Source organism: Rhinatrema bivittatum, chromosome 9 (assembly GCF_901001135.1).
Source record: "Rhinatrema bivittatum chromosome 9, aRhiBiv1.1, whole genome shotgun sequence".
NCBI lineage: Eukaryota > Metazoa > Chordata > Amphibia > Gymnophiona > Rhinatrematidae > Rhinatrema > Rhinatrema bivittatum.
Genome location: NC_042623.1, coordinates 189,423,431 through 189,567,609, shown reverse-complemented (window position 1 = coordinate 189,567,609; position 144,179 = coordinate 189,423,431). Strand labels below are relative to the sequence as shown.

At 48.1% G+C, this 144,179-nt stretch overlaps 1 protein-coding gene across 2 annotated transcripts; it reads right to left on the bottom strand.

Annotated features, from left to right (window-relative positions):
- Window positions 1–25,537: 25,537 nt before the first annotated feature.
- On the bottom strand, window positions 25,538–142,229 carry TPRG1 (tumor protein p63 regulated 1). Of its 2 annotated transcripts, none has more exons than XM_029616455.1 (6): window positions 141,878–142,229; window positions 126,163–126,399; window positions 115,584–115,669; window positions 98,117–98,293; window positions 34,950–35,103; window positions 25,538–28,553 (listed from the first exon to the last, which is right to left on the bottom strand). In XM_029616455.1, the coding sequence occupies exons 2-6, from the start codon at window positions 126,388–126,390 to the stop codon at window positions 28,359–28,361; spliced, it is 840 nt and encodes a 279-aa protein (XP_029472315.1). In that variant the 5' UTR covers window positions 126,391–126,399; window positions 141,878–142,229; the 3' UTR covers window positions 25,538–28,358. The 2 variants fall into 2 exon arrangements, with proteins under 2 accessions (XP_029472315.1, XP_029472314.1); XM_029616454.1 differs by lacking the exon at window positions 141,878–142,229 and adding an exon at window positions 141,498–141,671.
- Window positions 142,230–144,179: the final 1,950 nt, after the last annotated feature.

Here is a 144,179-nt window from a genome sequence, read left to right as displayed (position 1 = left end):
GCTGATGCCCCATGTGCTCTACCACATCTTGCAATCACTTGGCTTCACCTGCTTGCATGATGAAATAGGCTTTGTAGTTAACAAGTATTAATGCCTTGAATTCCTGTAGGTGCAAGGGCAAGCTGGAACTTGACATAGCTTCATGCCACCGTTAATCTCATGCTTCGTTCTGAAATGACTAAAAAGCAGTGAGCTGGTGTCTGAAGTTATTGATTTTATAACTGACGAACATAACAAAATGCAAAAATATCACCAATTATCAACATGTACTGCTATTTTTTTAACCTCACGATCAATAGTGTGCCGTTAGGACTTCAGGAAACTCTCATGCTATTAAACAGGTTGGATTTGATATTTAAGGGAGGCGATCCCGGCTGGTCCGGGGTCGCTGAGGGAAACAAGGGGGCGAGCATCGGTCAGCGGCGAGCGAGGGCGGGAGTAAATGGGGGAGGAGTAAAGATAAGGAGGGTCACCAATGGGAGGCAGCGAATTCAAAAGCTGCTCTCCCATTGGTGGATAGGCAGGGCACAAGCGGGAAAAGCGTAGGGACGCGGTCAGCTGCGAACCAGGCAGCGTGGTAAGCAGAGGGTTTTCTCCGGCTTGCCGCGCTCCTGGTTTTCAACTGCCTCAGCGCGCTTGCTTCGCGGTTTTTTCCGTGTTCCAGGCCTTTTTTCTGTTGGCGGTGTCGCGTTCCCAACATGCGGCGCTCCAGGACCCAGGCAGCACCTAAACCGAGGGTTCGGCCTGCTCGCGCTGCGGCGTCAGCGTCCGGGACCGGATGGCGGCGTTCCCCGGCGCCTTCCGGCGTTCCTCCCTCCCGGGACCTGGTGCCTGCGGTGAGTCCCGTTTGCGGTTCTCCCTCAGCCTCAGCCCCCCCTCCGTTGTTTCTTCTTGTCCCTATTCCTCGGGCGTTCGCCCCTCCTTTCCAGCCGGTCGATTCCGGAGAGAGCGGCCCGGAGCCGGACACGTCTCCCCTGCCTTCCGGCCCGCCACTGCCTTCCAGCCCGGGCTCGCATTTTGGCCTGGTTCTTTCCTCTGACCCGCACTTTGTTGCTCTCCCACCGGTTCCCTTGGCCTCGCCTGTTCATCCCGCGGCAGCGCTGCCTTCCTTCCTTCCCGCTGCGCCCCTCCCCCCACCTCCTCGCCAAATTTTTTCTCCCGCGCTGCCTGCACCCGGCCCCCAGGCACTCTCCTTGGTCCCAGGGACCCCCCCTGCCTCATCTCTCGACGTGGGCTTGTTACCGCCGAGCCTGACAAGGCCCCCCCCTAGCCGGCTCGCGGCCTGGCGCTGCTCCGGTGCGTCCTCGCCAGCCCCGCAGCAGCCAGCCGGCTCGGCGCAGGCGCGAGGCCAATAGGTGCTCCCCCGCGGTATCCCCGATACCACCCTCAAGGGGCCGGCGTCTCTCCCGCGCGGCGCCCCACCCCTCACCCCCGGGGACTGTACCCCGCCCCCCCCCTTCCTGCCCCCCCACAGCAGACTTTAGCCTCCCCGCAGCGTGGCCCTGTTGTGTCGGCCGAGTTGATTGCTGATGTTTTAGCCCTCATGGCCAGGTCGGGGTATCAGTTCCTCCAGGGGCCTAGTGACGGTGGTGTGCCGGGCCGCCCGGATTTTGGTGGGTGACAGACGGGGTGCGGCGTGTCTCAGGGCGCGCAGCTCTTCCCAGCGGGTCCGGCCCAAGCCTGCGATTTCCCCTGCGTGGTCGGACACCAGGGGCAGCGCGGGTACGCGGGTGCGGCCTCAGTGCCAAGCGCTGATGTTCTCAGGCGGGACAGTGGTATGAGGGGTTTGTCCACAGCTGCCAATGACGATGATCGCCCTGGCCCGTCCAGTCGCGAAGCATGGTGAGAACGGGAGGTACCGGGATTTGGTTCGGCGTTCGTGCCGAGGACGACGGATGCCGGTGGCGAGTTACCTGAACAGGTGCACACGGAGGACACAGCGCGGCCAGCAGGTAAGGAAGGACCGCAGCGGGTGGGTGGTATCTGGCCGGGTAGGACACGGAGATCCCGGGGGGAGTCTAGCGGTAGCTCTTCGACCTCGTCCTCGCGGTCTAGTGAGGTTCGGCCTAGCCGGCGGGTGGTTTTAGGGGAGGGTTCCAAATGCGAGGCGGCTCACCCGGCGGTGGCCCCTCTGTCAGAATTGTGGGAAGAGGTCCCCACTCGTTTAGTTAAGCGCATTCGTAAGCGAAAATTCGTTAATATATTTAAGTTACTTGAAGGTAGACGGGGAGGGAAAAAGCTTTCTAAGAAGGTGAAGAAACGCCTTAGAAAATCCGGTTCGGGCCCGCGTGTCGCGAAAAACATAGTTAATTGGATGCGTGGTTTCTTACGGTTAGCTAGTGTAGTTACTCACTTTGAGCCCTCCCAGCATGGGGCGTTGCTGTCCTACGCGGACAGCATTTTGGGTGCTTTCCGGGATTATGAGGGTTGGGCTTGGCTCAACTACGATGAGAAATTCCGGGATAAGATGGCAGGGAATAAATTTCTGTCCTGGGGTTCTCAGGATATTCATCTGTGGTTAACACAGATGACTAACAAGAGTGTTGGGTCGGTGCGCTCGACTCGCGTGGCCGGTGGGGCACCTGTTCTAGGGGGTGCATCGCCGGTGGCCAGTAGTGGCGCGCATTCCTTTCGAGTTGGAGGGCCACGACCGGGGACCACCGGCTCCCGGAGTGCGGGGGGGGGGGGGCAGCGGATGTTTGTTGGCGATACAACAAACTCACTTGTTTATTTCCCCAATGTAAGTTCCGGCATGCCTGCGCCACCTGCGGAGGGGGTCACTCAGCCCTTAAGTGTTCGCAGGGAGCGGGAGGAGGGGTCCCCAAGGGACCCAAATGAGTCCCTGCTAACATGCAAGGCGGACTCCCCTATCCTGGTGCCCGAATTGATTGCGGGTTTGCGTGTTTACCCGAATAGGGTAGCCGCCGATCTGTTGACGAACGGGTTCCAGGACGGTTTTAGAATTCCATATAGGGGTCCGGGTCACGGAGGCAGGGCTAGAAATTCCAGGTCGGCTTACCAACGGGCCCACGTCGTTCAGGCGAAATTGCAAGAGGAAATCGATTTGGGGAGGATAATCGGGCCTTTTCCGTGTAAGCCATTTGAGAGGATGCATTTATCCCCGTTGGCGGTCATTCCCAAAAAGGTTGAAGGCAAATTTCGATTGATATTGAATCTGTCGCATCCTGACGGGGGGGGTCGGTTAATGATTTCATCCCGCAAGCTGCGTGTGCGGTGAAGTATGCATCCTTTGACAAGGCCGTGGCTTTGGTCCGTAAGGCGGGGCCGGGTGCTTTGCTGGCAAAGGCGGACATTGAGTCTGCCTTTCGTTTGCTTCCCATACACCCGTCTTGTTTCCCGTTGTTAGGCTTCTATTTCCAAGGAGGTTACTACATCGATCGTTGTCTGCCGATGGGCTGCGCGGTGTCGTGCGCATTTTTTGAGGCTTTCAGTACGTTTATTCACTGGGCTACCATTGCCCACAATGCGAGCGCGGATTCGTTGCATTATTTGGACGACTTTTTCTTTGTTGGCCCGGGCGGTTCGGCTGCTTGTCAGCAGCAGTTAGAGGGTTTTCTGTGTACTGCTGCGCGTTTTGGCGTGCCTATTGCACAGGATAAGACGGAAGGTCCGGTAACTCAGCTGACTTTCCTGGGCATCGAATTGGATACTGTGGCAATGGTTTGTCGCTTGCCGGTGGATAAAGTGCGCCAGTTGAGGGAGATCGTTCACACGGTGAAAGGGGCGGTTAAAGTTACCCTGCGGCAGATGCAATCGTTGATCGGTTCCTTAAATTTTGCGTGTCGTGTCATTCCTATGGGGCGGGCATTTATTCGTCGCCTGTCGGCTCGGACAGTTGGGATTCATTCGGGTCATCATTCGAGTGTCGCGGCTGGTCAAGGAGGAATTGGAAATTTTGGAGGACTTCCTGCATTCTTTTAACGGGATTTGTATGATGATGGAGCCGGAAGTGTCCACCGCGCAACTGGAATTGTATTCGGATGCCGCGGGGGCGTCTGGTTTCGGCCTCTATTTTCGGGGCCGGTGGTGCGCTGAGCCCTGGCCGGTCACCTGGGCGGACGAGGGTCTTGTCAAGAATATTACATTCCTCGAGCTTTTCCCGATCGTCGTGGCATTGACGGTATGGGGACCGGACCTGGCTAATAGGCAAATCGTATGGTGGTGAGATAATTTAGCGGTAGTCCAGGTGGTGAATCGGCAGTCGGCTAAGTGCCCCAGGGTCTCTGCTCTCTTGCGAGTTATGGTCTTGTTATGCCTCAAGTTGAATATTAAGCTGCGGGCGCGACATGTCCCTGGGTCGTTGAACCTTATAGCGGATGCTCTCTCTCGTTTCAAGTGGGACACCTTCCGGGCGGCGGCGCCTCAGGCGGACCTGCAGGGAGAGTGAGTCCCCGGGCACTTGTGGAACCTCGGCTTGGCGAAGCATGGGACTTGATCCGGCGTTCCGTGGCTCCAGCGACATGGAGATCTTACCTGGCTGGCCATGCTGCTGTGACTCGTTTTTTATTCTCTACGGGATGGGAGGGGGGGAGGGTGCGGGACGCTGCGGTCGCTCAGTTTATACTATGGGCGAAAGGCGCGGGTTTATCCCGAGCCTCCGTCAAGTGCCAATTGGCGGGTTTTGTATTCTTTCATAAGTTGGAGGGACATGCTAACCCTTTGCGCAGTTTTTTAGTTCAAAAATTATTGGTAGGATGGGGTAGGGGGGAGGGTGTCCGGGTGGATCGCCGGAGACCGATTCGGTACGGGGACTTGATTGCTTTGGCCACCGGCTTGGGGGGTGTTTGCAGCTCAGTCAGAGCTGTTTCGTTTGGCCTTTTCCTGGGCCTTTTTCGGTGCCCTTCGCATAGGGGAATTGGTTGCAGCGTCCCGGGCGGAGGGCGGTCGGTCGGGGTTACACGTAAGCGATGTGTGCGTTTACGCGGAGCGGGTAACGCTGCGGCTTCGAACGTCAAAAACGGATCAGGTGGGCAAAGGCGCTTGGATTTCCTTAATCCAGGCGGCCTGTGCGGCCGTTTGTCCGGTGCGTTTGGCGCTGCCATACGTCTTGGTACGGCCGGGTGTGGGGGGACGTTTCTTAGTGCCTGCGGATGGCTCTCCCCTCACTCGGTATCAATTTGTCTCAGTCTTGCGGAGAGTCGTGGGGTCTTTAGGGTGGGATACGAGCCGCTACACGTCGCATTCCTTTCGCATCGGTGTGGCTATGACGGCGGCGGAAATGGGCTGGTCTGCGGCAGGGATTCAGGCTTTAGGGAGATGGAAGTCGGAGGTGTTTCGGGCTTACGTGCGGCAGTAATCGCGGGTTGCTTCGCCGTGGTTGCTTAGTAACGGGATTGTTTGTTTTGCAGATCGGGTCGGGGAGGAGTCGAGCGGGGAATGTGCCTGGATCGTGGGTCATTCCTTTATCCATCGTGCTTATCGGCGTGCTCTGAAGAGACCTTCCGGCGGGAATTTGAATCTTGATCGCCGCCGAGTCCGAGTGCGCTGGATCGGAAAAGGAGGGATGCGTTGGGGAGAATTATGTGACATTTTGCAAGGCAATATTGACAGATGGGGTGTCCCGCGATGGATTATCATTCATTTGGGCGGCAATGATGTCGGCAGGATGTCATGTCGGGACTTACTCACAATTATGCGTAAGGATTTCGCTTCTCTCCTGAATAGGTTCCCCCACACTAAATTGGGTTGGTCTGACGTTATCATTCGATTCAAGCACCACCGGGAGCCTATTTGGCGCAACGGCGTTAAAAAATTGAATCACCAAATTGGTAAATGGCTTGTGCGGGAGGGGGGATTTTGGATTCGGCACCAGTGGTCTTGGGAGCTGTTGGGAGGTTATTTTTTAGGGGATGGGGTCCACCTTTCTGACGTGGGTCTCGACCTGTTTAATAATGCCTTGGAAGATGGCCTTCGGCTGCAGATGGGTTGAAAGCGGCCGCAGTGGGGGTACAAAGACAGCAGATGGGTCTTTGTGTGTGGCGGAAAACCCGAGCCATATATTGTATTGTATATTGTTACATTGTAATGGACTATTTGGAGGGGGGGGAGGAATGCCTGTGTAGCTTGGGGCTGCTACATGGGAAGGCCTAAAGAGCAAGGGGGGGGCTGATGCTCAGGCCGCAAGCTTACCCTCGCTGGTGACGCGGCGGGGTAAGTGGGGGAAAAGGGGGAAAAGGGGGAAAATGCTAGCTTATCACCGGGTCGCGGTGTAAGTGAAGATTGGGATGCGGTGGAGGAGGTGGAGGAGGGGATATAGGGGATGTTATTTGCATTTATGTTAATATGTTGGCTCGGGTTAGGTTTAATAAACTGCGGCCTTTTGTTTATCACCATAAAGTTGTTATGTGATTTATTTGCTAAGGGGGGGGGAGGAGCGAGGTTGCCGTAACGAAGGTCTCGAATCCCTATGTTACTGGATTTTCTGTTAAATTTAAGGGGTTTATTTCTGCTGCCTTTTGCCTACCGGGATACAAAGGTTTATCTGGATAGTCAAGGCAAGTGAGCGTCTTTCATATATGTACTTGCTACAAATGAGATGGGGATTTTAATAAATACGGCTTGAAGTGTTTTATACACATATTTATTGGTTATGAAAGATATATAATGATTATATTTAAATGTATCTGCTTTACCACTGATGCATGGATCTCAGAACTGTCGGATTTATGAGCATATCTTTTTCAATTTTAGAAAACAATTTTTAAACAATCTTTTGAGTTGATGATTTTTCTAAACAAGGTAAATAGGTGTTGGATCTCCTTATTTTTCTACGGCCTTCTACTGGATCTAATCCTAATTCATTTGTTTTCCTTGCATTTTTTTTTTGTCTGAGATTTTATTTTGGACATAAAGCCCTTTTTGTATTCCTGGGCTTCTAACCAATATAAATAACCTACAACAGCGTTGGAAATGCCTTGGTCCAGTCTGGGAAGCCAAAGACCTTGTCTTCTGCTCAGTGGTGTACCTTGCCGCAGAGAAACTATCAGGATGCCCTCGTTTGTAGAAACGTACAAAGTTTTTTTTTTTTTGCACCAGAAGCAAGAGATCATGAAAACTGCAGTTCTTACCTGTTGCGCGCCCCGACTGCGTCCGTACCACAGCCGGCCTGCTCACCTCGCTATGTCTTCCGCCAGCTCCGGACACTCCTCCTCCTCCGCTGCCGCAGCCATTTCGCAGCATCCCTGGCTCTTCTGCTCGCAGTCTCCCGTGCAGGCCTCACAGCGGAGTTCCCGTCGGGGCTCCACTTCGTCTGCGTCCTCGGACCAGCCCCTAGGCGCGCACGCAGCCGACCTGCAGCCCTTTAAAGGGCCAACGGCGGGAAAACCCGTGGGGGCGCCTCCCGATGACGTCACCTAGGCCGGATATTAAGGCGAGGCCCTGCTCCCTGTTCCTTGCCTTGGCAATCGGGTCAACACTCCAGTGTCGTACGTTTGCCTGCTCTAGTGTCCCATGTTCCAGCGTCTCCTGTTCCTACGTCTCTCCATTCCCTGGTAATACACTTCGGACTGATCTCACGGTACTGACCTTTGCTTGTTCTTGACCACGCCTTACCGCTGCCTGGAAATGACCTCTGCCTGTCCACTGACCACGTCTGACTGCTGCCTGGAACTTGACCTTTGCCTGATCTGACTGCACCCGGACTGACCACTGGTACTGACCCCTGCTTCGGCTGAACATTCTGGACTGATACTCTGGCCTTGATCTTCGCTATCCACTCAATCTATTCTGGCCTCCTGTGACCTCTGGACCTTCTTGTTTGGACATTGACCGCATACCCCTGTTTGTGGTGGGCACTCCCCTGCGCTTCCTCTCTAGGAGACCCTGAGAGGCCCACCTAAGATCAGGCAGCCCGGGTACCCAAGGGCTCAACCCGAGGGAACCCCTCGTTGCTATTGGCGAAGCTCCAGCTAGCCTCTGTCTCCTCCTGTGCGCTGCCTCCTGGTGGCAGGCGCTCTCTGGGTCCGACCAGAGGGCCGTACCACTCCTGCACCAGGCCAAGAGTCCACCTCCAGCGCAACATTACCCGGGTGAATTATTTGGGAAAAATAACACTTTGCACTTTGCCTTGATCTCATTGAAGCAATGTTGCAAAGCATCCATGGATTTTCCATTATCTTTGTAAGATTTTCGCACTTCGTACTTTTCTGCTCCACTGGGTCCTGTGGTGAACATTTTTTCCTAAAGTTTCATGAGATTATCCTCACAATGAGACGTGCATTTTTCACACACCCTTCCCCATTTGCCGTCTTAGCATGGTAAGGTTGGCTCTGCATCTCACATCAAAGCGGTATACAGTACCTGAGATCACCTGGCAGCAGGTCTGTTTCAAGGACTTTCCCCTTGCTTTTTAAATACAAAACAGCATTCCCACAAAGAGAATGTAATGGATTTCCAGTCATTAAAACACCTGATTTCAAACTTTACTCAGAAGGGAAGAAGTAGGCATGTGGGACTTTTTTTAAAAGCTCTTAAACCAATACTAAACCAATTCATTCTTCATGGGTATACTTGTTTGCACATTAGAGCAGTTTTCATTTTACTTTATCAGGAATGCTCCCTCCTCCTGTTATTACTATTCTAGCATGAATCTTTTTCATGGGGTCTAAATCAAGAATAAGTTGATTGTCAGCTCCAGTTTGCAGACCGGTCAGTCAGGACCTTGGTTTAGCAAGTATTGGGCTGCTCTCTGCAGCCCAGTACTTAGGATGTTGGTTCTATACTAACTCAGTGTCTTAGGACTTTCCTGCCACTATTGGGGCCACCTTACCCTTTTCCTGCTGCCTTTCGGGGTTCATGCTTAGGCTACCTTCTATTGCACTCAGTGTTGCTTGGAGATCTCATCCAATTCGTGGTAGACAGTCCCAGGCAGGCCCGCAGCTGGCTCCACTCACCCCTGACACCCGGGTCCCAGACCCGGCCCTTCCTCCTTTGGCAGCGGTAGGCAGTCGTCTATGCGCTCACACTCCTGCTGCGCTCCGCGGCCTCCTCCTGTCCCGGTCGGGTCTCCCCACTTGCGTCCCCACATCTCCAAGGGTCTACCTCCGCAACAGATTGCCAAGACCATGGACCCGGCCGAGCGCTCTGCTCTCCAGGCCATTCCGGGCCTGGCCTTGAAGATCCAGGAACAGCAGCAGTTCTTGAAGGCATTGGCTACCTCTATCGAATGCCTCAACACCTGTCTGGACTGTCATTCTGGTTCTGCGGCTTCCACGACCGCACCACTCAGTTCTCAGGCACCGGCTACCTCAACCAGAGTTCTGCTTGCCCTGCCCTCTCCACCCCACTTCAATGGGGACCCAAAGCTCTGCAGAGGCTTCATCAACCAATGCTATATGCAGCTTGCTCTGCAACCCTCCATTTTCCAGGTCGACCTCACGTCTAGAGGACTAGGCTTTACATGGGCTTTTCCCTTATGGGAGCATGCGGACTCTCTTCTCCAGGAACTATCACGCTTTGTGACTACATTTCATAAGACTTTTCATGATCCAGGGAGACAGACTACGGCTAGTTCGAATCTTCTGCATCTGTGGCAAGTTCACTGAGCACCCAACGAATATTCTATAGAATTCCAGATCCTCGCAACGGAGTTGGGCTGGTAGAGGAATTGCCTCTAAGCCATTTACCTAGTTGGCCTGTCGCCCCAACTCATGAACTTGCAGCCCACGAACTATCCTCCTTTCTTGAGGATCTCATCGACCTTGCAGGTCACATAGACCATCAGGAGCACCACCGGGAAGCTCGGGTACCACACTTCCTGTTGTGTGCTTAGTTGCTGCTCATTCTCGTTCCTGTTCCAGTACCTGTTCCTGTTCCGGCATTCATCTTCCAGTTCCAGCTTCTTGTTCCCGCTAACCTTTGGACAGATTCCTTGGCTTTGACCCTCGCTTGTACCCGAATACTTTCTGGACGGATTCCTTGATTTTGACCCTCGCTTGTACCTGACTACTCTCTGGACAGATTCCTTTATCCAGCTATCTTTAGGATAGGTCCATGGCCCAACCAGAGTTAGCTGGATAAGTTGAATATTGGCGTTAGTCAGATAACTTATCCAGCTAATGCCAATCCTCCCAGAACTCCTGCCCATCCCTGGAATGACCCCCACTTATCTGGCTAAATTCTAGCTGGATAACCAATGATCCAGCTAGAATTTAGCTGGATAAGTAGTTATCTGGCTAGAATTTTGCTGGATATGCGGCTGAATATGCCAGTTTTGACATTTAGATGGATAACTTATGCTATCAGTTTAAATGGTTGTGAATATTGACCTCAAACTTTCTCCTCTTTCTCTCATATACATATGCTCACATATACACACTCTTTTCACTCATACACACTCAATTACACATATGCTCGCTCACACATATTGAATCACACTCGTTCTCTCATACACATATGCTCTCTCTCACATACATAGACATGCTCTCACAAACATACATGCTCTCATGCACACATGATCTCTCTCTCACACACACACACACACAAATAGTCCCTCTCTCAGTTACTTTTTTCCCTCTCTCCAAGCAGAAGTAGCAGCAGCATGTCTTCTCCTTCAGCTCCCAGCCAATGGGGACTCCTCCTTTGGGCCATAGGGCTCTGCTCTGGCTTCCTGCTCTTCCCAGTGATGTAGGCTGCCCTGCTCCTTCTCCCGAGGACCCACTTACCACACTGATTCTTCCAACAGGGCCATGCCGCTCTTCCTCCTCATGCCATATTGGCCATACTGATGCTTCCAGCAGGGCCACTGCTGCTCCTATTGCTGAGGCCCTGCACCCTGCCAATGCCACTTCCCCAACCACCAGGGATAGGGGGGTGGAGGTGAGGAATTAACAAACATGGAGCAGTGCTCCTTCTGTACCGGTAGCACTATGGTGCTCTTTGAGTAGTGACACCTTTGGCCGAGGCCATTTTTGGCAAAGGCATGCTATAGCTCTGCCCACAAATTGAATTAGGATTAATTATAAAACCTCAATTTTGAAGCTCAAAATAGGCTGCACTGCTTACTCCTTTAATGAAAAACGAATGAAACAAATATAGAAAAAAAAATTTTTTTAAACTAATGAAGGTGACCTATGAAATGAATGAATGAACTGAAATATAAATTTTATCTCTGTGCAGACCTATCCAGTACACTTATAGGGATATCCCCATCTTGAGTGGTAGCCCTTCACTTAGCATGGTCCCTGTCCAATCAGCCCTTGCTTCTCTGGCTGCTTTCTGCTCCCCTAGCAGTCCCTGCCTCTCTGCCAGTCTCAGTTCTATGGGCTTCTGACTGCATTTTCAAATCAATAATAGACTGGTTAGAGTTGGTCCGAAGGGTGGCTTTTAAAAATTGTCAGCGGTCTTCGTCCTAAAGCATATGGGGGAGAGGTGGGATGGGGAGATAGGACAGGGACATTTAAATACCTGCAAGATTTCCATTCAGGGGAGGCAGGGCCTCTTTCAAAGGAAAGGAGGATCTAGAATGAGGGGATCATGGGATGAGTGTGAAAGAGGGTAGGCTCAGGAGTAATTTAAGGAAATGTTTTCTTTACAGAGAGGTCAATGGAGGCATGGAATAGCCTCTCCGAAGAGGTGGAGGAAATATAGACTATCTGAATTCAAGGTAGCATGGAATAAACACAGAGGATCTGAGGGAGCAGTAAGGACTGTAGAGCTGAGCAGTTGGTATAGATTGGCAGACTTGATAGGCCAATAAACTTTAAGTCTTTTTCTGCTGTCATGTTTCTGTGTTTCTAAGAAAAGGTCTGCTTCTCTAAGTAACCTCACTTGGATTCCCCAGTTACTATTAGGTTTCTCTAGGGTCAGTTACTGCGCTCCTGATTACCTTTAGATTACAACTCCTGGATCTACCACTCTCAGCAACTCCCTGTTCCCTTTTCCTTCCTTTCTTAAAAAGCGGCTTTTCTGTGGGACCTCTGTTTCTCAGTCTATCTACTTTTCCCTGGCTATGTAAGCAACTAATCTCATTGTCTGTGCAAGAGCCTGGGAAACATGGCTCACCATTCCAATCAAAAGATTTAATAACATGCCATACTGGGTCAGACCAAGGGTCCATCAAGCCCAGCATCCTGTTTACAACAGTGACCAATCCAGGCCATAAGAACCTGGCAAGTACCCAAACACTAAGAATATCCCATGCCACTGATAGAAAATAGCCACTGCTATTAATTGTAAGTCAACTTAATTAATAGCAGGTAATGGACTTCTCCTCCAAGAACTTATCCAATCCTTTTTTAAACACAGCTACACTAACTGCACTAACCACATCCTCTGGCAACGAATTCCAGAGTTTAATTGTGCATTAAGTGAAAAAGAACTTTCTCTGATTAGTTTTAAATGTGCCACATACTAACTTCATGGAGTGCCCCCTAGTCTTTCTATTATCCGAAAAAGTAAATAACCGATTCACATCTACCCGTTCTAGACCTCTCATGATTTTAAACACCTCTATCATATCCACCCTCAGCCGTCTCTTCTCCAAGCTGAAAAGTCCTAATCTCTTTAGCCTTTCCTCATAGGGGAGCTGTTCCATTCCCCTTATTTTGGTTGGCCTTCTCTGTACCTTCTCCATCACAACTATAATCTTTTTTGAGATGCAGCAACCAGAATTGTACACAGTATTTAAGGTGCGGTCTCACCATGGAGCGATACAGAGGCATTATGACATTTTCTGTTTTATTCACCATTCCCTTTCTAATAATTCCCAACATTCTGTTTGCTTTTTTGACTGCCACAGCACACTGAACCGACGATTTCAATGTGTTATCCACTATGACACCTAGATCTCTTTCTTGGGTGGCAGCACCTAATATGGAACCTAACATTGTGTAACTATAGCATGGGTTATTTTTCCCTATATGCATCACCTTGCACTTATCCACATTAAATTTCATCTGCCATTTGGATGCCCAATTTTCCAGTCTCACAAGGTCTTCCTGCAATTTATCACAATCTACATTAGATCTACATGAGTGCAAACACACATTGCGCCAGTGTTGTGTCTTTCTCGTCATGCTTATCTCGTGTTTCACGGGCAGAGAGTAAAGGAAAAACGTGTACTCCCTCGTACAGCACATGCTCTGAGATATCCCAGCTTTCCTGGTATCACTATAGCAAGAATAGTCAGAAAGACCTGGCAGACACCACCTCAGAAATTCTTTATCAGTGCTTCACTGTCCTGCCAAAAAAAAAAATAGTGGCAATGAAACAGACAGCTGGTGCAGCAGGACATATGCATAGCAAGTCAGTCTCACCAGCTCCCCTCAAGAACATAATGAAATGATTAAATCTATCAGACCCCCTTCCCCTAAAGAGCCTGCAGTGGGAATTCCTGCACCCAGCAGCGAGGAAGCTGAGTAGCCCTCTCCAATGGGTGGAAGGGGGGGTGGGAGGGGAAGGAACCATCTATGAAATACAGGCAGTGGGTTTAATTAGCACGAGGCGTGAATAGCCAGAGATGCCCACGTGCATTCCCCGCATGGCAGCAGCGACGCATTCACAGCTCCTACGTTCTCGGATAGTGAACTCTATTTTCAAATGTACTCATTCTTCGAATGCTTCGGCAACAGCTGGGATGATTCGTTCACTCCCCGCATGTCACGTCACTGAAGCAAGGAGCTTTCTTGTAGGGTGCTTTAAAGAGGCAAGATGGGAATTTTTTTCTGCTAACTGAAATTTTAAAATCACAGAATGGCTGTTTAAAGTGCAGGTGGCCTGTGAAAATGTCGGGTTACGTGCAAGCAGGATGGTAGACATCTGAGGCAGGGAACATTTCATAGCGAAAGCCCAATGAGCCAAGTCAAAACTTTTTCAGCAGCCGCTCTGCAGCCACGCATTGAGGCTTGGTTTGCCAGAAGAGGCTGAAAGTGAATGCAGCTGAAAGAATCCATTCTGATTCGAGAGCTCATTTTCCCACTTATAGAGAGATTAAAAATGCCAATGGTCTCCAAAATAGTTGTCAAGACAATACATTCTGTTCTTTTTAATCCCAATAAGTCTCCATTTTCAGAACATAGAACATATCAATCCAGAATTTAATTGCCAGAAACATATCTCAAAGATGGTTATGGAAGGATATGGGAAGTTAATGATGCTGAAATGACTCAAACCATTGTTATCACAAGAGAATTTTAGATTAGTGTTACAGTCAATGATAGTCACAGGATTGGATTACTGCAATGCAATGTTCCTTGGACTACCAAAAGTCGTACTTAGACCTTTACAGATCCTATAGAATACCTCAGACGTATACTGACAGGTACCAAAAGGAGAGAGCATATAACTCCAGTATTGAAAAGGTTGCACTGGTTACCGATTGATCAGAGAATAATCTTTAAGGTGCTTTGCATTATCCATAAAATTTTATATGGAGATATAACTGATTGGCTCAACATCACAATAAGATTGCATGTCCTGCAACGTGATTTGAGATCATCTAATAAGGGACTCCTTACAATTCCAAACATTAAATCAGCCCACTTGTGCGAAGTGAGAGAACGTGCTATATCAATTGCGGGTCCGAAGCATTGGAATAAATTACCATCAAGCTTGAGAGTGCAACCTGATGAAAAACAATTTCGGAAGGATTTAAAAACCTGGTTATTCCGGCAAGCGTATACAAATGAATAGAGGACATTTTTAAGAATCCTATTCCGGCAAGCGTATACAAATGAACAGAGGACATTTTAACAATCCTTAGGCAATGACAGGTCCTGATCGACTTTTATAATCTTAATTCTTAAGCTTTCACTGTCTTAATCTTTTTAAATGGTAGTATTTTATTCCCAATTTTGGTTAATTTTATATTTATTTATTTATTTATTTATTCATTCAACTTTATATACCGACTTTCAAATTAATTTCAAGGCGGTTTACATTAAATTGAGTTGCAGTAGCAACACTCAAAATACATATACATATATAGGAAAATGTATCCTTGCACATTTTACATCATCAATAAATTAAATTAAAACTAAAACCCTATTAAGTACAATCATAAATAAAAACCCCACCATTTCTTCCCCATTCCTCATACAATTTACCCTCTTTCCCAGCCTCTTTATCTATATCTTTTTTTGATTATAGTTTTTAGATATTTTATAATGTTATAATATGTATTTTCATCCTTCTAATTATTCCTTTTTTATTATATTGAACCTTGTGAACCGTTGAGACGGATTTTTTCCATACAACGGTATATAAATGCTTAAATAAAATAAATAAATAAATAGAACATGGCAGAATACAAGGGGTCTACAAAACAGTTTTTGCAAAGGAATCGCTGTAACTTCAGTCTTGCATGTTACTGATCTCTGACATTTGACTATGAAACTGTGGCAATGCAAAAGGCAATGGTAGACATTAGGATTATGCACGGGTTTTATTTTTTTCATTTTGCTTTGGTTTATGTTTTGGGGTTGTTTTTTTTCTTTTGTTTGTTGTCTTTCATTTCTTTTCATGTATTTATAATGCGAAAAATGAAACAAACAACAAATGAAATAAAAAAATGAAGGAAAAAAAAATGGTGGGCCTCTTCTTGTGTATCTATGCATTTTTGTTCATCTTGAATTCTTCTCCTTGCAACTTTCTAAGAGATATGGCAAGGCTGACTAGGCCTTGCCATAGTGTAAAATGTGGAAAATTCCAGCAATGGGAGGCTCCAGGAATGTGTTGGTTTTTTTTTGGGTGGGGGGGGGGGGTGAGTTGGAGTCCATCTCCCACAGGTGGCTCATGTATCCAAATTCTATATAGGTAACCCCACGAGTCTCTAGGGGGCGACATTGTCTAGAGAAGCAAGGACTCAGCTCTCCGGGAGGAAGAAGGGCACGTCTTCTCCTTGACAGAGTGGGTTGCTTTCTTAGTTGATTTTGAGGGAGTTCCAGGAGGAACTCATCTGCCTACAGTGTTCGGGAAGGTGTTTGGCCCTAGTTCCAGGGGTTAGGTGTTAGTCCAGAGGCTAAAGGTACCAACCAGGTTTGTGTTCAATTTGTCATGAGGGAGAAGAACAAGAGAAGGTCCTGGGTTTCTGTAAAATTTTACTTAAATGGCATTAAGAATCTGTATTTTTGTGCTGATGCACTATTTAAATGTTGAAATTAGGTTTTCCCATATTTGTACTTTTAATTTTGTCCTAAGTTATTTTTGTTTTGGAACCACACCCATCATTTGTAGACCTTTTTTTTTTTTAAATTGGAAATTGTGATTTCTCTGGGTCTTGCGGTATTGTACTGCCCCCCACTGGAGAATCCTGATCCAGCCAGCTTATTTTCTCCCCTGCAGCATCTGAAAGTGGCCCCTTGCCTAATGCAGGGAGGGCTCTTTGAAAGTTTACATAGACAGAGGTGTGAAAATGTTTCCAACAAAACTATTTTAGAAAAATGCCACATCTGACTTTTTTTTTCCCAGGCCAAACTCAGAGACGCATATTACAGGTCACTTAGCCATTCCACATTATTTTGGGTGAAAATGCATCTGAATTTACCAAGGATTTTGAATGTCTTTCATGAAAACTCATGACTTATTGCCTCCCGTGAAAACTTGCATGAGCTGCATGAAAGGTTTTGCATTAAGTTCTATGGAAAAAGTTTTCATGAGGTGTTAAGTCCTTGTGAGATGATTAGCAAAGCAAACCTTGCACTTTGCACACATCCGTCCTCAAAACCAGCAACGTAGAACCAGAGCAAATAGAGATATTCTTGCTCGGTTTTTTTTTGGATGCATATTATGGTCTATCTCAGGGTCAGGCCTGAGACCTAGAAACCTTTGGGAACCGTGAAGTCGTGCCCTGCATGCTTCAGTAAGGGGGCTGCCAACATTTCCTGCCCAGCCCATCTCCAGAAACTGTGCCAGAACCTGGGTGAGTAAGATGGTGGCTCATCCTTGTCTGCGTGCACTCAGGGTTCAGTTAACAACCTTACATCACAGTTACTGACTCATATCAAGATCATGGGTGGAAAACAGACTGAAGGACTGTAAGAAGATAATGAATCTTGCCTTCCTGAGTTGGGTAGGGCCATCCACCTGGCTTGCTTCATGGCAGGTACAGCGTCTCATTATATCAGTTTCTAAAATCTTTTTTTTTTTTGTTTGGATTTTCTGCTGCTGGGGGAACCATCTAAGGGTCGTTCTTCTGCCAGTGCAAGGTGATACTGAATTTCTTTGGAAATTGCATTAGAATCCTGCCATTATTCCAAATTTTGATCTCTGTGTCCTGTTGGGATAGACATGTTCACAGTCTCTCTGTTCCTACCGGGTGGTATTTTTGGCCCTCATATCTGAAGGAGTTCTGAAATCAAGATAGTAACAAATGATGCCAACACCTCTAACAATAAGAGGATCTCACTCTGCTCCATTGGTACATCAGAAGAGGAAGTGAAATTAGAAATCAACAAAAACAGTCTGGCAGATGTTGTCATCTTTAATTCATCTTGACAACTGTAAAACTGGAATCCTGTGGGTTAATTCAGCCACAGAATGAGGAGATCCCTTATTTACAAGCTGGGCTCAGCTTCTGATCAATGCCTTTGGTTGTACTATACGACTGAAAAGCATAGCTAAAGCACGGAAGGGCTATACGCAACATGGACTGAATTTTACATGCATAAATGGGCTTTTCAAAATTGCTCAGGGAGTTAAGCACATAAAACTGCCCGTGTAACTAACTCACGTCGTGTATTTTTCCACGCACACGAAAAGGGGCATTCCGGGGAGGAGCTGGGGGCAGGGAAAATCACGTAAGCTCACATTTCTGAAAATGAAACTTTACTAACATAAATTTACGCCTGCTTGTAAAATGCGTGCACACAAATTTAAACACGTACTTCTGAAAATCTACATTGTGCAACTAAGCCTAGCCTAATTTTCACAGCAACTTTTCATATGTAAGTCTGCTTTGGAAACTTGGGTGAAAATGAATGAGTGCTTCTTACTCCTAGGCATGCAGTTATAAAATCACACTCCCTGTTGGTTAAAAACTTTGCTGAAGGATAATTCATTCCAAAAGACATGCCCTTCTGGAAGAGAGAAAGCCAACCCCATCGTCCAAACGCAATGCGGAATTCTAACTTGTAGCACACCAGTTTGTGGTCTGCGGATCTCCCTCCCCATGGCGTCTTATCTTATTAAATACTGAGCCCTGCCAGTACAAATTTAGGAAAAAGCTAAAGACCTGGCTCTTTAAGCAGGCATTCCCAGCATAGATCTTCCAGCTCCTCGTTTCGATCACTCCACTAAGTTATTATTATTATGTTAATTATTTTATGTTATCATTATGTTAACTACTTTTATATTATTATGTTTATTATGTTATTATTATGTTTATTATTCTACATTACATTAGATAATTTTATATTTCATGTTATTTGCATCCATTGAACCATCTACACGTTTTGCCTTTTGCCTTGCTAGTGCCCCTCTTGTTGTTGCTACTCCCCTTCCCCCCCTGTTCGCTGTACTTCTCTTAGTTCCTTGTAAACCGATATGATGCACCCACGAATGTCGGTATAAAAAAAAAGTTGTTAAATAAATAAATAAATAAATAGATAAAATTTATCTCATAATGAGTCATAAGAGGAAGGCCAAGTATGGGGGGGGGTCTTCCTGCAAATCCCATCTGCCATATTGCTGAGGGGGTCCGATGGACGCTCACGTTGTCGGGGGGGGGGCTTTTTCACTGCTGGGAGGTCCGCCGGAGAGCACCGAGAGGGAAAGCCTGTTCTCGTCTCTCCTGAGCCCAGCGAGCAGAATGCCCCCCCCCCACACACACACACACACTGGCAGGAAGAGTGGCCATGGATGACACTGCGGGAGCATCCCCTGCACCAGGAAGCACGGAGGGAGGTGCTGAGGTCGCTCGATGTCCTCGTTCAGCGCGACATCGGGGGGGGGAAACCCAGGGTGTTTTACCAGCGCAAGGTGAGCCCGAAGGAGTTGGTGTGGCGAGTCCCCCCCTTGGCAGCACAGTTATCTGAGAGTTCATCATTAACAGCTCGGGAGAACTGCATCCTTTTCACTTGAAACTATTTGGGAGGCATTGAAGGATTGAGGAATCCAGTTATACTTCAAATGTCCTCTACCTTTCAGAAACGTTCTTTGTTGCGGGCCCTCCCCCCCCCGGGGCCGGACTACGAACTACCCCTATGATGGGGTGGGGAGTGCCACATGAGAAATTATATTTACTAATATGCTTTATCTTCGGGTTGTTAGCCTGAGTGGGGGATGAGACAGGGTCCCGGTCATCCCCGATCCCACAATTCTGTGCCCTTCACAAACAACCTCTCGCTTGTGGCAACGCAATCCAGATAAAACCATCACACCAGAATAAAACAGTAATCAGCCCTTTTATTAGTATTGTGTAAGTAGAAAGTAAATCCAGCCAGAACACTAAATGGGAAAAGTACAGATATGAAGTATAATATAAACGTGCAGTTTTCTTAATTTAAATCAAGCAATGTAAGAACATAAGAAATTGCCATGCTGGGTCAGACCAAGGGTCCATCAAGCCCAGCATCCTGTTTCCAACAAAGACCAAACCAGGCCACAAGAACCTGGCAATTACCCAAACACCAAGAAGATCCCATGCTACTGATGCAATTAATAGCAGTGGCTTTTCCCTAAGTAAATGTAATTCTCTCCTCCTCCAGGGGGCACGAGTTAGCAATCTGTAACACTTTCCTCCTCCAGAGGGGAGGAGGTAGCACTAGCTATCTGTAATGCGTACCCCATCAGGAGGACAGAGTTAGTAATCTGTTAGCAAACTGCTGTAGATGCTCCTGTAAAGAAAGTAGTTAACAATCTGATGGTTCTTGCTAGGGAGTAGTACTCTGTATGGATCAACTTCCCAGAGAAAAGGAGCTGACAATCTGTATGATGATACTCTTCGCTACTGAGATAGCAAGCTATCATGCATCCGCTACGGAGTGACAATCTGTTATATATATTATATATGTACTTCCGTGAGCGGTGTTAGTGATCTGTACTGATTGGCTCCCACAGAGTGATAGTAGTGTAAGGAATGACCATTTGGAGGAAATGGTGAATCCCTGGGCCGATGGCAGATGACAGCGCCCCCAGGAGGAGATCCTGAGAGGAACCACCGGCTAGGCTAGAATATGAGATAAACACAATAGTTCTTTATTAGACTGGAAGCTGGAACACCAGTGGTAGCAGTAGTGAGTCGCTGTGTCTGGCAAGGCTGAAGTCCTTCTAATACTGGAATGTAATCTCTGGGTCACTGAGCTGTAGCGAGAGACTAGAAGGAGTGAGTAGACAGGGTATACTGGATACAAGATGGTACACTCACAATAGTAGATGTCTGCAATGGTCTCTGCCACACAGAGTCTTCAGTACATTCAGAAACAGTCTGAAATAAGAACTCACAATTGCTGTATTTGAAATGGCTTCTAGAGTAGAAGAGAGTCTAAAGGATTCTAGGAACATGGGCCCTCGTGGAGCGAGTACTGGTTCCTATCTGTAATCTTGCCAATGTAACTCTCGATCTCCGTACCTGCGATAACGTCCTGGACGGAAGGGAATCTTCAGAGCTATAGGGATGTAGACCCTCATGGAGCGAGTACCGATTCCTATGTACAATAGAACTCACTGTGTTCACGTCCACGATCACTTCCAGGCAATGAGGAGTCTTCAGAGTATTCCTGCAATCTGAAATCAAGAAGAGAGAGCGGAGCCCCTGTGGAGCGGGTACTCCTGGTAAGATTGAAAAGGCCGAGCAGTGGGGAAGGCTTCCCCTCACTAACTCGGATCGTTGTTTCGTAGTTTGCAAGTATCGTGGACTGCCGAAGCAAGTCCTGTTGGAGTTCCTTGCTAACTCATTAGAGGTTAGCAAACAAAGACCTTTTAAAGTGGAATTGGATGATGTCACTACGGGGAACGCCCACGAGGTTTGCGCCCTTGCTGGAGCGAGCACGCGCGCCCTTACATCATCAGGAACATGGCGGATCCATAGCGTCAAGCCAGCCCAGGGACACCAGGACCAAGAGGCAGAGAGAAGCTGCAGCTGTCCATCGGAGCCAAAGGGAGTCGCTTCTAAGGTAGAGAGGGTGGAGCGAGGGGCAAGAAAAGGCATGAACGCAACAGTAAACTTGATTAATAGCAGTCAATGGACTTCTCCAAGAACTTCTCCAAACCTTTTCTGAATCCAGTTACACTAACTGCACTAATCACATCCTCTGGTAACAAATTCCAGAGTTTAATTGTGCACTGAGTGAAAAAGAACTTTCTCTGATTAGTTTTAAATGTGCTACATGCTAACTTCATGAAGTGCTCCCTAGTCCTTCTATTATCTGAAAGTGAAAATAACCGATTCACATTTACCCGTTCTAGACCTCTCATGATTTTAAAGACCTCTATAATATCTCCCCTCAGCCATCTCTTCTCCAAGCTGAACAGCCCTAACCTCTTCAGCCTTTCCTCATAGGGGAGCTGTTCCATCCCCTTTATCATTTTGGTTGCCCTTCTCTGTACCTTCTCCATCGCAACTATATCTTTTTTGAGATGTGGCGACCAGAATTGTACACAGTATTCAAGGTGTGGTCTCACCATGGAACGATACAAAGGCATTATGACATTTTCCGTTTTATTAACCATTCCCTTCCTAATAATTCCTAACATTCTGTTTGCTTTTTTGACTGCTGCAGCTCACTGAGACGACGATTTTAAAGTATTATCCACTATGATGCCTAGATCTTTTCCTGGGTGGTAGCTCCTAATATGGAACCTAACATCGTGTATCTACAGCAAGGGTTATTTTTCCCTATATGCAACACCTTGCACTTGTCCACATTAAATTTCATCATTAAATAGAAAAATAACACTGGGTATGGCCTGTTAGCCAGGGCAACCAACATGCTCATATGGATAGTAAAAAAAAATAAGAAACCCTAATAGAGAAAGATGGGGGAAAGGCAGTGAAGCTCACATCTTTCAAAAATTGCCTTTACCCCTGAGTACTCAAAAAAAAAAAAAGGGGGGGGGGGGGGACAGAGCCACCCACTGCAACCAGTTTGTAAAGGGTGCACATCCTGTCCCAAACACAAAACTCTGTGGAAAACAAAACAATCAAGAAAATGAAGAAGTCCCTCTTGATGGTGGAGCTGGCTGGATGACAAACCAAACAGATGAGCACTGCAGTGTGTGGAAGGTCTCTCTCTCTCTCTCTCTCTCTCCTGGGAGCTTCCCCAAATGGTTTACTTGGTATTAAATAGAAAACTGGCCTGGTTTTAGTCTCTTACAGAAAGACCACGGTCCACCAGCTCCTCTGTCCCAGCCTGATCTTGTGTGGCTGGACCTGCCAGCAAAGCTTTATGCTTGACTTCCGCTGAATGGCTGAAACGGTTAAGATGATTATACTGAATTTGTGACAAAAAGGAAGGAAATAAATCTTCTCCCTCTCTGCTAAGAAACTCTCTGTGTGCAAAGTTAATTAACTTAACTCAGTCTCTTAAGAGGGTGATCCAGCCATGTGCTCCTGGGCCTGGATATCTCTGGAAAGGAAATCTCTCAGTCTCAACTTCTATCTAATCTGTTGCTTGTTAGAATTTTACAAGTTACTCAGCTATGAAGCAAGAACAGCTATCTGTCTATTTCCTTACAGTGCAGACTTCTGTTTCTTCCCCTTGATAATTCATTTTTCAGAAGAACTGATTTCAGAGCTGCCAGATACACTCTTCTCTTCCTGGCTTCAACTCGTGGCCGTCTCCACGCATCACACACAGTTAGAGCCAGCCAGTTTGCCCCTTTTCTTCCTTAAATGGTCTCCCAGCATTCCTTTGGCTTCCTCCTCTACTGTTCTCTGGGCAGGCTAAACAGTACAGCCCTCGTTCTTGCAGAAAATTCGTCATTCACATAATAGCACACAAGGTTTTTTGATGTAGATTTATATTCGTTCACTTTGGCTACGGTGCCTTGCAGTCTCTGCAGGATTGAAAAACACTTTTTGGTAGGTTCAAAACATATCACTCAGATCCAGACGCAGCTTAGTCCACATTGTAAGGCTCCAGCACATGATAAGCTCGTGGAGACAGGGACCTGGTTTATAGTAGCTCGCTACAGTTGGATAATCATGTTGTTTCTTTAGAAGACTCAATTGCTGGACTTGTGTCCCAAGCAAGCATTTCTTGTTAAGGCCCAGGATCCTGCAAGTAGGAGCCTTATTTTTTTCTAAAATTTCCATGTAAATGTTGAACAACATATAATAGTATTTCCTATGCATTCTATGAACCTAATCAGCTCTCCTTCCTTTTGAGTGATAAAATTGTGCAGCCTGCTTCTTTTCTGCTGCCTTCTTCTGCTCTTACTTGATTTGTGAAAACTCTGGGAATACCTCATATAGAGCCACTGAAGGCTACAGACTAGTGCATACAGCTCTAGATAGGCGCTAGGGTGTTTTAATCATTGGAATCCCAGAGTTGGTGATAAGGAGCTATCAATTGAGTGTTACCAGTTCCGTGTGGATTCTTCAAAGAGTTATCATATAAATGTTACCAGATGTTGCGGTTCTGGCTCGCAGCGGCCAGGCCCTTACCTCCAGGTTCCCGGACCTGCTCACGCTTCCAGAGGCCTGGTTTGCGGCCTGGTTGGCTGCGTCCCCGCTGGGTCAGTGCCGTTGCAAGCCCTCCCATAGACACCCGGCTCCTAGGCGCGCGCGCCACTTAGGCGCTTTTCTAGGCCATTTCCCGCCAGTGGTGACTCCGCCCAACTTCTGACGTCACGCCGAGGCCTTGATAAGCCGGCCGCGGCCATCCAGTCTTTGCCTTGCAACAGGTTAGCTTCCTGGTTTCCTGTTGCGCTGTGCCACGGAGTGACTCGCTTCGCTTCGTCGCTCCGTTCCTGCTACAGTACCTGCCTGGTTCCTGCTTGCTTGCTACAGTACCTGCTGGTTCATGTCTGCCTGCTTGCTACAGTTCCAGAGTCCTGCTACAATTCCTGCCTGGTTCCAGTACTCTAATCCTGCTACAGTTCCTGCCTGGTTCCAGTACCCGAATTCAGCTACAGTTCCTGCCTGGTCCCAGGACCCGGAGCTTGCTACTGTTCCTGCCTGGTTCCAGTATCTGAATCCTGCTATTGTTCCTGCCTGGTTCCAGTACCTGAAACCTGCTACTGTTCCTTCCTGGTTCCAGTACCCGAAGCCCACTACAGTTCTTGCCTGGTTCCAGTACCCGAATCCTGCTACAGTTCCTGCCTGGTTCCAGAATCCGAACCTAGTTACAGTATTGCTACTGTCTTAGTCTGGTTCCAGTTACCTGTCCTGATCCACAACCCGCCTAAGTCCCAGCGGCCGAGTCCCTATGGGCTCCTCCCGGGGGGGGGGGGGGGGCTTCGACTTCCAAGAGTGAAGCCACCTAAGTCCCAGCGGTTGGGCTCCTATGGGCTCCTCCCGGGGGAGTGCCAGCTTCCAGGGTGAAGAGCATCTACGTCCTGCCTGAACATCTGCCTCCCGGCCTGCTATTCACTAGAGACATTGTCCACCTTCCCAATCTCCAGGTCGTCGGCCCAAGGGTCCACTAAACAGAGACTCCCATAACAACCAGATCCGTAGATTTCAATGTTGGAACTACTGGGTGTGCAATAGCACACTTCCATGGTGTGCAATAGCATAGCACACTTCCATGGTGTGCAATAGCATAGAACTTCTTATGCATACTTCTTATGCATAGCTCTTTGAAGAATCCACACGGAACTGGTAACACTCAATTGATAGCTTCTTGAAGAATCACCAACTCTGGGATTCCAATGATTAAAAAGCCCTAGCGCCTATCTAGAGCTGTATGCACTAGTCTATAGCCTTCAGTGGCGCTATATGAGGTATTCCCAGAGATTTCACAAACACCCCTATTTACTGAGCTGGATTTTTTGTTTTTGATATTTAATAATTCTCAGCTATTTTTGGATCTTTTACATTGGTACTTACTTGATTTGTAACATTTATTACTATAATCTTGGATGTGGTTATTTTAGAATGCTCTTGATTTAATTATTCTCTTACTGAATCTCCTGGCAATTTTTGTGGACTTGATTTGAGTTTGATAACTATAATATTTTCTTCTCACATTAATTTTCTTTGGATGCTGTATCATTTCCGATTCCCTGTTCCAAGTAAATTTTGATATATGTAATATTTGAATTTATAAATAAATAAATAAATAATAAAAAAAGTGAAAAATATAATAGTGCCATGGCCTATTATTTTCTCCACAATGTCTAACCTTTGGGGCACTGAGAAAAGTAAATGACAGTAGACTTCTCTTTCCTATCTTTGTGTGTAAGAAAACACTCTTTATGTGGGCAGTCATTTCAGCTACTTTGCGTTCTTGGGTATTTGCCAAGAAAGGAACAGGATGCTAGAATTTACACGGTGCATTTGTGGTTTGAGTTAGATATTCATGTTTTGGGGGTTTTTTTGTAGGGGAGGAGTTACAATCATTCCTTAAAAGATTTGTGAATGAAAAGAGGGCATTCAAAAAAGAAAAATCTCTTCATATTACAAACCACAGAAATGCAATCGGAGCAATACATTTTTTTTATTGGAACGGGCACAGTTCATGAACAGGTACTGAATTTGACAGAATTTTCTGAATTTTTCCATGAGGCAGACATTAATTAGAGATCACTATGAAAGCTTTGAACTTTGAACAACACACTAACAACAACAAAAAAATTGTCTCTGTTCTTTTCGATTGCTGGGGTGGGGTTGAAGCATTTGAAAACAAGGTTTGGTAATGTTTTCTGTTAAAGAAGTGTTGTGGAAGATAATGGAGACATGCCATAGTCACACACAGTCACAATAACATTTTCATTTTTCTCGCTTCAGTCTAAGGCCCTAGTTCTCAACACTCTGAACCAGGTCTGGCTTTCAGGTTCATATAAATATGCAAATTATCCTTATTTTCCCCCCAATCCAGTTCTTGCACATATATCTCTCTCTCTCTCTATCTCTGTGCGTTTGCTCTGAAGACCCCAGACCTGGTTAAAGGGCTGCGAGTGCCGAGTTTGCTAACCACTGGTTTAAGGCCATTACAGTAGAAGCATTTAACTTGCCGTTTCACTGTTGGGCATGTCAGTGACATAACTATAGCGCCAGCCTCTGGAATCTGTCCGCGGTTTTATAGCAATTCAGCAACCAGTAGCCAACGGAGATGCACAAGCCAGTATGGTGACTGCTGGCAAAGTGGCCATGGATTTCTGCTGCTCCTGGCAGTATTGCGCCATCGCAGGAAGCAACATGAGCGGGAATGACCAATAAGGTACAATTACAATGAGCTTGTCCTGAAATGAGGCACAATGCGTATCACTGATTGCATCACTAGTGAATAATATGTCTCTCGCCCTGATAGGGTGATTTTCTATCACAGTGTTTTATTTAACTGCATGCATGGTAACGTTGCGATTGCCTTCTCCTTACCACCCACACGGGCAAATGGTTGCTATCCATTAAAAAGTCTGCCTAAAAATGACTGATGAACCAATTGGTAATGTCTAATCTAAATTTTCATTGACCCCTAAGCAATAGAAAAATTGTTAACCTGATTAACGTAGATTGACGAGCTACCTTGGCATTTGCACGTTCATGCCGTGGGACGTTCTGAGGCACTTGGGTGTACGCCAGTTGTATCCAGAACAAATTACTGACACAAAGTGTAGACTTGGCGCTTTAAAAGTCTGACACCGCAGTCCTGTTTTAGAGCAGTCGGAGGCAGACAGTTGCCAGTTAGAATATAGCACATCTGTACTATGTATACATATATATAAGGCTGGCAAGTATTATTGTATTTGTTTTTTTGGATTACTTTCTTGTTTTTAAGTTCCCAAAGACTTTTTATTAAATGTCATAGCTGTTGTTATTAAAAAGTTGGAGTATATTAGAAACCTCCCATCCTGACCCTCCCCTGACAGCTTTTCCTGTTATCAACAATAGTCATAATTTCTTCTTGTAAGATCTTAAGACTAGGAAACCTTGCATCATCAGTGATGCAAAATCCCATTTAATTTTTACGTTTTTGATGTGTGGCCTCAAAAGGAATTTAAGAGAGCGCTGTAACCTTTGCGCCCCTTACAGTACGTATCGAAAGTGGACATGATAAGTGGTAATAATCACCCTGGACTGATAAAATTCGCCACAGTAAAGCATTTAATGAAATTCTTTAAGCTGTTTCCCACAATTCTTGGGAGCCTGGTGGGCAGCCATGAGGGAGTCACACAGTACAACATGGGCTCCCATGTCCTGACTGCACAGCTAGGATTTTGGAAAGCATCACTATCACCTGGAAGAGCTCTTTATGGGCTGAATGTTTCATATTTGGTACATGGAACTGAAGGCCGCAGAGTTACACAGTTGGCTTAGGTTTAGTTCAGCCTTCTAGTTGCCTGCTAGCCTGTTGTGTGTGGCAGCCCAAGGGAACCAAATGACACTGGCCATCTGTGGCCAATCCTATGTCAGTGGGGGAACCTTCATCCTGAACCCCATATATCACAGTTGCAGCAGACACTAAGACACACATAGAGAAGATGGCACAGATTCCAAGTACGTCAGAAATCAAATGCTTGCTTTTGTTTCCTGTCTATGATGTTACAAATGATAATCGCACGCATTGCATGAACCAGTCGGCTCTCTTTCCAAGTGAGGTATTGCATGAATTGATCCACGCATGAATGCGCCCAAGAATCTGCCTGCAAACAGGAGAGATAATTCACAAAAAAAAAAAAAAAAAGTAAAATCAGAGCAAGAGAGAGCGAGTATTACTATATATATGTGTCATTTAAAATGCTGTACAGCCTTCTTTTAGCAAGTGGGATTCTAACCAAAGGACAAGGGAATGACTAATCTTACATTCACACTTGTAAATTGCAAGAAAAATACAGTGAAGTTTTGGGGGGGAAAAAAAGCCTGAACTGTAAGAGCTGAGCTTAGTCATTTATTTCCCCTGTTGAATCTTTGTCTAGCATGCAGTCATTCTGAATGTGGGGAGCACTCGCCATGTCTGAGGTGACCGTTCCATACAGACTCCAGAGGAAGCAGAGATGGTTTGGCTTTTCCCACCCTGTACTGCAGTCGGCCGAGTTCTGAGGCGTACGGCTTACTGCGTCAAGAGACACAGGGAACCGGCGTTTAGAACAGCTTGAAAAAAGCTGGCATGAACTGTCTCCTGGGGACCCTGCACTTGGAGGCTTCATGCAGTCAGATCAATATTACACAAAAGGAAAACTATACTCCTATAAGCAAATAAGGACATCTCAACCTATGAGAATGGCTCTAAAAAAAAGAGAGAGAGACAGTATTCTCAGTTTGGTTTCAGGCCAAAAAATGGAAAAAAAGAGCCTTGGTTTCAAAAGCCCACGCTGCCTCGGGCAAGCGAATAGCCAAGTTTGTTCCGGTTCCCGATGAAAGACATTAATCCCGCGTAGGTCTCGATGAGAATTGGCTGGTTTAAGACCAAGGCTCCGTTGGCTCTTCCAGGGACAGGGTTCTTGGCATGGGCGTTCTGAACCGCTTGCGCCAGCTGAGCAGTGAAATTATCCAGCTGAGGAAAATCAGAGAAACACAAGAGAGTCATCCTTAACTCCATGCTAGGACATAAATGCCTTCCCCCCTTTCTGATAGGCCATCAGGAATCCCTAACTTCAGTTCAAAAAAGAAACAACAGTAATAGCATTGGGTCAGTGCAGAAATTAACGTGATTATATCCTTTACATGCAATACTATATTTACGGTACGGTCATGTAGGGGAAACAACAGATATTGTTTCAATTGGCTATGAAAAATCTAGCAGTGATTTGTTGGTCGGCTTCATGTGAACCCGCATCAGATGTTTTTCATGTACAATCAGTTAACCAATGGTAAACTATGAAATCAAGGTTACGATTTTAATCCCACTACTGCCACTTCTCGTATGTCACTAAGGCCTAGATTTACTAAAACACCGCGGCGGCGTGAATCGCGCGGCACAGGGGGGCGGGCCTGCGATAGCCGGCAGCGATCGCACCTCCGCGGTGCAATCGCTGCCGGCTTTCGCACCCAATAGCGCCAACGTAAAAGGTGGTGCTATTGGGCGCGAAATAGGAAGCGAAAAGGCTCCTTACCTTTTCGCCGTCCACGCTGTCTTTGCGGCGTCCGCCCTGACTCCTCCTCTTCCGGGGCAGACACCGCCCCGACTCCGCCCCTTTTTAGCTAGCGCACGCGAAAAGGAACTTTTCGCATGCGAAACGTCCCTTTTCGCGTGCGCTAGCTTTAAAAAAATGACCCCCTTAGCTTCTTAATATCAGCGAACTTAATCTGTTTTTTTCATGTGCTTTCCTGAATATTTTGCTGTCTATCCTTTGCTGCTGCACTGAAACTGACTGCCTAATTTCTACCCTTGAATTGACGGTTTCAGCATATGGGTGGATATGGAGAGAATTAATTTAAGATAATAAGAACATAAAATATGCCATGCTGGGTCAAATCAAAGGTCCATCAAGCTGACCACCCCTATCTCCAACAGTAGCCAATCTGGATGAAAAGTATTTATTTAAATATTTATATGCTGCTCCATCCAAGGATCTGAGTGGCTTCCATTAAAAGCAATCATAAAATCATTACAATTAGCAATCCCAAACAATAGATCCATTTCCTGATTCTCACTCCCTGGGGGATGAGTGGTGGTTGCCCCATATCTGTCTGGCTAATAATGGTTCATGGACTCTGGGAATTTGTCCAAACCCTTTCTAAACCCAGCTAAGCTAGAAGGCTTGACCACACCCACTAGCAACAAGTTCCACAGCTTAATTTTGCAGTGAACGGAAAGCTACTTTCTCTGATTTGTTTTAAATCTGCTGGTTGCATGTTTCATGGAGCATCCCCTGGTTCCAGAACTATTTGAACGGGTAAATAACTGTTCCCCATTTGTCTGTTCCACCCCCACGTATGATTTCACTAACTTCTATCATATATCCCTTCTCAGCCAAATATTTGTATTCCTCAGTTTTAGATCTGCAGGCTGGGTCTTTGGTAGTCACAGAAGGCGGCCGCTAGCCACTTCAATGACCCGGTGAGTCAGTTCTCCCCTTTTGCTCTTCTCAGATTTGAAGGAAGTCCGTTCCACCTTTCCTTCCTAGTGAAAGAGTTAAGAGGTTGTCTAAGAACTTGACGAAAGCCTCAGTTCCTTCAGGGCTCTCGTCACTTGCAGGAGGAAAACGAGTTGCTCGATTATTTTTTGAAAAAGGTTAGGAGTTTTTTGGGGGGTTTTTTGCGCCTGGAGATTGGGGGCATTGGAAACTGTGCCGTTCCCTCCCTGCGTCACTCAGCCTGAGGGGGGCTCCGTGGCAACCCAACAGACATTCTGGAAGGCGGAGCCACTCGGGAGGAGAAAGGAGAGGGCCGCCGGGCCTGGTGCTCACCCAGAGCAGTCCAACCGACTCAATGCCTACCCAATACGTGGAGGAGGAAAGGAGCGGCGAGAACAGCATACCTCCTGTTTATAAAGGAGCCCTAACATTTACTTCTAGGGAGAGCCATACAATCCAGAAAGGACCAGAGTGGGCCCCAAGGGGGGAACAAATTTACTGACTGAATGCGTCAATGGGCAGTAAGGATGCCAAGCCCCCCCCCCCCCAAAAAAAATGTACCAGATGACCAAGTTCTTTTAATTGAAGAAATTTTATCAGCAAAATGTGTGTTCTGTCGGAAAACCAATACTGTGTGAGGAGTCTTTAATGGGGGAAAAAAAAAAAAAAGAGCACTGTTGGACACCCAAGGCCTTTAAGTGGTGCTCCCTCCCCTGCGTTGGAAAAGGGCGCGGTGAGCGAGAAAGTCCCACCCCACCGGCCTCTGCAGCCCCCGCTCAGTGAGGACCACGCAAGCAGAAAATCTGGGTTCACTTCTTAGCGCTGGTCTTCTGCTCCCCCAGGCGGGCTAAGGCAGAGGATGCTGCGGAGGGCATTCACGGCCTTGGGTCTGGGAGGGAGGGAGCCTCATCCCTTTATCAAAAGCGACACCTAGAGGTCAGAATTGGCATTCACGCTAGCCGGCTTCCGGCAGGAGCCGCATATTGTGGCCTCTGGCTGCGGTCTGTCCCCGTAACGTCTGGGCTGAGTTGAGGGGGGGGGGGGGGGGGAGGGAGAAAAAAACTCAGGTATTTGGGAATGAAGACTCATGATGGCGTAGACCAACAGATTCCAGTTCTGACTGAGCTCGAAGCTCATAAATTCAGGAGGAAACCGCCAGGTTCGGGGGAAAAAAAATATTCACAGAAAGCGGGCTCCTAAAATATTTTTCCTCATTCTCTACTAATGAGGGAAACTTTAGAAAATGGGGGCATTTCTAGTGCAAACCTGGGGAAAGAGCTCCTCCAGATCTATCGTCCGTGCAGCTGGAAGTAAATCTTCATGGAAGAGAGCAAAATATCTCCTGGGTCGGCCGAGAAAACAATTCAGTCAGCTGAATACCTACAAGACACTCCGACATTTACACAAACCAGGGCTTTTGTAGAATTAAGAGAGTGCCCCGGGGATTGAAAATCCCAAGGCTGGGTACCCTGGGCACGTAGGACAAGGAGAAGGGAGAGGCAAAGATCACTGAATTACTGTTTGTCCGTGTGGAGTCATCTCATGCCACTGCATATGAATTAGATGTCATTGTATCTGTGGGATTGTTCATCAGCAAAATATTGTGTTTCTGTCTTCTTTTTTATTTTTTTTAACTGCTTGCAGGTATTGCACAGTTCAGTGGTTGGAGGGAGGGGGAAAAATACCGTCATTCACTTCCTGTGTGTGTGTGTGTGTGTGTGTGTGTGTGTGTGTGTGTGTGTGTGTATAGAAATGACATTTTTCAGCTCGCGGGTGCAGATTCCAGGGCACCGTAGTCACTCGTGCCTCATGGCCCTGCTCCAGGGCACACAAGTAACACATGGATTGCTCAAATACCAGCCCTTCCTCTTCAGACTGTCCCCCGGAATACAGGGCCCTCTCATCAAGGTTTCCTAACTCTACGTCTAATCCTAGGTTCAACTGGCTAGAAAGCTGTTGTTATTGGGGAAAGAGGGGGATTCAGGCGTCACCCGCATGTCAGTCTCTCCTGGGTGCTCGTTGACTCAAATGCCGAGTATGCTAGGTCCCGTAAGCAGTAACCAGAAGGTGCTACATGCATTTCAAACAGAAGCCAGTTAGTAATTTGGTGAATTTTTATTGTATGTTAATAATTGTTGTTTTTACATTTGAGTATTTGTTATGTAATCTTACTTTATTTTAAGTATTTATAAGATTGAGGTTTCCTTTATGATTGGTTTAAATTTTATTGTGATAAATTGTATTTTATGTTTTTATTTTATTTAAAAATACTCTGTAAACCGGTGTGAAGGTATTTACCAACATCGCTATAGAAAATCAAGGAAATAAATAAATAAATAAATAAATAAATAAGACCAGAGCAGACAGCAGCTCTGCTTTAAGTCATAGAAAGCACAGTGGGCCCTGCCCATTATACCACCCCCTCGGATACGTTCCCAGTCACAAGGTCAAAGGTAAATCGACTTAACATCTCAATACACCTGTGACCTGATGCTGGAGCACGTTTAAGAGGTCAACGTTTCAAACCGAATCTGGCCGGCCGCCCATGGACGTAGGCAGCTGGATCTTACTGGAGTGAACATTTCCTTCGATGGAGCAGTTAATGGTACCCACCCGGTTTAAACTGGTAAAACTGGGCGGCCATATTTGACCGTTAAAGATATGAGCATCCGAGGAGGCGGGAAGGGTGGGCAGACCTAGGTGGCAGGCGCTTAAATTTCAGCACCAGCTGCGTCTGAGGACAAGGAAAGCTGGCAAGATTCAAAGCCAGTGTTCAGCCGCTACCTAGCCCGAGGCTGTCGCTGAGAATGGACTTCGACTTTGCCACTCAGCAGCGTTTTTGGAAGCACGTCCCCGAGAGCACAGGCATTCTTTTTCTCTTAAAAATGCATAAAAGCTGAAAATAAATGCCCGAACTTTCAAAGGCCACGCGCTCAAACCCCGTATTTTACGCGCGCGCTTGGCCTTTGAAAGTTCGGGCATTTATTTTCAGCTTTTATGCATTTTTAAGAGAAAACGTGCTTCCAAAAACGCTGCTTCCAAAAACGCTGCTGAGTGGCCTTGCGTGTGCATTTTAAAACGGTGCCCGGCCACGTGCATAAACCCCGCCACGCGCACAAGTGCCGGACCTCTCCGGGGGGGGGAGAAGATCACAACACTCCCAGTATCAGGGATACGGCACTGCATGCAGGAAGATCATAACGCTCCCGGTATCAGGGATAGGGCATTGTGTGCAGGAAGATCACAACACCCCTGGTATCAGGGATAGGGCACTGTGTGCAGGAAGATCACAACACTCCCGGTATCAGGGATAGGGCATTGTGTGCAGGAAGATCACAACACTCCTGGTATTAGGGATAGGGCACTGTGTGCAGGAAGATCACAACACTCCTGGTATTAGGGATAGGGCACTGCATGCAGGAAGATCACAACACTCCCGGTATCAGGGTTAGGGCACTGTGTGCAGGAAGATCACAACACTCCCAGTATCAGGCATAGGGCACTGAGTGCAGGAAGATCACAACACTCCTGGTATTAGGGATATGGCACTGCATGTAGGAAGATCACAACACCCTGGTATCAGGGATAGGGCACTGCGTGCAGGAAGATCACAACACTCCCAGTATCAGGGATACGGCACTGCATGCAGGAAGATCACAACGCTCCCTGTATCAGGGATAGGGCAGGGCACAAGTTCTAGTCACATTGACTGATCACATTACTTTTTTCGTCAAGCTACCAACTGTTTCCATTTCCCATTCCCCATATATTGTCAGTGGGAACCTTGGTAACATGAATAAATAAGAGGGCAGCCAATAGGAATACATATTCATTCCTAAACTGACCTTAACTGACCTGAAAAATGTCAAATTGTATCATTTTCTGTTAGTGCGCACTAACAATGGTTAGTGCGCACTAATTCCCGGTTAGTGCACACTAATCGGAAAAACCGATTTTTTAGCTAAAAAATCGTGCCAAACACGATTTTCTTCTCCTGCCAGACGATTTCGATCGTTAAGACGATAGGGCACAAGATTCACATCCCTAGTTGGTATGGATATACCATGTAAAGAGATGGCACCGCCTTACTGTTCATAATGCAAACATGAGCATCAGGGGTGATAGGGCTAGACGTGCTTTACGGCTTACTGGCTGGATGGATAAGGTACCCCCACCTCGAACTGTGCTGTGGTGGGTCACCTCTATTGGGCCGATGCAATACCATGCTCAGCAGCTAGTGCACGGTTTAACGTGCAATTGGATGCACGTTTTGAACGTGCATCCATAACCCCCAAAGCAACAAGGGGATCAGCGCATCCAAAACGCGCGTCCAAATCATCGCGTGGCTAATAGCGCTCATCACATGTAAATTCCATGTAGATGAGCGCTATTAGCTGACCGCTGTGATGCAAAAAATTTCCCGCACGGCCAATGCGTACGCCATGCTCAAAGGTGCATTGTTAAAAAGAAAAACCCTGCTTTATGTGATTCTTTCTAACAGTATCATAGCCAAGTAGAAGGAACCAAATAAAGAAGATTTAGCTAAAAAAAATAGTTTTCGGGAAAAAAAAATTCTGGACGCCCGTGTATCTTATGCGTGTCTATGCCGGTAGCAGGAGAAAAACGGACGCTCGTAGGTTGAGCGTCCGTTTTCTCAACCCGCTTGACAGCCACCTCTCCTGGGCGCCCGATGCCGAGGAGGTGCTAGGGACGCACAAATTTTCCCCTAATTTAAATATTGCGTTGCGCGCGCCCAGGAGAAGTGGCCGGGTGCGCATGAGGAAAAAAAAACCAGGCGCTCAACCCTGAGCGCCCGTTTTCTGCACACAAATATTGCATCTGCCCCCCCCCCCCCAATGAGTGGTCTGCGTTACCTGGCAGATGGTGACGAATCTCTCGCTGCAGTTCTTCATTGGGTGTTCGGTGAATGTGGTATAAGGGAAATCCGAGGAAAAGGGGTTCCAGCGGGACAGAAACGACGGCTCGCGCAGTTTATCCCAGTAGATGCGTACGCCTTCACCTTCTCTTCTGGAAAAACAACAGCGCGGAGAATATTATGACTACACGCAGGAGTCAGGAAAAAAAGGAGCTGTAACTGGCACAGGCTTTTCAGTCGAGCGACATACTCTAAATCGTCTTGTTCGGAAACCTGAAAATCTGATAATATTACAGGGGGCGGCCTGAGTGAGCACGACATGGTGCTCATCCCGATTTAGCACCAACAGACCAAACTGCCAAAGAGTTGCTGATTTCAGTGACGATTGATCGACAGGCTGCTTCATTAAAAAAAAAAACAAAGTTCCCTTTGGGAATCAGCAGATTGCCAGCAAAGCCTGGAACTTTCCAGCAGTCTGCAGGGTATTATCTCTACAGGGCCTAGAAGGGTTAGCCTCCTACATACGTCTCACTGCTTCAGATCAGGCTGGTTACTTCCATTTGGGTGGTATTTATAAAACAGCGACCTAGTATTTGTCAATGAATATAAAATAGAAAGAGAAACTTCAGTGGTGTGATTTCTTTATTTGACTTGTGCCGAAATTATCGACCACAAATTTTTTATGCTGGAACATCTCATCGTGCAGAGTGGCTTCTATTCCTGTTCCACCCCCCAACACGTTCCCGGTTCTGAGCCACAATGAGAGGCGAGCGGGCCTGGCATAACATTGCTGATTCTTGGTCAATGACATGGCACAGAGCAGTGAGAAAAGGTGGGAGCTGCTCAGGGTTACAGGATGTGTTGCGTGTTTTCGAACCATGAGCACTGACAAAACTAACCAAAAACCCTGTTTTGTTCCTTGCCTACCCCCCCTAGGAATCCGAGCTATTCCAAAACAAGAGGAGCAGAGAAGGCCCATGCCATGAACCCTCAGTTCTCAGCCACAGAAAAGGCAATGCAGAATTATTTTCCCTGTAGTTACGACCCTTGGGTACTAGAATGAACTCTGGTGTACTGTGTGTCCTTCCCCCACAGGTAGACAAAACACACAATTATTGTGCAAAAAAAAAAAAAACCACATTCTTGGCAATAACCCTGTTCCGCATTCAGACCTTAGGAATTAGATCTGAAAGCTGAAACCCAATAATTTTTTCATGTAATCCTTTAAACGAAATGCAGACATGGCAGACCTTCCCCCATGCTTGCAAAACTTAACGTTCCCATTTTAGCTCAGCAGAGGTGGCTGGTGCGTGTCTGGCAACCCGAGGCCAGCTCAGCACCTATGTGTGGTTAATGGAGCATGCTGGCTTCATTCCACAAAAACATCCTCAGACAATGGACTATATTTACCGCCTCGTACAGTCAGTGCGTGTGCCATGTGCAAGCATTCTCGTCCAAAGGGGATGAACTCATTTCAATCTAGCTTTGAATAACAGGAGCATTATGCTCTTGCCAGGTTCTCTCTCCCCCCCCTGAATGCAGTTCACCAGCTGGGTCATTGCCTTCCATCACTATAGCATTTCTGTTTCTGACAATAGCCAGGTACTCCAAGAATCTGGCATGAGTGCATGAAGACCCATCTAAGATAGCTGAACTTCCGGCAGGATGGGCAAAGCCATCGGCTGAGCTCCTGGCAGTGCTCTGTGGATCCTTGGAGAGCACCACAGAAGGGTCACCAGCAAGGTCCAAACCGCATCCTCCGTCCCTGCGCTGGAGGGTCGGGTTACGATGATATCAGGTTAATAAGTTAAAGGAGCCTTCCGCGAGGCCTGCACGGTTCTGTTCCTTTAACACAACTGCAATACGGTTTTATCTAGCATTTTCCATGTGAAGGCATCTGAAACACACCATGGCGATGCAAACAGATGAATGAAATTAAAGGGAAGAGAGTGAAGGTAGCAACCCAGGGAAATGACTGAATGCCAAATATGCATAGTAAGATAGTAATGGCGGCAAAAAAAAAAAGACCAAATGGTCCATCCAGTCTGCCCAGCAAGCTTCTTACGGTAGTAACTGCCGCTCCGTGCAGGTTACCCCCAGGCCTTATGTTAAAGGTGGTAATACTTACAATCAAAACCAAGCAACTCTCAAACCCATAACAAAATTACTTCTAGCAACGTTTTTATGGGGTGAGCAGCCTTCCGGATAATTCAGACACTGCTGCTGCTGCTTGAACATGCTTTGCTTTTGGACTTGGCTCTAGCTGCAGCCCAGTGCTTTATCCCTTGACGTCTGCATATCAGTACCCGACCGTAAAATTTGAGGCCAGCATTGGCCATGTCCAGAATCCAGTTCCCCATCCCTACCCGCTGCCATCAAAGCAGAGAGCAATGGTGCAGCTGCCTCAAAAGCAACAAGGCTAATTGGTTAAGGGCAGTAATGCCCATTGCCCTCTGCTAAGGATGGTAACTGCCGCTCTGTGCGGGTTACCCCCATGCACCCTTTTATTCCTTATCATCCACAAAAATCTTTTAGGGATCCGCAGAGTTCACCCCATTGCCCTTCCGATTTTGCTTCCTATTTTCATTCTCACCACCACCACAGGCTGAGATGCTGGAGAGGTGAGTGTCAGAATCAAAGGCAGCAGGGGAAGGGTTAGTTTTCAGACAGGACGGGAAAATGTGCAAAAGTTAATTCACAATAAAAACAAACAAACCAACGTAGCGGAGGTGGGGGATTAGAATCACGCCTCTCGATATCTTGGGTTTTTTTTACAGGGGTGTTTGGCCTGGACACAAGAACTGTAAGACTGGCATATGTGAAATTCTGCTTTCCCCTGCACGGAATAAATTTAAAAAGTCATTGAATATAAGTTTATCGATAGGAGGCAGGGGAAAATGCTGCACATGAAGTCTGCTCCAGAACGGGGGCTTGGGAGAGGCAGAGAGGCAGACAGCCAGATTGTCCTGGTTCTCCGGAACCAGCAGGATGGAGATGGATTCGGGTCGACTGCGGGTTTTGCTGCCGGCCACCTGCTTTCCATGGACCCCCCCCCCCCCAGAAGATGCGATGGCTCTGTTTCTAGTCATTTGAAATGTTCATTTATTTGGTTTTTTTGTTACGGTAAAAACCGGAGCCGATCGTGTGCTTTAGATATAAAGCTGTGGGTCCCTCACTCCGTGTTTTATTGTACAGCAGGCTGCTGGGAGCATCTGCGCTTCAGAGGCTTCACTAAAAAAGTGACACCCAGAAAAGTCTGAATAGCTGCAGTTTACCTGTACTTTAAGTACCAAAAAAAAAAAATGGATTTGAAACCTAGCAAGGATAAGCCTTACCTTTTGAAAGTTTTAAGCCTAATTTATGCAACATTAAGACATATTTTGGGCATAATCCTTTAAGCCCAGGAAGTTTAGATCTTGGCTGCTTTAATCGCGCTAGAAGATTTCACGTTTTCTTTTTTTTTTTTTTTTAACCTTTGCTCACAAGATTTGATTTTTACTGCTTAGTGGTTACTGAAATAAGCTTCCAGTTTGCGGTACCCGTATACTGCAGATCCAGTACTTCTCTCATTCCTTCCACCGACTTGAAAATCTCACCTTTTTTTTTTCAGTTCACTATTTACTTTACAAACACGTCCGGGTCGTTTTGAGGATCTGGGTCAGTCTTGATGCGGCTTCGGCATGAAAATCTCATGACGGCATGAAGATGGGCTGGCAGCCCTACCTCTCTCCTCCTACCTACCTCTCATATGCACATTGCCTGCAGGAGATTTCTGCAGATTTTTTTTTCCCCCTCCTAGAGCAATCTAGGAAATCAAATCTCTGGACAAAAGATAATGCTATTTCCAAACTGCGCGTGCAGTTAAGTTAAGGCTGGCTCGTGATCCTTTTCTACTAAACTCTAAACGGGGCGAGCTTGGCCAATCCCTGCTGATGAGCTCAGGACTCAGCTTTCCATGCTCTCTTTGTATTTCACATGCACCCAAGGTCACGCTTTCATGAGCCTCCGATGAGTTCCCCCCCCCCCCCCCCCCCCCACACACACTTTACCCCTGGGGCAAAGAATGGCAAGGCAGTTTAAAAAGCATCACAGCCAACCAAGTCCGAAGTACTCTGGGTTATGTGGTGCCGCCTTAAACCGACGCTCCTCGGACTATCAGGAGTTTGATTCTGGGAAAACAAACTCACTGGGCCTGATTTTAAAAAGCATTTACTCGAGTAAAACAGGGTTTTACTCGAGTAAATGCACTTTACTTGAGTAAGTGGGCTTTTGAAAATTGCTATAATATATGCCATTGAATTGTCCATAGGATTTACTTGTGTAAGTGCACTTTACTCCAGTAAATGGCTTTTGGAAATTGCTACAATAGTAGTTACATTTACATGCGTAACTCCTTTTGAAAATTACCCCCACTGGGTCTGGAGGGGCTCACAGGTGGCTTCAACGGCGCTGGCGCCTCAGAGCAGAACGGCAAATTCTCCCAAGAGGCTGAGAAAGTGAGCCCACCCCCCCTCCCCCCTTCCTTTTGCTCTCTTTCTCCTCCAACCAGAAAAACTCCCCCCCAACAGACCGGTAAAAAAAACCATAGCCTCAAGCTATGGTCCTGCGGGCAAGCAAGGGCAAAGTCGGGCAACGAGAAATAAACCCAGGGGAATGATAATTAATCTTGTTAATTGAACCTCGGTATATAAAAGTTATAAATAAATAAATGAGGACCGGGGGGGGGGGAGGGGGGAAAGCACGCGTCCCTCAGCTAGAGATAATAAAATAAAAGGAAGTAAGCCTTGGCAATCAAATCCAAGTTCTTGGCAACAAGAAATGTTCTCCCTCTGCCCTCACCCTCTTGTTTATTTAGCAAGACAAAAGCAACTCAAAAATCTTGGCACTGGCTGGGTTTCCCCCCCTCGCTGAATGACCTGACATGAAATATTTTGCATGACAAGGAGCCTTAAGAGGCTGGTAACCTGTCAGACAATGCCATTTCAGAGAGTGTGTGTGTGTGTCTGCCTTCTATCCATGCCCCCGGGCTCTTCCAAATCCCTAGGCAGGTGCTGCCTTTATCTGCTCTGCTCAGCCCGGGCTCCCAAGCAAAGCCACGCGCTCTTTCACTTAACCGTTTGCTGGCTCTAGCAAAGCAAACAAAACACCCTAAAAATCCCCTAGGAATCCGCTGGAGCCTTCGAATATATGAGAGCAGCTTTGGGACACCAAAATCAAAGACGTTCCTCATATACTCAGCAGACGCTTCGCTAATGCACAATATCCTCACGGTTTGGGGAGGGGGGAGGGGAGGGAAGTGCTATCATCCTAGTCTTACTGGATCTTGGCTCCGCTTGGATTATTACAAAACCGGCATTCGGAATTCGCGGCGGACCAAGTCATCATATTCCACTTTACGACTCAAAATCAAAACCACTCTCCCCCTTTGCAAGACCAAGGTTACAGCTTTAATTACTGCTCAGCCCAAGGCAGGGTGAGAATACAGCAGCAGCGTTCCCACCACCACCTACCCATATATATATATATATATATATATATATACATACATACTGTTTAAGGCTGGGGGTATGTACTGGTACAGTACGAAGATGACAACGTGAAAACCGTCATCGACAACAGCAGATCACCCACCTATGCAATTTCCCCACCCTCCCATCACTGCCAGGGAGAAGGATGGAAACAGACATGCCTTACACCCATCCGCTGTCCCCCCCCCCCCCCCCCCAAATGGTTTCTGACAGGCTAACGACTGGTTTTACAGGTCATTCAGAAATCTAGTTTTGGGGAACTCACTTATTTCCAGGGACGTTCCTGGACGGTATCTAAGAACTAGGGTACAGCTAATTCATACAGAAGAATCCACGCTGTCTTCCGGTTCTGCCCTCAGGGGCTTTTAAAATTAAAAGCTCTTTTTCAAGAATGGCATGGCAGTGCATTTTGTCCTTTTGGTTCGCTGAAGTGTAAGGAGTGGCCCCTTTCATTAAAATTATTTCCACCCCTTACAAGCATAGGCCTGAGGTTTCAGCTGGTCTGCGTGCCCTCAGTGTGTGCCAGAGATCTCTCTAGATCTTTCCCTAAAGTGCTGCCAGCGTAGTGTCAGGGAGGTATATCACTCCCTATTGGGACTGTGAGGCTGTATAACTTCCCTGCACTTATGGGATGCGAGGCGGGCCCTGGGAGTGCAGAAGGAGGGAGGATGCTAAGATCTGGACTTCTGCTCGAGGGCCTGCAGGCCTTATCCCTCCATAGGGAAGGTCTGAAAGGAGGAGCCTGTTCCTGCTTTACTGAAGGTAGCCGGGAGCTGAGGGAGAGGTTGCCAGGCCTTACTGACAGGGAGGGATCTCAGGACAGTTCTGGGAGTTCCAAAGGAAGAATTGTTTCTGTAGAAAATCAGAGCTTGAGTAACCCCGAGGTGAAAAGGATTTCTCAAAATCTATGGGATGAGCGAACTGGGAGGTTTCAAGGGAATCTGCCAAACCTCGCTAAGAGAAGAGATTTCAGCTTTCCCAAAAGGTACCGGGAGGGCCCAGGGAGGAAGGGCACCTGCCCCAAAGAGCTTATCTGTTTGAGGGAGAGTGAGAAAAGAGACTGCTCTTTGGCGTACCCTCGGTTAGTGTATCCTGTTGGACTTTGTTTGTCTGCCACCATTTTTTCAGGACAGACTTTAATTTGAACCATGCCTGTGGGAGTGAAGAATGCTTTGTGAGGTGCAGAAGAAACCTCAAGAGAGACAAAACCCCAAGGGGCCTCGAAAAGGCTGAAATTCTCCCCCCCTGTGCAGGAACGCCAGGAGGTCATGGAGGCTTTGTGTGGTCCGTGACCCCCCCCCCCCCCTGTCCATGTACCTCCCGTGCTGCTTAGCAGAATAACATAGTAAAGGACGGCGGAAGCAGACCCAAGAGGTCCATGGCACTGAGTCCCAGCTGCCAAAGCTTTTAACCACTCCTCAAGCTCTCTTAGATCAGTTTTCGTTCTCTCTCTGTTGCAGACATCAGCATCATCCACAAAAAAACCCCAAAAAACTATTCCTCATAACAGAGGCTGTCGATGTTACGTGCGCGAGGGGGAAAATGGAGGATCGCAGTGCGGGAGTGTGCGGAACAATGCGTGTTTGAGTGCGGGAAGGAGGGGAGGATGATCAGCAGCAGTGTAGGACCGAGCTGTAAGATTTGTGGAAGGTGGGGCAGAGGAAGGACAAGCAATAGAGTCAAGAGTGCGGCATCTGGTGTGCCCGGCCTGACGGGGCGGGGAGACTAGTAGTGCGCATGGTGCTGGAGTGAGGGGGCAGAGAGATGAAACATAGAAACATAGAAATGACGGCAGAAAAAGACCATCTAGTCTGCCCAGCAAGCTTCCACACTTATTTTCCCATACTTAGCTGTTTCACCAACCACTGTTTGATTCAAATTTCCTGCCCTCCCCTGTCATTGATGCAGAGAGTAATGTTGGAGTTTCATCAAAGGTGAGCATAAGGCTTGATGGTTAAGGGTTGTAACCGCCGCATCAAGCAAGCTACCCCGATGCTTGGTTACCCAGACTGCACAGATCAATACCTTGTTGGATGTTGTCTGAATGTAAATCCTCTTTTCCACATTTCCCCCTGCCGTTGAAGCAGAGAGCAACGCTGTATATGCATTCAAAGTGATGTATCAGGCTTAATTGGTTTAGGGTAGTAACCACCGCAATAAGCAAGCTACCCCCACACTTATTTGTTTACCCATATTATGAAGTTCAGTCCTTGTTGGTTGTTGTCTGAATGCAAATCCTCTTTTCCACATTTCCCCCTGCCATTGAAGCAGAGAGCAATGCTGTATATGCATTCAAAGTGATGTATCAGGCTTAATTGGTTTAGGGTAGTAACCGCCGCAAAAAGCAAGCTACCCCCACGCTAATTTGTTTACCCAGATTGTGTAGTTCAGTCCTTGTTGGTTGTTATCCGAATGCAAATCCTCTTTTCCACATTTCCCCTTGCCATTGAAGCAGGGAGCAATGTTGGAGTTGCATTAACTGTGTGAAGGCTTATTGAGTAAGGGTAGCATCACCAGGTACTAGCCTCCACTCCAGAATCCACCCCCATGCCTCTTCTCTTCATTCCCATACTCTAGCCTTTATGGATCCACAATGTTTATCCCATGCCCCCTTGAAATCCTTCACAGTTTTAGTGGCACTGGAGGAAGGCGCACAATGCATGCATGTGGGGTGGGGGGGGGGGGGGGTTACAGGGAGTATGAGCAGATGTGGTGCCAGAGTGAGGCATGCTGGGTGGGGGAGGAGAGAAGGAGGGAGGCAGGAAAAGACAAGCAGCCGCGATGCTGGCGTGAACGGGTGCATGGCTACGACCAGCTGCAATGGCACTGAAGCGAGGCTTAAAGGAGCAAGCGGATGGAGCGACCCGGCGCGGCTTGCTTGAGGCTCAACCCAGGCTGCGCAAGAGCCGGACAGTCGGCTTGAGAATTTCAAGGCTCAGCCAGCTGTACGGCCCATAGTTTTCCCACATAAATTCGGAATATTTTTAGCGCTGTGCACTGTAAGTCGCGCCATGGTAAACGTTGGTCGCGGCTTCAACAAGTCCGAACGCCATGTTTTGGGGTGAGCTCTACAGTTAAGTTTAACAAATGCTGCCATAAAATACTTTGGAGAAAAACAGAAGAGTTTTCTCCAAACCATAACAAAGGTGCTGAGGAGATCAAATCTTTAAAGGTGAGGAATTGCCTGTAGGGGAGGAAGGCGAGGGAGTTCAGATGTGCTGACAGACAGACAGGCAGGGAGAAAGACCCGGCCAGGAACGTAATACGACCAGTGAGATGGGTAGTACCCTTTAATTGTCTTTGTTATTGTTATTTGGGTGTTTTGCAAATTCTTTCCTTTTACCACTTGATGCACTGCTTTGGCAACACAGGCACAGACTGCCGGGGCCGCTAAAGTTTCTTGAATCTTAAATCAGTTTCTGAACCTGGGAATAGAGACCCGGACGATGAAAGAGACACCTGGACAACCCGTGAATTTGGTTTCATTTTTTCTTTATATGCCGCACATACCATACTCCTGCAGCCGACCAGGGCGGTTCACAACAATAAAATACATTAAAAAAAAAGAAACAGTGGAAAGGGGGGGACCGGCAGATAATGGGGAAGAGACGCACACAGCCGTGAAGGAGGCCGTGGCCTCTGAAAGGATTTTTTCTTAAAGGCGTACAATGAAGATATCTTTTGTAACGTAAAGCTGTGAGCATTCATGAGCCCTCCACATTCAAAAGGATGTTCCACACCTCCGACTGCACGGCACAATTATACCTTAAATCCTTGCATTTGCAGACCACCCTATATTGCTATTCAGCAATCCTGGCTGGGATGGGCCAGTTCCTATTTCAACAGGGCACATTTCCATCATTCCCTGGGGCAAAAAAAAAAAAGCACAAGCTGTAAAGTATTAGTCACCAGCAGCAGCAGGTGATGAACTAACGCAGGTACAACGCCCTGATTTATAACCACCGAAATAACTAGGGGCATCAGTTCTTTCTTCCCATTCCGTGCCTATGGGGGGGAAAAGGCTTAATTAATCAGGCCCTATGTGAATAAACAAATTGGAGCATCTCATATATAGATTTATGTTGCAGGCTCACTTGTTGTATCTGGCTGGCCCTCCCTTGGGAGCCGTGGTTCTTTTTCTCACCCAATATAAATAATTCTGCTTTCAAGAATGGGCCTTGGCAGGCAAAGGAAAGCCTGAGCTGAGAAAGTCAGAGGGAAGAGAAGGAGGTAGCAGTGTTCGGATGAGATCCTGTCCAATTCAGGCGCACTCCTATTTCCATTGGGCCCTGTATGTGCCGCGGTCTGGTCTCCGCCGGGCGCAGTAGCCATCCTGAGTGCGGCATAGGCGCAGGCCTGCACCAACCTCAAGAAGCAGCTAACCCGGGCGAGGAAACCGGTCACGCACATACATTTGATTTTGGAAAGCACAGCAGTCAATGTGCGTGTGCACGTGTACACCTGCTCCAGTGTAGACACGCAGTGCAGTCAGAAAGTATTCAGACCACTTATTCCATATTTTGTTACATTACAGCCTTATTCTAAAATGGATAATATGCATTCTTCCCCTCCTCAGTCACAAGACCCCATAATGGCAAAGCAAAATCAGGTTTGTAGAAATGTGTGTAAATTAATTTAATAAAAAAAAAAAATAAATATCACATTTACATAAGTGTTCAGAGCCTTTGCTTTGACATTCAAAGTTGAGCTCGAGTGCATCCTGTTTCCATTGATCGTCCTTCAGAAGTTTCTCCAACTTGACTGGAGTCCATCTGTGGTAAATTCAATTGATTGGACAGGAACATTCCTGTCTTTAACAGGTCCCACAGTTGACCGTGCATGTCAGAGCAAAATCAAAACCATGAAGTAGAAGGAATTGCCTGTAGACCTCCGGGACAGGATTGTGACAAGGCACAGATCGGAGTAAAGGTACAAAAAACATTGCTGCAGCATTGAAGGTCCTGAAGAACACAGTGCCCTCCATCGTTCGTAAATGGAAGAAGTTTGAAACCACCAGGACTCTTGCTAGAGTTGGTTGCCTGCCCAAACTGTGCAATCAGGGGAGAAGGGCCTTGGTCAGGGAAGTGACCAAGCACCCGATGGTCACTGTGACAGAGCTCCACTGTGGAGATGGGAGAACCTTCCAGAAGGACAACCATCTCTGCAGCACTCCACCAATCAGGCCTTATGGTACAGTGGCCAGATGGAAGCCACTCCTCAGTAAAAGGCACATGAGAGCTCGCTTGGAGATTACCTAAAGGCACTTAAAGGATTCTCAGAGCATGAGAAGCAAGATTCTGTGGTCTGATGAAACCAAGATTGGACTCTTTGGCTTGAATGTCAAGCGTCATGTCTGGAGGAAACCAGACACCGCTCATCCCCTAGCAAATACCATCCCTACAGTGAAGCATGGTGGTGGCAGCATCATGCTGTGGGGATGTTCTTCAGCTGCAGGAACTGGGAGACTAGTCAGGATCGAGGGAAAGATGAATGGAGCAAAGTATAGAGAGATCCTTGATGAAAACCTGCTCCAGAGCACTCAGGACGATTCACCTTCCAACAGGACGAGTACCCTAAGCGCACAGCCAAGACAACACAGGAGTGATTTCGGAACAAGTCGGTGAATGTCCTTGAGTGGCCCACCCAGAGCCCAGACTTGAACCTGATCGAACATCTCTGGAGAGACCTGAAAATAGCTGTGCATCGACGCTCCCCATCCAACTGGACAGAGCTTGAGAGGATCTGCCGAGAAGAATGGGAAAAAATTCCCAAATCCAGGTGTGCCAAGACTGTAGTGTCACACCCAAGAAGACTTGAGGCTATAATCACTGCAAAAGGTGACTCAACAAAGTACTGAGTAAAGGGTTTGAATACTTATGGAAATGTCATAATTAGGTTGTTTTTTTTTTAATTAATTTGCACAAATTTTGAAAAACCTGATTTTGCTTTGTCATTATGAGGTATTGTGTGTAGAATCAGGAAAGACAAAATGCATATTATCCATTTTAGAATAAGGCTGTAACGTAACAAATATGGAAAAAGTGAAGGAGTCTGAATACTTTCTGAATGCACCGTGTGTGTGCAAATGTGTCTCTAACATTTTTAGGACAATTGGGAAGGATTATTAGGGAAGCTGAAGTTACGTCACATTTATATGCTGAAGATGTGCAAAATCCTGGGAAGGGATATAGACACTGGTTAATGAAACTGATTCAATGTTTAGATGCTGTATTGGGTTGGTCCTGAATATTAGTAAAACAGAAGTTTTATATTTGGCAAAAAGTGACTTTCAGAGGCCTGTGATTTGGAATGGGATAGTTATTGATTTAAAAGAGGAGGTTAAATCATTAGGAATCATGTTGGACTCTTCTTTGTCCATGGAGGAACATATTAAACAAATGACTAGAAATATTTACTTGAAGATGCAAATGTTAAGACAGATTAGACCTTTCTTGGATCCTACAGTCTTAAGATCAGTAGCAAATGCATTAATCTTGTTTCACATTAACTATTGTAATGCTCTGTACTTGGGGTTGTCAGGAAAACGAATGCAAAAAACTGCAAATGGTCCAAAAATATGGCAGCCTGTGTCATCACTGGGAACACTAGACAAACTCAGGCAGGCCCTTCATTAAAAACCTTGCACTGTCTCCCAGTAACGGCACATACTATATTTGGAAACTTACTCTTGGCGTTCAAACCTATGCGTAGAATACGTCCGCAACATTGCATAGTTGCATAGTTGTTTGAAATGGATGGAATTGGGATGGAATGTGTGCGCAATTAAAAAGGCATTTGTTACAGATTCCAGCGGCCAAAGATTTTAGACAGCTACATCTTCCTCCACCTTGCTAACTTTATGGAATCATTTGCCACTGAAATTAAGGAAGGAAATGGATTTATTGAAATTCCATAAATAATTAAAGACCTGGTTGATGATGGGTATTGTGGAAAGTTGATATTGGTAAAGCTGGAGATCTGAATGATGATGAATGTTATGGTATGTGGGGGTGTTGAGAAGGCGGGAAGTATTTTACGTTTTATTTTATGATTGGATTTATTGTATTATTTTATACATTGATTTTATTGAACATCACTTCGGGAGATTATATCAGTTACGCGATTCATAAATGACCATAAATAAATAAATGCCGCCCAGAGTCCCATGAACATGCATTAAGCTTCAAAGTGGACACTCTGAATACTAGGATGGAATTCCGCACGTACTTTCTACATGCGGAGCTCAGTCCTACCATTAACCAATAAGACCTGCTGCTTTTGGCGCAACTGCTTTTGGCCCAACTGCAACGTTGTTCTCCACTTCGGCGGCAGGGGGGAGAAAAGGGGGAATTGGATTCAGACGACAACCAACACAGGGGCCCTGACTTTTACGGTCTGGGGTACCGATATGCAGGCATAAGGGAAAAAGCACGGGACTGCTTCTATGGCCAAGTCAAAAGCCGATCACCTCAAGGAGCATTGTCTGGATTTTCAAGAAGGCTCCTCGCCCAGTAAAAATGCTGCCAGCAGTAATTTTTTTTATCGATTTGACAGTTGCTTAGTTTTGATTGTAAATATTACCACCCTTATCATAAGATTTTGGGATAACTACACTGAGTGGCAGTTACTGACCTTCAGAGAAGCATGGGGGTAACCTGCACGGCAGGACAGGAGCTTGCTGAGCAGACTGGATGGACCATTTGGCCCTTTTTCTGTGTTACACGCAGACTTCAGCCCTACCTGGGCTGCTGTAAAATCATCCTCAAAAGAAGCAAGTGGGGATAATCGTCTGCAGAAGCAACTGAAGCGCAGGCGGCCTGTGTGAAGGGACCTGGAAGACATTTTAACAAAAAACGGTCCATACCGCATTTAAGGTTTGAAATAAATTTGGCATACCGCCATTCACAATAACACAATCACCCTCATTGGCGCCAAAAATGATTTGTGTGCTGTTCGATGGCGAAGGAGAAGCCCCCCCTGGGGGGGGGTTACAGTGCAGTGAGCCCAAGGAAGGCAGGGGCTCCCAGTTCTGCCGCTTGCTCAGCCACAGGATGTCACTTTGAAAGCTGTGCATGGCTCAGGCCAACCCCCACCCCCTGCTCTGCTTCCAGGACATTTCAGCTGCTTTGAAAACTGACTAGGGCTGAGATCCTAAACGCAGGTTCCGTTCTGGTGGCATTAAAGGAAGGGGGGAAAAGTTAGGCACTTCAGTTTAGCCAAATTAACTCCAAAACAGTGGCGTTCTAACGGGGGGGGGGGGGGGGGGGGGGGGGGGGGGGGGTGTTGCGGTCCACCCCGGGGTGACAACTCGCGGTAGAAGAAGAGGGAGGCCTCCAGGCTGTGAGCGGTGGAAGCAATGGGCGGCCGCCTAGAGAGCCACAGATCTGGCAACTGCGCGGCCTTGTCTTCTTCCCCCCCCCCCGCAGCCCAGAAGAGGAAGTGGTGGGTCCGTGCGGGCAGGAAGAAGGAAAGGTCATGCAATCGCGGCCCAAAGCAGGAGGAAGAGCAACAGCGTTGCCCCCAACCCTCCCCACCGCAGATGCAGGACGTAGAGCCGCACCAGCCCCAGTGCCGCCTCAAGAAAAATGAAGAGTTCCCCGTCTGTCACGAGGGCTGAAGGAGGAGGCTGCTGCTGTGATTCTCATGGGGAGCGGGGTAGGAAGTGAGAGTGTTGTGTCTATGTGTGTGTTAGAGTATATCTGTGCATGTGTGTGCGTGTGAGTCTAGGAGAGTCTGTGTGTGTCTCTCTGTGTTAGAGCATGTCTGTGTGTGTGTTTGGGAGTGAGGGTGCATTTTTGTGTGTGTGAGAGGTAGCTATATGAAGGGGCGAGTATGTGTGAGAGAGAGAGAAATGGAGGGAGCCTGTGGGCAGGGGTGTGGGCAGGAGAGAGGGGAAGCCTGTGTGAAGGAGAGGGGAACCAGAGATCACGCGGAGGGATGGAGAAATGAACCTTGGGGGGGGGGGGGGGTGTCAAAGGAATTATCCACCCCAGGCACCGAATACTTTAGGTACGCCACTGCTCCAAGCTGCTCAGCCACCACATCAGTTTTAAAGATGAACTGGCTTTGCAGTTCAAGAAAAAAGGTGCACGGTCACACAGCAGCACAGAGCACATCTGTTTGTGACGTGCACGGTCACACAGCAGCACAGAGCACATCTGTTTGTGACGGTGCACGGTCACACAGCAGCACAGAGCACATCTGTTTGCGACTTGGGCTCAGAAGAATCATTTTGCTCAGTCCTTTGCGGCTGGGAAATCATTCAATCGCAGTGTGGTCATCAGAGGGGAGGGAGAGAAATACAGAGAGCAGAAAATAACATTTACTCATACCCCCCCCCCCACCCCAGCCTCCCTTCTCCAATGCTACAAAAAAAAATGGGTTTCAAAAATACCCCAGCAACTAATTTACTACAAAATCACTTAATAACAGCGCCAGGAAAGTAAACCCAGTCACGAAAAAAATTGATTCTCTCAATGGCAAGAGGATCAGATAATATTCATGACATTTCCAAGCCCCAGACTTTTTTTTTTCATTGGCATCTCTAATCGCTCTCATCTCACAGGGACGTAGATGTAATCAGAGCCCGGCACAAGCCGCACAGCACCGTACTGTCTGGGGGGTAAAGCAACGCATTGCTTTGCTCGGCTGTCAAAGGATGTTTGTGTGATCGGAGGTGGCACGGCAGGAAATTAATCCTCACTGGCAAACATTAGCCCCCCCCCCCCCTTCTTATTACCAGGTTTGTCAAAACCGAGGGATCATTCTTCCCAAGAACTATAGAGTTATTATTCCTTAAAAATGCACACAACACCTGCGCCCTTCATGCAATCCCATAGTCCCCCCGAGGCCAGCTCAACAAATTAGGAGACCTTTCCTCGTAGACCCTACACTGGTCCATTCAACCAGGGCCCCTGGAACTAGGCCTGGGAAAACCGCTGGCCCAGAGCACGGGAGGGGGGGGAGGCAAACGCTGGTCTCAGGATAATTACACCGCGTATGGATCAGCTCCACCTGCAGGTCCTGTGCGCCAGGATCCCGGCTAATTAGCATTGCTTTAGATATCCCGAGGCTCTCTAGGATTGCAGTCGCCTGCTCCGAGCCTAGCGTCAGCAGCTCTAACCCCCATTCTGAGCTGAAGCTTCACACTTTCTTGTCCTCCAGCTTCTGAACCCTCTTGCACTTGGGGGGGGGGCCTGCTAACGCCTCCCTAGTAGTCACATCACGCAGCGTGGGGCCCATTTTCAGCAGCCTCCGTTGCTGAAAGCTTTTGCCTACGACGTCCGTGGATACAAAAGCATCCACCTACTTTTTTCTATTTTGTGTGCCGGTGGTGGAATGGGGACAAAACGCCATGGGCCAAATTTTTAAAATAGCGCGAGGGCGTAGATTTGTTCGCGCAACCCGGCGCGAACAAATCTACGCCCAATTTTCTAACATGCACGCGAAGCCACGCGCATGTGATAAAATCCGGGGTCGGCGCGCGCAAGGGGGTGCACACTTGTGCACCTTGCGCGCGCCGAGCCCTAGGGGAGCACCGATGGCTTTCCCCATTACCTCCCGCCCCCCCCCCACCTTCCCCTCCCTTCCCCTATCTAACCCGCCTCCCCCCCCCAGCCCTAACTAAAAACCCCCTCCTGACCTTTATTTCAAAAATTACGCCTGCCTCTGGGCAGGCATAACTTGTGTGCACCAGCCAGCTGCCGGCGCGCCATCCTTCAGCACAGCGGCTGTGCCGGAGGCCTTGGTCCCGCCCCCCCGGCACCCCGCCCCGGAACGCCCCTTTTTGCAAGCTCCGCAACATACGCGTGTCCCGGGGCTTGCACGCCACTGAGCCTATGCAAAATAGGCTCGGCGCGTGCAGGGGCAGATTTTCTCGGGTTACGCGCGTAGCCTTTGAAAATCTGCCCCTATATGTACAGTTGAAAACGCAATCATACACACGCTGCTTATGTGCCCAGTCTAAATACCCTCTCCCCCAGGGAATACTAAAAGTACACATGTTGTGAAACTTCACACATACTTTTATCCTAAAGGGGGATTTTCCCCAGAGGAACTACTTAGTTACCCAGCTAAATCTTACTGAAACTTTTCTTCCCTACGGAGGAGTTAGAAGCTCTTCCCTAACAGACACAGCTATTATATTTCAGTAGTATATATGCTACAGGCTTCCACTCCAGTGGCTGGCAACTCGGTCAGTCCGGCTTCAGGATATCCACAATGAATATGTACGAGATAATCATGTTGTGTGTCCTATCTGTCTGTCTGGACCAGACTGTAAGCTCCCAGGAGTAGGGACTGTCTGTACAGCGCTGCATACACCTGCTGCGCATTATACACATCATGCTAACAATAGCAATAATATATTTGCATGCACTGCCTCGTGCATATTCATTGCAGATATCCTGGAAATCAAGCTACCTGGACAGGTCAATGGGGGCTGGGTTGCGAACCACAGTGCTAGTCTACGACAGGGATGACCATGGAGGCAATACTGTCAGCTTTTGGGGCACAGATCCCAGGATACGCCGCTCGCTGTCCCGGCGCACAGTACTCTTGTAGACTCGGTGGGGCTTCTTGCCTTCTTGGCCGCTGGGAATCCTGTCACAACGCAAGCCGGTAAGAAGGAAGCCTGGGGCACCCGCTAGAGCAGGGGTGGGCAATTAATTTTCCCATGGGGCCGCATGAGAAATTGGGATGGTTTTAGAGGGCCGGACTAATATAATTAACTCAGTTCTCAATAGCCCTACTTATGAAAAGACAGCAGTTTACCACCAATGCATGTCCTCTGAGAAAACACAACAAATAAGACCGATACAAACGCTTACATGCTAGCAAAATATCTCATCTCGGTAACAGACACAGAACCGACCTATCATACTCCCAGGATCTGTAGTAATGCACATAAACTAATCCGCACACAGTTACACCTGTATTATGGAATACACTCAAACAGAAGCAACCCTATCTATGAAAAAGCAACACTACAAATATTAAATCAGGTCCTAAAAACCAATACACCTCTTATTAGGAAAACAGAATAGCAAGCAGCTATAGATCCCCACACAGAAATAATTGTAAAACTATACTAATAAGCAGAATAAATGTTTCAAAACAGCTATGAACAGAATAACATCCAACAATTAAAAACTCATAAAAACTATTAAACATTCTCCAAACACCAATAAAATATTTCAAAAAAGCAGACATCACACAATTAAAATGGCAGTCAAGAAAAATAAACTTAAAGCCATCTTTACTTACCCCCTCCAGCAGCTCTCCTACTCCCCTTCCCTGCAGGCCGTGGCACACACCAGAAGCAGCAGTAGAAGCTAAGCTCTATACTTATGGTCCTCTTCCTTAGTGCCCATGTCTCTCACACACACACCATACCAGTCATGCCCCCATGACCAGTTTCTGTCTCTCACACACCAATCATCTCCCAGTCTTTGGCACACACACCAGTCACCTTCCTGAACAGTTTCTCTCATGCCATACACACACACACACAGGCTTCCCACTCCCATGTTCTTCTTACATATATGGGCTTCTCACTCTCATAATCACTTTCTCTGTCTCTCTCTCTCACACACACACACACCCACACACTCACTCACCAGTCTCTCACTCCCATGCTTGTTCTCTCCACATGCACAGGCTTCTCATTCCCATAATCACTTTCTTTCTCTCTCTCACACACACACACACACACACACACACACACTCACCAGTCTCTCACTCCCATGTTCTCTTTCAGATATACAGGCTTCTCCCTCCCATGATGTGTCTCACACACACCCAGGTTTCTCACTCCCATGCTCACTCTTCACATGCACAGGCTTCTCATTCCCATAATCACTTTATTTCTCTCTCTCTCACACACACACACACACCAGTCACCTGATCTCACTCATGCATACACACACACACAGGCTTCCCACTCCCAAGTTCTCTTTCAGATATACAGGCTTCTCCCTCCCATGCTGTCTCACACACACCCAGGTTTCTCACTCTCATGCTCACTCTCTTCACATGCACAGGCTTCTCATTCCCATAATCACTTTCTCTCTGTTACACACACACCAGTCTCTCTCTCATTTCCATGCTCGCTCTCCACTGCACAGGCTTCTCATTCTCTGAATCACATTCTTTCTCTCACATTCACACACACCAGTCTCTTTCTCTCACACACACAGTCACCTTACCAACCAGTCTCTCGCTCTCATGCATGCACACACACACACACACACACACAGGCTTCCCACCCCATGCTGTCTCACACACACCCAGGTTTCTCACTCTCATGCTCACTCTCTTCACATGCACAGGCTTCTCATTCCCTGAATCACATTCTCTCACATTCACACACACCAGTCTTTTTCTCTCACACACACAGTCATCTTACCAAGCAGTCTCTCTCTCTCATGCATGCACACTCACCCAGGTTTCTCACTCCCACAACTCCAGGCTTCCTTCGCTCATGCTTTCCCAAATACCCAGACTTCCCACTTCCATGCTTTTTCTCTCTCACACACACACATCAGTCACCTCCCTGACTAATGTCTCACACTCTCACATACACATCAGTCATCTCCCTGAGCAATCACTTTCATTGTCTCTCACATACACACACATCAGCTCTCTGACCAGTCAATCACACACAGGCTGGCTGGCTGCTTCTCACTCTCTCTCTTACTCACTTCCTTCCCCCCCCCCCCCCCGAGCACAAATGGGAGCTGCAGCAGCCCCCGCAGGCCAAGAAAGTAGAATCCCATCGGCCGCGGGAGGCTCATGCTGCTGACTCCTTTCTCGATTACCGGCTGCTTCAATTGCTCGGGGACCGACGCGGCACGGCTCTTTCTCCTTCCCGCGCACCGCTCCGTGTATCACTTCCTGTTCCGGGTCACGGGAGGGGGGGGTGCAGGCGCGGGAAGAAGAAAAGGCCAGCCGCGGGTACCACAGCTTCTAACACCGCTGCCGTTACCACTGGGCTTGAACGTGCTGACAGCCCAGCGGCAACGGCAGCGGGAGAGACCGGGAGCGCGCGCCGCGGACCGGCAAAAAACTCCCGCGGACCGGTGATTGGGGACCCCTGAAAAAGACCACAAAAGGCGGAACTGGTAGGTAGGTAGGAAAGAAACTCGAGCGAAGACACGCTGCCCGATTGGCCGGTGCGGGGCAAGCCTTGCCCAGCACCGGCCAATCGGGCAAGCCTTGCCCAGCACCGGCCAATCGGGCAGCGTGTCTTCGCTCGAGTCACTCCCTCCCCCCCCCCCCCACCGAACGCTGTAAAAAAACCAGTTCATTCTCCGCCCCCTCGCTCCCCGATTGGCCGGCCAATCGGGGAGCGAGGGAGCGGAGAATGAGGCACGCTGCCTTCCCTTGCAGAGGGAAGGCAGCGTGCCTCATTCTCCGTCTGCTCTCAGCAGTGGGCGGGCCGGTCACAGACCGTAGGCGGGCCGGATTCAGCCCGCGGGCCGCCCCTTGCCCAGGTCTGCGCTAGAGTAATGAGATGGATTCTTCTCCTGAGCCCGGCTGTACCATATTGTAGGTCACTGCCCTTTCCCATGTGAAAGCAGAAGTTTGACTTCAGCTGTCTCAGATCTTGCCCCACTGCGCTATCTATTTCCCTTTTAATGGTCATTGTCAATGCTGAACGATTGCCCCCCTCTAGACTCCTGATGTGTGCACTGACTTTGCATTGTATGATATGTACACATTAATAGATGGCTATAATACTAGCACGGACCATGATTCTGTTAACATAACCTATGGGAACCTTCATTTTAGTCTAAAATCGCCACCACCCTTCAACAGATTTACATCCTTCAATGAATATGTAATGGCCCCTCCAGGCGCATTACCATTTTGCCCTGGGTGAACCTTTAGTCTATTATAACTGGGTAGGTTAGTGTAAGGGGGGAAGTGACTATTCAAATACAGCCCCTCCTTTTGAGGGTGCTGCAATGGCTGTCCCCTGGGGGCAGTTGTTTTAGGTTTGTTGAGAGTTAGGAGGTAGTAGGAGTGTAGTTTGTTTTTGACTTTTCAGGCCCAGTTGGAGGAACCATGCCCAACCTGCCTGGGGGATCCCGATCGGGGTCAGAAGGTGATTCCTTGCAGTCCACTTCCTGGCTGGTTAGGATTTCCCTCAGGGTTGATTTTTTGGGGTTTTTTACACTTTTTGTGCTAGGAACCTTGTGAAACCCTTGGGTATCACCTGGACCTGGGGCACAGGGAACCCTTGGCAGGAAAGGCCTCAACGAGGGAGAAGTTATGGGGTGGTGACCTACTGCCGGGAGTAACTCCAGGAGGAGGAGTTATGGCTGCCCCCTTCCTTCCTGTATTGGAGCAGTAAACGCTGCCTATTCCAAGGGGGACCCCTCCAATCTGGGATCTAGAGAGAGAGGAACGAGAAGACATGAAGAAAGATCATCTAACTGTGAGAAAGGGCAATTTAAGACCATTGATGACACCAGTCAAGAGTCTTCACCCCCCTGGGGACAGAGAGAGAAAGGATTGGACTCTCTGTGCAAAAGGACTGTGTTTCACCATTTTTACCAGCTTGGTAACGAGGTTTTTCCTGACCATATAAAGGATAACCTGGCCCAGGGGGGTGGCTGTCTCCCTTATTCCGGAATAGAGATTCCTACACAGATAGAGGGGAAAATAACTGTGACGAAAGAGAAAATCTGTGGTGCTGTGGATTGAATTAAATTGTACCATATTTCATCAGAGTATCAATCAGTAAAGACTTAATTTGAACATCAAACCAGTGGCTCCGTTGTGGTTACTGGCACTAACAGCACAAAGTGGTACAATACCTCTCTCTCTCCCAGGGACAAGAAAAGTTAGAATCACCCCTAGCACTCTGGGTCTTAAAAGGAAAATCTTTCCCCCCCCAACCACAAAGAACCCAGGCCTTGGGGTTAAGAGACTTGTGTTCGAGCTAGCCCGAGGTCCCAGCCTCAAAGAGACTATCAAATTCTTTTGTGGTCCCCACCGGAGTGCGGAGAGCTCCCCGGGGCAGGGTTACATATACTTGGGTGGAGTTTATCCCTTCCAAACTTTGTTGCGAAAGAAGAGAGTTTGCAAAGGCACCGGTGAGAGGTCCTGGATATTCTGATCTGATTTATCCGCCCAGCCAGCAACGAACGCAGGGATCCCACTCTGGATGGTGTTGCCCACGGATGATCCCTAGTATGACCATCTTTGGTACGGAGACTCGGGAGAAAGGTTTTCTTTTGGTTAGCTTGGAAACGATAAAGGGTTTTAACATCTGAAGCTCCTGGGGGAACGTTCAAATGGCTGTTCGAAAACATGAAAGCAAATCTTGTTGGATTCCTACCAAGTTTCATTTAAATGTGTAAGCCTGTCAAACACAGAGCTAAAAATTATATGATATATAGCTACAGGAGGAGGTTAGAGTGGGACAATTAGATTAGTAAGGACCCATTAAATTAAAATATGCTAAAATAAATGTGGGTGCTTTCTGAAGCAAACTAGACATTCTTTATGAAGGATATAGTAATGGTCTGGGTACACTGGAAAAGCCTCCAACCTAGCGAGTGTAATGTGTTTGGGAGGGCTCAACTTATACCTCAGTGAACAAATTATTAATATCATAATAGCCAGCACATAGATCATCCAAGTTGGCAGCACCAATGGAAGAGAAGCAAGGCTTGGGACAGCAGAGGAGGCTGAAAGGACCCTGAACAGGTGCATTGCTTCAGAGCTCGAGGAGGCCCCGGCTTTGGAATACGATAGACACTCCCCGGTAAAGCTATATGGGGACCCAGTGCTGGCTACCAGAGACAATGCAGATAAGGAATGAGGTACAAGAGCAGAGGATAATACCAGGAGATGCCTAAGGTAATCCTCAATAGACACTGGCAGACACATGTGGGGAAATTTGCAAAATACCAGTTCTCATATACTCCATCTTTTGCAACACTTTTGAAAAATGTAGGACTTTGCACTGGTTAGGGTTAAAATCAGAAACAACAGATCCTATTTCATATATCCATGGCAGTAATACATGGAACACCATACTCACATCAACGCATCCTTAACGTCTCCTGGAAGAATTCAATCCCAAACTCCAAAGTCTTGGAATGGGCCCACATTTTCACTGTCTTCACCATACTCAGAGACATTCCCGATGGCTTGGGCATGTACATCTCATGGACAATGGCAGAATTCCCAAAAATGTCCTATCCTGAGAGCTAGCCTCCAGCAAAAGGGCAATCGGCCATCTGCATCTGCAATTAAAGAAGGTCTCACAAGGGAGACATTAAGGCTTTTGATCTTATCATTAACATCTGGGAAGCATCTGCCCAAGATCAAAACCACTGGAGACATGAACGCAACAAGGGATCCAGGAAGACAGGGCAGTTCGACGTGGATCCAGGAAGGATCTGATCTTATCATTAACACCTGGAAAGCATCTGCCCAAGATCGAAACCACTGGAGACATGAACGCAACAAGGGATCCAGGAAGAGAGGACAGCTCGACGTGGATCCAGGAAGACAGGACAGCTCGCAAGAAGGAAAAGAAAACTCAGACATAGCTGTATCCATTTTCTGTGGAGGAGAAAGCGTCTGGGTCTTTAAGGCTACAGAAGGCTCTGCCTAGCCAAAGTCTGAGAACATCAGAAGGGCACATATCTGTGGTCTACTGAGAGCAAAGGAGCCTAAGAAGAAAAACAAGATGTACATCTTGTAGGTCTATTGATCTTGTAGGTCTATTGATAGCATTGCACGCTAAAGGAGGATGTGATTAGTGCAGTTAGTGTAGCTGGGTTCAAAAAAGGTTTGGATAAGTTCTTGGAAGAGAAGTCCATTAACTGCTATTAATCAAGTTTACTTAGGGAATAGCCACTGCTATTAATTGCATCAGTAGCATGGGATCTTCTTGGTGTTTGGGTAATTGCCAGGTTCTTGTGCCTGGTTTGGCCTCTGTTGGGAAACAGGATGCTGGGCTTGATGGACCCTTGGTCTGACCCAGCATGGCAATTTCTTATGTTCTTATGTTCATACAGAAAAGCAATACTATAGAGTCAATAGTGTTTAAACTCTCTTTAATATTAAAGTACAGGAACAACATGTAACACATTTACTGCACCAATTATAATCTATATTGAACTATTTGGTGCCTGAAGTGTATTGCTTTACTCTCTGCTGCCCTCTACCCAGCACAGGCTTCGTCTTATTGGGTTTAGTAAAAGTAAACAAATCAATTCAGTGCTTAAAAGAACAATATAACTGTTGTGGGTCAGAAAACCACTGAAGGGCAAGAGAGAACGTTAGGTGAAGAAAGCCGTGGCCGAGAACGAAGAAGGGAGCCAGAGAGAGCGCGCCTGGAACGAAAGCCCTTTTCCGGTGCACAGAAGGGTCGGGGTCTCCCCACCGAAAGGCACCGGATTCGGTTAATTATTGGTCTCCTTTCCACGTCGAATGCTGCTCTGACAGTCAGCTGGCAGTCCTGGAGCAGGACAGAGAAAGAGGCTGCGCGGGGAGCAATTTATTAAAACAGAACTAAAATCAGCAATCGGCAGTGGCACATAGCAGATGACAGGAGGAAAAATGATGAATTGGCCCCCCCATCCATTCTGCCCATCCTGGGTGCATGAGCAAACAACCTAATATTTAAACTAAAACCCAAGGAATCTGATTCTAGCTGGGTGTGGAGAAAGCTTCCTTTAGAAACTAAATGTTCATGGGCCCTTTTTGTTATAATAAAAAAAAAAAAAAAAAAGCCACAAAATTCCACAAGTAAGGCATCATTCCTACAAACCAGCCGAGACACGCCGAGAACCACTGGTTTTCACTTGAGCTTACACTCCGCTGTACGACTTGGGCGGAACTTTCACTGCTCAGACGCAGGAAGAAATTAATTATCATCAGATCTGTCACGATCCCCCCCCCCCTGCTGTCAGGCCAAATAAAAGGACTGACGTGAGGCGTGGACGCTGGTTTTGTGCACGAGATCGAACCAGCTGCCTGTCTATGCTCCTCCCCAGAGTAATCAAAAGAGTGACTTTTCCAATGCTGCTCCTGAAAGGCTTGAGGCACTGGGGTAGAAAATTCTAGAAAATATTCTCTCTCAGAAGGCAGTTGCCATACACCAGTGCAGGAGGCAAGCATTTCAGCCCGTCGGCAAAGCTCGCGCGGGGTGGAAACACTAGAGATACATGAAGTGGCCGGTGCATTAAAAGTTTAGCATTGCACGCTAAAGGAGGTCAAGCATGCTGTTCGCTATCAGCCTAGCGTGCACTCAGTCGGGAACCTCAGTGGGTGTGCACTAAAATTCATACGGAACATGCAAAACAACAAATGCAGGAGAGCATGCTGCCAAATCCGCAAATGTAACTGCAGCCTCCGAGCAGGTGGGATGGAGGAATAGCCCTAGTGGTTAGAACAGCAGGCTGTAAGCCGGGGTGCAAATCCTACTGACACTCTTTGTGGCCTTAGGCAAGTCACTTCACCCGCCACTGCTGCAGATATAAACTCAGGGGGTCATTTATTAAGTTGTGGTATTATACTGAGGGAAGAGACACCTACTGCAGGCTGTAGTGAAACACCATTGGGGGGGGGGGGGGTGTTCCAGCAGTATTATACCGTGAGAAAAAATATTACGAGGAAAAGGGAAAATACACGCGATGGCTGCCTCCTTCGCCAGGGGTTAGCATCTTCTAAAAGGTCTGGCCCAATATAACTCCCCCCCCCCCTCCAATGTATCAAAGACCCCCAGCCATCACCATCACTTCTAGAGCCGGCACAAAACTTTAAAAATATTTAAAAAAAAACAAAACAAAAAATAGATAAATTTGTATAATTGTGCAGTGTTGCCCTGCCCGCCACCTCTACCTAAAGCCCTCCCTTTCCACGGCTCGATTGGTGGTGAAGGAGAGGAGAACGTGTGGGCATTGGTGGGGGGGATGAGGGATGATGAAAATCCCTGTGCTAACCGGCCCTTTCACTTTGACATGCACAGCCTAAATACGTTTTTTCATTGCACACTTGTAAAAAAGGTTTCTACCTAGCAGTTATGCAAAAACCGTTAATGCTTCCCACTTTAAATGACTTTGAAGCATGCAAGTTGAATTTTTGCAACATAAACACTAAAAAAAAAATAAATCTACATGAGTTTTAGCTCTTAAACCCTTGTTTGATTTGGCGATAATGCGATTTTAGCCTGCGAGCACACATACACTGTTAAAAACTGAAATACCAGCACTATACCAGGCTACTATCAGACTCAAGCTGATGGGAGTGGTATCATGCTGTGGTATACACACAATTAAGCTACTTCTCTTAGTCGTGCCTCCTCTCCATCTTTGTATTTCTCTTCCTTACTGTAAGGAACCTGCATATATGTGACACCCCCCCCCATGCCAGTCGGAGAGAGTCTTGGTACAGGCCAGGCTATGAATGAGTCCAAAAGTCTATACGAAGACCAGGCTGCGGCTGAAGCCAGGCAAGATCAAAACTGATGACATGAGACAAGGCTGATGGATTGAGGCAAGACTTATGGCTTGAGACAAGGCTGAAGCTGAGGACTACAGTGGAGCCACAGGCGAAGACTGAAGCAAAGCTGAAGGCTGAGAAGATGCAACCAGGCAGAAGCTGAAGACAGAAACCAGACTGACGCTGAAGACAGAAACCAGACTGATGCTGAAGGCAGGAACGTTGGAAGGCTTGAGCAAGACAGAGGACTGGAACCAGGAAGAGAAGGAACCAGGAGACCATCTTGCTAAGGCAATGAATCCAAGTCCAAGCAGACTAAGTAGTCAAGCATGTGACATCATCATCAGGGCAGGTACCCAAACTCTCCTGCCAACATGTGCCAAATCTTGTGCACCGATGCACATGCAAGCCCTAAGCATCTCTTCGCCAGGTCATAAGAACCGTAAGATCCTACTATCACATGCATTACAGTGACCAATGACAGCTTCCTGCCACAGGATAAACGTCCACCACTGAGGAGTCTGGGAAGGTGGCTGGATTCTAACAGTACCCCCTCCTCAAGCCTCTTTAGTTTCTGAGATAAATGTACTATTTTACCAACATGGGGCTCAGGGGTCCAGACCCTGGATCCAGAGATTCTTTGGTTTCGAGATTGACCTGAAAAACCATTCAAAGCAGATGACTTAACTGAAGAAAAGGCTGAAAGCTTGGACAAGGAATGAGACTGGTCCTGATCAATGGACAAAGATTCCTTGGCAGGAGAACTAACCGTTCAGAATTCACGAAGGAACAGGATGGACACTGAAGTGGCAAAACCGGCACCTCAGCAAGGTGGTTTGAAGTGAAGAGTCCTAAGACAAAGATGAAACGATATAATGTTCTGGGAAGGACAGACCCCATTGGTCAATCTGAAAGGAATTCCAGTCAATAGATGGATGATGAAGACTCAGCTAGGGTAGTCCAAGTACAAGAGGGCTGGATGCTTTAGATATTACATAGAACTGAATGTTCTCTTGGTGAGACCCAATCTACATTATGATGGGCAAGGAAGCTGTAGTCACATGATCAGGTAGGGGTTCTCAGTCGATAGACAAAATGACACAGGGAGTGGTTAAGCTGGTAGTAGGGAACCACATTGATGTAGTAGAGATTCTTGAAAAAGAAGCCCCCGGCTTCGGAATCTACTAAAGCTTCGGCCTGAAATGAGTGTTTTCCGTAGGTAAGATACACCAGAACTGTTAGTAGCAGAGAGGAAGCAGGATGGTGCAAAGCTGCCTTCCCAATGAGACTTCTCTTTATAGAGTTTTAAGAACATGCTGGGTTTGATCAGACCAAGGGTCCATCAAGTCCAGCATCCTGTTTCCAACAGTGGCCAATCCAGGCCATAAGAACCTGGCAAGTACCAAAAACTAAGTCTATCCCATGCTAGTGATGCTAGTAATAGCAGTGGCTATTTTCTAAGTCAACTTAATTAATAGCAAGTAATGGACTTCTCCTCCAAGGACTTATCCAATCCTTTTTTAAACACAGCTACACTAACTGCACTAAACACATCCCCTGGCAACAAATTCCAGAGTTTAATTGTGTGTTGAGTGAAAAAGAACTTTTTCCGATTGGTTTTAAATGTGCCACATGCTAACTTCATGGAGTGCCCACTAATCCTTCTATTATCTGAAAGAATAAATAACCGATTCACATTTATCCGTGCTAGACCTCTCATGATTTTAAACACCTCTATCATATCCCCTCTCAGCCATCTTTTCTCCAAGATGAACAGTCCAAAACCTCTTTAGTCTTTCCTCATAGGGGAGCTGTTCCATCCCCTTTATCATTTTGGTCGCCCTTCTCAGTGCCTTCTCCATCGCAACTATATCTTTTTTGAGATGCAGTGACCAGAATTGTACACAGTATTCAAGGTGTGGTCTCACCATGGAGCAATACATAAGCATTATAACACTTACCATTTTATTCACCATTCCCTTTCTAATAATTCCTAACATTCTGTTTGCTTTTTTGACTGCCGCAGCACACTGAACCAATGATATCAATGTGTTATCCACTATGACACCTAGATCTCCCTGCTTCAGTGGCTGCAGGGCCGCTGTCCAGGGTCCTGCAGACTTCCTCACTGCTCCTCCTATGGGGCAAGCCCGTGGCTCTCTTCCCTTGTTAAAGGGACAGCGTGGGTGGGGGTCCTCCTGGCCCCACCTGATGACATCATCTAGGAGCCTCCCTCTTTAGCCCTACTTAAGTGCTCTTCAATCATTCCTCCAGAGCCTTCGCAACAAGCCAGGCTTCTGAGGAGCTTCTCCTTCCTCTTGGACTCCATGTTCCTGCTCTTGCTTGGTGTTCCAGTGTTACAAGAGATCACTCTTTGTTCTGTCTGATGTCCTGATGTCCTCCGTCTCTGATGTCCTGATGTTCCGGAAGGCCTGACGTCCTAGATGGCTAGAGGTCTTACGTTCCTGATCTTCCTAATGTCGGTTTCTTTGATGTTCCAGCTCTTCAAGTTCTCCAGATGGCCACCCCGAGGGTAAATCCATTTCGTCCGGTTCCTGTTTCCAGTCATTGGAGCCTTGGTCAGTTGGATTCCTTTCCTGAGCCTGCCCCGCTCCCGCGTGGTCCATGACCAACCTCCTTAGGCTATGTAGGGCGCGCAGAGGACAGGGTGGTCCATGACCAGCCCTGAGGGTCCTCTTGGACTCCATGTTCCCTGTGATGGGCTGTGTAGGGCGCCCTGAGGAACACTGCACCCCTGTCTTCGTCCAAGTCTTCCAAGTCCTTTTCATTTCATCTGGATTTCCCAAGGTCCATAAGAGATATCCTTGCCTCGGACGTTTCTGATGCCCTGAGCCTCCATCTACTCTAATTCCAGATGCCTTCTATGGGTGAGCTCCCATCCACTCGCCTTTTCGGATGTTCTGATGTCTTTCGTTCCTGTTGTCGATGCCTTGTGTTCCACTCCTGAGTCCTGTAGTCTTCGTCTCAGCCTTCAAGCTTCAGTCCTAGTCTGACCAGGCCCCTGCCAATCGGCCTGTCTTAGTGAGACCAACCACACAAGGCATCGATAACAGGAACAAAGGACATCAGGACATCCGGAAAGGCAAGCGGATGGTAGCTCACCCATAGAAGGCATTTTTGATACTTTTTTTTTTACGTACGATATTGCATCGGCCTGCCAGTATGGCAGGTCCACTCAAGAGAGAGGGGGTGCCAGCATGGCTATTTGGTTAGGGCCTACAATGTTTTGTTGGGCAAAATTTAAAAAAAAAGCTAAATATATCTATTTCTAACATGTATAAATAAACATTTCAATTGTAATTGAAGAATTTGCTAACAAAAAAGCTCGTAAAGCCTTCTTAAATAAATACAAATTATTTGGGAAATTTAGAAAACGATTTTTCTTATTAAGTATCACATCGGAACCTTACATTGGGGCCTACTTTTCTTAGCTGGCACGGGCCTAACTCCTGCTCTCTCTCCGGCCTTGGGCAGGTCTATGTTCTTATGATCTAAGGGCGACTAAAATGATACAAGGGATGGAACATCTCTCCTATAAGGAAAGGCTAAAGTGGTTAGGGCTATTCATCTTGAAGAAGAGAATGCTAAGGGGGGATATTATAGAGGTCTATAAAATCATGAGTGGAATAGAACAGGTAACTGTAAACTGGTTATTTACTCTTTCAAAAAATACAAAGACTAGGGGACACTACATGAAGTTAGTAAGTAGCACATTTAAGACTAATCGGAGAAAATTCTTTTTCACTCAACACACAATTAAGTTCTGGAATTCTTTGACGGAGGATGTGTTTAAGGCAGTATCCAAGTTCTTAGAGGAGAAATCCATAAATTGTTATTAACCAAACAGACTTAGTGAATAGCCACTGCTTATAACTGCGTGACTGCAGCATGGGATCTGTTTACTCTTTGGGATCTTGCCAGGTACTTGTGACCTGGATTGGCAATTTACTTCTCCACTACAATAAATGCGTATAAAGGACATCTGGCATCTATCTTGTTTGTTGATACCATTACGGCTTTTATATATCGCCTCCCTTCTTGTTTTGTTGGCAATTGTTGGAGACAGGATTCTGGGCTTGATGGACCCTCAGTCTGACCCAACACAGCCCAATAATACGGGAAACCAGACTTTTTAAAATTACGGTAAGATTCTACCTTTACATTGTAGATAGGAACAGTAATACATTTATTATTGTACCTGGTAGAGAGCAAGTCCTAGTAATGAACCTCAGTGAATATGTTTGTCTGAAAAGGCGATAAGAACAAAAAATGCTTAAACAAGAATACTTATCAAATACTCTTTCATGAAAATCACAATGATTACCACTGGCTATTGCACAAACATATTTGTAAAGAAAAGAATAAAAACTCATGTCTCTCCCTAGTGTTTTCTCCTTCATGACCATCGTGGCCTTGGGGTAAAGGTCACCTAAGTGAGTGATGGAAAGTCAGTCACTGGAGGTTTTAATAGCCGGTTAGACATACATCAGTCTGGGAAAGTTTAGGACCCGTCTCTCCTACCTGAAGACAGTGGGAAGGAGCGGATGATCCCCGAATTAGCTGGAAAATCAACACTTCTCATTTATAAACACCTAAAAGTAGAAGGCCTGCACGTATTGAACAGGTTACAATGAGGGCTCGCCCCCAAGGAGCTTGCAAGCTAAGAGGTGAATTTTAAAAGCCCGACGTGTGCATTAATAAGGGGATGTGCGAAGACGTTGGGCTTGCACACACAACAAGAGGATTTTAAAAGCCCGCATATCCCCTGTTGCTGCACAGAGTTTTCAGAAACTGAAAATGTGGACAAGGTGGGGGGATTATGGGCATTTTGGGACCTAAACCTAAGACGTGAGCATAAATAATGACGTGGCTCAGTGTGCTCAGAGGCCTCCCGCCACATAATTTCTTTCTGCTATGGATGCTAGGTACCGTAAAATTTAAAAAAACTAGGCAGGGCTGCAGGGTTTTAAGGATCGGGCTAACGGGGGGGGGGGGGGGGGGGGGAGTGATAGCCGGCATTTTAGGATCTCTCTCTCTCTTAACTGGGTGAACTGGGAAAACGGAATGGCGTCGGCGTGCGCCCCTTTTAAAATCCCCTGATTTACACGGTAGAAATGGGAGTTGTGCATACATGCGCGCGCCTACTTAAAACCGGGCCATTTTATAACGTGCGCACATATGCTATAATAAAACAGGTGCGTACCTGGGCCCAGGCTGATGAGTGCGCACCGATGTACGCATGCACGCCGGTTTGAAAATTCCCGTCTCAGTGGGTACGTGCCGAATCGGGAAACGCTTCTCCCAAAGCTCAGAGAGTGTAGGAGGTGTCAGATAGTCTTGCGTCGGTTCTGAAGCCGGCCCACGTACTTTTCATCCACTCACCCTCCAGGTCCCAAACGACATCAGGCTCTTTGGGCCTTGCACAGTTTTATACCAAAAGGCAAAAAACTGGAATGTTAGCCGCTCGTAAACTATCTAAGGCCCTTTCGTCTTGATCACAGGTGGTCATATAGGAGGCTCACGGAGATCAAACCTCCCCAAAACGTTCCTCAAGCAGACGCCCCCGCCAGCCCCAACTATGGTCGCATAGATGGTTCTCATCATGGGAGAAACACGGGGTGGCTTGTGAAGTAAGAGAGGAGGCACGCGTGGCAGCTAGCGGTTTTACAGCAAACCGGAAAGACTGACTTTACTAGAAAATCAGACCCACCTTCATGTTTTAAGACAAGAAAAATCGCAGTTCCTTATAAACTGTGCCACCTAAAGTTTTGACTAAAAATTCCGCTTTTGCAGGTGCCTTTTCCATTTGCTGGCTCCCTCGGGTACCAGATTAGCGAATGCTGGCATCCAAATGCGAATGCGTCCTGCTGGGTTTCATTCTCTCCCTCCCTGCCCAACATCCGCCCGCCCCACTGTCTGATACAGACTTTCAGAAAGCAAAGACCTTCTGCTCAGTTAAAGTGGCCCACTCAAATCCTTCCTAAAATCTTTTCTGAAGCTGATTTAATTCCTAAAATTAGTTCCCCCCCCCTGTTTCTGGCCTGGCAGTTTTTAGCCACTGAAACCATTTGGTTTGTGTCCGTCAGTCTCCTGACCACACGGTAAGCGCCCATGGATCTGGGTCTGTCTCTTGCATGCAATACTACACCGAAGAGTGCTTCAGAAATGTTTTTAATATTAGCAGCAGCTAGCAGAGGTGACTGGAATGTATCCCTCACACCAGCAAGTGTCTGAATTGACTAGCGCACAGCTCCGTAAAAGTATTTTTAAGCTTTGCAGGCTAGCTGTGCTAATCTTGCATAGAGTGAGACTAGCACAGTTGCCCGCAAGTTTCCAACAAAATATGCGATTGATTTTATCTATTATATAATTTATATTTCCATGCCACCTATAGATGTGGGCGAGTCCAGCAATACATAAAACAAGTAGCAGAAAATTGCACTTATATAATAAAAACAAATATCACAGGATCACATTATAACAGACAAAATAAAAAAAAATACAGTATACAAAAATAAAATACATTAAAATAGCAGATAAAGGTTTTATATCATTGTATTGTTGTTATGATAAGACACCTGATTTTTTTTTTATTGGTTCAGGTTTTTGCATGTTTGTTGAGTGTTTAATCAGAATAAAAAATTTGAAAAAAAAAAAGCCATCAAAGATAGACTGCGTTGCCATAATAGCCACGAAGTCAATTAAAAGCCAGTGAAAAGAGCCAGACCAGCCCCCCAAGCCTGAGGTATCAGATCTCATCCCTTCTCAGGGAATATCTGAGCCATTCCAGCTCATGCTTTAAGCTTAAATAAAAGAGCGCATTGCTAGCTTTTTTTTTTTGGCCTGGAAAGGGGGTAATGAGTACCTCTCACCTATTCAGAGACTTAAAATGTATCTTGCTTGTTGCTGAAGTAGATGAAGGCAGGAAAAAAAAAAAGTGCAGCTGACCCTATCCGTGCTGTCCAGTGATCCCCGTCCACACTGCTAAGGATTTACAGCCCACAGGGCTCCAGAAGGCCTCAGGACTACTGCTGCAGCCACCGGACTGGAAACAGCGGGAGGGAGTCTATGAAATAAGGGGGGGAAATCCCAGAGTCGCTGTGAATGAAGGAAGCTCGATGGTGCCAGAATCCCAGCCTTGGTTCAGTCTGAGCTGAAGGAGAGAGCAGGAAGAACCAGGTGAGGAAAAAATGGATGCCCAGTATTTTGCTCCTCTCCCTGCAGCCTCCCCAACCCGCGCCCCGGCCATCATCCACCAACACAAGTAACAGGTGCAAATTCCACTGAGGCTTTTTTTTCAAGAAGAAAATAGCGCAGGTAGTTTTCCTTTGAAGAATGGGGCACAATAAATTTGCACTTGCACAGGTGAACCCATGCGGCACCGCAAACTAGAAACAGTCACCTTGAATTCTGTTAGACCGTAAAAAAAAAAAATAAAATTCTGCAATTGCCTGACTCCGCCCACTTCCCATCTCCCACCCGCCCCCGCCACCACCCCAATCACTGAAGCACGAGTTCAAAAGAAGCTTTAGTGGCCCAATGTGAGCGCGACATGAAGAGGGCTCCTGTTGACTGCGGACCGCTGCTGGTAATGCATGCGACTCCACCCACCCCCAACTCGTTACAGGGCTGGTGGTGACAGGAAGTGACCCCAAGGGGGATGCATCCCCTCCCCCACCTCCCAGCAGGCTTCATCCCTACCAAGTAAAATCACCGCCAGGGCCCACACGCATTAAAGCGATTTTCTTTTGATGCGCGGATAAAAGCTTTAGCGGGATACCTAGCACTCTGTGAAATCGCAGCAGTCCAGAGCTACGAGTTTGTATCGCCTGCACAGTTGCATTACGCAGTGTATATGCACACACACCACCGACAACTGCTCTGCGGTGTGAATAGCGGGGTTAATTGTGGGGCTTAGGATATGATTACGCCTCTAATCTGCCGACGGGTGTCCCCATCCACTAATATCCACCCTGTTCCGGCTTCACCCAATCTTATTTAAAACCGGTGCTGCTATTTATCAGTCAATGGAGAAGTGCGCTGCAATTTTAGATTATTTTTTTTTTTTTGTCTGCGCTCCACAACACGTGCCAGCAGGTGTCTGAGACGTGCCGTGGGATTCAGCTCTAAAACGCTTGGTGCCGCTTTGATGGATGCTGTGCCCTGAAGACCCCCTGGGCTGTCATGTTATTTCATCTGTGCGGCCGCCGGGACTGCCAAACTCCCCCTCTACCCTTCCACGAACCCCTCCCGAAACTACAGCCCTGTGCCTAACAAGGGTAATTATTGTACAACAGAGACGAGGAGGGTGGTGGGATGGGGGGATTCACAACTTGAACGCTGGGGTGAAAGGTCATGCTTCCAGATTAACGTCTCAAAGAAGACGTCAATGTCAAGGGGGCCTTCAGCAAGTAAAGCTTGACTAGTAAACCAGGACGTCTGTTGGCCGCATCCATTTTCTGCCAGCAGTAAAGTAGTCCATGATGCCTACCTGCTCTCTCCTCTCCAAAACTGAACAAATCAAGTCAACAATATACAATCATTTCGGGATTTCTAAACTGTGTTTCCAGTTTTAGCTCAAAGTGGTTTACAGCGGTTTTTTTCAGGTAAGCCAAATCCCTGCCCCCTAGAGCTTACAATTTAAAATGGGTACCAAGAAAATCAATTTGCTCAAGGTCACAAACATTCGGGCCGATACAGTACAATGCACTCCAACGGAGCGCACTGTTAGCCGGCATTTGGACGCACGTTTTCAAAACGCTAGCTTTATCCCTTATTCAGTAAGGGGTAATAGCGTGTCCAAAACGCGCGTCCAACCTCCTCGAACCTAATAGCGCCCGCTAATTTCTCCGGGCACCGGGAAAGTGCACAGAAAAGCAGTAAAAACTGCTTTTCTGTGCACACTCAGACTTAATATCATAGCGATATTAAGTCGGAGGTCCCGAAAGTTTAAAAAAGTAAAAAAAAAAAAAAAAAAAAAAATTGGAAATAGGCCCGGGGCTCATGGGTTGAAAATTGGACGCTCAATTTTGCCGGCATCCAGTTTCCGAAGCCATGGCTGTCAGTGGGCTCAAGAACCGACGCCGGCAAAATTGAGTGTCGGCTGTCAAACCCGCTGACAGCCGACACTCCTGTCCAAAAAGAGGCGCTAGGGACGTGCTAGTGTCCCTAGCGCCTCTTTTTGCCGCGGACCCTAATTGAAATACGTTTTTTACTGTATCGGCCCGACTATCATCTGGGAAAAATGGTTTGCCTGGCTCATAGCTCTCACTGTTCTAACCCAGGGGTGGGGGGGTCTCTCCATACTACAGATCACAGGCCAAATCCAGCATGCTGAGGCCTTTTTTTTTTGCCCCACCTTCCTTTATGACGAAAACATCTGGTGTCATGTATCCCTGTTTAGAAGCATCAGGGGCACATTAAAAAAAAAATAAATCTTGTGCTGCCGATTAAAGTGGCTACAGCAAAGGCAGTGCATGCACGAGGTCAGCCTCACCTGCATGGGCCTGCCAATGGCTAGCGCACCATTGGCAGGCCGCTCAATAAAATCCGTGTGGGGTGGCTTGCTAATTCCGTGGCAGCACCGGTGAACGCTGCAGTGCTGGCAGGGGTTTTCCCCAACCCTTACCAACGCGACCCCCGCCGCGGCTGCCGGTTCTGAAGACAGATGCCGGTAAACTTGGCCTCGGTTTTCATAACCTGCCTGTCTGCCGAGTTTACCGGCGTCGGTCTTCATAACTCGGCGGTCTGCTGAGTTATTTTTTTTATTTTTTTTTTTCTTAAAGTACGTTCACTCCAAATGCCAAAAAATAAATGCACGTCTGAGGTGCACATTTATTTTTTTTGCATTTGGAGTGAATGAGTAATAGGCTCATTCTCATGCATTTGCACGTGATGAGCGCTAACTCATTCACGCCGCGTCGGACGCGCTAATCCCCCTATTGCATTAGGGGGTGGATTAGCGCCTATTTAACCCGCGTCGGAGTGCGGGTTATACAGTGCGCTCGGCTGAGCGCCCTGTATTGCATCGGCCTGTAAGACTTTCAAAGTCAAAACAGTCAAAGCTGGAGACCCATTTGGGTCTAAAACTTACTATCCATACAAAGAGATATTTTTACTTCACTTAACATTACAGTCCCTTTGTTCTTGAACTTTCTGGCAGCCAGCACAGTGATACTGTAAGCTTTTAACCTACTCCTTTGAGATCTGATACTCTAAACGGTAAGAGTAGAAATACCTTGCAGTCCATCGGGTCATGACGCCAACTGACTTCAGGTGCACAAGCTTTTCTTTCTATAAACAGTTCACCGTGGCGGGGCCTGACAGATACTGAGGTCCGAGAAGGGATGCTACTTAGGCAATACCATGCAACCTTATTTCTCCTGTTCAAGTGTTCAGCTAACTGGCAACCACAAGCTCACCTACTCAAGATAACAAAAGATACAGAACTGAAGCATTAGCTTGGGTTCTTTCTCACTAGGAACCGAGGTACAGGAATGTGGCAAATATCAGACCCTGACTCTACAAGTGCTCCTCCTGTGCCATTCACCACACTTTGCTTTAATCATCATTCGAGGTGCCGCCTGCCTTTACTGAGCTCCAGGATCGGATGTGTGGCCAATCTTGGAATCCATATAATGTTATGGATTAATCGTAGGGGGAAAAAAGGGCAGGAAGATGAAAGCATGATTATCGCACAAGGCAGAGAAAAAAAGATTTGGCTCAACCACAGCCCCCAAAATAAAAAGGCTGGTGATATGTTTGCTGGAAGGGCTACAGGAATATCAGTCAATGCCCCCAGCCATCCAATGCGTGTCCGTCCCTGTCATCAAGCTCTCTAAAGGTATTAGTGCTCAGCGCACCCCACCCCCTAATAAAATTTGGAACATTCCTGGCTCCCTGACAGCAATGCAAGGTCGTTAGGAACGATGAAAGATTTGTTACTGGCAAATATCACCCATGGCATGTGGGGGGGGGGGGGGGGAGGAACACGATCCCCACCATGACCCTCCTTACTGCTGGGTGGTATTGCTGGAGCTGAAACGAACGGCATCAGAAACGAGCAGCCTACAATCAGACTGCGCTCGGTCCCCATTCCGCTTCAGTTACAGCCAGGGATCTAGTTCTCCGCCCTCACATGGACCGAAACATAACAAGATGTTCCCCCCCCCCCCCCCTCCCCAGCGCCAATGGCTGCCGTCATGGACAGCTCTGATGGGAACGGTCACACAGAGAGGACATCTCTCCCTGGGACTGAGAGGTGGAGAATAATATCAGGGAAAACGTTTGCAGTAAACCAACAGCTATAGATTCACTGCTGTCCCGTGCCCCCCGTCCATTCAGGGTTTCATGTCCCTTCCTCCATTGCTAAATAAAACAGCATGAGGAATATCTTAAGAGGCAGGGGAGACGTGTCAACGGGTCAGACAGTCGGATGGCTGAAAGTCAGCTGCTGCTTGTCACCGGTGTCACAAAAAAATTAGCAAATCATTTGGGAAAAAGAAAAAAGTGCCATGACAATTGAGGGAAGACGGCATTATACAGAGCAGGACGAGGACGCTCCCAGGTCGGGGGCAGGTGGTTTAATAAAATGGGAGAAAACCTTTAAGCGGTTGCAAATGCAAACTCGGGTCACCGAATCCTCAGTAGGCGATGAAACTCTAAATTGAACTGGAAGCCAATGGGAGCCAGAGGAAAGTACTTCTTAAAAAAAAAAAAAGGAAAGGCAATCACCAGGACGGCGAATGGATGCGGACGCCGCTGGGCTTCCATAGCTCTACAGGTTTAAGAACCACAGACATTTTTCTTCAGTTAATGAAACATTTTATTGAAGGGGCAACGCAGGAAATGTTTTGTTTTACTGAGGGCGGGAGGCATTTTTTTTTTCTTTTTTAGCAGAAGTCGTACCAATGCATTGGGGAGGTACAGACATCAGAAAACCGAAAGTGGATTTAAAAACAAATTTAAGGAGGACGCGGAAGCGGGCCGCTCACGGCAGTGAGAAGCGAAGTCAGCTGAGCAGGCTTGCAGGGAGGGAGGGAAGAAGGAGCAAAAGTGCCGACACGGCTCTCTATCTATTTATCTGTACGCGCACTCCAACAATTTGTGGATGCCACCAAACGCCCCATTTTTTCCCTCTCCTCCTAATTAAGAGATAACGGTGGGTGCATGGCCCTTACGCCAAGAGGCAGGCCATGGAAACAGGGGAATCGGGTTTTTAAGCTGTGCAAGTGCGGCTCTTGTAATTACGCTGTCTAGACGGGGAGATGTTGTTGCTGGCTTCCCAAGGTTGCTCCGAACTGTGATTACAACCTCCTGACAGGCGGGGATTAAGGCGGATTCTGCTGCACAGAAACCCTTGCCCCCCTCTGCCACAGTTTATAGCCTCCCCATCGCCCTCCTGGCTTTTGTGCTTGTCCCTGGTCCCCGTGTCTGTCTGTCTGCTGTGCATGCTTGGCAGAGTTAACAGTGACTCTCCTCCCATAAGGGGGCTCTTCTTTCTTGGCTGCTACATCAAGGTGGACCACTTTCTTCATGTGATGCCATGGGATGTGTAGACAAACACTGGGGGGGGGGTTTTCCTAGCCCCATAGCTTGCCTTAAAATAGGAATAGAAATTCTTGCCGTTTAAGAGGGAGTTTCCTGCTAAATTAAAGTGTCAGGGGTTCATCCAGCTCTCTTTCTGCCATGAATGCGCTATGGAACAGCAGGAGAGGTCACCAAAAGCCCCTCCCCCCCCTCCGATTCCACATTAGTGCTGTTAACCATTCCTGGTTTTCTTAAATGCATTCGCTGGATTTTGGGACTGGCCGTTCGGGTTACTTAACTGGACACTTCTCTTACTCACTCACTCACTCACTCACTCACTCCCAAGCGCCTTTAAGTCAGCAGCGCCTCATTGCCTCTCCTTTCATCCTTCCTCGTGACCTCCAGTCATCAGGTGAGCCGCTGCTGCCTGTTGTCCATCACCTCCAACGCCCCCCCCCCCCCAATTCCAACACCTCGCAGCCCCCATGCGCCTGGAGTCGGTGCGTCGTGGCGCCTCTCTCTGGGCATACACACCTCCCTTCATTTTAAAATCGTAAACCCTGCCTTTTCCCCATTGCAATCCTATCCAATTTAACTGTGCTTACTATAGCAAATGAATCACCTACAGCTTCCTATTTGTCTTGTGTCTTCAGCAGAGTGGAAGCTCGGAGGAGCAGGGGCTGTCTCTAATGTGTGTGTGTGCGTGTGTGTGTGCGTGTGTGTGTGCGTGTGCGTGTGCATGGGAGCACAGTGCTTGGCACACCGAGTAACACTATAGAGATAAGTGGCAGTAGCGATAGGGATTGGAGAGAAAACGCTGCCAGGTGGGAATACAGTGGAGAATTCCAGAAGCCATCTGCTCTACCTCATTCCATCTGACAAGTGGCTGGAAAAAAAACAAACTGCTGTTCACCCAGGAAGGGCTGCTGAAATGAACGGGATAACTTCCCTCAAATTCATGTTAGGAACAATTTTTTTTTTTAATTGCAAGGCATTTCTTAAACCACTCTAAAAATACCATTAGGATAGCGAGAAGTCCAAAACACGTGGGGGGGGGGGGGGGGGGTGCCACCCCGCTTCCAGCTTGTCCAAAATAATGCAATAATACAATTTCTCCGCCTTGTTATTTACAATTACCATTATTGTACCGATCTACGCGACGTTGTTACGCACCTTACCACGATTCTATTGATCTGTGCTGCTGTTTGTATTACCGTTATCATATTATTTATCAAAATGTATTGATCCATATTGTGCATTTACTGAACTATGCTGTACACCGCCCTGAGCATCAGTTTGAAGGGGGAAGCAGGGGTAGATTTATGTATATATATATAACTCTTATGTCCACAAATGACTTTTGTTCTGTTACATCAAATCTGGCAATGTTTCTGAAAGTATTCAATTATAAAGGACGCCGGGAACTTATCTTGGATGACTTAATAAATCCAAAATTATCACCTTAATATGCAAACCACATGCCTGAAGACGACTCCGCCACCCAAAAAAAAAGCACATCAAAAACAAAACAGAAGGGATGGAATTAAAAGCAATATCCAGATTAAAAAGAAAGGGTTCACCGCCGAAGCACAAGGCATGTGTCCAAAAGTAAATGAAAACAGTAACGTGTTGCAAACAATGTTTTCAAAACCTCATCGTGTCCAAAAGAAAACGCAGGCACTGCCAAAGGATAACACAGCACAGGCTCCTATCTCCCAGGAGTAAACCAGAGGGATTGCAAAAGAAAATGCAGCCTTTATTAAGTGTTGCACAACCAATTCTAAAGTGGGTCAATGCAAAAAAGAAATAATTCAAACACAATTGCAAAATGCAAAAAACACAAAACAAAACCCCTGTAAATAAATATTAGCTTGCACCCACATTAAACAATGCTAAAGCAAAACACAAGTGACAGCAGGAGTTAAGAAAGGAGAAGACGGAAGAGCAGGTCAGCTTCTGCGCCCTTTCAAGGCCTTGTTCGTTGTCTCTTTCATAATAATCCCCCTCAAAGGCAGCGTCAGCTCGGCAGGCAAGCCACCAAAAGCCGAGACAAAAAAGACAGCCCGAGCCAATGGCAAGGGGCTGCCCAGGAACAGGAGCACCACATGCTGCAACCACTTCTGTCCCCAAAACTTCTGGCAGTCCAGTAAAGAGTAGCACGGCCCAGAGAATGCAGCTTTCTCCAGGACCGATATGGCCACCAGCCCTCCAAGTGAGATAAAAAAGACTTTTGTGCTGGCCCATCCCTTCCCTCCTGGCTCCTCTTGGGCTTCCGGTTAAGACAGACCTGAGGCTGCCGTGCCAGGAACCTTCATCTGCCACTGCTAAGGGGTTCCCCACCCTCTTCGTGGCCTGTCACAGCGGTAAATCCTCAGCCAGGGGCCACAGGCCGCTGCTCCCTCCGTCACCCCCAAATCTGCTGCCGTCACACAATGACCGGGAGATTCCCCTCTTCTTATGGACTACAAATCGGTGCCTCCGGTGCATAATATGTAGCCCCGGTTGGCCTGACACATGGCAGCTGGGCAACGGAAATTGGAACCCAGACCTTCCACATGGCAGCACTACCACAAAACTTGCTCCAAGCCACAATACACAAAATTCAGTGGCCACCCAATTAGAAGCATCACCTGTTCTTTCCCACAAGGTGTACAGTAGGTACTTGCTTAGGCTGAATTTATTTATTTTATTTAAAAGTTCTTATATACCGCTTATAGAATTGGTTAATTGATCTATGCGGTTGACAATATAACATACATAAAATTCAATTAAAACAAATAAAATAAAAGACATCAAATAACAGGGGGATCATATAGGTTAAAAACAATATAGATATATAAATTAAACTTATAATCGACAGCTAGTGAGGAGGAAGACGTTAAGGTAGCAGGCTATGTGATGTTATAAGCAATAGTGCAAAAATAGGTTTTTAAAGCGTTTTAAAATTCTTTAGTATTGGAAATGAGAAATGATTTAAATGGAAGCCACAAACATGAAGAGCAGGAAGCGCAGTTGCTTACCTGTGACAGGTGTTCTCCTAGGACAGTTTCTAGAAGCTTTGACTGGCACACTGAGCATGCCCAGAATGCCACTATCCGCATGTCCACGCGAGATCCACCTTCAGTCTCGTAACACAGAAAAATATGAGCAAAAAATGTTTTAAAAAAAAACAAAGGAGAAACCAACTCCAGGGAGTGGCGGGCGGGTTTCCTGAGGACTAACAGCCTGCTGTCCTAGGAGAACACCTGCTACAGGTAAGCAAGAGCACTTTCTCCTAGGGTAAGCAGGATGGTAGTCCTCACAGATGGGTGAAAACCAAGCTCCAGGCTGTTCCCAGCAACAATTAAGACCAATAGGTACCGACCAAGGTGCCAACGGGCATAACAAGAACTGAGGTACCTTTGGGTGTTAGGGAAACAGCTTGATTTGAACTTCCAGGGGGCTTTTGGTAGGCATTTAAGTCTGGAAGAGATTGTGCAAGGCAGATTAGCCGAATCTACCGTCTTGTCGACCATCCTTGTCCAAGCAGTAATGGGCGGCGAATGTGTGTAGGGAGCTCCACGTCGCAGCCCTGCAGATTTCAAACGACAGGGACCGCCTGTATCTGGGCCAGCAACGCTGCCATAGCCCTCACAGAGTGAGCCTTAACTCGGCCACCTACATGAAGACCTGATTGTGCACAGCAGAATGAGATGCGAGCCAGTTGGATAAGGTGTGTCTGCCACCACAACCCCCATTCTGTTTTTGTCAAAAGATATGAACAGTTGGGTTGACTGCCTATGCCCTGATGAGCATTCGAAGTAGAAGGCCAGAGCTCTTTTGCAATGCAACGTATGTAGAGCCAATTCCCCCTGGTGGGAGTGGGGCTTCGGAAAAAAGGTGGGCAACACAATGGACTGATTGATGTGAAAAAAAAGTCACGACCTTCGGCAGGAACTTGTGGGATGCATACACCGGACCACACAATCATGAAAGAATTTTGTGTAGGATGGGAACGTAACCAAGGCCTGAAGCTCGCTACCAGGAAAAAAAGACTTTCCAGGTGAGGAATTTCAGCTCACAGGAGCACATAGGCTCAAAGAGAGGACGCATGAGCTGGGATCTCAACATGATGTTGAGATCCCAGGACATAACAGGGGGGCCACAGAGGGGACTTTAGCTGAAGCAGGCTCCGCATAAAGCGACCTACTATGCGCTGAACCGAGATGGGTGCACCAGCAACCCCACTATGGTAAGCACTGATCACACTCAAATGGACCCTAACTGAGGTGGGTTTGAGTCCAGTCTTGGAAAGGTGCCACAGGTAGTCCAGAAATCTCAGCACTGGGCAAGTGAACGGATCTAAGCCCTGTAACCCATACCAGGCTGAGAACCTCTTCAATTTATAAGATTTCCTAGTGGAAAATTTCCTGGAGGCCACCAGCACCTGGGACACATTATCAGACAGGTTCAGGGGCTGAAGGATTAGGCGCTCAACATCCAAGCCATCAAGGCCAACGCCCGGAGGTTTGGATGGCGCAGTGTGCCCCGCTCCTGAGTTATCAGGTCAGGCACAGACCCCAGGCTGATGGGAGTCCTTATTGACAGATCTTGGAGGAGAGGGATACAGACTTTCCTGAGCCAGTATAGTGTCAGTAGAATCAGGCTCCCCTGGTCCCGTTGGAGCTATAGGAGAGTCCTCATGAGAAGCGGAATAGGAGGATACGCATAGAGGAGACCTGTGCCCCAATGGACGGCAAAGGCATCGGAGGCTGGGCGTCTGTCCGTCCTGAAGAGGGAGCAAAAGTTGCTCACTTTGCAATTGTAGGGGGGGAGGCAAAGAGATCCACATCCAGAACTCCCCACAAGCAGAAAATCCGGCTGCTACTGCCAGATTTAAAGACCACTTGTGCGGCTGGAAAGAGCGGCTCAGGTACATCGCTCATAGGGGCATACACTGCAACAGACCCCAAGCCCATATCTGCACCGCCTCCTGACAGAGAAGGTTCGATTCTATGCCTCCCTGCTTGTTGATATACCAAATTGATACTTGATTGTCTGAATCAGGACTGCTTTGTGGAACAGCTGATCCTGAAATGCCCAAAAGGCGTAGTAGATCACGCGAAGCTCCAGGAAGTTTATCTGGTACCGAGCTTCCTGAGCTGTCCAGTTCCCCTGTGTGTGGAGGCCATCCACTTGCACCCGCCAGCCATGAAGGGAAGGCATCGGTCGGAAAGGAACCCCCTGTTTTAGATTGGAGAGATTCTCCCACCAGGACAGGGAAATCCTCAGGGGCTGTGTGATGGAAACAAGAGTTCCGATGTTCTGGGATGCCTGCTGCCACTGCGACCGCAGAGTCCATTGTGTCCTGTGCATGCAGAGGTGGGCCAAGGGGGTACCATGGACAGAAGCTGCCATGTGGCACAGCAATCGAAGCAGTAGATGAGCAGTTACCTGCTGATTGCCGCCCACCAAGGCTGCCAGCGAGGACAGGGCGAGAGCCCTAGCCTGTGTCATGTCTAGCCTGGCTCCTATGAAATCCAGCTGGGGAGATGGGCAGAGGTTGGACTTCAGGTAGTTGATGACAAATCATAGAAAGTGCAGCACCTGCATGGTAAGGGTCAAAGCGCTCAATGCTCCTTCATGGGAATTGCTTTTGATCAACCAGTCTAGGTAGGGGAACACATGTACCCCCCCCCCCCCTATGTCTGAGGTGCGCTGCAACCTCGAGGAGCTGACGCCAAGCCAAATGGCAGTACTCTGTACTGGTAGTGAGCTTGCCCCACCACAAAGTGGAGGTACTTCCTGTGCCTCGGGAAGATGGCAATGTGAGTGTAGGCGTCTTTGAGATCGAGGGAATAGAGCCAATCTCCTCTCCTGAGGAGCGGTATCAGAGTGCCCAGAGAGACCATACTGAACTTTTCCCTGTGGAGGAATTTGTTCAACGCCCTGAGATCGAGAATGGGGCGCAGACCCTCAGTTCTCTTTGGTATCAGGAAATACCTCAAATAAAACCCCCCACCCTTGCTGATGACAGGGAACAGATTCTACCCCTCCTGCCGCTAGAAAAGCGGAAATTTCTATTAGAAGTATATCCCATGGGACGGACAAATCCAATGATGAAAATGTGGGAAAGTCTTCAGGACTTCTCATAAGTTCGGACGATACCCCTGGCGAACAATGGTGAGGACCCACCGATCCAACGTAATGAATGGCCAGCAGTGGATGAAGCCAAGAAGCCTGCCCCCCACTGGAGGATTGTGTGCTAGGGATACGACGCACTGACTCATGCTGCCTCGCACCCAGTCAAAACCCCATACCCGGGACCTGCTGGGGGGGCCGACTGGGCCCTGGAAGTTCGCTGTTGATGGGAGCAACCTCTGGAACTAGCACGGGACTTCCTGGAACTTGGTTGGGAAGATTTCCTGACAGAGGAAGGTGGGTCAGAAGCAATAGCAGACAGCTGTTGTAAGGTTTCATGGTGATCCTTCAGTTGGGCTACCACATCCTGACTATCCCGAAAGAGATTTTTCCCTGTAAAAGGGAGGTCAGGTAACTTCTCGGTCTTTTGGACGAAGGTCGGAAGCATGAAGTCAAGCCATCCTACTAGCGCCAATGCCCACGGTGGATACCCGGGTTGCTGTTTGAAAAACATCGTAGGTAGATCTCACCTTGTGTTTTCCAACTTCCAGGGCCTGTTGTACAACAGCAGAGAACGACTCCTGTTGCTGCTGCGGCAGTAGTTCTGCAAGCTCTTGGACCTGTTTCCACAGGTTCCGGTTATATTGGGTCATGTATACCTGGTAGGAGGCGATATGGACGACGAGCACAGCACCCTGAAAGACCTTCCTACCTAAGGCATCCAGCTCCCAATGTTCTCGCCTTGGGGGGGGGGGTGGAGGAATAGGTGCGGAAATGCTTGGCCTTTTTGATAACGGACTCCACCACCACAGATTAGTGGGGGAGATGGCGTTTCTCAAAACCTAAGGCCTGTTGCACCAGGTAAATGGCATCCGCCTTCCTGTTTACCAGAAATTGAAATCGGGTGTTCCCACATCCTAAGGAGAAGATACTTAAAAGTGGCTGTTCCTATCCACAACATCATCTCCTTAGGTGCATCGACAAACTGGAGAACTTCCAGCATCTTATGTCATACATCCTCCTCAGTTAGAAGGGAATGGCTTCAGCCATGGCCTCGACAAACCCCACAAAGGAGAGGTCCTCCGGGGGAGACCGATGCCTTTTTTCTGGTGGTGAAGGTTCCCAGAAGAGGTCACCAGAATCTTCGGAAGAAGACTCATAAGAGTTATCTCCCCATGGATCGTACGGGCCCTCCTCCTCACTTACATCCCCAAAGGGCCTGTGTGGGTGAGGCCTGTCCAAACCTTTCGGTCTGGGTACAGAGGAACCCGAGGGCACTGAGGGAACCGGCATCGGTGGCAAGGTGGGTACCGATGGCTGTGGGAGGCCCAATGGCCCGTGCACAGGATCAGGGAACTGTGGCCTCGGGACCTAAACATTGGACAGCGCTGGCGGTCAGCGCATGTCTTCCTCCTCCTCGGACTCAATAATGGATATCCCTCCTGAGCAGGGTATCGGTGGCCATGGGGGAACCAATGCTCCCCCAGGCACCACCTGCATCTGAAGGGCACCAAATAGGACATCCAGACACTCGAGCAGGGGCAACAACAGAGATGGGGACTGGTGCCAGGGGCGGTTCAATGCCCTGTAAGTCTTGGAGCACCGCACCCTGCGGTCCAACTCATCCTGGAAGTCCGGTGAAAACAGGACTGATGGAGGGGGATGAGGCATCACTGGAGTCTCCTCGGAGCCCCAAGCAAGCTCGATGCCTGGCACCGATGTCAGTGGGGAATGTCTAGGACTCCGGGGTCATTTGATCACACAGCTGACAACCTCAGACGTCATGCAATGCACCCAGGCAGAGGATGCAAACCTCAGGTAGGTTCGTGATGAACATGGTCCGTGAAAAGGTTGAAATGGTAAAACTAACCTGCTGCACCAAAGGGGACACCAACCGAAGGAAGGGGGAACCCGACGTGAAACGGGAGAAAAAATGCTTTAAAAGCTTGAGAGCACAAACTAGAGAGCTCCAAAAACCGTGAGGCATCTAGCACCATGGGAAAAGAAGAGACTGAAGGGAAATCTCATGTGGATGCGAGGATAGTGGCATGCTGGACATGCTCAGTGTGCCAGTCAAAGCTTCTAGACACTTATTTTCCGTGCTGGGCTCCATCTAATGATGTCACCCATCTGTGAGGACTACCATCCTGCTTATCCTAGGATGTATCCTCTCTGCTGAAGGCATCAAACTGACCAGAGCAGGATTTTTAGCTGGAATGCACAGGGGTCACACTCAATACCGGGATTAAGTCCCTGTGACCAGTTGCACAGTCGATTGGGTCCCTGGGCATGGATTCTCTGAAGGGGGGGCGGGAGAAGACTGAACCTCCAGGGCCCATGGCTGCAGGGGGGACAACCTCTCTCTCTTTCTGGAAGTGTGTCTGCTGCGATGCCAGTAACTCATTGAACACTCAAGTGAGGTGTTGCAAAAAATGAATTTTACTGCAACCAATCTTCAAAGTTTATCATCATCTGGCAACCTTTCAAACGACCTTCAGTGCATCCAGAATTTTACCATAGTCTCAGTCCTGCTCCACTGAGCGAATGTCCCTCAAGGTGGCAGGCACTAGGAAGAAACCTTTCCTTCCAGGTGACGGATGCCAGGCTTCCATGTAAGGTATTGGGGGGGGGGGGGGGGTCTTCCATTTCTTTAATGTTCAAAATGGATCTCTTGCTTTGAAAGACCCATCTGCAGCAAAGAGATGGAATATTAAACTCCTTCTCCCACACGGGAATGGTGGATGAAACTTCCATCCAACCAAAGGCAAATAAAACACTTCCCAAAAACCTCAAACTGCTTCTACTGTGGCAAGTCACTGTTGTCCCTCCACGTATCGCAGAATGGAAACCACAGATCCTCTTTTCGCTTACTTCCTCCAGGCAGGGGGGCAAACTCCTCCCAGATGCAGGACCAAGGAATCCACAAAATGCTTTAAAGAACTCATGGAGATGAGCCCATTGGCTGTGGCATGGTTGACGCAGCCTAGCAGGCAAACCTACTAGACCTACGCCAACAGCAGGCGGACACACCCTTACTGGGGCTGGTTCTAGGGCTTCACCTATACCGGCCCCGTTTCACGCAAGTTGAGCCTTTGGGTTTCAGGGGCCAGCAGGGCTTAGGCAAGACTTCAGTAAGGCATGGTCAGACAAGGTTGAGTAGCAAGTAAAGGTCAGGGCTGGCAATAAGCAACGGTATCCAGGCCAAGGTCAGGGCTGGCAGTGAGCAACAGTATTTGGATGCAGGCCAAGATTGGGGGAAAGACAGTGAGCAAACAGTATCTGGGTCCAGACCAAGGTCAGGGCTGGCAGCGAGCAAGAGTATTCAAGTCCATATCAAGGTCAGAACCAGGAAGTCAGGCAGAGACAAATGGACTGGACAAGGGAGAAGGTACAAAGGTCCAGAGCACAAGCAGGGCAGGAGAACGACAAGGCAAGGCAGGCAAGACACGGCAGAGACAAAGGAAGCAACACGCACTGCTAGGCAGGGAGGGAAGATCTGTTGCTGAGGCAAGGGGTAGGAGTGTGGCTGGAGTTTAAATACTCAGCTGCCGACAGTTCAGTTTCCCTCCATGGGGCTTTTAACTACAGGTGCGGCGCACATGCACGCGCCTAAGGAAGAGCTAGGGGACATGGTGGCATGACAGCGTCTTGGCATTTGGGGTAAGTGCGGCTGGGTCACGGGACATCCCACGGCTTGCCAGAATGTTACAAAAAGAATTTTTTTCCAAAATCTCTCACTTAAGCTGACACCAACCCCCTCCCCATCCTGGGCCGAGGGATGCATCTCTCCCTGAAATTGAGAGCTACAACCGGGAGACTTCTCCTCCTTCCCAAAACGCCAAACTACCCTATACAACCCTCCTGCAGTGAAGCAGGTGGGAGACACCCACCCTCCGCCAAAGCCCGAGCACGAGACATCGAGTGGAGACCTGCCGGGGGAAGAGCAGTCTCTACAAAAGTAATAATAATACCTATTATAAGTATTCGGGTAAATAAAATCCTTGCTCCAAGGACTACAATCTAAAGGGATTCCTGATACAGTGCACAAAAAGTGACTTGCCCAAGGTTACAAGGAGAGCCAATGGGCGAGCTGGAAATTGAACCCAGTTAATTGCTCTATCTACTGGGCCACCCCCCTCCTCTTCTAAAGACACTTTTAACCCACTTTCTGCTTCCGTCTTCACTAAGGATGAGTGGAAAAAGTATAGTTCATTTCAATAACAACTTTTGCAAGAAATCCCCCCCATTGCTTCTCGTTTTCAGAAGAGATTCTAGCCTCAACAACCGTGCGGCAAATCTTTCATGTGAACCTCCAGAGCGGCGAGATTTCTAAGTAGAAGCAAGCGGCTAAAGATAAATTCTCAAGAAGAAGAAAAAAAAATGCAAAAAAATGAATGGCGGAGTCTCGTGGAAAACTGTGCGAAATCAACACAGCATTCATTGCTAATAAGTTTCTGGTGAAACAATTGAAGGTGAATAGTGAGCTATTTCACGAATCAATCCAACAGTAAAAACATCAAGTTTTGCATCTTTTGCTTTTGGAATGATCACCCCCCCCCAGATCTTGGCCTTTCAGCCTGGTTCCTCCAGTTACTTTCACCTTATCCGACCACTCAAAGAGATATAAGGAACAGATGTGTAGGGGGATCCCCTGGTCTCCTAGCATTTATTCTAAGCCCCCAGAACAGGGGATAATAATGGTTTGGGGTCCATGTGTCATGCGCCCCTGCCAGAGGTTCATGAATGGAACCAGCCAATGAGACAACAGGAAGCTCTCAGGGATGGGGAGCTCTCCCAGATACGAGAGAGACTCCTGAAATTTGTCTGCAGAAGGGGGTACGAAGTCAGTCAGAGGAGAGGCGAACCGATTAGGCTGGCCAAGTCGGAAAGTTAAGGGCCAGCACTGTAACTGTGGAGTCTGCAGATTAAGAGGATTAGACGTTAAGGATTTCCCAGCTGTTCGGGCCTTTGGATGAACATTTTTAGGCTGCGACTTGGCCAGTACCAATATGAAGGCAACTGCACTGGATACCTACCTGAGTTTCTGACGTCATAAAATCTCGCTGACCAATCAGCTTGCGCACTAGATGCCACTCACACCGAGACACCAGCCGGGCAGGTAGGGTTGCTAACTTTTAACACTGCCTGAAGCAAACAGAAGCTTCCGGTGCATCCTCTCTCTCCCCATCCTCTGGCTCCCGCACAGATCAACACGCACACAAAATACAGACACGCAAGCATACCTACAGAGAAACACAAACACACAACCAAACACATACAAAAACACAACACATGCACGCTGACCTACAAAAAAACGCACCCAGATCCTTTTCTGAAGAAAAAAACAAATGATTCACCCATGCAAAATACAGGGCAGTCAGGCTAGCACGACATAAAATACTATTTAAACTTCATCCTGCCGCAAGCCACGCTGCACGGAAAGACATTCCTTCTCTTGGCACGTTTGGATTAACGCAGAATGCATATCCGACCACAATAACTATCACTTGTGCGACAGATCTTGAAAAAACGAAGAGCCCTCCATGAGGTTGGGGGTCTGTTAAAGCATGAACAGGTTCGGGTAACAAAGCAATGATCTCCCGCTGCTGCTAAGCGTTCATTTCCCAGGAGAACGGTTCATACTTGAGATCCGCACCCTAGCAAGCCACTCCGACTCCGGCACGCCGGGGGACTCTTCAAGGTGCTGCAACCCAAACAGTTTTAGTGCTCATTCTTTTCCTGTTCTGATTATACTTCATCCTTAATTTTTGTACCAGCAGAGAGGTTAACGACGACTTTCACAAAGCCTGCTTAGTTAAAAAAAAAAAAAAGAATAGGGCGCGAGGAGGTGGATGTCTTTGGCATTTAACCTTCAACTCTGAAAGGTCTCTAGGACGGTCAGAGAGTTGTGTGATTGCCTCTTTCACTGCAAGGGTCGTAATCCCCCCCTCCCTGCCACTCCCTTTTAAAATATCTGGCACAATTTGACTGGATTCCTAACCTCTGGTCATGAGAAGGTATTGAGGGTAGAGGCTTTTGGGGGGCAGGGAATTAAGAACATAAGATTTTCCATGCTGGGTCAGACCAAAGGTCCATCAAGCCCAGCATCCTGTTTCCAGCAGTGGCCAAACCAGGCCACAAGTACCTGGCAGGATCCCAAGGGGTAGATAGATTTCAAACTGCTTACCCCAAGAAAAAGCAATGGATTTCTGCAACTCCACCTTAATAATGGTTAATGGACTTTTCCTCCAGGAACTTGTCCAAAACCTTTTTTTAAACGCAGCTACACTAATAGCTTTCACCACATCCTCTGGTAATGCTCAATTATGTGTTCAGTAAAACAATATTTTCTCTTATTAGTTTTAAATGCATTACCTTGTAACTTCATTGTGTGTCCCCTGGTCTTTGTACTTTTCAAAACAGTAAACAACCGATTAATGTTTACGAGTTCCATTCCACTCGTTATTTTATAGACCTCTATCATATCCCCCTCAGCCGTCTCTTCTCCAAGCTGAAGAGTCCTAACCTCTTTAGTCTTTCTTCATAGGGGAATTGTTCCATCCCCTTTATCATTTCAGTTGGCCTTCTCTGTTCCTTTTCTAATTCTGCTATATCTTTCTTGAGATGTGGTGACCAGAACTGCACACAGTACTCAAGATGAGGTGGCACCATGGAGCGATACAGAGACATTATGATATTCTCTGTTTTATTCTCCGTTCCTTTCCTAATAATCCCTAGCAATCTATTTGCTTTCTTGGCTGCTGCTGCACACTGAGCAGAAGATTTCAATGTACTATCAACAACAATGACACCTAGATAAATTCCCCATCCTACAGTTTTAATCATTCATTGCTTCTCCACATTGCTGTATATCTATGTTTATCTTGTACACAAATAATAATAAGGGTACCAGTACTGGCCCTGGTACTATCCTGCATACAGCAAATACCAAGATTCAAATCCGTTGGGGTAACGGAGGCAAAAAAGGTACAAATTATTTATTTGCTACTTCAATTTATAAACCAGCTATCCATTCGAAGGCAACAATAGCTAACATAAGCACTCTAGACAAAATAAAAAGGAATTAGAATTACTAACAAGGCACATAGAAACAACAGCAACATCCCAAATAACACAATATTTAATAACATCATAAGGTACTTTATAAAATAGCTCTAAGCCAAGGAGAGGCAATTGGGAATTTGGTGGCCAAGAACCAAACAAAACTCAGATATACTTAAACTGTTAGTTAAAAGCCTTGCTCAGCTCACAGAAAGCTAGAAAATCTTGTCGCTCCCTAGGTCTGCTGCTCCAAGTACTTGGCCCTAGAAGAGATAAAGCCTTTTATTTCCAGTTTCCACAAAGCGGATCTCCCTTGGCAGGGGAAACCACCAGAAGAAGCTCCTGTGAAGAGCAAAGACATCCTGACGAGTCGCAGAACGATGCCTTCCCCTTTGGAACACAAGAACCGCCATACTGAGTCAGAACGAGAACCCATCAAGCCCAAATCCAGGTCCCGAGCATCTCAGACACCGAAGGCCACTTCCGTGCCAGGGTTTCAAAACAGAACAGAAAAGTCCCTTCAAACTGAATGCAGAAAGGGACTGGTCACCTACTTCTACAGCTACTGATCTATTCTTTAGCGCTACTCAACGTACGACATAGAGCCAGGGCAACATCTTCCAAGCCGGAGGAACATGGTTAATGGAGCCAGGAAGGATGCAAGCAGCAGTAACCTGCCCAGCTGAGACTGAGCTAAACCCAATGAGATAATCATAACATAGTCTTGCCAAAGCAGACTATCCCGAGAAAGACAGGGGGGGGGGGGGGGCGCGAAGGTTTCTAATCAGGTGCAATTTTTAAAAATCCTGAAGATCAGCCTATGAAAAATGGATCAGAGTCCAAAATCACCCCCAGAACACCAACTCCCCCCCTTTCAAAAGAATTCCCATTTACTCCAAGATCACTTGTGACACTGCAAAAAGAATGGAGGCTTTTTAAAATCCAATTAACCCTCTGTTTTTAGAAGGATTTGTTTTCAATTCCACAATCTCCTTGAAAGCAGTGAAAAAGCTTCCTCAAACTCTCCCATCTTGGAAAGCCAAGAATCAGAATCAGAAATGCATGGCATCAAACCGGAGCAGACGCCGGCTTCACCCGCAGCACCGCATGACCCGTACACAACAACTTCATCCCGTAATTCCCCCGACAGATTGTCCCGGGTCTACTCTGTACAGACAATGTCACCAAAAAGACACCAGCTTCAAGATCCCAGCCTTTACTGGAGAAGTGTAAACAAACAGATGTTTTGGAAGAGGCGCCTTCCCCAGTAAAACTGAATTATATCTATACACATGTGTGCGCATGTGCCTGTGATATATGCCAAATTTTCAAAGTTTTAGCCAGGAAAATAAAGCTTGTGGGTATCTTGGGACTGCTGGCTGGAACTGAATGGGTTAAAAAAAGCAGGTAACATCCAGTACCAGTTTAACGCTTGCCCTGAAAATGGATCCCATATACACAGGCACAGCCTGCACTTTTACCGGGTGCGCATTTCAGATACAATTTCAAAAGGAAACTAATCGTGCTGCTCCCCTTTGTAAATTAGCAGTGGTAAAAGCCGTGTGATAAAAGAGCCAGCATGCTTTCCATCTGCTAGCCATGCGGACGGGGGCAGGGGGGTGAGAAAATTAGAATGCGTATGTCTGAAAATCAAATGCACCCCCCCCCCCCCATCGACCTAAAACCACCCACAGCGACACCTCTCCTTAACCCGGCTGCGGAAGCCCATGCGCACAGTTAGCTGGGCAAACGAGTGCAATCTACAGGCAGGCCCTGGGGCGATAGGGAAATACCTATACTACCTGAATGTAATCCGCTCTGATGGTCACTTTGAAGTGCCGAAAAGCTGAATAAATTAAAAAAAAAATCTAAATAAATATATTCCCTCCCTCTCTCTATCTGTATATATGTTTATGTATACACGTTGGGACCTTCATTTCAGTTTTCATTTTATTTTTCCCTGGAATTTATCAGTGTTTATTACAACAAGAACAAGAATTATATTTACTTGGAAAAATGAGTCATTTTTTCCCACTGATTTCTTGATGTAATAAGCACTGATATATTCCTGGGTAACATAAAATAAAAACTGAAATCAAAAGGTCCCTAAATTGCTTATATACACACACACACACACACACACACACTTTTGTCCAGCCATCTTGTTTATAATGGAGCACAGCCTTCAAGAACGAGCAGGGCCCCTCGGTAGGAATGCCAGAGGAATTTGGGTTATTTACAAGAGAAGCCTTCCCTAAAGAAACTGGCCGGTTCCGAACAGAAGCTGTGCCTCCGCCTTCTGCTGATCCAGTCCTAGTAGTTCCCCATTGCACGCGTGACCTTGACGTGCTCACTTCAGTTGTAGGGGGTAAAAACAGCATAAAATGGCGTCCCTGGCTGACCCAAGATTTCATGGAGGATTCTGTAGGAGATGTGAGCTCCGGTAGTTCAGGCTACCATTTTATTTATTTATTTTATTTAACAGTTTTATATACCGAAGTTCTGGTAACAAAGTTACTAATCACTTCGGTTTACATTACAACAATAGATTGACAGTATTTAGAATAATGTCATACAATGAACAGGATAAATAGAACCATTTGTTTCACATAAGCAGGATATCTGCTAATGAACCAGTGGAGAATCCTAGAGACAAATATTTCCATTCGTTATTACAACACACAAAAGGATATGAAAAAGCTCAGGGCCCAGTCTACCAAAGATGTCCCTATAGGCATAAAATGAGCAGAAACAATTTATAAATTGGGCCCTTGGTAAATTAATGGCGGGCAATGTGTGTAGTTTCATAATTAGGTCTATTAACTTAGAAACCTAGGTTCCAATTCTACCCCCATTATCACCATTCATGTTACAAGGTTGAGCAAGTAACAAACAGGAAGTTTAAATTTCTCTTGGGGACAAAGATCATGACGTCATGTGATATTTCTTGTATAGTGCTGTGTGCATGGATGGCACTGTACAAATACGGTTACTGTGAGCAGAGCTAGCACGTTGAAGAAATCAGACAGAATTTTCAGCCAGAAGTTGTAATAATTAATAAACTTTACTACAGAGCTTAAGATAAAACCTAATAGGATCATTACACTGAAGGGATTGGACAGTACAAGAGAAGGAAATTACTCAGGTTAGGGTCACCGTCACAAGAAGTGATTAACATGTCCCCCTGTTGCTAGGCAGCTCTTCTGATTCCCTCTAGGGCTAATAAACCACAAAGGCAAAATGTAACCCTTTCCTGTCTGAGTGAAAATAATCTTCTGTTGTCTTTTTCCAACAGTTATATCCATGCTCCACTAAGGTTCTTTGTGTCCCATTTAGGTTACAGTTTGACATATCCACAACGAATATGCGTGAGAGAAAATGTGCATGTTATGGAGGCGGTACACGCCAATTTTCTCTCATGCATATTCTTTCTGGATATCCTGAAAACCCGACTGGCTGGTGGGCCCCCAGGACAGGGTTGGGGAGCACTGATTTAGAGGATAAGTATTCAGGCCTCTTTAAATGAAGTCAATGAAGGGATAATAGGACTGGTGTAATGGGATCATATGCCCTATGACCTGTCAGCACCCTAGCAGCTGAATTTTGTAATAATTAAAGTGCTCTCAAGAGCGTTATCCAGTAACCCCAGCACTAGGGAGTCACAATACTCAATCCCTGAACATATCAAATGTCTGAAGAACCAATCGAAAATCTTCAGGTTTGAAAAATGGTTTAAGATGCCTGAGCATCCGAAGCTTAATGTATCCGGACTTAACTTGATTACCTATATGCACTCTCAGAGACGGCCGGGAGTTGAGTAACACTCCAAGGTCCCCTGCACTCGATGAAATATCAATCTTATCTCCATGCCACTCACATTTTGGAACTTCGCCTTCATATGGAGTTTTTGATGACAACATCATTTCTGTTCTAGAACTGTTCAAAACCCATCCATTTCTGTACGGTATCAAGGTAAAATATTTGAGGGAGGCAAACACAGCTCTATTTACTGGGATGAAGAATTATATATTATCTGCAATATAAATCCAAATCCAAACTCAGGCCGGCTAGCAGTTTACACAGCGGCAGTAAGTGTGTATATATTAAACAACACCGCTGAAGGGCAGATGCTTGGGGGGCATGCAAGCTTTGATCTTAAAAAACCACGAGGAAGTATCATTTCCGATCCAAACCTGTCGAGAGCGTTCGGCTAGATAAGAACTGAACCGCTCTAACACTGTTTGCAGGCACGGCAGATTCTTCAGGCTGCCTGAGCAAAAAAAAAATTACACAGTCTGCGGTGGCAAATGCGGCCGAAAACATCAAGCAGCGAGGGTGAGGGGGGGTGGTGCCCGGCTAGTGCCCAGTCGTACTAAAAGCGAGCCCGTAAACCTTTCGGCCATCTAATGCAGCCAGCTGCGTCTCTGCAGAGCACAGAGCCGCTTAAAAGTGATAATAAATGCAACTCAGGCTCTGTTCAGCGGTAGGTATGCGAGATGTGTTGAAACACGTTGTTTCTGAGCCGACATTCATACATATCCATTCATAAGGGATGCAGTAATTATCTGCTGCAGGGAGGAGTCTGTACCGAAGTGCACTGCGTGATATCTATAATAACAAGATATAATTACCCATAAATGTACAGCCCTTAAATCCACACGCCCCATAGGGGGGGAAGAAAGAATAGCTGAAAAGGCAGAATTCTTTTAATGTTAGCTATGCCGTTACCTCCCAAAAGCCAAATACGTGTTTACCTGTCCCTGCCAGTGATTCTGTCCCTCACCCATCTTTGCTCAAGGATAAAAACTTGGGAGAATTTTTATGCTCTGACTGTAAAGCTGGCAGGCGAGCTCGCCGGGACGCTTCCCCCCGCCTTCCCGGCAGCAGTCAACAGCGTTGGCTAGCAACAGTGAAAACTCAGTCCCCGTGACGACGCCACGCACGGACAAACAGCGGGTCTCCAGCACCAAGCGGGCCTCACGGCCACGGACGGAGCTCGACGGAGGGAAGCAAATGCCGTCCAGTTCTGGGACGGGGGGAGGGGAGGATGTCTTACCTCGCCTCCTGGAATCCGTGGGCAGCAAATGTTCCCTTTTTACGTTTGTTGCGGACCGTGTGCGTGAAAAAAAAAAAATCCCAAAATTTCTTGCACGCAATGCGTCGCGCAAAGATGAGACGCCGCTCCATCTTCCCTTTTCTCGTGCGCGCACGCACGTGGCACCGCTTCCCGAGGGGGAACGGCGGCGGCCTGCTTTTCAACAGGGCAAACCGAGGCATCGGTGAGCTTCGCGGCCGGCTACATTTTTTCAGATTTGACCCAGATCTGCCGGTGGAGAGCAGCCAATTTTGCCCTCCAGACCTGGACCCCCACCCCTCTGATAAACAAAGAAAATCCAAAGTGGAACCCAAAAGTTCAGAGCTTCGGAAAAGCCAAAATGCATCCGAAGAAATCTGCACTGGATTTTCCCGACTCGCTTTAGAGCTCGCCTTTTCGAAAAGGTGCTAATAACAATTTAACTAATCGTAGACATTTTTTCCATGGCCATCGTTCAACTAACTTATCTGGAAGAAATGTGCAGGTTTCTACCTGATGTAGGGCTCCACTGGGTCCTTACTAAGGAGGGTGACCAGGTAGCTAGGAGAGTGGCCAGGGATAGAGTGAAGGAATGCACCAGCTCCACTAGAGGCCGCTGCAATCATCTAGTCCTGCCTGCAGGTAAGCAAGTTACCTCTTGTGTCTGTGTGGATTTTTTTGAGGGAGCAGGAGCCACTCCCTTTTACCTCCCTTCAGTTTGGATAGTACAGGCTAAAGATGCGTGCAGCCCCGACTCCAACCTCTCGCGAGCAGCGGCGGCGGCGGCAGTGGAGATTCAAATACCCATTCCTCTTTACTACCGCCGCTCACGCCCCCCACCAATGGTCAGCGCCCCTAGGTCCAGGCCTAGCTCGCCTAGTGCTTCCGCCGGCCCTGAGAGCATGGTGTCAGTTGGCTTCAAGAACTGAAGAAAGAAGACAGGTCTCCGGACTGGGACCTGGCGTCGAGCCCGGGACCAGGTCAAGGCCCCGGTGTTGGGACTCGGCGTCGGGTTTGGGCTCGGGCTCCAGCCTCGGCTCAGAAAGCAGCCTTGCAGTAGGCCAAGGACGAGGCTGCGGTGAACCTACCGCAGCTTTGGTCTGTGCAAGGCCGAGGCTTTGGCCTGGGCCTTGGCCAAGGCTTAGGAGTCGGGACCCAGCCTTTGTCAGATGCCCTACGGATCAGGTAAGTTTGGTTTGGTTTTGTTTTCAATTTTTGGGAGTTGTGCTTAGGCCTACGTTGCAGTCCTTGCTTAGGGCCTCACCCTATGCCCTAGAGGAGGCCCCAGCTGTGGGCATAGACCTAGGTGCCAGCATCGTGTTCAGGCCTAGGCCGCAGACCCTGCTTTGGGCTCAGCCTATGCCCTAGTTGCAGAGCCATACGGCAAGTTATTAAAGTTGGAGGGGATAAGAACTGTCAACTACACAATAATTAATGAAGCAATACCGGCAAAAGTGTAAGATGGCGATGCTGAGGAGCAGCGTGTCAGGCACTGGCAGAGTCACAGATGCTGAAGCTCCAGTCTCCATTTGCAGAGACTCTCCCTCCCTTCCCTCTTCACTGCTGGACACTAATCGCTGACTTCCTGTCTCTAGAGACCCCGGCAAGGAGCAAGGCGAACCACGGCTCTGGAGGGAGTAGGGTCCCCGTTGCGGAGTAATGTGAGTACCCACAAACCTTGTGACCCAGGACACAATCTGGAGCCTGGTTTCATCTCCCCTTCCCTTCACTTTCCTGGGCACTGCTATGAGGGAAAGGACTGAAGGCTAAATGGCTTTTTGTTGCTCAGGAACATGCACTATAAGTGAAGCAGTAACTAGTAAAAGTGGTCCTGTGGATGCGGTCTGGCAGAACTTGTGGAGGGTGGGAATGTGGAGCCTGAGCTGTCATTTCGGGCGGTTTTGCCACATGCTTGGTGAGTCCGTGCCCGCTGCCGAAGCTCTGGCACAAATCTAAACCATGCTGGGACAGTAGGAAGGGTGGGAGGACCTGCGGGAGGGTGGGGGCAGACCCAATCTTTGAGAAAAGAGCTACTCTCACATCAGAGGAAAACTTTCACATCTTTTGGTGCATAGTAGTGGTGAGAAAGCATGTATGTGTACAGGTGAAAGCGTGTGTATGTGTGGGTGGGCGAGAGACAGTATGTGTGCACGGGTGAGAGAGCGTGTGTATGTGTGGGTGGGCGAGAGACAGTATGTGTGTACGGGTGAGAGAGCGTGTGTATGTGTGGGTGGGCGAGAGACAGTATGTGTGTACGGGTGAGAGAGCGTGTGTATGTGTGGATGGGCGAGAGTCAGTATGTGTGGATGGGCGAGAGTCAGTATGTGTGTACGGGTGAGAGAGCGTGTGTATGTGTGGGTGGGCGAGAGTCAGTATGTGTGTACGGGTGAGAGAGCGTGTGTTTGTGTGGGTGGGCGAGAGACAGTATGTGTGTACGGGTGAGAGAGCGTGTGTATGTGTGGGTGGGCGAGAGTCAGTATGTGTGTACGGGTGAGAGAGCGTGTGTATGTGTGGGTGGGCGAGAGTCAGTATGTGTGTACAGGTGAGAGAGCCTGTGTATGTGTGTACAGGTGAGAGCACGTGTGTTTGTGTGGGTGGGCGAGAGACAGTATGTGTTTACAGGTGAGAGAGCGTGTGTATGTGTGTATGTGTTGGTGAGAGAAAGACAGCTCATGTGTCTGCAAGAGCCCCCCTTGCTCTCAGGGCATCTGGAAATCACAAGTTCCCAGGAGATTTTTTTTAAATCCTTATTAGCTTTAATTATTAGGTATTATGTTATGTGTCTGTTTTGAGATATTTTATTGGATGTTTGGAACATTTTTATATGAGTTTTTAACTATTTGTTGGCTGTTTTAAATTATTCTTCTTATTGGTATGATTGCTGTTTTGGTCCTCTCACTGTGCCATGGGGCGTCCTCGCCGTTGTCTCCTCCTTCCTCCCCTCTTCCCCCCCCCCCCTCCCCCTTTCCCCATGATCAGGGAACTCCAAGAGGGCCCAGTACCCGGTTCTGATGAGCACCATTCATGTGGCCCTGTTTAAAGAAAGCTTGCCCATCCCTGTTCTATGAGACCCTCCATGTGGTCTCAAAAGGTCATCACTGGACCAAGTCTTGTGTTGGGGTTTTCTCCAAAACGACTTCAGTTTTCTCCAGGATCAATAACTCTGCCAGACATGCACTTGTCTCCAAGCAGCCCAGTCAAAAATAGCTGGTAAGGTATCTTTAGCTTCCCTCACCGCCACCCCCGGAAGAACATGTCTGAATTTCTTTGTTCGGCAAGAAAGGAGAAGATATAGCTTGGAGGAATGCCTTGTGTACAGGCAGATCCCCCAAAATCACTTTCACGGCGCTATTTTACCAATCCTCGGAAACGTGAGCATGAAAGCAATCGGAAAGAGACAGAGGAGTAAGGTCACTGCATGTCTCCCTTTGCCCTAAATTACTTGCATAGCAGGTGCGCTGGTGCTTTCTGGTACATCATTCCCTATTCAGGACTATAATCAGGTAAGTTATGAAAAGGTCAGAGCAGCAGGTGGTCTACAATGAATGCCCAAGTCATTGAGTGGCCTTCTGTATCACAGGCACTTCTGATTTTATATTTTGTTGACGCTTTGGCAATCCTTCCGGATCTTACTGGGTGCCGGGAGATTTTTAAATGTTAATTTTGGGGAGCGACAGCTTCCTACCCCATGAGCTCTCATCCGCTGATTCACAGCAATGTGGCAATTAAAAAAAAAATGCAAGCAAGCCTACCCCTAGACCAAGCAGACGTGCAGGCCGTCGGGGCTGTTGAGTTAACCTGTCTGCTGAGGTAAAAGGTGAGGAAACTTAATTCGAGTGGCAGCCTCCGGCTCATGGAAGAGTGGCTACAGCACGGCACCTGGACCACTCCATGTCAAGAGAACAATAGTGAATATCAAAGTCATTGTGAGAAGAAAGAGAAAAGGTGAGATCAAGGGAGATGTGGAGATGGGTGAGCGAGAAGACAAAGAACCAGAGCTTAAGTTCCTGTCAGCTTCAAGGGTGGGGCACTTCCTGGGCTACAGGATGGGTTGGAAAAAATAAACTACCTGCCCACCTTAATATCACATCAGCTGCCACAGGAAAGCAAGAACTACATGCCCTATGCCACCAAGCCAAATATATTTTACATTTTCAACGTTTATGTTACACGTTTATACACCGTCAACATGGAGAGAGCCATTTTGATTGGTGCTGGCATCACGGCTGCCATCCAGAACGTCTCATCCATTACAAGCCCATTCAAATAGTGCATTTCACTTTTCGGCTTTGCTCATACTGCAGCCTTTGGGCTATTAACGTGTCGCAGACGCACACAGGAGCAAAAGAGTAGCAACGCTGCTTTTTCCAGAGCTGTAGCCAGGCAATTTGACGCCTATGGCCAAGTGAAAAACCGCGCCCTTACAGCGAGTTGGGAGACTCTGTCAAATGTTTGTACAGCAAAGCCCCATGGCGCCCCTTCGAATACATTACAGCCTTGCACCCCGCACCCCACCACACCCTCCTCACACACAATTAAATGTATGCATTTTTAATAACAGATGTTACATGAAAAAGGACATTCAAAGCACAGGCTTGTGAGATAAAAATACCACTTACAATATGTATATTATATTTACATGCCCTGCTGAGGTGCCAACCAGAAAACCCTGCAAAAAAGCAAGAGACGCTTGGAATCTATCTGGTATTAGGCCTACTGTAATGCCTAATAGGGCATGGGCATGACCCTCAGAGAGCCACGAGATAAAATAATTTTATGTAAAAATAGCACTAACTGCCAGCACTCAAACAGGAACAACCCTACCTATGAAAGTTAGTACTACAAATATTACACCAGGCCTAAAATAGTAATATACCCCCTATTAGGAAAACAGAACAAGCCAAGCTGCTATAGATCCCTGCATAGAAACTACGCACTCATGGAATAACTCACTTCAGTCACACATGCAAAACACAGATAGACCCTCAAATACAGAATAAAGAGACCATACAGTATAAATAGAAATGTACAGACAAAAACTGAACTGGAAAATGCAACAAGCCAAATTCTGTATGCAATGCAACAATGTAAAAACAGAAACATTACCATTCCTCATAAAACAAAATTAGTATAACCATACCAATAAAAAAATTAATTCAAAACAAGTAATGAATAGAATAACATTCAATAATTAAAAACATATGAAAATCGTCCAAACATCAATAAAATATTTCAAAACAGTCACATCAAATAACACCCAACAATTAAAATAAGGATTTTAAAAATCCCTAGCTATTCATACCTTGGAACATTTGATTTCCAGATGCCCTGAAATTTTCATGGATTAGCAGGCAGAGAGTAACTGGGGTAGTTGTGCACACAGATGCTTCTCTCACTCTCCCGCACACATGCTCTCTATTTCCCACATCCAAGCATACATGCTCTCTTTCCCACACACATGTGCATATGTTTTCACTTACTCTCCCATACACACCCTCTCTCAGTCTTCCATACACATGCACACATGCTCTCTCAATCTCCCATACACATGCTCTCTCACTCTGCCACACACATGCTCTCTCACTCTGCCACACACATGCTCTATTTTTCACACACACAAACATACATGCTCTCTCTCTCTCCCGCACACATGCTCTCTATTTCCCACATCCAAGCTTACATGCTCTCTCTCCCACACACATGTGCATATGTTTTCACTTACTCTCCCACACACATGCACATATGCTTGCTCTTACTCTCCCATACACATGCTGTCTTCCACACACATGCTCTCTCACTCTCCCACATACATGCTCTATTTTCCACACACACAAGCATACATGCTCTCACTCTCCCACATACATGCTCTCTCTCACTCTCCCACACACATGCACATATGCTCTCTCTTACTCTCCCACATACATACTCTCTCTCACTCTCCCACACACATGCTCTATTTTCCACACACACAAGCATACATGCTATCTCACTCTCCCACACACATGCACATATGCTCTCTCTTACTCTCCCACACACATGCTGTCTCTCACTCTCCCACAAATGATGTGTTAAGCAGGGCCTTAGTAAGTGAAAAAGCACTGTGGCCCCGCCAGAATCAGTAGTGTGGCCAGTGGGCCGGGCTGCTTTTCCATTTACTAAGGCCACAGTTTTTTGTTCTTGCTGAGGATCTGCCAGCCACACTGCTCTCATTGGCACATGGCAGCGCTTCTGGCATCTTCTGGGAGCGGCGCCTACGGCTGGGGCCATATTGGCCATAGGCACGCTACGGCTCTGGTCGTTTCGGAATCCAAAATAAGACACAGTCTTAAGACACTGGCGCCCTGGCCATAGGCCAGTCTTACTCACTTGTCCAGAGATTTCGGAGGGAAGGTAAACTGTCCCAGGCAGATCCTGTCCACGTAGTTGAGGGGCACCCGCTGGATCTGGACACTGCAGAGCATGATGAAGTCGTATTTACAGATCAGGAGGGACTGGTCGGTCATCATGACGATGCGCTCCTTCTCATTGTTCCAGTGGTCGATTCTGCAGAGAGAATGCAACAAGGTTGTCACCAGATTAAGCGCCAAGGGGTTGCAAAAACCTCAAGGATGCAGCCAACGACGTGATGACTGGAAGGTTAACTTTCCGTGGAAGTTCTGCAGAGCAATTTCAGGACAGGTTCTTAGTGCAGAAGCTTGATATTTTAGTATTATGGAGCTCTAATCTAAGGACCCTCTTTGCTGTGTTGCAGAAGAACTCAGGCAGCCCTGTACACCTAAGGAAACCAGAACAAGCATTTCATTATCTACAGAAGACCACTTGGCTGGGCCGTGATAAGAGGAACTGCTGAAACATCTCACTGCGTGCACTATACTGGTGGAAAGGTTTTGGCCCAGTAGTAAGCCAGAGATTTTTGAGGGAAACAGTGGGGAAAAGAAATCGTAAAATAAGACTATTAACCTTCCTAAACAGAAACAAAAGAAAATATTCAATTTAAGTGAAAGCAAAAGCCTAATATAAGGTCCTTCAAAATTATGTCCTAACCAGTATCGATTTACTTTTCTACACAGGGGAATTTTGGTGCAGTTTTCTCCAGTTTAATCAATACAGTTTCCAACCACTGGGTGTAGCGTTGGATGTAGTGCCGCACCGGTCAGTCTGAGAGTAAACTCTAAACCGGAGAAAACAACCTTCACTGCCGTTCTTGTCTGTATTTTATTTGAAAATAAAACATTTTATACAATAAAAAAAAACAAACTCTAAACCGGCCTTTCACCTGGGCCGCTGGCCCTGCGTGCGGGTTACGCCAGCCAGCGGTGGCCATCGGCTGAGATCATTCCATTTAATTACAGGTTCTGTCCGGGAACGTATCATAGGGACGCCGTACGGCTTGGCGGGTAGGTTTGGCAGAGCAGAGCCCCCGATGCCCAGGATTTGGAAAACGAGACATTCACAGATACAATAATGTCTGCGGTTAGGTTGTAACACACACAGAAACAACTCTTGAGGCAGTTGGGGGGGGGGGGGGGTGGACACAACTGAGCCCCTTTAGTGGCTTGCATAGTAGAAGGAAAGAGGAACACGTGTTTGCTTACAGCGAGGGATGCCACCCATCACGGGTCAAAATGCCAGCGAAATCAGAGGGGGCCCCCACAGACACAAAACGGGAGACGACGTTCGGGAGAAAATAATCAAAACTGGCACCACGATGCAAACACTGCAGATACATTTTATACCCAGGGCTTACTCTATCATCAATGCAAAAAAAATGTTTGGAGCATCGCATGGCGATCTCACGTTCTTATGTACAATCTGCAATGCATTACTGCCCATATCCAGGAGGTGGCAGTGTAAGGAAGAGCGTCTCCCTCTCCAAGCTGCCTGCGGTGCTGGGTGTCCATAACTGCTGGTTCCCGCCACAAATCAGACTTCACTCAGGCAGCTTTCTCTATTTCAAAGTGCTTGAGATTTTTCCCATCTGGACCAGCAAAAAAAAAAAAATTTGCAAAACTTAACAAGCCTTCATAAATCATCGCCTTCCAGACGTCGGCTGTGGTGTCAAAAGCTACATATTTGACAGTTTCTTGGAGAATTAAAATGTGCTGTAGTTTTATTTTCAAAGCTTAAATACTTTTTAAAAAATAAAGCCTTTCTTGAACTTTTTTTTTCTGCGACGCGGCCTTAATTAAAAGAACTTTGGACTGGATCCGTTGTGCTATTACACAGTTAACAGCTGGGTCGAGCCCGGTGGCTCTGTGGGAGCGCCGGACACAAGAGCCGGTATCACAAGCCAAACTAAATCCATGACCCAACCAAATCTGAGCGGTCGCATATTTAGGAAATGCAATTTTCTGTGCTCAGCCAGCGAGCACTGGGATGTGCACTGCGGTGACGGGCTGCATCCGGTGCTAAACCCCTGTCGGCTTACATATTGTGTTATGATGAAACAACACACCCTGCAAGAAGATACAGGGAGAATGCAGTACATCAAACGGTGATGAAGGGGCACACACACACTGCACTGAGGACATTGTGAAGAGCTTGAGTCACCAAGGGAACACACACACTGCATGCGTAACGTTGAGAAGGAGCCTGCACTTGTGGACCCTTGGGCCGAGGCGGGTTCCCACCGTCGGCAGGCGGACCCAGACGAAGCAAAGGCCAGACATGGCCTTCACCTACACCAGCCCACGTTTCCCTCTGCTTGAGCCTCTGGGTGCCAAGGCCAGCTGGACTTAGGTGGGGGGTCTGTGCTGATGGAAGAAGAAGAAGAGGTCCGTAGATAGCTAGGGTCATGGGCAGGCGGCAGCAGGCGTATCTGGAGGTCCAGGCTGAGGTTCAACCAGGTATCCCGTCTGAGAGAAGAGAAGAAGGATTGTTAGGCAGGGCAGGCAGGCAAGTCCAACCAGGCAACAAGGATGGAACGGACTGGATCAAAGACAGAGTGAAGCCAGCTGGACGAAGACCGAAGACAAGCTGGCCAAAAACAGATGACAAGCTGGACGAAGACTGGAATGCTGGGAAGCATCACATATTACGAGGAAGTAGTTGGACCTATTGCAAGACGATTTGCTTCCAGGGAGCTGCCCTTATATATAGGGCTATGCTGATGATGTCATCACTAGGGGCCGCAGAGACTTTTCCGTGGCGGTCCCTTTCAATGGCAGACGTTGGTGCGCGCGTGCGCTAGGGGGAGGTGCGGTGTGTGTGTTGTCAGCGGCATCTTGCTGCATTGAGGAGTGGTGTTTCTGCTGCACGGCTGGCTGGCGGCATTCGCCACGTCGGGGAGCAGCAGGACCGGACAGGGAAGGCGAGTGAGACGGTTTGCGGGAGGAGCCTGTGGACCGCCAAACGCAACGGAGCTGATTTACCAAGGGTGCATACACTGCACTGATAACACTGAAAAAGAGCTGATTTACCAAAGGATCACACACTGAGAAGGCACAAAGCATAACACCGAGAAGGCACTGATTTACCAAGGATGTGCACACTGAATTGATAAAACTGAAAAGGCACTGATTTAGCAAAAAAGTGCACACTGCACAGATAACACTGAGAAGATGCTGATTTACCAAAGGAATGCACAGTGCACTGATAACGCTAAAAAATAAAGGCACTGATTTATCTGTTTTCTTGAGTATGTAGAGTGGGACAGTGGTTAAGTGTATAAGTAACTAGAGATATCATATATATCAATATAATTTATTAAAACCATAATTCCAGTCAGCACCAGCACATTGCTTTCAAGTAGCTTTTTTGGATGGTCATCAAAATGGAACAGTCTTCCAGAGGACATGTAATCATTAAATCATATTTAGACCCCCCAGTCCTGGTCATGGACTTCCAGCCCCCAGCTGCCCTGAGACTTCCTGCATCATTCCTTCTAGCTTTGTGATCTGTTTTGACCTTTCTTTTCCCAGAGGGTCAGGAAGGACCAAACTCTTGCTGTAAAGAGGCTTAAGGATCCCAAGATGTGCAGAGGGCGTATTCTGCACAATGACCACCAGATGGCACTGGTTAATTACGCCGCTCACCCTGTCTTGTCTAACATAGTGGCAGATCCATCCTGCTGAGTTTCTGTAAGACAGAAGACAGACACTTATAGCTCAGGGGAGAGAGGTCTATGACTCCCAAAAGCCCAGCAGGTGAAAGTTAAAAGAAATAGGTCTGCAGCAAAGTGCTTTAGTGATCCATATACTGGTTGCCAAACAAAGCAAACTGAAAGCCATGATGTGACAGAACCCTACAACTTTGCCTGAATCACATTGAAAAACAGAAAGTCAGAGGCACTAAAAAGCATATAAAGTTATATAATAGTACTCTTAATGATCATCTTTAATTATAAGCAGGTAATAAAAAAAATGAAAGCATGCATTCTGCTTAGCTTGCATGGGAAACTTGGCAGCAGTTGTACAGCATCTTATAATATTCCCAATTCCCATTATTGCTGGCCTGGTTTATGGGGCACTTTCAGCAAGCATTGTAGAATCAGTTACAAAATGTACGATGAAGATAAAAAAAAAAAAGTAACACAGCAAGAAGAATGGAGAACTCAGGAAGGAAAGATCATGTACACAGAGGAGCAAGAGATGAATGTGGCAGGAGCTGGGCAGGACCAGCTTTCAGGTAGGGCGAGCAGGGCAGTTGATCACGGTGCCGGTCAACCAGGGTCAGCACCGACATTGTTTCCTCTGGTGCATGCAAGTGCAGCCAAGGAGGGCTCCTTAAGCATCCACACAAGTTGCACTTCGAGTCACGCAGACCCGTCGCTGGCAGATGAGCAGCGGGGACTCTTGCCGCTGTTCCCACTCCATGAGCAGGTTCAGAGCTCATGCAGCAGCACTTCTTGTACGTTGATTTCATGATGCACAAGATAAGCATACAGGAAGTGCCGGTCTGGGAGTTTTGTGCATGCTCGTAGGCCTGTCAGGGGAGGGGAGTGGCGACAGTAGCTCTGCCCTTGAACAGGGAATCTGCCTGAGGAGAAGGTAATGGGAGCATGGAGGATGGGTAGATGTGGTGGCGGCAGCAGTGGGGAGGGAAGAGGGTGATGCTGGAGAGGGAGGGAAAGGCAAGAGGCAGATGCAGATGATGGAGAGGTTAAAAATCAGAGAAGAGGATGCTGGAGGAGGGGGTAAGAGACAGGGGACAGGATGCTGAAGGAGGGGGAGAATCCTCCTCTCACCTCTCACTTATAGAGAAAACTTGCATGCATCCCACTTCCCCAAAATCCATATCAAGGAACAAAGGGGGGGGGGGGGAGGGGAGGGGAGGGAAAGGGAAAGGCGGGACGGATAACAGGGCAGGAGGCAAGGTACAGAACAGATGGGTAGACAAGGAGAGGTAGAAGAATTGAAGAAAGGAACTGATGAGGAAGACAAGAATCACTGGAACTGAAGATGAAGACGAGGACTGGAGAACGAAGACACTCTGAAGCAATTCGCACTATTTAGAGAGGCATCCAGAAGGAACTCAATCAAGCAGTCATATAAACGGTGAGGAGGCAGGGTTTCTTTGAGAAAACAATCTTCAAAGTAGGCACATTATGGAGGGAGCCCCAGCAGGGATGGGGCTATTGTCAAGCGGCGAGGAGATTCCATGTACTCCAGGAAAGAGAACCTGTAGCCTTGACCCCATCTGGTGAGTTGTAGAATAGCCCAATGAAACTGGGGACAGTGCTGCTGGAGCCAGGGCAATCCCAAAACAATAGAGTCGATGACCCTGAGGATCACACATAAACTAAGTTTCTCCTGATGGAGCAGGACCATCACTTTAATTACCACCGGCGTGGTAATCAAAGTGATTTGCCAGGCAGAGGGTCCCCATGGATGGACAAAATTATTAGGTGAGAGGTTCTCTGGAATGTAGGAAAGAGAAGTTGGTTCACCAGCTTGTCCATGATAAAATTCCCACCAGAACCTGAGTCCACAAATGCTTATATGAAAAAGCTGATGTGATCCAGTTCCAAGGTCATGAATAGAAGTAGTTGGGAAGCTGGAAGGCCTATGGTCATCTCCCCACTGGACCCTAGGTGCTAGAGTTTCCCGGTCTCTTTGGGCATTGAGCCATGAGGTGACCCTGACCAGCACAATATAAGCACAGACTCTGTTGCTTGCGGCGGAGCCTCTCCTCGGGGGCCAGACAGCTGCGTCCCATTTGCATGGGCTCTTCGGAGGAAGCAGAGGTCAGAGAAGCAGGGGCCGGAGGCAAAAGCGGCTGCTGAAACTGGGGTGCCAAGGTAATATTCCTGTGCTGGGAGCGAACCTCCCGTGCTCTCTGCTGCAGTTGGTTGTCAATCTTCCCTGTGTCGGCAATAATCTCTTCTAAAGAAGCTGGGAGGTCTCAAGCGATGAGTTTGTCCTTGATCTTAGGTGCCAGACCCTCCACGAAGATGGCGGTGAGGCAGTCTTCCCACCAGCTGAGCTCGGTAGCTAAGGTCGGAAACTCTATGGCGTACTCCTCCAGTGTTCTAGAGCCCTGGTGAAGATGTAGCAATTCAGAGTCCATGGTGGCCATCCGGCCTGGCTCTTAAAAACCTATCCTGAACTGGTCTGTGAATTGCTGTAGGTTGTGCAGCAAAGGATCCGCACACTCCCAAAGGGAAGTGGTCCATGCTAAGATTGCTTTATCCAACAGCGAGAGGATATAAAAGGTTTTCGTGAAATCATTTGGAAATAGTAGTGTTTGTAATGAGAAGTGCATTTGGCACTGATTCAAGAATCTCCGGCACCATTTGGGGTCTCCAGGGTACCGGGGTGGAGCTGGAAGCTGGAGAATGAGATAGTTGGGAGCTAGGGATGGTGGCAGTGCTGGCACAGAAGGTAGCAGAGCCACTGTGGAGGACAGCGCATCCAATGACGTGGACAGTCCATGGTGGTTGCCAGGATCTCCAGGAACTTCTGTTGGTTCTATAGCTTATGGGCGAGACCTGGAATGGCCTGTTGGATTTTTTAATCCTTGCATCAAGGTGGAGCCCTGCAGGTCCCCACCATCAGCAGAGGCCCAACTGGAGCCCACGTTCCCCTTGGGTTGAGCTTTTGGGTGCGAGAGATCCATTGAGGTCCATGGGTAGGAGTAGAGGGAGGCCAGGTGAATCCAAAAAAAGGCAATGGTTGATGACAGGTGGCGTCCAGGAATGTCCAAGAATAAGGCAGTGGTCAGTGGCAGGCGGCGTCCAGGAATGTCCAGGAGGCAGACTGAGGACAATACCGGAAATCCATGTGAAGAGAAAGCAGGACAGATAGGTAGGGCAGGAGGCAAGATGCAGAATAGACAGCCAGATGAGGAAAAGTAGAAGAACTGACCACAAGAACTGACGAGGAAGACAAAAATCACTGGAACTGAAGAAGGCAATGAGGACTGGAGAATGAAGACACACAGAAGCAACTCACGCTACTTAGACAGTAAAGAGACCTGTTGCTGAGGTGTCAGTGGGGCATGTACAGGAGCCTTTTATAGGCCAGAGGTATGGCTTCATCCGAAGGCGCCTTTAGCCTTTTCCTGACGAGGGCCCTTTAAATTTAGAGGCGTCAGGCACGCGTGTGCCCTAGGAGAGGGGTCTGAGTATGTCGACGGCGTCCTGCCACATGGGCAACCAGTGACGTACCGTGAGGGCTCTGGGTGGCTGGGCCATGACGGGGAGCAAAAGACGAGGCCCGCCTTGTCGGGTAAGTGTGGCTGTTCGCGGGACTGCCAACCACAACAGAAATGTAAGCGTGGCATGAGAGAGAGAGAGAGGGGGAACGCAGAGGAGAATCGGATGGTTGGCAGCATGGGAGAAGAGTTTTCAGGATGTGAGGCACACGGGATGGACGTCGTCTAAGCAAGAATAGCGTACTATAACCCAGTTCTAAAAAAAACGTTAGACCCAATGGAAATGCCCAGAGCTGCGAAAACGTGGCATTCCTCGTCACTCACTGCATTCTATCTTTTCTCCCTGTTTTTGTTGTTGTTGTTGTTGATACAGCCTCGTGCTCTTCATTAAACTGCAGGAGCAGAGGGGTTCGGATGCATTTTCTGCTCATTTTTTCCTCTACCTGCCAGAAAGGTTTGAGGAGGAGCCTGAGATGGAGGTGGAGGGGCAAATCCTGCCCGGGGCTGCACTGCTTTAGTGCTACTGGATGCTTGCAGCGCCTTAGCGAGTCGCGTGAGGCCATCCGTGGCGCTTACAGTCCGGTCAAGACACGGAGGAGACAGATGAGAGGCTTTGCAAAATGTATTTAGTAGGGTAAATGTGGTTAAAATAAAAAAAACGACGGAGCAAGGAGAGTAGGGAGGTCCCCGCAGTGGACGGTCAACCGTTGCTTCACCGCTGGCTGCAAGCTTTGTCTCTGCAGCTGCTGCAGCTGCTCCTGCTCCGGATGCAGTTTATGCGGCTTTACCTCCTTTAATCCCCATCTTTTTCCACAGTAAGTTTTGTTGGCGGTTTTTTTAATGCATCCTAAAATCTCCAATTTCTTGTCTAAGGGATGGCGAAAGAATGGAACGGACAGAGGTAACCGCATGAGGGCAGAGAGAGGAGGCCCTGCCGGAGAGGCAGGAGGAAGAGATGCAAGCTTGGCCTGTGCACACTTAGGAAAGCAGGAAACAACCCGCAGAAAGCAGTTCACAGAGCTATAAAGCAGAGCAAGGTGGGGGAAAAGGGGCTTTTTTTTGGTCTTCTTTTGATATTTCCCTCATACATATGAAACGAGTTTGATGAGAGAGGTTAGAGAAGCTGCAAATTAAAGATTGTCCAGCAGAGGGCGCCCGGGAACATGCAACTTGTCCCGTCCAAGGGTTTCTGTCAGGGTAAAACTCTTTCCCTCCCGGCCTTCCTCTGCAGCCAAAAGTCCACGTTTCCAGCCAAACGCTGCGTGCACGGGATGCTTACGCGCCACGATAAAGTGCGCTGGGATAAATACGTAGGCGAGATGCTCCATGAAAGAAAAAAAAAAAAAAAAAAAAGTACTCTGCCATGAATACTGAATTTAAAGCGAACCCGTGATAAAAGAGCCTCCCCCGGCACATTCTCTGTCATAAACCCCAGGGTTCACAGCCAGAAACCTCACTTGCAGGTTACGCCGCCGTTAACCCTGCGCCGGAACGGGCCTGCCTTTCTGAGTTCTCGGCGTCGGCCCGAAGCGTTTGCAAGCATCACCTGTTAAAGAGCTTTCACTGGCTCCTCTTCAGCCTTCTCCTCACGAGAACACATCTCACAGCGGGCTGGAGGACTCTGTGTGGTGACCGTCTCACTTTACCACCTCTCTCTCGCCCCCAGCCCCCGACAAGGGCCCAGTCACCACAACTCTGCGGAGCTCGGGACTCCCCGCTCTACATTCGCTGTTATCAGAAATCAGAGAGAGCGCAGGGGGGCGCAGGGGGGAACTGAATCAGGCAGAGCCACGATGTTCACAGCCGCCACCCCCTCCCCTAACTTTCCCTTTGCATGGAAGCCCCCCCTCCCGGGGGTGGGGGCTCTCGTGAGCTCGTGGCTCGGCCCGACGACTCAGTCCCCTGGCCCCGTGGCTCTCGCAGATTTCTAATAACAGTAAAGGCGAGAGCAAGAGCCCCGAGATCTGAAATGGGGTCCCATAGGGTGGGAAAAACGGAGGCCCATGGGGGCGCCCGGGAAGGCGCAGCAGGCAACAACACTGCCTGAGGAGCTGCAAAAGAACAAATATGTCCCTGCCCCAGAGAGGCATTAACCTTCCCTAAGGAGGGTGCAGAACTGCGCTCAGGAAGCTGGCAGGCTGCTGGGCTGCTCGTCTGACATCAGCTAACATTTCTTTTCCACCCGCAAGGTTCCTTTCAATACTTTTTATTCATTTACACTTTCAGCTTGTGGTTTGAGGGGGGGGGGGAGGTTCTGTCACGTTAGCGGGCAGAATAAAACAACCCCGGGTGGGCCAGAGGCTCGGTGGCCAGGGCTCTCTCGCTGCCACATGCAAGGGGATCTGGGGAGTCGTGGTGGATGCACAACAGCGACACCTAGTGGCCGGATTTAGGGCCCACGAGAGGGGGATTCTGATGCGTGGCCCCAGGCCAGAGTCAAGATCCCAGGTCTTGCTCCAGCTCAGTGAAAAGATCAGAGGAGGAGGAGGAAACTGCCAGCTCAAAAAGAAAAAAAACCCCACAAAGAAAATTTAACAAGTCCGGGAACCCAAAGCAGGACAACCACAGTGAGATGCAGGCAAAGAAGCGACAGTTCCAGCTGCACCGCACCATTTTATTACTCCTGGAAATCAGGAAAGGCTGCCAGGGTCTGGCGAAATCCAGAATCTACGGGGGGGGGGGGGGGGGGGGGGAAGCAGAGGACCCTGCCACACGGGAGCCTGAGACCCCACCCCAATATCAGAGCGGCCTCCGGGACTCCGAGGAGAGGGGAGACCGAAAGGGGGCAAGCGAGCGGTGGAGTTTATTGTTTTGCGGCTTACGTGATTAATTGTGCATTTTTTTTTTTTTTTATTGTTCTCCACCTGGAACTTTGGACGTGCGGGGAATAGAAATATCTGTAAATAAATAAATAAATAGACCCTGCTGCTGGGGGTCGCGCTCGGGCGCCCGTGGAGCCTGGCGCCTATGCAGCCAGGTCACACACACACACACCCCCCCCCTCTGCTACGAAGGCCTACTAAATAAGCAAGTACCACTGCAAGAAAAGTGCTTCATCGCAGCTCCTCAGAAAGAGCAGCCCTTCAGGTACTTGGGTTGCAGAAAAGCCAAGCTGTAGATTCAATTCTCTCTTTCCTCCAGTGACAGCCCAGGTCCACCCCCCGCCTTTGCTGAAGCTTCCCTGCTCTTGGTGGTGACTGCACTGTAAGCTCTTTTGCTCTCTCTCTCTCTCTCTCTCTCTCTCCCTCCCACATCTGGTTTTGATGTCCGGCCGGTCCATGAAACCCGTCTGGCCTGCTCGGCCACACCTCTCGTGCAGGCTCCCATGGGTCACCGCTGCACCCCCTTCTCCTAGCACCACGACCAGGCAGAAAGAACGCTGCTCCGACGTCTTGGGCCTCCTTCCATGGAGGAGAGGCGGAACGATTTGGAGCAATGGGGCAGAGAACAAGGGAAGTCACGGTCTGGACACCTGCTCCCCCCCCCCCCCCCCAGACGCTCCTTGTGACCTTGGACAAGTCACTTCTCCCTCCATGGCCTCAGCTGCAAAACTCAGGCTGTGAGCCCTCTGAGGCAGGGACGTGCCTAATGGACCTGAATATAAAACTCACCTGACACCTTCAGCTTGGATTTGAAAAGAAGACTAATTATTAAATCCAAGCCTCATTGTCTGAACAGACTGACCACCAATCAGTTATTTTAGCCTCCGATAACGGTCCGCGTGGCTCCCTGTCCATGACCCTCTTTTCCCACCCACCAGCCATCCCTCTTACCCCTTTCTCCTGCCTGATTTGATCGGAGGATCACTGTGTCTGCTGAGTGCTGTTAAAGCACAGCCGGGTCTCACCTCAATGTCTCCTTCGTCCACCCCCTATAGCGCTCTTAGGCAGAATCTTCTTGATTTTAATCATTTCTGAGCATCGCCCCCCCTCTGTCACAGACCCAGTCACCTCACCCCGGTTATCGTGGTAGAGAAGTCTCTATCTCACGTCTCAAACGAAGCCGTGCAGTTGCCAGGTTAGTCCGCTGGGATGCTTCAATCAAAATATGCGGTAGGCAAGACCCTTTTCATTGGACTAAAGTTATGACCGCTCTGTGACTTGACCTGGTGAAGGGCGCAGAGTCCTGCAGAGCTCGGTACAAATGTTATCGAGTCGGTCCAATGAAAAAAAAAAAAAAGAGCTGGCTGGCCTTTATTTCTTGCCGTCTCGCCCGTGAAACTCCGCTTCCCAGCCCGACTCCCTAAACCGGGGAATTTAAAAAAAAAAAAAAAAAAAGAAAAAGTCAGTCATGGGCAGCTTTCCAGTGGCCGGCCCCACCCTGCTGAGCTGCCGCCGGGTCTCTGTTGCATCACTTTCGCTGCTACACCGGGGCCGCAAGCCCCGAAAGTCCCATATTCTCACTGAAGACCGACAGAAAGAATGGAGAGAAGGCGAGATGAGAAAAAGAGAGAGAGAGCGTCACTCGAGGGAAGACGTTCAGGATATTTAGTGGATTATTTCACTGTGGGACACCGCCAGGGAAGTGAGGGGCTAACGTCTTGCGGGTTAAAGGCTGCTGTTTATTTAAGGCCTGTGGTTCATAGCTTTCAATCAGTTAAGGGATTTAATTCCACGAGGGGCGTTGTTTATAGGGTTTTGATTTTCATTAGCTTGTTTTTATAGAAGCAACAGGAGTCCCCTCCCCGAGGAAAGCTGATGATTGCCTTGGCTGCGGGAGCAGATGGGGCTAGGCAGAGCCAAGCCTCTCTCCTCAGCCCTGGCCATTTTGCACTCAGAAAGGTGGAGCTGAAACACAGAAGCACAGATTATGGCGGCAGATAGGGAACGCAAAGCCATAAAACCCAGTCGATTTCTGACTGTACCCCTCACTCACCCATAACTCAGGGGGATCCTCTGTGCAGAAGCCGGGCTTTCTAGAGTTCAGATACACCATTCTCCCATGGGAGCTTGGGCCATGCATCTGCCACCCTCCCTGTAAAGAAATGTTTTCTGATGTTTACTCCTGAGTCTACCCTCCCTGCACTCTCACACCCTCACTTCTTGCTCTACAGCATTCTTTCCTCTGAAAGAGGTCGGCTTCTTGTACCTAATTTATATCATTTCAAGGAACTCAAAAATGAGATTTCTGATCCATTAGTTAAAATTTGTAACCTATCATTAAAATCATCCATTGTACCTGAAGACTGGAGGGTGGCCAATGTAACCCCAATATTTAAAAAGGGCTCCAGGGGCGATCCGGGAAACTACAGACCGGTTAGCCTGACTTCAGTGCCGGGAAAAATAGTGGAAAATGTTCTAAACATCAAAATCACAGAACATATAGAAAGACATGGTTTAATGGAACAAAGTCAGCATGGCTTTACCCAGGGCAAGTCTTGCCTTACAAAGCTGCTTCACTTTTTTGAAGGGGTTAATAAACATGTGGATAAAGGTGAACCGGTAGATGTAGTATACTTGGATTTTCAGAAGGCGTTTGACAAAGTTCCTCATGAGAGGCTTCTAGGAAAACTAAAAAGTCATGGGATAGGAGGCGGTGTCCTTTCTGGATTACAAACTGGTTAAAAGACAGGAAACAGAGAGTAAGATTAAATGGACAATTTTCTCAGTGGAAAAGGGTAAACAGTGGAGTGCCTCAGGGATCTGTACTTGGATCGGTGCTTTTCATAAATTTATAAATGTTTTGGAAAGGAATATGATGAGTGAGGTTATCAAATTTGCAGATGATACAAAATTATTCAGAGTAGCTAAATCACAAGTGGATTGTGATAAACTGCAGTAGGACGTTGCGCGACCAGAAGATTGGGCATCCAAATGGCAGGTGAAAATTAATGTGGATAAGTGCAAGGTAATGCATATAGGGAAAAATAACCCATGCTATAATTACACAATGTTGGGTTCCATATTAGGAGCTACAACCCAAGAAAGAGATCTAGGCGTCATAGTGGATAACACATTGAAATCGTCAGCTCAGTGTGCTGCGGCAGTCAAAAAAGCAAACAGAATGTTGGGAATTATTAGAAAGGGAATGGTGAATAAAACGGAAAATGTCATAATGCCTCTGTATCGCTCCATGATGAGACTGCACCTTGAGTACTGTGTACAATTCTGGTCGCCGCATCTCATAAAAGATATAATTGCGATGGAGAAGGTACAGAGAAGGGCGACCAAAATGATAAAGGGGATGGAAAAGCTCCCCTATTAGGAAAGGCTAAAGAAGTTAGAGCTGTTCAGCTTGGAGAAGAGACGGCTGAGGGGGGATATGATAGAGATGTTTAAGATCATGAGAGGTCTAGAACAGGTAAATGTGAATCGATTATTTACTCTTTTGGATAATACAAGTAACTAGGGGGAACTCCATGAAGTTAGCATGGGGCACATTTAAAGCAAATCAGAGAAAATTCTTTTACACTCAACTCACAATTAAGTCTGGAATTTGTTGCCAGAGGATGTGGTTAGTGCAGATAGTATAGCTGTGTTTAAAAAAGGATTGGATAAGTTCTTGGAGGAGAAGTCCCTTACCTGCTATTAAATTTACTTACAGAATAGCCACTGCCATTAGCAATGGTAACATGGAATAGACTTAGTGTTTGGGTACTTGCCAGGTTCTTGTGGCCTGGATTGGCCTCTGTTGGAAACAGGATGCTGGGCTTGATGGACCCTTGGTCTAACCCAGCATGGCAATTTCTTATGTTCTTATATGAATGTCTCGTCTCTCCCTGGCTATACAAAATTTAACTCCTTAAATCTCATCTCATTTGGCTCTTTGCCCACTTTGGTAGCCCTTTTCTGGATTGCCTGCAGCCTGCCTGTATCTTTTCAGAAGCAGGACACAGTATTCTAGGTCAGGTTTCACCCATGATCTATTCAGACACATTAGAACTGCGGGTCATGCCTCTCCCTCTTTCACCCCTGCACCCCCTCTGGCGCTGGCCCGCTGCCTTATCTCTCTGTTTTACTGCCTTGAGACAGGCCCAGATGTAAACATTTAAGCACCCCACAGGTACCGTGGGAGAGGAGGGAGGGATAGGGGGGAGAGGAACCCGCTCCCCCCCCCCCCCCCCCGCCTCAGAGGTTGGGAGAACCAGCAGCCAGGTCCTCCCTGGCCTCGTGGACATCTTTGGACCCTGTGCGCAGCAAACATTAGGCTGAGGGGGGCACTTCTCCCCTAAATCTCACAAGGAAGCCCATGTGAAGGGCAGAGCCGCCGCAAGGGCCGTTGAGCACGCGCCAGGTCGCAGGCCCATGCCGACTTTTCCTTCCCGTTTACTGCTGCCGGTGCCACCCGAAGACCACGGCACGGAGCCCCGGGCAGTCACCTGCGCTGCCAGTCGCTAACAGCAGCTCCCGAGTCATCTTGTCCAGCCACGGGGCAGTGGGGGAGTTGTTTTGCTATTTGGGACTCCTCCCCCTTGCCATAACACCGCCCTTTTTGGTATAAAATGCTCCTGGAGCAGGCTCTCAGTGAGTCGGAGGGGTTTGGAGAGTTGTAGGGCCAGGAGGCTGACGAGAAGGAAAGGAGCTAACGATCATCCCTGCATCTCCAGTGAGTGAGATGACTGGAGCAGGGGGGAAGGAGCTCAGTTTTTCCTTATCCCCGGGGGGGAGGGGGGGAGTCTGGATCAACCATTGAGATTTTTGGAGCAGTGAGATTTTTGGAAGAAGAGGGAAGGGCGTTCCCCCCGGGATGCTGAAAGGCTGGAATCAAAGATTTGGGGTATTTTTTTCCTCTGCGAATAGAGATGCAAGGGGTGAGAAGAATCTGGGACGCCTGAGAGAGAGAAACTCAAGAGGCCTGGAAGTTGTGGGCAGCTGGATTACAGTTTGAGAGGCTTTTGGACTTTTTGTGAAGAGATTTCTCGGCTCAGGGATATATTTTCCATCTTCTGACCAGTGCATGCTCGAACTAAACTCCAGCGACCCCACCCTTCAAGAGGAGGGGGTTCGTTAACAAGGATGGGGGTGCAGGAGGAGGGAAACCAGTAAGGAGATCTAGCATGGCCAAGGCAACTATGGTTCTCATCACTTTAATATTTTTTTTTTCCAATTCTGGCCTGGATACTCACTTTTAAGATGAAAAGTAAACTTATCTTGACCATCACCCAGCACTCTGTTTGGTAATTTTTCTACGCCCCTTTGCTGTATGGCTGGACATTGGGTCGATTGCTACTTTAACCCCTTTTGCTAATTTTTTACATCCTCGCACACTTGGTGGGCCTCACCCAGCCGGAGTGTGCGCTTGGGTACTAGAGAGCTTGCGAAGGTACCAGGGGCCCGAGGAAGGTAGACATTCCCCGCCGCCAGGAGCTCGCTCTCTTGTAACCCCTAGCGTTCCTGGACAAGGAGTGATGGCGCAAACGGGGGGGGCGGTCACATCTCTGCCAAAATCTGGGCCTTCCTCGAGACCATCAGACACCATCGCCCTGGAGGTCTCTCTCTCTCTATCTCCCTTCCCTCAGATTTCTGTGGCCCAAACTCGTTAACGTTGCACCTTTTTTGCATCTCATTTTAGAGATGTGAATCGTGTGCCCGATCGTCTTAACGATCGGGTTCTGCTAGAGGGGGGCAAAAATCTGATCGTGGGTGATGTGAATCAGAATTGGTTCCGATTCACATCGTTATTTTTTTTGTAGTGAGGCCCGACCCTTTAAAATTAACCCCTTACCTTCCCCCACCCTCCCGAACCCCCCCAAAACTTTTTACGATTACCTGGTGGTCCAGTAGGGGCGCGGGGACTGATCTCCTGCTCTCGGGCCATCGGCGCTATTTTGGCTGCCACTCAAAAATGGCGCCGATGGCCCGATAAAAAAAAACAACTCACCCGACCTTTTAAAAACGACCCCTTAGCTTCCCCCACCCTCCCGAGCCCCCTAAAACATACCTGGTGGTCTAGTGGTGGTCCCGGGAGCGATCTCCCGTTCTCAGGCCGTCGGCTGCCACTCATAAAGATGGCGCTGATGGCCCTTTGCCCTTACCATATGACAGGGTATCCGTGCCATTGGCCGGCTCCTGTCACATGGTAGGAGCACTGGATGGCAGGTGCCATCTTTAAAGATGGCGGCGGCCATCTTTATGATGGCGGCGGCCATCTTTAAATACGGCGGCGGCCATCTTTAAAGATGGCGCTGGCCAGCCAGTGCTCCTACCATGTGACAGGGGCCGGCCAATGGCACGGATACCCTGTCATATGGTAAGGACAAAGGGCCATCGGCGCCATCTTTATGAGTGGCAGCCGATGGCCTGAGAACGGGAGATCGCTCCCGGGACCACCACTAGACCACCAGGTATGTTTTGGGGGGCTCGGGAGGGTGGGGGAAGCTAAGGGGTCATTTTTAAAGGGTCGGGTGGGGGGTTTTTTTTATCGGGCCATCGGCGCCATTTTTGAGTGGCAGCCAAAATGGCGCCGATGGACCGAGAGTGGGAGATCAGTCCCTGTGCCCCCACTGGACCACCAGGTACTCGTAAAAAGTTTTGGGGGGGTGAGGGAGGGTGAGGGAAGGTAAGGGATTCGTTTTATAGGGTCGGGGTGGGTTTAGGGGTTTTTTTGGTGTGCCGGTTTTCCCCGCCATCCCCCTCCCCCGATTTACGATTTTTCACGATAAATCGGGGGAATTTCTATTGTATCGCGAATCTTAACGATTTTTGACGATTTAAAATATATCTGATGATTGTTTTAAATCGTCAAAAAACGATTCACATCCCTATCTCATTTTGTCTCTGGCACTGCTGAAAGGATAAACTTTCTGCGGGGCATTTTTAGCCCGTTTTGAAGTTGCAAGCTGAATTTTGTTGTTGTTGTTTAAGATAAAGCTGCTTGGGAGTGGGGCTTTGTTTCGGCCATCGAGTTGCTCTGATCCAGAAAAGGGAGGACCACATCATCCAGCCCAGCAGCAGAATTTCCTCTTAACTATAGGACCGCAGAGGCACCATTTGCTGGCGATCAGACAAATGACGAGGAAGACTAAGAAAGAAACCGCATAACTGTGACACTTTTGGAAAGCTCTGAAGTTCAGGTTTCCAGAGCTGCTGAAGTTTTTGTTAAGGGGGGGGGTGGGGTGGAAATACAAGGTCCTGTTTCCAAATGGGAGGGGGCCTGCACTGCACTGGGATGACGAAGGGATTGCCGACATCTCACCCTCTTACTACCTCTCTGCTCATCCTGACTTAACGGTGACGGCAAACTCCGGAGGACGACGGCCTGAAACGAAAGCACGGCTGATGTCAGACGGACGTATACTCACTCTGTTAAAAGCCAGACGCTCTGCACCGGCCCTTCCTCTTTCACCTGGGACTTCAGGTCTTCTACTGCCTGGTCCAGCGCCCCTGGCTGAAGACAAAAAAAAAAAAGAGAGAGAGAGAACATTTTATTTATTCATAACGTGGGAAACGCAAATGCACCTCTTCAGCTACCGCTTTATTCAACCGTCCCCGTCAAGGGTTAGCAAGTGCCTTTCTCCCAGACGGGGGTGCCAGCGTGCGTCAGCATTCACAACACACCGGAAACCTGCTCTAAAAAAAAACAAAAAACTTAGCATGCAGACAGGGGCTAACGTGAGGCAAAAAAAAAGTAACTACTATGTCTTCATAAAACAATTAACCATATAAGCGCTGTCATAATTTGGCTTCTTACGCTCAGTATTTACAAATGAGTCTGGCCATACCTTTTAAATTATTCCTCACTTTTATAAGCTTCTTCTTCATGTCTGATTTTTTTGTACATGACAGCGCTTATACGGTTAATTGTTTTATGAAGACATAGCAGTTACTTTTTTTTGGCTCACATTAGCCCCTGTCTGCATGCTAAGTTTTGTTTTTTTTTAGAGCAATCCTTTTTAACTCCAGATAAGACAGCCAAGTGATTCTTTGTTTCAAGTTTTTATTTTGCCTCAGTAAGTGGTTACAATTTCTTATAACATCACTCAATGTTTGTCTTGAAGGCAATTGGTTAAGCATTTCCTAAGAGGCTGAACTGCAGCAGGAAAGAAACCTGTGACGGGGCAGCAGCCAGTTCAGACCACAGCCTCCTGGTTACCTTTGACTGAGAGCTTCACCTTCACGTCAAGAGTGTGAGCTTCGTGCCTCCACTCCGCTACCTTAGACTTGCCGCGTGCCAGCCTCAAGGGAGGTCCCTGGTGCTCCCGTAATCTGCTGGGAGAAGCAGGAAAGAGACAGAGAGAGAGGTTCTCTGCCGTTCCAGAGCTGACACAGCTCAGAGGGGACAAATCCCCCTGCCAGCAGTGCAGGAGAAGGAAACAGAGACCGTGATCTGCTTCTCACCCCAGGCTTAGGAGCAGAGAGAGCCGGAAGCTGGAGTAGAGAGTCTTACCCTTGTGCCCCAAGTCCGTACAGATTAAAAAAAAAAAATTTACAACTCCCTCGCACCACAGAAAATCTTATCGGGGCTCACAAAACCCCTTTCAAGTGCCCCCGCCAATCGCCAAGCACAGCACGGGTTTTCATATCTGCATATAACCCTGTTACACGGGCAAGCAATGGGGGGGGCTCTGAAAATCAATCGCATCGAGCACGCGTGACACCCCCCATTTCCCACGTACGTTACCCGCACCAGCAAGAGGCCTGCTGGAGGGAGGGGGCAGAGCTGGGGGTGGGGAAAGAGTTACGTGCGCACTTTTCAGTTTTGGGACGCACACGTATGTACATGCGAGCTGCTCCGGAGCCGGTATAACTGTCTGCGCAGGCATGCACATGCTCACCGGGACAACCCCGCCGATGTTCGGTGAGGACTGGCGCACATTAGCCTGAATCTGCAAACATGGAATTACTGTAGACCTGTAGACACGAAGCACAGTTGGTTTGCACAGTAGGAAGGCTTGGGGTACCCAGCCTTGCATGCGAACACAAAGGACTGGGAGTAGATAGTTTCCCACTAAAGGTAAAACAAAATTTGTCAGTGTCCACAGTAAATTTGTTTCTTTTCGGTGGTGATACTGCTCTCCCTTGGCATTCCATGAGTCTGTACCCAGAGGGGATGGGAGTATCACACAATGAACCCTCCCCAGTCAGCAGGCAGGTTCGTCTCACCTATAACACGAACAGCGATGATTTGATTTTCATTTTGACTCAACTGGGACGTACCAGAGGCCTCAGAAACTGCTTCAGTGCCTTTGTCATTGGGCCACCTACTTGGGAAACCCACTTGCTGGAAGCTTTCGAGGACCCCAGCAATCACTGGATTGGGTCCACACCCTTTCATTCTTAGTGGTCACGTGGCCACGTAGTGAAGAACACCAGAGATGGAATCCATTTTTACGGTCACCTGGCTCTTGGACACCCACCACACTGCCCGCTAGGCACACATTTACTAAACCACGAGTACCACATGGAATGTAGCGTTTGGATGGCCTTTAAATACTTGCACAGTAGAGCCTTGCCTGAAGATCTCGGATTACGAGCGGGAGTGTGCATATGGAGAAGATGCCTTTAACCATTCCGAATTGTCACCATAATCGGTTTTATGAATAAGAGTCAGGCATTCATGATGGATTCTGGCCTGGAGAGGGAGCCAATGTAACTCCTTCAAAATGGGAGTAATATGATCAAACCTCTTGACATTTGTCAACAGGCGCGCGGCCGCATCCTGCAGCAACAGCAGAGGGCGAATAGATGAAGCCGGGAGGCCCAGGAGAAGGGCATTGCAATAATCTAACTTAGACAAAAGCAGAGCTTGGAGAACCGTACGAAAATCGCTGTGATGTAGAAGAGGTTTTAGTTTCTTTAAAATCTGTAATTTATAAAAGCCATCTTTTACTATAGATTTTATATAAGCCTTTAAATTCAGTTCACTAAAATATGATGCCTAGATCCCTAACTTCCTGCTTGATATTAGCAGAGGGCAGCTTTGAATTGATATCTAATGTAATTTTTTTCAGTCATTTTATTGCAAATGTAAAGAATCTCAGTTTTTGAGTCATTTAGAGATAGTGACATATGGGTAAGAAGCTGTTTAATAGAGTTGAAATAGATGTCCCAAAGTTTCAAAGTGTTATGTAGCGAAACTGTAATTGGTAGGAGGATATGCACATCATCAGCGAATACATAATGAACTAATCCTACACCGGCTAGAAGCCTGCATAGTGGAGCCATGTAAATGTTAAACAAAGTAGGAGAAAGGGAAGATCCCTGAGGTGTTCCTGACGTTAGCATAATCTTGTCTGATTCTGTTGTACCTATTTTTACCTTGAATGATCTCTTAGATAAATAAGATTCAAACCAAGCAAGAGTGGTATTTTGAAGGCCAATTTCTTTGAGTCTACAGATCATAGACTCATAGTTAATGGTATCAAAAGCCGCTGAATGCACATTTTTAAGTTTTTGCTCATTTCACAACTCCTAGGAGGGCGGTTGGTCTGGTCAGTTCAGCAAGGCCGAGCCATAGCAGGCCAGCGCACCATTACTGGGCTCTTGGGGACTGCCTGAAGGCAATCCAGGAGGAATATGGACCACAATAGCCTTCCTAAGGAAGTGAGTGAACTGTACTGAGGGGATTATGAATGAGACAAAATCTGTGACTAGATGTGAGCACTGAATCTCTTCTGAATTGAGGTAGAATAGGAGGTATTTTTATGCTAGGCTATTAAAGTGACAATGTGGAGGAAGCGTGTTTTCTTGTTGTTTTTCATATTGCTGTGAACCCGTGACCTCCAATTTAAGCAGTAAATTTTAGAGTTTATCCATTTCTGACTGACTCTGATTCAGATTCAGAAAGTAAAAAAACTTTCTTATTTAAGATACCTTTGGACTGAGACCCTGTTTTCTCCCAAGGAGTGGGCTCATGAGAGGCATTTTCCACTGACAGAAGAGTGGAGTTGAAGGTTTTGGATTTAATGATTGCCATTGGAAGGGTCGCAAATGGGAATGAAGTATTTTGGGTTGCAGTTCCCTATCTAGGTCCACTGCTCAACCACAGTTTTGTTTTGAACCCGCAGAGGCTGATGCCTAACTCCTTAACAGGTATCAGATATTCTCTCATTTTATCAAGGCTGGCACTTCCACTGGGCAAATTAGGTCGTCGCCTAGAGCTTCAATACTTAAGGGTGGCAAAATCGCCAACACGAGACCCCTTGGCGTCTCAAAGGGTGGTTCACACAGAGCACGTTCCATGAAGTTGAGATTCCATGAAGGACACAGGGCACGGACCGGGGGTCTCAAGTGCTTTACACCCTTCAAAAATCGGACGATGTCCAGATGTGACACTAGAGGTGCCCCCTCCAGACATCCTAAGAGCAAACCAAGGGCTGCCACCTGAACCCAAAGAGAATTGTAGGTCAAGCCCTTGCCTAGACCTCTCTGCAAGAAGGAGAAGATCTGAGCCACAGAAGCACGACGAGGAGCAATCCCTCCAGTCTCACACCAGGAATCAAAAACCTTCCATACCCGAACATAAGAGATGGAGGTGGAAGTTTTCCTGGCCTGTAGGAGTGTAGACTTCTTCCGGATAACCTCTTTTCCTCAGTCATCGCCTTTCAAAAGCCAGGCCACAAGACAGAAGTGATTGGCCTGGTCGAAAATACTGGACCCTGACGAAGAAGCCAAGGAAGATGCCCCAGACGAAGCAGACCGTCCACTGCAAGGTTGACCAGATCCGCAAACCATGGCCTTCTTGGCCACTTGGTGCCACAAGAATTACTGCTCCGCAGTGGACTATCTGCCGTAGGACCTTTCCCACCAGAGGCCATGGGGGAAACAAGTAAAGTTGAATGTCGTGAGGCCAGGGCAGCACCAGAGCTTCCTTACTGTGTTCTCTTCTGCGACTGAAGAAGCGGGGTGCCTTCGCATTCCTTAGAGTGGCCATCAAGTCGAGATGGGGAGACCCCCACCATTTAACCAGTAATGCCATTGCTTCCTCGGATAGTTCCCACTCTCTGGAATCTAACCACTGCCGGCTTAAGAAATCCGCCTGCACATTGTCCACTCCCGCTATGTGGGAAGCTGCCAGTCACAATAGGTGTCGCTCCGCCCATGTCATGAGCTTGTCTGTCTCCTGAGAGACGTGCCGACTCCTTGTTCCTTGTCAATTGATGTATGCCACCGTGTTTGCGTTGTCAGATAGGATCCTTACCGCCATGCCCTGCACTAAAGGGAAAAATTGCTTCAACACCAGACGAACTGCCCAGGTCTCCAGGCGATTGATCGGCCATTTTGCTTGCTCCGATGACCAGTGTCCCTGCGCTGCATGAGTTTGGCACACCGCCCCCCCAGCCGGAGAGACTGGCATCTGAGGTCACGACCACCTACTGCGGCATTTCCAGGTCTACTCCGCTGAGCAAGTGATCCAGACTGAGCCACCAGCCCAGGCTGTCCTTGGCAAAATCCAGGAGAGGCAAAGGAGCTTGAAACTCCTGCGACACAGGTTTCCAACGGGAGGGCAATGCTCTCTGTAAAGGTCGCTTTATGCGCAAAAGCCCAGGGTACTAAGTCTATAGTGGATGCCATCGAGCCTAGCACTTGTAGATAATCCCACGCCGTGCGAAGTGTCAGACGCTGGAAATGCTGTACCTGGGAAATGAGATTGAGCGCCCGATCCCGGTGCAGGAACACTTTGCCCACGAAGGTGTCGAAATGAGCTCCCAAGAAACTCAGCGAAGGAGTAAGACTGCACTTGGCAAAATTGACCACCCATCCGAGAGAGAGCTTAGAAGGTTCAATACATTGTCGACCGACTGCTTGCAAAGGTCCCTGGACTTCACCCGAATCAGCCAGTCATCCAGGTAGGGATGAACCAGGACTCCCTCCTTCCATAGAGCTGCTGCCACCACTACCATTATCTTGGTGAAGGTACAGGGAGCGGTCACCAGATCGAAAGGCAGGGCTTGAAATTGGTAATGCTGGCCCATAATCTTTAACTGGAGAAATCGCTGATGATCCTTGTGGATGGGGATGTGGAGATAAGCCTCTGTGAGGTCTAAGGACACCAGTAATTCCCCACTGCGCACCGCCGCTATCACTGAGCGTAGTGTTTCCATTCGAAAGTGCAGAACTTTGAGGGCTCTGTTGACTGTCTTGAGATCCAAGATTGGCCTGAAAGCATTGTCCTTTTTGGAACCACGAAGTAGACGGAATAGTACCCTGCGCCTTGCTCCTTCGGCGGTACTCGGGAGAATGGCTCCAAGGTCGAGGAGTCTGCTGAGCGTCTGACGCACGATTAGCTGCTTCTGTAATGGTCCGCAGGGAGAGAAAAGAAACCCGTTTCTTAGGGGCTGAGCAAACTCTAAAACGTAACTGTGCTGTAGAATATCCAGGACTCAACGATCCGACGTAAAACAGGGAGAAACATCCCCCACTCTGGCGGCGAGGAGTGGGACGGCGACCCTTCATTGGGTTGACTTGGAAGCGGACCCTTGTGGCAAGCCCCATCGAGAGGATCTGCGGCCACGAGAGGAATGTGACCAGGATTGAGACCTAGCAGACGAAGGCCGTTAGGAAACAGGTCTCGACTGAGAAAAACACCACTGTCCCCTGAAACGGGTCCTAGATAAGTTGAACGTCCTGAAGTTCCTCGGACGGTCTTCTGGGAGCTCCCCAAAGGATTTGATGATCTGCTCCAAATCCTTACCAAACAACAATTTACCGAGGGAGAGAACCCAGCTGCGACTTGGAAGAAGAATTTGCTGACCAGTTACGGAGCCAGAGGAGACATCTAGCAGAGACTGCCAACACCATAGACCTAGCCAGGACTCCCAAGAGATCATAAAGCACATCTGCCCCATAAGCAATCACCGCCTCCAGGTGTTCTGTTTGTTGAGCTTCTCCAGTGGCAGCTCCTGGGTACTGAGCAACTGCTGTCCCCATCTCAGACCTGCTCTTTGTATAAGAGAGCTGTACACCACTGCTCTGACTCCCAAGGCTGACACTTCAAAGATTCTCTTGAGGTGGACTTCCAGTTTTCGCAAAGCTGTCCCTCCTGTCACCAGTATGGTGGTCCTCTTAGTGACCGCCGACACAGACACGTCCACCTTTGGAACTTTGAGAAGTTCTAAGAATTCCTCCAGAAGAGGATAGAGCTTATCCATAGCTCGTCCCACTCGCAGGCTCGAGTCAGAAGAATCCCACTCTCTGGATAGCAGCTGTAGGAGCATTGGGTGAAAAGGAAACGTTTCTGCAGGGGGACGTAGTCCCGCTAGAACAGAATCACCCTTTGACGCCCCTGTACTTGTGCCTGGTGGGTCCTGAGGTGCATCTACATCCAATTCCGCTAGCACATGGGGAATAAGAGGTTCCAGCTCATCTCTTTTAAAAAGTCGCAAGACCCTGGGATCATCCCCCTCCACTTGAATGCTGGACGCAGCACCATCCTGGTCCAGATCCGGATCAACAGGAGACGGGTCAGGCAAAACCGGACTGGGGACTACTCGAACACGAGCGGAGCCTGAGGGGATCCCAGAAACATCCTGGGAGCCATCAGATCTGCTTACCTTAGGGGGAGGGGCCCAGAAGGAAATCCATCCTCCTGAATCATGTGGGCCAAGTAAGCATTATGCAATAATAGTATAAAAGCAGCTGAAAAGGCAGGTGGGGGATGGGCCCCAGCCGGAGGAGCAAAAGAACTGTGCCCTGAATCTTCCCCCGAGACTGGGAGGTCCACCGGGGGGGTCCACTGGAGTCAAAACGGGCGGAGGCAGAGAGAAATCGGCATCGGGGCTGCCCTGTGGCTGCGCCGTAGCAGACGCACCCGAATTCAAAATGTCCGCCATTCCCACGCTCGACAGGGAACGGGGCCGACCCCCCCCTGAGTGAAGACATGCCTGAAAATGGACTTCTGGCCGATTAGCTGCCCTCGAGGCGCCCTCCCCGCGGGGAAGCATCTGGTACAAATGCCCTCCCGGAACAGCCGTGCTCCGGGCTTCCCGCAGGCTGAGCAACGCATCACACGCGGCATGGAGGAAGGGAACAGCTGAGCAGCCGATCAAAATTTACCCCCGGAACGGTCCCTGGCAGCCGCAGGTAAAGTAAAAAAGAGCTAAGCCTCCGCTCCTAATGACCGAAATAAGCTTCAAGCTTTTTTTTTGGTCAATAAAAAAGCTGAGGAATGGCACCTCTCAGCAGTCACAGCCCTGAGGAATGCCGCTTCTCAGGTCAGTCGGTCTTAAGGCAGGGGGAGAGGCTGGACCGCCAGCGTGCACCCCTAGGAGCCAGGAACTAAAATTAAAAGAACCCGGACCTACCTGAGAAATAAATCCCTATTCTCAAAGCCAGGTACAAATGCAAGCTGGAAAGCAGTGAACTTAAATTGTTCTTTTTTATTTTTTTTTAAACTTGATCCATTCAAAAGATACAATTATTGTGAAAGGAAAGGGGGGGGACAATTATCCTCCTAACTTTCCTTGCTAACAATTTGAAATTTAAGTGGGAACCGCAGATTCTGCAACCTTCATCTGCTGGAGACAGAGAAATACTGAAGGGACGCAGAGGGCGCACTAGGTTCATAAGTTTTTCTCTGTCTCCATCTGCTGGAAGGGAGGCATAACCCACGGTCTGGACTGATCCGGGTACGTACTGGGAATTGTGGTTTCCAGTTCATTTTTTGTCTACACATTTCTACTTATTCTTTCTGGTCTTTTTAGTCTGTATTTGGTGAGACTTTGCCTACCTATGTGCTGCATTTGTGACTTAGGTGATGTATTCTGCTAGTATGTAGTTTCTGTTTAAGAATACAGAGCAGCTTGGCTTGTTCTTTTTTCCTAATGGGTATACTGCTTTTTTTAGGCCTGCTATAATATTTGCAGGGTTGCCTTTTCATAGGTAGGGTTGTTACTGTTTGAGTGCCGGCAATTAGTGCTGTTGGAGATTTAATATATTGTAATTATAGCTCAGTTTACGCATGGCTTTCTGAATTCTAAGTCCACACCCAACAAGTGTTACAATAAGCCTAATACCATATGGATTTCAACTGTCTTTTTTGTTTTCTAGTTAGCACACAGCAGTGCTTGTAAATATAATATACATGGTGTAAGTGATATTTTTACCTCAGAAAATTAAACTTTGAATGTCCTTTTCATGTGAAATGTGTTATTATAAATGCATCTTTTTTTTTTTTTATTGTGTATGGGGGTGGGTGTTGAGGTTGTGGGGGAATGCAATGCTGTAAGGTTCACCTAGGGTACCTAATACCTTTGCACTGGCCCTGTATTTTATGTGCCCCAATAGGGGGGGCCTACACAGGCCTTTGCCTTTCTCAGAAAAGCTGGAATTACAAGTTTTATAGATGGGGGCAAAATTAGGAGTCGTTCAGTCTGTCCCAGAAGACCTGGAGCTGTAGAGTTACTGTTAAGTTGCATCTACAATCCTCCCTCCCCGTTAGCATCAGAAAACCTGAAAGTGTCAAGCACAGCAGCAGTTGCCCCTCCAGGCACAGATTGCATCTTGATTTTTGGTGAATATTTTTACAAACAGCCTGAGACAGGAGGGCCTGTGAAGTTTGCTCCTAACCCACCCCCACGTGCAATTTAATGAGGCTGGAAATCAACAAAACTTGTGAAGTTGCTTTCATCGGGTTTCACGTTTAACTCTTGCCAGATTCGGGCAGTGTGAAAACTCAAGTGAAGAGACAGCCAAGCCTGGCAGAACTGCAGGAAAAAGAGCAGCCCTAGCAGCGAACCCTGTCAAACGAACAACGCCCCCCCCCCCCCCCCCCCCAGACATCAACGAGTGACGTGCTGCGAGGTGCAGGAAAGCAGGTAAACGAGAGAACAGCACCAGCAGGGCCTGGGAAAACCTAACAATGCCCTGAACGCTGCAGCTGGCCGGTCCCACCCACCCCGAGGAGCACGGAGGGAAACAAGCTCAGAAGCTGAAAGCATATTGGAATATCTACAGACAGCACAGCTCCTAAGGTCTTCAGGCTCTTACACAGCAGGGAGTCATTTGAGCTGATTTGTTTTTTGTTCTGGGTGTCATTTGGATTTTAAAGATTCATGATAGAAACGCAGAAGCACGACGGCAGAAAAAGACCACATGGCTCATCTGCTCTGCCCATCTGCCCACTTCATTTAGCTTTATAATCCCCGGTGTTATTCCCTGGTCACTGCTAAATTAAGTTCGTTAGGACGTTCATATTTAAGTCTGCTTATTCGGAGTGGAAATCTAAGCTGAGCTGGGCAGTGCGGGGAGTTTAATGGTTCTGGGCACTGGGCTGTGGATTAAAGAAGGGTCATGAAGTTGGGGAGATCTTGGCTGGAGGCAGTTGGCAGATGTATTGCCTATTTTGTTTATTGATTTTTTATGTTCACTTTAAATGGTGTTTTCTTTTAATTATGTTGTAGCCCACTCTGAGTGGATTTTGGATGAATAAAGTGGGATATAAATCTCAATAAATAAATCAAATAAATTATGGGTTTGGAAATTAATAAGGGTATATTAGGCCAAAAAATTTCATGTTCTGTTGTTTCGTGTCATTTGGGAACAAATTTTCACGTCTTTCAGGTTTTTTCACAGATTTGTTTTTTTTTAGGTTTCGGAAATCCTGTGCTCTAGGATGATAGGAGATAACACGCAAACTTTCCCTATTTTATTTCGAAAACAACATAAAGAATGCACTGACAAATGAATGCATCTCCCTAGAAATGAATTTCCAACCTCGAAATGGGTTGACAACTGCAGGAGGCAACGGGGGAAAATCAAGAAATGTGAAATCAGCAGGACTCGGAAGCAGCGTAATCAGAAAGTGAGCTGAACCTCCAGAATGGTGCAGGACAGCATTAGGGGGTCCCAGCCGAATGGGCACCAGATTCCCTGACCCCCCAAAATACAGAATCCCGTTTGGCCTAGAAAAGGAGACTTGGGGGAAAGGGGGGGGGCCCTTACCCTGGTGACGAAGAACTTTCTGCAGACGTACGCCTCCAAATTTGGAGTTGGGTGTGGGGGGGAGGTCTCCGACGTCGCCAGAGGTGGAGCTGGAGCTTTCTCCTGGATTTGCCCCCAGGCCCCCCCGGTGGCAGTGCCTTCGTCATCAACCTTCAAAGCGGTTTGCTGGCTGTTGTCTTTCCCCAGCTCCACGGCTTGGAAATCCTTGTTATCGCTGCTCTGGGACATCGTAGGAACCTAAAAATAATACACCAATGAAATTTATTAGCAGTAGTAATAGTTTTTGTATCTTTTAATCACATTGAGGCCAATATTCAGTTGGCTGTTTTAGTGGACAAGTTAAAGTTAGCCGGATTAACTTGCCCTGGATATTCATTGGGATAAACGTCCCACTGAATATCCCCTATTAAAGTTATCCGACAACTTTAAACATAACCGGATTCTATTTTGAATATCGCCGGTTATGCAGAACGTTATTCGGCTATGATTAGCCAGATGATTTCACATTTAACAGCCTATGTTCAAAAAATTCTCAAAACAACCCTCTGTCTAAGATATGAAACTTTAATTCCGTTTTTAATTGTCCTTACTCATTGTCTTTGACGATCGATCAACTATTAGGACGTACTAGATAATTCCTGCTGATAGATATTAATGCCTGTCTAGGAGTACCTCCATTGTAACCAAGCACTGTCTGTTTGGTGAGTTGTAACTATGAATGGCACTTAGTAAACTGTAGTGATCTATACATGGAACGATGGTACATAAAATGTCTAAATAAGATAAAATAAATAAATAAATAACCACACACACATCGCAGGCCTATAGGCCCAAACCTGTCCCCCGCCTCCTTCCCACAAGAGTTTCAGAAGCCCTACGAGGCTGAACGTGCTGCCCCTAAGCTAAAAAGGCCCATTTCAATATTTAAAAATATTTTAGCCAGGAGTCCCCCTCTCCCACCCCCTGTTCCCACTCCCCCCCCCTTTTTTTTTTTTTTAAATCCGTAGTCTCTAAATCCCTCTCCATGCCCCCCCCCCCCCCCGAACCCTTTCCCTTTTATGCCATCCCACCCCTGTAGCTTCCTTTGTAGAAGGTCTTCTCCCAGATCGCAGTCGTGTCCTACTGTGATCCCGGCCTGACGCTTCTGCCATTGCTACACTGCTACAGTGGTTGTGTATGCGACTGGCAGTCTGGCCAGAGGACAGGTGGACTACCTATCTGGAGAATCTATTTACCGGGGCTAGTTAAGATGCCTACCAAACAGCCAATCTGGAAGGGAGGTCCACCATTCTAGGAAGAGCAGGACTCACCCCAGAAGCCTACCAACAGCAATTTCGACGGGGAGATTCTGCAGTTTGAAGAAAATCCTAGGAACCTATTCCACAGGCTTAAAGATGCCACCTGGAAGTGGCTGCACCCAGAAGAGAAAACCAGATTGGAGGTAGCCAAAGCATTTCTGCTGGAACAGTTTCAGGACAGCCTTGGCCTGCCCATGCGGTAGTGGTTTTGCCGATACCAAAGCATTATGGTTCACAAGGTTCTGAAAGAGGTGATATGCTCTGAATCGGTACTGATAAGCCCTGACTTCACCAAACCCTTTACAGTGCAGACTGATGCCTCAGAAGATGGCTTGGGACCCGTCTTAGTCCAAGAGAGGGATGAGTAACAACATCCAGTGGCATACATTAGCTGGAAGTAGATGCCACGAGAAAGGAGGTACTCAACAGTGGAAAAAGAGGCCTTGGCAGTCAAATGGGCCTTAGAGGCCTTGCGCTGGTATGGCAGTTCACACTCATAATGGACCACCAACCGCTCCTAAGGATGAAGAGGAATAAGGGCAACAACACGAGGGTTATGAGATGGTTCCTGACCCTACAGCCCTTCAACTGCAAGATCCGACATAGGACAGGAAGCAAAAATGCCAATGCAGATTTCCTGTCAATAGAGGTGCCCCCTGTACAGGCAGATGCTCATCCCAGTAAGGCTGAGCTGAGGGAGAGGGTATGTGAGAGAGTATACTGGGAACTCCCTCAGACTACCTTACGGGACCGGGCATAGTATTCTCGCCTGGTTCGCCTTAAGTTTGAAACTCACAGGGAATCCTGGGTGAAAGGAGGAGTCCTTCACCAGAGCATAAGACCTCAGAGCCTACAAAGGTTAAGAAGGCCCCAGGGAGCAGGCAGAGAACTACCATATGCTAAGACTTTTTATGTCTGTCTAAGAACTGTATATTACCAGAAGCTAAGGTTAGCCACATTGTTTGTTTTGAGTTGACTTTTCTTTCACTTTAAATAAAGTGCACCTAAGGAACAGCTATAGTCTGTCTCCTTTTTCCTCTGGCTGTGTCTACCCTCTCGAATTACAAACAGTTTCACAATTATTGGTCTAATTGTCATCAGAAATCATTTTAGCTTTTGAATTTGGTGCCAACCAGTTGGTGCACCTAGTTCAAGGGAATCAATGGATGAGGATGATGAACGTGACCCTCATGCTCAGGAACCACCAATTTAAAAAGTGCTGCAACAGGGATCTGGTCATTCTGGAGCACTTATGGTCAACACTGTAGTCTACCCAACTGCCTCTGCCTATTATGTCACTGCAGACCCTACTTGACATCAAAGAAGGAAGAGTTTCTGATATTAAGTAGGGTCTACAGTGACATAGTGAATGGAGGCCCTCATCTAACAATGTTTCCTGATGTGTGCATGCGCTTTTGCTGCCTATCAGAATTTGGCAGGCAGCGCTTACTGGGAGATAGATCTGTTGGCAGAGACAGCGAAGCTTTTCAATCCGCCTTTGTAGTCATACCTAACCTTTATTTCTCCTGCCTTTCGAGTACTGAGCATCTCTTGAGCAAAGATGGACCATTTGTTCTAAGCTGTGTGGTGTACAAATCCTGGACTAAAGCAGTACTGGTATGGAGGGATCACCAACTGTGCTCTCATCCACAAGAGTTGTACAAGGATTTTGTGTGGGGGAGACCCCAGGGTGTCCTTGATTTGGGAGTGTTATGAAAAAACAAATCTTATTGTCTGGTACTACTTTTAAGTAACCACTAGATGGCATTTGCAGTGCTGTGGAGCTACTGCATGTATTGTGTTGCATTTTATTGAGATGTGTTTTAACTTGACCATTCATTAAAGGGGTTTTGAGGGTTTCCCCTTAATTACAATGGGAAGCAACGATTAGTGAGGAGTGGCCATAGGATGGGTAGACATCCTGGGTCAACATGACAGGAATTGCCTTTCTGAGTACAGAGTGGAGGGGAGAGAGGGATCTTCAGGATGCAGGGGGGGTCTTGAGTTAGCCAGCCTGTGGGTTGGGTGAGGCCCGGGGAACCCCACCCCAGTATGGAGGTGTGGACCTGCAGGGGGCTTTTCCCCCTCCAGGGAAGAGGGCCCCCGAGGCCGAGAGTCTGGAGGAAATTCCTCCCCCCTGAAGTAATCACCGGGGGAGTTAGGAAGAAGGGGGTCTCTGTTCCAAAAAGGATTGCCCCAAGAAGTACCAGAGCACGGAGGAAACCGGGGAGCCCTGCAGGCTGCGGGAAGGGTGAAGTCGGGATGACAAAACAGAAAGGCAAGACGCAAGGGAGACCTGAATAAAAAAGTGTGGTGAATGAAGCGAGAGGCCTTCAGGAGTTAGGAAGGTTCACCTCAGGTCTCACGACGGAGTTTGGGGTTTAAAAAGAAGGGGAATCTGAAGAGCGTGATTCACCCGTCCCTCGTGTGACGGGGTGGGTACTGGAATACGAAAGCCCTCATTCTGCTAATTGGGTTTGGAGAAAGTTATGTGAAGAGCGGATGGAAGGAAAAAACACTTAACGGGTAACATTTGGAAAGCATTGCTCGTGCAAAAAAAAAAAACGGCCCCGTACGTGCGTTAGCAATGCAAATACAAGGAGGTGGGAAAGGGGCAGGGGCCAAGACGGATGCGCATAATCACGAAATACCGCAAAGGCAACCGCGCGTTTGTTACCTAACACGGGGGAGGGAGAGAGAGCGAGACTACTGTTAAGGGGTCAATACGACACTACTCAGGTAGCACTGGTGTTTAAACGTCTCAGTCAGAGGTGTTCATTGCAAAATAGACATCAATAAAGAATTTTAGTCCTTTAAGTGATTAAAGGGAGTTGATTTGTCCAATGCAGCTAGCGGAGACTAACAGCATACAAACCCAACTCCTCCCTAAAACTACTCCAGAAATTGTCTATAATTATTCAAGGAGTCATCTTTTTGCTTTTGTTCCAACACGACAGCCGTGGAATTTTTCTGCAGGGAGATTTCATTAATGTTCATGAACACTATTGGAACGGGGAAACAGCTATTAACTTAATGAGAAAATAAAGGACTCTCCCTAAGCTTCATTGCACCTGCAAAATTATGACCGGTTTACGGCTCAGAAACTAACTCTTTCCGTCTGAGCAGGTACTTGGCAACTTTCTGAGGTTTTCTGTGTGCGTGGGGCATATTGTGTCTGTGTGTGTGTGTGCGTGTGTGAGTGTGGTGTGTGTGTGTGTGCGTTGCTCTCCTGGAGCAGACCTTGAATACTCACAGGAAGGCACCCGGCGTGAGCCGGGAGTATCTGCTGACTGAAGCAGAGAAGGACGGAGACAATGTCAGACCCACCTCTGCCTGCCAATACACTCCATGCACTTTCAGCACAGACTCCTCCAAAAGAGGAGAGAAAACATTTCTAGACAGTGGAGGGCAGTCACAGGCAAGGGTGGGATAATTAATTACTTCTTTCCATTAAAAGTACGGTATATAACAATCGCACGCGACTAATCTAATTTAGTACAAACATTCAAAATTTGCAGTCAGTAATGCAAGTAAAGGTTGGTGATCAGGGGCCGGCTTTAAGCCAACCAAACTCACACCCGCTGCAAAAACTTCCCCCCATCCCCCCCCACTCACTCGGAGAAATATCTGGCTTTATCACTTCCACCACTACCTGCGGCCTTTTCAGGGACCCTCTTCTCCTCTTCCCCTACTCAGCATAAATCCTTATCCAATCTTGCTGCCCCGTGAATAAATTTAGGCCTTTTACCATCTTAATGCACCGGTTGTGCCATCACGCTTCCCAAACCCTGCTCCTGGAAGATCCGACAAACCCGGGGAAGTCCAGGGTCTACACGGGACGGGACAGAACCCCCCACTATAAATCCTGCATCTCACTAAATATACACACTGCATCTAATTCCCACTGCAATAGTGCAGGGTAGGGGTAGTAGGTTTTTAGGGATGTGCAGCAGGGACGGATTCGTCCCATTCGGTATTCATTGGGATCCAAATCCGTTGCATTCCGTTCTCAGGGGGACCCCGATCTGTTCATTAGTTTACATATGTATTAATTTCCCCAAAAAAACCCCATCTCAACCCTTTAAATTTAATTAACTACAACCCCCCCCCCCCCCACCCTCCTGACCCCCCCCCCCAAGACTTGCCAAAGTCCCTAGTGGTCCAGTGGGGGTCTTGGAGCGATCTCCTGCCCCTCGGGCTGTCGGCTGCCGGTATTCAAAATGGTGCCGATAGCCTTTGCCCTTACTATGTCACAGGGGCTACGGGTGCCGTCGGCCCCTGTCACATGGTAGGAGCAATGGACGGCTGTCGCCATCTTGTGCTCCTACCATGTGACCATGGCCAACCAATGGCACCAGAAACCCCTGTGACATAGTATTCAAAATGGCGCCGATAGCCTTTGCCGACCAATAGCACCGGTAGCCCCTGGTGACATAGTAAAGGCAAAGGCTATCGGCGCCATTTTGAATACTGACAGCCGATGGCCCGAGTGCAGGATATGGCTCCAGGACCCCCGCTGGACCACCAGGGACTTTTGGCAAGTCTTGGGGGGGGCAAGTCTTGGGGGGGGGTCAGGAGTCATTTTGAATACTGGCAGCCAACGGCCCGAGTGCAGGATATGGCTCCAGGACCCCCGCTGGACCACCAGGGACTTTTGGCAAGTCTTGGGGGACTCAGGAGTCCCCCCCCCCACAAGACTTGCCAAAAGTCCCTGGTGGTCCAGCGGGGGTCGTGGAGCGATCTTCTTGCACTTGGGCCGTCGGCTGCCAGTATTCAAAATGACTCCTGACCCCCCCCCCCCCCAAGACTTGCCAAAAGTCCCTGGTGGTCCAGCGGGGGTCCTGGCACCGATAGCCTTTACTATGTCACAGGGGCTACCGGTGCTATTGGTCGGCCCCTGTGACATAGTAAGGGCAAAGGCTATCGGCGCCATTTTGAATACTATGTCACAGGGGTTTCTGGTGCCATTGGTCGGCCACGGTCACATGGTAGGAGCACAAAATGGCGACAGCCGTCCATTGCTCCTACCATGTGACAGGGGCCGATGGCACCGGTAGCCCCTGTGACATAGTTGCATAGAATATCTCGGTGTTATCAGACATGACCGAGTCAAAAAAAAAAAAAAAAAACACAACAGAATGAGCTCCCTATAGTCTGCAACCTAGAATGAAGATATCATATAGCATTGAAGGGATGCTACCTGCTTCCTCCCCACTCTCGTCGACAGTCCCACTATCCAAAATCCCTCCCCTACTACTGCTGCTTAACGTTTCAATGGCACTGCACGACATATACAGGCTCGCAGTAACACCTGGCACTCCAATATTAAAAAGAAAGGTCTGCAGGTTTTCTGTAGAACTGAAGAGCCTGTGGAGTAACCCGCCATCGGGAGCATACGCAGAATATCAGCAGGCCACCCACCGCCAGATCTATCCTCCGCCAGCCAACAGCCTGAAAGCCACAGGCAGTGCCGCAGTGAATCTGCTCGGGGCAATTCACTGCGGTGAGCCTGGCACCAGGCAAAATCCACCCGATTCACATGCGCAGTAAATAAAGGAACACAATTTGGTGTGTGTGTGTGAGTGTGTGAGGTACGGGAATACATTCAGAAGCTTAAGGGCCTTCTTGAGAGACGTTTCTCTATCCCCCTTGCCAGGAAAGGGCCCAGCAAGCCTGGGGCTTGTAGCTGCCTCAGAGATCCCATTATATGTGCTACTCAGGGAGTCACAAATCTAATTTATCTGTCATGCAATTGATATTTTTTTAACAGCTTCATGTCTTTATCACCCTGATAAGTTAAATGGCGACTACTTGAAGTAAACATTTTTTTTCCCATATTAATCAAATTGTCTTTTCTACATCGTTATGGTGTATAAATTCCAAGTGCTGTATCACCTCCTGTTTTCTCTGAAGCCAGTGAGAATCTATAGCAGCTTCTGATTGGGATCAGCAGGTTTTGTAGCCCACGCTATCCAAAAACAAGGAACTTGTGTCAAATGGAAACATCTAACTCCATTAGGCGGATTACTCTATCACCTGCATGCATGATTTACATTCACTGCCATTAACTCCGAACTCCTGAAATCCTTTAGTTTGTCTAATTGCTCAATTAAATAAAGTGGAGATAAGGGGCGTCCCTGTCTGTCTAATAGCTGTACCTGTGGCAGAGAATCTGAAAGAGTATCATGCACCAATGACCTCAGCTCTTGGGGCCACATACAGTGCATGTGTCATTTGCAGAAAATATTTTACAAAACCAAACCAATCTAAAACCCGAAATAAATATGTCCACATTCCACGGCTCAAAAGAGTTTTCAGCAAGTAATGAAACTGCTCCAGCCAGAACTTCCAGCTCTTCAGCTCTGCGCAGGGCGCTGTTAGATAAAAGCTTTGCATTAACTCTGGAGTAACGTCCCTTTAACCATGTGGATTAATGCTCTCTCATGACTTTGCTTACAGTTTGTGTTACGTAACGGGATAGGTCTGAGTGAGAAGTGGAGGGCTTCTCCTGGCTTCCCCAATATTATAATCCTACTCTCAGCACTCGGCTTTGCTCTGAGAAATTAAATCTTGATCCGGGGAGTCAGCTCTCGCTATTAAAGGACCGATACAATTCCACCAAAAAACTATCCGGTGCCAGTGATTTACGAGGAGTTGAGATTTAATGGCTTCCTGAATATATTAGAGTCCAATTTACTTTTTTCTTCCAGATTTAACTGGGGGTTGTTCCACTCTATTAAAAGCTGCATCAGGAACTCCTAATATTGGATGGCAATTTTCAATAGGATCTGATTCTTCTGTTCTGCCTCCATTAACTGTGAGCAGAGAGAGACAGACAGACAGACACACAGGATCACTGTCTAAGGTGGCAGAGGGTGCTGTGAGATCAGGACACTAACCACAGAGTCAGGCATCTAAACCTGAAGGTGTGAAAACTGTTGTGGAGAGTGTCTAAACAGAGAACTAAAGCTTCACAACATGGCCATGCTTTACTATTTTGCAAGTAGATGTTCCCAAGGGTGGGCTGGGGAAGGAAAGGCTGCACGTGTAACTGTAGTTTCAATTACACAAGAGTAGTTTTACAGCCGGTGAAGTGGCAAAGAATGCAAGTAGTATAGCGTTGCCAACTGGCTCCAGATTTTCAGGACAGGTTGATCCGGTCCTGTTTTTACCCCATTGCATGCTGGGACTTATTATGATTTCCCTAATGCACACTCTAAGAAAAGCAAGACTATAAGCACTTGCATGCAGGGGAGTAAAAGCAGGACTGGATCAACCTGTCCTGAAAATCTGGAGCCAGTTGGCAACCCTAAGGTACTGTGTATCCACACACTTCTAGCCAGAGGACCTAGGCTCTGTTTGAATATAAGTTTAAGGCACACAGGTACAAAAAGTGCCTGCGTAATTTGTCAAGATTATTTAGCTTTTTAGAAATGTCCCCAAATTAATAGGGAACGCCTTAGTTAGACCTAGGTCAGCATCCACTTCCCCCAACAGGAAGAGCTGGGAGGATTTGAGCTGTACAACGAAACGGCACTCGCCAGCCCTGAGCCCGCCACCATCCTGAAGTCACGAGGACATTTTAAAGAGCTGACCAAGGGTCAGGAGGCGAGTGGACCCCCCCACAGGTAAGGTAAGCGAGGGCCAGAGTGGTTCCTGGCCTCAGCACATTTTTCAGGAAAGGGGCCCGTTTCCTTTCTTTTTTTTTTGGTTTGGCTTTCGGGGAGTTTTCTCATTTTCATTTTTATTTGGCAAAGTAACCAAAATAAAATAAACATTAAAACGAAAGGATACCCCGCAAAAAAAAAAGAACCTCAAGAATAAAAAAAAAAAACCCCAAATGAAATTTTTGGGACTGCAGACCCCTGCCCAAGGACACTTTCACAGACAGGGGAGTATTTTTGGAGAATCGCTTTGGGACATGGATGTAACCAAGAATAGATGTGTTTGGTGCCAGTAATTTCATACAGTACGGTTTTAAGTTGGAACGCCCATCCAGTCCATCAACAGTACACGCCTAGTGAAGTACTGTAGCGCCAACAAGAGTCGCCCCGAATACCTTCCGCCCTGGAGTCTCTCCCTCTTCTCCGTTCAGAGAATCCATGCCCGGGGGTTGCTGGACTGTACCGGGACCAACCCCTGCTTTCCCAGATAATGCCAGACGAGAGAGAGGCTACGCGTGCTTTCTTCTGGTCACATCAAAGAACTCTCGCTTAATCTGTATATGTGCCCTTTGGTGTTTTTGCCCTCTCTTCCAAGGAAGGAGAAAGTAGGATACCCGTGGCGAAACGAGGTCTCCCATCTCTGGTGGTTCTCCCGTTCCAAAAATACCTCTGGCCATTGCTTGACTCTGCAAACGCCTCTTCTCCCGGGAAAAAGACTCCTGTGAGGGCTTTGCAATCTCAATCTCCTCTTCCCTCCGGATGAAATCCTTTCAAGACCCAACAGATCTTTCAGGCTGGAAGTTCCAAAAAGAAAATATCACACAGCACAGGGGAAAAACCTCCTTCTTTCCCAGCTCCTCTTAAAGGGAGGAAGGGCAGGCAGGGGAAAAAAAAACAACCTCCTGCCGAACATAAAACTTCACCAAATGCTCCTCCGCACAATGCAACTACTAGACGCGAATCGAACGATTTCTCTCAGAACAAGGCTCTCAGAACATGGGCGAACCTCATGATGAGTAGGGTTGGGGGGGGGGGGGAACTAAAACAGATCCCTTCTCCTTCCAACTCTGACCCAAAACCGCACCCCTGAGCCCCGGCGTCGCCCAATCTTAGGCAGGAGCCCACCGTGGACTCGCTCTTCCAGCCTTGCAGAACGGCCCGACAGTACGGCGGTGATTACAGCGCGCGATGCACATTCGATTCCGCGGCTTTCAGCAGTTAAGAGAATATTGTTAAATAACACTGCCCAAGTAACTCCACAGATAGGGTGGCACAGTTCAAATACAAAGATACACGTAGGGCAGTACAATCTCGGAGTAAATAGTGCCTTAAACCTCTCCAAGGGGTTGCACACAGGGTTTTCTCTTAGTCTATTTTGTGTTATTGGTTGGCACAAAAATTCAGCTTCACAGATCCAGGTTTTCACCAATTTCTTGAACGACAGGAAATAAGGGGACAAGATCTGATGCAAGGTGGTAATAAGAGCTCCTCTGTGTTGGCGCTGATCCTGCAAAGGCTTTTGTGTCTGGTGCTGGGGATGTGGAAGGCACCTCCTGATGTGTCCGCGATGGTGAGCACAAAGGGTGGTGCAGGTGAGAGCCACAGGCAGGAGAGCGTCAGGAGCCGGTGGTCAAATTTGTTTGCCTGCGTTATCACGCGAGTTGCGGCCACGTCAGCAGCCTCCAGTGGCAAAAACGGTGCGCTGTCCTCTTAGCCCACTGAAGTGTCCTAACGCCAGGGCTGCCTACTAGTGAAGATCCTCATGGGGACCTTCTGGTGAAGCACAAAGGAGTTAAGGCCGAGAACTTAACCTGTAATTTATTCTTCCTTCCCGTCACAGTTATATTTTATCTGGGCCTATCTTTATGTAGCCCCTAAGGCAACAGAGAGGTTTGCAAAGCGTAAACGGCAGAGGAAGTGCTGTGGGTTGTGTGATTTCACCAGCAGGGAAGTGGTATAAAGGACAAGAGAGCAGGGAGGGATCCCAGCTAACTACACAAGGTTATCCAGCGGTCAGAGGGAGCGCATGGTAACGCTTGGCTGACATTATCTGCTCAGCCCCTAGGGGTTGGGTTTTTTGTGAGAAGGAAATATTAACCCCGTCTAGAGCAAGGGTGGGGGGGCTTCCCCAGCAGTCTGAACCCCCTCCGGGGGCTTCAAGGGGGAAAGGGACGGAGAAACGGGCAAAGATCCCTCCAACGGGGGTCTCACGGGAGCCGGCGTAAGGCGCCTGGAACTGGAGCTGTGAAGGGACCAGCCGGGACCAGAGAGAAACCCCCATTCCCGGTTGGAAACGGGGTGCAGAGCCTCCCGTTTCCTCTTACTCCAAGGGTCGTGAATAAACTTGAAGCCATCCCAGAGATAAAAGCGAGTGCTTTACGATTTACAGAAAGGGGGGAGAAGGGATGTTTATGTTGTGGCCTAACTCAGGTGAGTCTGAGGCCTCCTGGGAAGCAAACGGAAAAGAGTCTTGCCTGCAGTTTCCATGACGTTGGAAGTTGGACCTTATCTACAGTTATTGAAGCTACCTCAATTAATCCGTTCTTTTTGGAGCAGCAGTTTGGCTGTGGACGTTGGGGTTTTTGCCAAGTGCTTGTGCGCGCGTGTGCCCTGCACTCAGGCCTTGCAGCTCAGCTTCCCCTTCCCCCCAGCTCACGACCCCTCAGAGACTTAATCCCTCCCTCGCTTTGGGGAGACTTACCCTGCTCTCCTCAAGGTACAGAACGGGACCCCCCCCCCCCCCAATGGACAGGGGGGGGGTTACATTTTGAATCTGAATTTTTTTATTCTATTCCCATTGGGGGGTGAGGGGGGTGTGGCATTTTACAGTTGCCCCCATTGGTGCAGGAGACCTTGGTACTCTTGGACCCGTGGGCCTTGTTGCTGGTGTGAGAGGGTTGCGTGACTGTTCCTTACTAAACAGGCCTCATAGTCTCCCCGAGGGTGAGAGTAGGCCTAGTGAAGGTGTCCGATGCTTCCCAGTGGGAGGTATCAGTGGTTTAACAAAACTCCTGTGCCCTCACGGGGCAGGGCTCTACTGCTGTTGCCAACCTCGCTTATTTCCTGCGAGTTTGGGCCTTTTTTTTTTTTTTTTTCCCCCAACAATTCACTTTTTTTTTTTTTTTTTCATTTCACAGGTTGTTTATTATCAGGTGGGAGGGGTTTTTTTCTGTTTGGGTGGGACTTGTGCCCAGCTGTCCCTGTGATTGGCTGCTGCTGCGGACGAGGCCTGTCCGCCGTCAGAGGAGCACGTGGGCAGACCGGCACTGCCGGCAAGCAGCGGCGTCTGGCGACCGAATGCCGAAGGGCGTGAAACACTTAACTGGCAACAATCAAAACCTGGGGGGGGGGGGGGAATGAGTGTGTGGGGGCCATTGGTTTGTTTGGGTTTTTTTTTTTCACTTTGAAGGAGCTTCAGAGTTCAGCGGCTGAGACAGGAGCGGCGGCGCACCAGTCAACCATACAACCGGCCTGCAAGGGAGGGTGGCTGGATAGAAGCCGTCACTGAATACTGAAGTGTGAGTTCAGAAACGTACATCTGGCGCACGCTGTCTGGCACAATCTGTGTAATGTCATGTAATCCACAAAAATCTGATGGACATTTTAGGAGGTTAAACACTATTGCAAGCCACTGTATTTCCTCCATTACCCTCACAAAAGTAACGTTTAAGTGTTTCTGTGCATAAATTCTTTCTACTAAAAGCAGTTTTAATTTCATGTGCTTTGGGCTTGGTTTTTTTTTTTTTGGAAAATAACACTTGTTCTTTTCACGAAAACCTGGCGACCCTGGGCTTTTTCTGACCTCTCTTTCGGAGGGAGAGGTTCTTCAGGGGGTGCTCTCTGCGAGAGAGAGAGAGAGAGAGAGAGAGAGAGAGAGGAGTACGGCCCAAGGCTGGGGTGCCCAGGCCTTCAGGACCCGGGAGCCGTTTGCTGTCTTGGGGGATCGAGGTGACCCCCTGAGGCTACCGAAGAACCAGAGGTTGTTGTAAATGAAGCTTTAACTGTGGCTTCGCACTCTTTACCGAGCGGTTTTCTTTTTTTTTTTTTCCATCTGCTGGGAGATATTTTTGGGTCGTCCCCGGGTGATGGCCATCCCCTCCCCCGCCTGCTTTGGGGATTGGTCCCCGCTCCCCTTTATATTCTGGGGTTGAGCGAGCTCAGCTCACTTCCTAGGCTGGAGTCTGGGTTGCTCGACTTGGAGTTGAGGTTATAGTTGGGAGCTGCCTGCCACTTTCGGGTTTCGGAGGCGATTTTTTGGAAGTTTGGACAGCCCCCAAGTGGGGACCCCCAGCCTGCTTACAAGGGACTGCACGGCAAATCCTATTTTTGTGCCCTCCTGGTCTGAAGGGGTTTTTAAAATTTTTTTTCCCCCTTGCGTGCAGAAACAGAGGAGGAGAAATTTGTGAGCTTTTTCCCCATCTGTGAAGGGAAGGCCCCCAGCCTTCACGGCAGGAGCTGTTTTGGGGACCTGCTTTGCTTTTCAAAAAGTGGAGGAGGAGGGCAGTGCCGAAAAAAGAGCGTTCTGGGCCCACGGGACGTTGTTGGGGGCCTTGCCGGTTTTGAAGAGCTGTTGTCCTCCTTTCGGGACTGCGAGGATGGACAAGGAGACGGCGGACCTGGCGAGTGATTGGTTTTTTTTTGCTTTTCATGATGATGATTTTTGCAGTCCTCACTAGGGGCCGTGTATTCGTCCAGGACGAAAGTTGCCTAAATTTGTCCTGGTTCGGGGAGCCCGAAACCCGAAGGAATTTTTCCCGGAAAGTTTGGAAAAAAATTTCGGTTTCGGGTGTAGCGCACTCGCTAACGAAAAAAAAAAAAATGTTAGCGCGCGCCAAAACGAAATTCAGGTCTCCCCGAATTTTTTTAAAGGCCCAAAGCGCGGGAGATCCAAAATTTCCCGCGGCGGGCCGAAAACGAAGCCCAGACAAGACAGGTTCGGGCTTCACACACCCCCTAAGTCCTCACATGGAGAGTTTTCTTTAAACCTCACTAACCCCTTTTATTTTGACACCCTCACCCCCTCTCCCGTCTGTGCCCGGGCATTTTTTTTTTTAGTTCCATCCGTGAAGCCCCACTGAAGGGAGTGCAGCCCCAGCTGAGTACAGAGTGGGAGTCTGAAACGGACGCCACCAGCACCGAGGGCCCCCTCCTCCCTGCCGGACGGGCCCCGGCCTCCCAGCAGCCTCGCTACTGCGGTGAAAGGGAGCGGAGAGAGACAGATTACGGCCCGGGACAGTGAGCGCAGCGCCGTTGGGAAACGCTGTCAGCTTTGCATTGGGTGCACTGAAACCGTGAAGGGGGGGGGGGTTTACAGAAACGAGAGCTGTCAGGGGGAGGACTTGGGGGGGGGGGGGGGAACCATCCTAGAGTTTGCTGTCTGAGAAAAGCATCAGCCGGGGCTTTTTCTGTTTTTATCTGCAGAGATGCATTCAGGTTTGCAGGTACTGCCAGGGGTGGTGCTCAGGGAGGGGTTTTCATGCCAGTGATACCCTAACCCCAACAGGGGGTGCATGAATGGTAGCGACTTTGCCCGGCCGCCCACCCCCCGGCGTGGCAAGTACCTGGGAGCATGGCCAGCTGTAGGGCGGCCCACGAGCCCCCCCCCCCCCCATGTGAGCCCCTGGTGGCAGAGAAGTTGGGTGAGGGGGTTCCCGTCATTTCAGCTGGAACCTGCCCGCGTTGCCCTGCGAAGGCCACCAACAAAGGGCCACGGGTTCAAAAAAACACCCACAGAACTTGCAGCATCTGCTTTACCTACGGGCAGTGTAAAAAGGGTAAAAGCACATCGCGTAGATTCCAATAATCACAAATTTTGTCTGCCTCCCCAGGCCTCTTCCCGCCACTGGCCCGGCCCCAGGGACAATCTTCACAGAGGGCAATCAAACCGGGTAGAACTATTTGATAACCGTCGGGGGCACTGCTCTGGCACCTAACAAGCGCATTTCAGATTTAAATGCCACCAAATTCATGCCAGAACATGTGTTTTGTTTCCTTTTGCAGCGAGAGAGAGCATGTGACTGCCTCTCTGAAGGGACAGAGAAATCTCAGGACTGCTATAACACTTCCCCCACTCCTGACCACGCAAAACCCAGCCTCAAGCGTCCCCCCACCGCCAATGCATTTTGGGGAGAAGACCTCCAAGGCTTTCATGGCACAGCCCCGTGAGAGGATCTCTCCGTCATGCTCAGATGAAATCCTGCCCAGGTCTTCTGGGAGACCTTAGTGGCCTAGCCAGGCCAAGCCCAGTGATCCAGCCTGTATTTCCTGTCAGAACTGAAGGCTGGGGGGGGAGCCAGGCACGGGCTGGATGTTATTTTTCTGTATCTGAGCAAGGGAGGAGAATAAAGTTCCTTGCTTGGAATGAAATACCCACCCGCATGGGGAAATCCGCACAGTGCACTCTCCAAGCAGGGACTCCAGGCTCCCTTCCCAGCCTTTGAGATGTCAAAACTTACAGGTTCCACACCAAGCATCGCTTGCTAAGCAGCCAAGATTTGTTTTTCAGGTAGCCTAGGGATCCCGGCCAGCGGTTTCCTGACACAACACAGTTCCAGGCAATGGGATAAAAGAGCAGAGCCCTTCCCAAAGGGGGCAGGCGTGGCTCCCTAGTGCCTGACTTCCTGGTTCCTTGCTAGTGCACCTGCCACCCTCCTCCTCCTCCTTCAGCTCTTTATCTGTGGGATGCAGGGGGGGAGGGGAATGCTGTTTGCAGATGCCTGGGGAGGGGGAGAAAGGGGACAGAGTGTACCTTACCTGCCTGGGGCGAGTGGAGGGGAGGATGGGAACCTCCGCCTCTTGGTTTCTCTTCTTTCCGAGTTGCTGAGACAGAAATCAGGTGCTGCTGGCTGGCCCTCTCGTCCCCTTCTTCTCAGTTTGTCAAGAGAGATCAAAATAGGAAGTTGCTGGTGCCAGGAAACCCTCCTCACTTTAAAAAAAAAAAAAAAAAAAAAAAAAAAAAAAGCAGCCTTCCTGCGAGCAGGGTTTTCTTTCCCTTTCGTGGCTGCGCTGGGGTGGGAGGGCCAGAGGTTCTCAGCCCCGGCCGCCAGTCACCTACGAAATATGTGAAAGAAGTTCAGAGCCTGCCGGTGACTGTCACACGTGGGTGTGGGCGAGGGCGTGGCTCCAGGGGTGCGGCCTTTGGCGGCTTTTTTTGTTTCCCGGCAAATGGAATCTCTTGGTCACTGGGGAGCCCGGACGGGCGGCTGCCTCCCGGAGGCTACAGACAAGTCAGCTCTCTGGCTCGGTGCCATGCGGCTTGCTCATTACCTCCGTGTCATAAGGGCCGGATTTGTTTTTCCGCTCCCAGCTGGGCCTCGGTGGCCCCCCCCCATCAGGAGTTACAGGACCGTAGGTGCCGTGGGGGTGAAAGCAGGAGCGCTTCCCGGATCCCTTACGATACGGAGCCCGGGTGGCCAGGAAGTTAGCCGCTCTTGCAGGCAAATGCAGCAGTGGCATCTTTAGTACGGGGGGGTGTCTGTCTGCTGCAACTGTTACTCCTGTGCCGCACACGAAACAGAGAGTCCCTGCTCAGTACATCTGACAATTTAATTCAAAAAGGACAAACGGAATGCACTGTTAACCTGTCTTTGGACGCGCATTTTCCCTTACCCCTTATTCAGTAAGGGGCGGAAAACGCGCGTCCAACCCGCCGAATCTAATAGCGCCCTATGCATGCAAATGCATGTTGATGGCCCTATTAGGTATTCGCGCATGATTCACGATTCAGAAAGTAAAATGTGCAGTTAAGCCGCACATTTTACTTTCAGAAATTAGCGCCTACCCAAAGGTAGGCGCTACTTTCTTCGGGCACCGGGAAAGTGCACAGGAGGGTGCACAGAAAAGCAGTAAAAACTGCTTTTCTGTGCACCCTCCGACAATATCATGGCGACATTAAGTTAGAGGTCCTGAAGAGTAAAAAAAGTAAAAAAAAGAAAAAAAATTGGAAGTCGGCTGGCAGCTGTCAGGTCAAAAACCGGACGCTCAATTTTACCGGCGTCCAGTTTCTGAGCCCGTGGCTGTCAGCGGGCTCGAGAACCGACGCCAGCAAAATTGAGCATCGGCTGTCAAACCCGCTGACAGCTGCCGCTCCTGTCAAAAAGGAGGCGCTAGGGATGCGCTACTGTTTTTACCGCCGGGCCTAATTTAAATACTGAATCGCGCACCGGCGCTCTCCCGCGGACTTTACTGAATCGGCCTGTTAGAGTTCACTGCATTGCTGGCATGGGTAAGAACCCAGAGCTGGATGTATCCACACTTTGTGTGATTTATTATGCTGTGGTAAATTAATAAACAGGCTGATACAGTACAGTGTGCTCCACCGGAGTGCTAGCTTTACCCCTTATTCAGTAAGGGGTCGAAAAAGTGCGTCCAAACACCCCCCCCCCCCCCCCCCCCCCGAATCTAATAGCGCCCACAACATGCAAATGTTGATGGCCCTATTAGGTATTCCCGCGCGATTCAGTAAGTAAAATGTGTAGCCAAGCCGCACATTTTACTTTCTGCCGGCACCAGGAAAGTGTACAGAAAGCAGTAAAAATTGCTTTTCTGTACACCTCCGACTTAATATCATGGCGATATTAGGGATGTGAATCGTTTTAGGACGATTAAAATTATCGTCCGATAATTTTAATATCGTCAAACCGTTATGGAACACAATACAGATTCTAACGATTTATCGTTATAAATCGTTAGAATCGTGAGCCGGCACACTAAAACCCCCTAAAACCCACCCCCGACCCTTTAAATTAAATCCCCCACCCTCCCGAACCCCCCCCCAATAACTTAAATAACCTGCGGGTCCAGCGGCGGTCCGGAACGGCAGCGGTCCGGAACGGGCTCCTGCTCCTGAATCTTGTCGTCTTCAGCCGGCGCCATTTTCCAAAATGGCGCCGAAAAATGGCGGCGGCCATAGACGAAAAAGATTGGACGGCAGGAGGTCCTTCCGGACCCCCGCTGGACTTTTGGCAAGTCTCGTGGGGGTCAGGAGGCCCCCCACAAGCTGGCCAAAAGTTCCTGGAGGTCCAGCGGGGGTCCGGAGATCGACTGCAGGAGGTCG

Coding starts and splice junctions, on each gene's coding strand:
- TPRG1 (XM_029616454.1), bottom strand. Junction 115,670..126,162: donor GAAAGTTCTTCGTCACCAGG/GTAAGGGCCCCC, acceptor TTTTGTCTTCAG/CCAGGGGCGCTGGACCAGGC. Junction 98,294..115,583: donor AGCGTCTGGCTTTTAACAGA/GTGAGTATACGT, acceptor TTCTCTCTGCAG/AATCGACCACTGGAACAATG.